Below are 121,896 nucleotides of genomic sequence, written 5' to 3' on the forward strand. Positions count from 1 at the left end.
GCATGCATTTTGTGGTTAAGCAGCATGGTTTAGCATGTGGTCTGAGCCAGGCCAGTGAAGGGGAAGAAAACCTGTCTGTGTGTGTGTGTGGCCTGACTAAAAGAGGCAAGACACCCACTAATGGCACTTTGCTCTGGCAAGCAAGAAGCCTAGTGCTTTCAGCAGGAGCCCTTCCTCTGGGAAGAGAGTCTCAGTTACTTCAGCAGCGGTGTTGCACCTTGCCCTGGGGAGTGGGGAGGGGGTAAGGCACACTGTCTTGTTTTCATTGGATTTTACTGTTTTAAAATTTAATATTGGTTTTAACATGTCAATGTTTTAATTTGTTTTAGGATTGTGTATTTATTCTATTTTATATGTATGGTTTTATCTGTATGCCTCCCTGAGATCCTTGTGATATAGGGTAGAATGTAAATAATTACAATACCTCTGGGAAGAAGGGGAGTCTGGACTCTCTCAAACATCACAAATTAAGTCACTACTCAGAAAGACTCGAGATGTGACTTCCACCCCCCAAAAGTCAATCTTCCTCCCTATATTTTACACATCTCAGAGTTACCAAAGACTCATTTTGCTGGTATAATCTTAACATTTACAACCAGATGAAGGTTTCAGTTTTAGAATAGCAACGTTTCAGATTAGTTTTAGTTCAATCAAAAATATATATGCTGATTTGGTTATACTATTAGAAACACATCATAGATAATTATGAAATTATTTTGAGGTGAAGTATCTCCAATTTAATAGGTTAATCATTCATATTTGGACAGTGGTGTACTTTATTGGAAGGAGAAAAATAATCTTACAGAAACCACTGGAAGAGCATGACATTGCGAATGGATTAATGGAATTCATTTACCAAATAAATTAAACAGCCTCAGGCTACATAGTTAAAAACGAATCCTTATTTCATAGAATCATAGAATAGCAGAGTTCTGTCTTCATCAACACAGTTAAAGCTGCAGAAGCCCTGCCCTCTTTTGTATCTGGCCACTCTACTATAGCTAGTGTAGCTTTAACTGTTGTGATGAAGAGGGAATTTCGCCCACTTCAATTGATACCTGTAGCAATTCCCTTTTCTACATTACCCTGTCCTCCTTTTCGTATGGTCACCCTAATTTATGATGTGCTAATTTTGCTCAGTCACAACTTATATGGGCTCTTCAGTCCTTAATCTCTCTCAGGGACCCCCCAACCCCCCCCCCAAAAAAACTTCCATGTCCCCTTTTTAGACAAATCACCCATTCAAAATCACACACTCCAGAGCAAAGGTGTTTTTTTTGTTTGTTTTTAAACTTTTGATGGTTTTAAATTTTGTATATCTGTTTTTAATGTTCATTGTGCTTAAGTTTTGTAAGCCACCCAGAGAGCTTTGGCTATGGGGTGGTATAGAAATGAAATGAAATAATAAAGTTAACAGAAAAGAACCAAAAGTCCTGGGTTCCCTCAGTCTAAAGCCTTCAGCTACAGAAAGGGCCCAATTCCCCTCCTTCCCAAACGCTGAGGTAAAGGGGTTTAAGGACCAGGGACATTGCTTCAGTAGTAAAAGCACCTAGTTTGTGTGAGAAAATTAGCTTTGGAAGAACCAGTTTCCCACAATAAATATATATATATGCCACTTTGTAGCATTACAGACCACGCAAGGGCTCAAGGCTGAAAATTTCTACTCAGGAACAAACGCCTGCTCATGAGGAGAAAGAACCAGTCCTTTTAAAGTTTTAAAGTTTCTTTTCCCCTTCTATTTTTAATAGCTGCTTTCAGTACTGCAAAGCATGGAACGGGCTCCTGTATCTTTAACTGTAATGTAGAAAAGGGAATTTCAGCAGGTGTCAATTGAAAAGGGTGAAATTCTGTCTTCATCAACACAGTTAAAGTTGCAGAAGCCCTGCCCTCTTTTGTATCTGGCCACTCTGCTATAGCTAGTGTAGCTTTAACTGTTGTGATGAAGAGGGAATTTCGCCCACTTCAATTGATACCTGTAGCAATTCCCTTTTCTACATTACCCTGTCCTCCTTTTCGTATGGTCACCCTAATTTATGATGTGCTAATTTTGCTCAGTCACAACTTATATGGGCGTCTAGGAGAGTCCTGCTAGATTGGGGCAAAAGCATTCTGCTTCCAGCCAGGGGTTTCTGTGATGCCCACAGGTAGAGCCTGACTGAGCATGGAGTGCTTGGTGTACACTTTTTCCCAGAAAGGGGGTCTTTGGTGGGGATCTTTTGGTCCACCCTAACAGCTCTAATAGGTAGCAGCTGAGTCTGGACTCTCCCAAACGCGAGGGTACTTATACAGTTCAGAGAAGTGCAGTGCCATGGGTCCTGAGCCCTGGAAAAGATGCTACTTGATGTGAGAGAAAGACTGGGCTGCCTTTCCATCCCATCTAACCAAAGGGAATAATTGTTGTAGTTGCCAGAAACCTGCTTTTAACAAAAGATGGCCTTGCATGCTAATGGCTGCCTTAAAATATAGGTGTGCAGACTGGCCAGGTGTTTCACTAACAATCACTCTGGCTATCCAGTGTTTCATATTCTGCTCAAATTTAAAATAAAGCAACACACTTTTGCCTTTGCGGAATACATTTTTAAGAGGTCTGTTAGGGACTAAATTGCTTGGTCCAGCCTTTGCTGATTCCTCTCAGCCCTGTTCCCTGTGCTTTTCTCCCAAGGGGGGACGGAGACGCCTTCCTTTTTGGGCTGCCTCAAAACAGAGCCGCTACTTCTCCCTCGCAAAAGAGCTGCTTTGGAACAAGAGAGCTCCTTTAGCCCTGAAATAAGAGTAGGGTGACCCTATGAAAAGGAGGACAGGGCTCCTGTAGCTTTAGCAGTTGTGTTGAAAAGGAAATTTTAGCACGTGTCATTTGTATATATGGAGAACCTGGTGAGATTCCCTCTTCATCACCATGGTGAAAGCTGCAAGAGCCCTGCCCTCTTTTAAATCTGGTCACTCTAGTATAGCTTTTGCAGCTTTAACTGTGGTGCTGAAGAGGGAATTTCACCAGGTTCCCCATATATACAAATGACACCTGCTGGAATTCCCTTTTCTATGCAACTGTTAAAGATGCAGGAGCCCTGCCCTCCTTTCCTATGATCACCCTAAATAAGAGGCATTTGCCACAAATAAGAAACCCCAGCGCTGAGGAGAGAAAAAATCCCCTCAGAAGGAACAACTCCCAGCAGGGCAGTTTGTAAATAGCTCAGAATGCAATTAATAAGAGCTGGCTGCAGTCTCACAAATGCTGGGAGCCAGAGGAAGACGAGGTGGACCTGAGGGAGGGTGAAGGTTGAGGGAATATGGCGTGAGGTAAAAAAAGAAAGAAAGAAGCATTTATTAAGAGGCTTGTAGGGTGGATTTGATTTAAATCATGATTTACATCACAATTTAAGTCACTACTCAGAAAGACTCGAGATGTGACTTCCACCCCCCAAAAGTCAATCTTCCTCCCTATATTTTACACATCTCAGAGTTACCAAAGACTCATTTTGCTGGTATAATCTTAATATTTACAACCAGATGAAGGTTTCAGTTTTAGAATAGCAACGTTTCAGATTAGTTTTAGTTCTATCAAAAATATATATGCTGATTTGGTTATACTATTACAAACACATTATAGATAATTATGAAATTATTGTGAGGTGAAGTATCTCCAGTTTAATAGGTTAATCATTCATATTTGGATTAATGGAATTCATTTACCAAATAAATTAAACAGCCTCAGGCTACATAGTTAAAAACGAATCCTTATTTCATAGAATCATAGAATAGCAGAGTTGGAAGGGGCCCATAAGGCCATCAAGTCCAACCCCCTGCTCAATGCAGGAATCCACCCTAAAGCATCCCTGACAGATGGTTGTCCAGCTGCCTCTTGAATGCCTCATAATGAATAACCTTTGGGCTATAATGTATCTTAAATAGAAAACTATCCTTGGAAAGATTTTTCCTCAAAAAGCATTTTATTAAAAAAAAAATCCAATTTAAAAAATCCAATTAAAAACCATTGATTTTTATCCACCCTGTTTGTAGCAGCAACAGTGTTTCTTGAGACCTTCAGAGTTGCCACAAAGCAATCTTGAAAACCCCAAAGTAAATGTTAGGGTCCCCTCAGGTCTGGAGTTCTTACTGTTTCCCTCCCACCCCACTCTTCAGTCCTTAATCTCTCTCAGGGACCCCCCAACCCCCCAAAAAACTTCCATGTCCCCTTTTAAGACAAATCACCCATTCAAAATCACACACTCCAGAGCAAAGGTGTTTTTTTTGTTTGTTTTTAAACTTTTGATGGTTTTAAATTTTGTATATCTGTTTTTAATGTTCATTGTGCTTAAGTTTTGTAAGCCACCCAGAGAGCTTTGGCTATGGGGTGGTATTGAAATGAAATGAAATAATAAAGTTAACAGAAAAGAACCAAAAGTCCTGGGTTCCCTCAGTCTAAAGCCTTCAGCTACAGAAGAGGCCCAATTCCCCTCCTTCCCAAACGCTGAGGTAAAGGGGTTTAAGGACCAGGGACATTGCTTCAGTAGTAAAAGCACCTAGTTTGTGTGAGAAAATTAGCTTTGGAAGAACCAGTTTCCCACAATATATATATATATATATATATATATATATATATATATATATGCCACTTTGTAGCATTACAGACCACACAAGGGCTCAAGGCTGAAAATTTCTACTCAGGAACAAACGCCTGCTCACGAGGAGAAAGAACCCAGTCCTTTTAAAGTTTTAAAATTTCTTTTCACCTTTTTTTAATAGCTGCTTTCAGTACTGCAAAGCATGGAACGGGCTCCTGTATCTTTAACTGTAATGTAGAAAAGGGAATTTCAGCAGGTGTCAATTGAAAAGGGTGAAATTCTGTCTTCATCAACACAGTTAAAGCTGCAGAAGCCCTGCCCTCTTTTGTATCTGGCCACTCTACTATAGCTAGTGTAGCTTTAACTGTTGTGATGAAGAGAGAATTTCGCCCACTTCAATTGCTACCTGTAGCAATTCCCTTTTCTACATTACCCTGTCCTCCTTTTCGTATGGTCACCCTAATTTATGATGTGCTAATTTTCCTCAGTCACAACTTATATGGGCGTCTAGGAGAGTCCTGCTAGATCGGGGCAAAAGCATTCTGCTTCCAGCCAGGGGTTTCTGTGATGCCCACAGGTAGAGCCTGGCTGAGCATGGAGTGCTTGGTGTACACTTTTTCAAAGAAAGGGGGTCTTTGGTGGGGATCTTTTTGTCCACCCTAACAGCTCTAATAGGTAGCAGCTGAGTCTGGACTCTCCCAAACGCGAGGGTACTTATACAGTTCAGAGAAGTGCAGTGCCATGGGTCCTGAGCCCTGGAAAAGATGCTACTTGATGTGAGAGAAAGACTGGGCTGCCTTTCCATCCCATCTAACCAAAGGGAATAATTGCTGTAGTTGCCAGAAACCTGCTTTTAACAAAAGATGGCCTTACATGCTAATGGCTGCCTTAAAATAAAGGTGTGCAGACTGGCCAGGTGTGTCACTAACAATCACTCTGGCTATCCAGTGTTTCATATTCTGCTCAAATTTAAAATAAAGCAACACACTTATGCCTTTGCGGAATACATTTTTAAGAGGTCTGTTAGGGACTAAATTGCTTGGTCCAGCCTTTGCTGATTCCTCTCAGCCCTGTTCCCTGTGCTTTTCTCCCAAGGGGGGACGGAGACGCCTTCCTTTTTGGGCTGCCTCAAAACAGAGCCGCTACTTCTCCCTCGCAAAAGAGCTGACAGATGGCTGTCCAGCTGCCTCTTGAATGCCTCATGACGAATAACCTTTGGGCTATAATGTATCTTAAATAGAAAACTATCTTTAGAAAGATTTTTCCTCAAAAAGCATTTTATTATAAAAAAAAATCCAATTTAAAAAATCCAATTAAAAACCATTGATTTTTATCCACCCTGTTTGTAGCAGCAACAGTGTTTCTTGAGACCTTCAGAGTTGCCACAAAGCAATCTTGAAAACCCCAAAGTAAATGTTAGGGTCCCCTCAGGTCTGGAGTTCTTATTGTCTCCCTCCCACCCCACTCTTCAGTCCTTAATCTCTCTCAGGGACCCCCCAACCCCCCCCCCAAAAAAAACTTCCATGTCCCCCTTTAAGACAAATCACCCATTCAAAATCACACACTCCAGAGTAAAGGTGTTTTTTTGTTTGTTTTTAAACTTTTGATGGTTTTAAATTTTGTATATCTGTTTTTAATGTTCATTGTGCTTAAGTTTTGTAAGCCACCCAGAGAGCTTTGGCTATGGGGTGGTATAGAAATGAAATGAAATAATAAAGTTAACAGAAAAGAACCAAAAGTCCTGGGTTCCCTCAGTCTAAAGCCTTCAGCTACAGAAGAGGCCCAATTCCCCTCCTTCCCAAACGCTGAGGTAAAGGGGTTTAAGGACCAGGGACATTGCTTCAGTAGTAAAAGCACCTAGTTTGTGTGAGAAAATCAGCTTTGGAAGAACCAGTTCCCCTTATATGCCACTTTGTAGCATTACAGACCACACAAAGGCTCAAGGCTGAAAATTTCTACTCAGGAACAAACGCCTGCTCATGAGGAGAAAGAACCAGTCCTTTTAAAGTTTATTTTCCCCTTCTTTTTTTAATAGCTGCTTTCAGTGCTGCAAAGCATTGAACGGGTGGAGACTGGAGTGGTCTACTCAAGCGAAGGAAGGACCAGCTGTGAATCCGAACGAGCCAGGCTCTGTTCAGCTGCAGCAACAGAGCCAGAGCGCGCATAATCTCTCCGTCTTCCCCAGGACCTCAGTTAGGTGGAGAGTTTGCGCAGGGGAGAGACTCAAACGAAGAACCAGCCCTGCCGTGGCCTGCCTTCCCAGGAGCAGCGCAAAGGCCCAGCTGGCCCTGTGGAGCTGACTGGGCCACAGGAAACACCCAGCCCTGGGACTCACCTGCATTTTACCTGCCTTCTCGCTCAGCCTGCCTGCTGACCTGGACTGTTTCAATCTGCAACTTTGCAAGTAAAGGTTTTCTGTTAGGGACTGTGTGGTGGTTGGATTGGGAAGTGGCACATTAAAAAAGTGGCACATTAAAAAAAAAAACTATCCCTGTGTTGTGAGCAGAGCTGCCTCATGGGGGCACAGCTGGGCATAGCCGCCTTGTGGGGGGCACAGCCGCCTTGTGGGGGGCACAGCCGGGCACAGCCGCCTTGTGGGGGGCACAGCCGCCTTGTGGGGGGCACAGCCACCCCGAGGGGGCACAGCCGGGCACAGCCGCCCGGAGGGGGCACAGCCGCCACATGGGGGCATAGCGCCTTCTCGCTTGCCTGCCTGCTTACCGGGACTGTTTCAACCTGCAGCTGGCCACTAAGGGTTTGCTGTTGGGGACTCCCTCTGCTTCAGCTGCGTTTTACCAGCTAGCGCCTTCTCGCTTGGCCTGCCTGCTGACCTGGACTGCGTCAATCTGCAGCTTTGCTGGTAAGGGTTTGCCTCTAGGGTCTGTGTGGTGGGGGGATTGGGCAGGAGCCTCACCTGGAGGAGGCTCATTCAAAAAACAACTAGCCTTGCCTTGGGGCAAGCTGCCACTTGGGGGCAAGCCTCAACACACAGGCGACATTTATGATCATCAGAGGAGGCCCCTGCTTGTCCTTCCAAGATGAACAAACTGTCGTCACAAAGATCCTCGACAGTGGGGCCTTCTCTGTAGCAGCACCCACCCTCTGGAAAACTCTCCTTTGTGATGTTTGGGAGGTGGAAAATGTAACATCCTTCAAATGCCTCCTGAAGACATACCTGTTTTAGACAAGCTTTCCCTGGACAATGACTTACTTTGGTTTTATATGACATTTTTAAATTGTTATTCTTGATTTTTGTGTATTATGATTTTAATTGTGAGCTGCCCAGAGAGCCTTGGCTGTTGGGTAGTATAAATATATAATAAATGAATAAAATAGGGTTCTGCTCTCTTGGCTGGTCTGCTGTAGTTATGGCCGGGGTGGTCAAAGAGTTACTTGGCCAGTGGCTTTGCTTCCCTTCTCCTCCTGGCTGTACTGAACAGCAAAGGAGCCAACAAGCCCTATTGAAATGCAGCTTCTGTTTGAGGGACATCTGAAAACTAAAGGTGTCTCTTTGGATATTGCAATTAGTAAGTTTAGTTTGTATTCGTCTTACGTGTTTTATTTGTTCTTGTGTGTAATTGTACGTTTTCACTTCTCTTCTCAGCTTGTCTGTCTGCTTGATCTACGTGCGTCAAAGAAAGCTAAGTGCCTGGGATTTCATTTTATAATGTTTCTTGTGCTTTGCATTGTTGTGGGTTGCATTTTATTTTTTCTGATGCATTTGGGGTTGGAATTGTTGTGGCTTGCATTTTATTTTCAGATGCATTTGGGGTTGGTTATTATTGTGAGAGTTGGGTTGTGTAACTTCTTTAGCGTTTATCACACAATCCTATGTGTGTTTAATCAGAAGTAAGCCCCAAGGACCCTGTTCAGGAGGCACCTTAAACTACGGTGGTTCAGGCTTTTTTGTTAACAAAAATGGCTGAACCATTGTGGTTTAAGGAGCCTTCTGAACAGGGCCAAGGTCTGTGAAATGGGAGGGCACCAGGTTGGGGAAGGGTGGTTTAGAGGAAGAATGATTGGTAGTAAAAGGGTTAAACTTAAACCCCTTACCAAGATTTCTTCCTGGCTTCCTAAACGTGCTTTCACATTTTATATTGTATTTTATTTGATGATGTGTTCTGTGGTTTGAATTGCTGTGTATTTCATTTTATTTAATGATGCATTTTGTGGTTTGAATTGTTGTGAATTGTCCACAGAGTTCAACTGTAAGAGTTGGTTAGTGCCATTTTTAGGATTTATCACACAATCCTACGTGTGTTTAATTGGAAGTAAATCCCAATGTGTTTAACTGCGAAATGGAAGGGCACCAGGGCAAGGGTGGTTTAGAGCAGTGATGGTGTGGTTGGCAGTGATAGGATTAAACACATTCCTTCCTAGCTTCCTCACTTGGAGACCAGGTCCGCTCCCATCACGTCTGACAAGGTAAGACATTGTGGATTCTCTTAATTCTTTACTAGCAATTGTTTCATGACCTAGTCATGTTTTATTGGGTTGTGTGGGGTGGCACAGTTTTGGAGATTGCTTCAGGCAGCTAAACACCTTGGGCCAGACCTGGACTTAGAACTGTGTTAGACACAGCCTGCATCCCCTTTATGGGATGTCTCAGGTTAGCCATGGTGCCCTTCCAAGCAGGGACGGCCCCTCCTTTATGGAGAACGTTATGGTCTAAGTGCTGTAACTTAGCAGACTTCTTTGACTCCTCTTCACGAGGACCGCTGACTGGGGACTGTGTTACACACAGGCAGCGTTCCCTTCATGGGAATGTCTCAGGTTAGTGAAGATGCCCTAGCAGGCATGGCCAGCTCCTACTTCATGCATTTTGTGGTTTTAATTGTTGTGAATTGCCCAAAGTGCTTCATTCTAAAGAGTTGGTTTGTGCCCTTTTTTAGGGTTTATCACACAATCCTATGTGTGTTTAATTAGAAGTAAATCCCAATGTGTTTAACACAGGAGGGCACCAGGTTGGGGAAGGGTGGTTTAGATTGGTTGGCAGTGATAGGGTTAAACACCCCTTACCAAGATTCCTTCCTAACGTCCTAATTACAATATAAAATGTAAAAGCACATTTGATTTCATAAAGCATTTTGTGGTTTGTATTGTTGCATTTTTTTGTTATGGCTTTTGTGGTTTTAACTGTGTATTGCATGTTATTTGATCATGCATTTTGGAGGTTCAATTGTTGTGTGGTTTTGATTGTTGTGAATTCCTCAAAGGGCTACCTTGGCAGTGACAGGGCTGGACACCGCTTCCCAAGATTGGTTCCTAATTGCAATATAAAATGTAAACTCAAGATTCCTTCCTTGCTTCCTAATTGCAATATAATATGTAAAAGCGCATTTTATTATATATTTTGCGGTTTTAATTGTTGTGTATTGCATTTTTTAATGCATTTTGGTGGTTAAATTGTTGTATACTGCGTTTGATTTTACTATGCAATTTGAGGGGTTGTTGTGTATTGTGTTTGATTTTACTATGCAATTTGGGGGTTTAATTGTTGTGTATTGTGTTTGATTTTACAATGCAAATTGGGGTGGGTGGGTTAATTTTTGTGTGTTGCATTTTATTGTATTTTATTTCATTTCTTAAATTTCTATACTGTCCCATAGCCGGGGCTCTCTGGGCGGTTCACAGGCTCTATTCAATAATAATAATAATTATAATAAATTTATTAACTGCCTCTCCCTCTGGATCGAGGCGGGAAACAACATACAACAATACAGATAGTGGTATAATTGTAAACAGTGAGGTCAAAATAAAATTAACTGCAAAAAGCTGCAACTGCATTTTTATCAGTGATCAGTAAACAAGGTAAATGATAACACCATGGCCCTGACACCAGGATACAATCAGCTGGTGTTAATTGGCTTAATTGCTAGAGGTGTCGATGTATTTGACATAATTATGCATGGGGTTAATTGTTGTGAATTGCCCAAAGAGCCTGGTTGTAAGAGTTTGTGCCCACAGGTTTTCTGCAAGGTAAGTGTGCATAGGAATGATGCATCTCATCAGGATCGTTAACATCAGTTGAAGACTTTGAGGACTTCTGACAAGGTGAGTGCAAGATTTGAGCAGAATTATAAAAACTGAGCTTAGCTTAGTCTTATGTACATCTTTTCTCAGAGACACTGTTAGTTCTGTTGCTTCTTTACTAGTAATTGCTTAAATATCTAGTCATGTTTTATTGGATTGTGTGGGGTGGCACAGTTTTTGGGATTGCTTCAGGCAGCAAAATATCTTGGGCCAGATCTGGACTCAGGACTGTGTTACACACAGGTAGCATTCCCTTTATGGGGATGTCCCAGGTTAGCAATGGTTGCTTGCAAGCATGGCTGTCCCTCCATGGAGAACGTTATGTGCTAAGTGCAGGGACTTAGCAGACTGGTTGCCTCCTCTTCATGGGTTGGCTGACTAAGTGCTGTGTTACACACAGGTAGTGTTCCCTTTATGGGGATGTCCCAGGTTAGCAATGGTCTTCATGGATTTTGGAGATTTTAATTGTTGTGTATTGCATTTACTGTACACATTTAACATTAGTCATTAGGCAGATTTTAAATATAATAAATTAGAGGATATTAAATCAAAAGAAATGTTTTCATTATGAATTTTAAAAAAATTCTCCTGAGAAATTAATGTAACCATAACTTAATAAAGGCATCTGAAACCTGAGTTGGTGTATTTATTTTGTCTGTGTGCATTCATTTTGCTTGTGTGTATGTAATAAAAGCATTCTGTTGCAAAAGTGTCATTTTTCTTTTGTTGTCTTAATACTCTAAAAAGTTTATTAAGTTTCTCTGAAAGTGTCATTTCTCATGCTATAATGTATCTTATGTTGAAATGTTTTGCATCCTTCCAAAATTTGTTTATGTGCATTCAGCTATCTGCATTTTATTTTACAAAGTATTTTCTGGTTTTAATTTTTGTGTACTGCCCAAAGAGATTAGTTGTAAGAGTTGGTTTGTGTCATTTTTTTAGGGTTTATCATGAAGTCCTATTTGTGTTTATTCAGAGGTAAATCCCCATGCATTTAACTGTGAAATGTGAGGACTCCAGATTGGTGAAGGTTGGTTTAGAGGTTGAATGGTTGTCAGTGATAGGGTTACACACCCCTTACCAGGACTTCTTCCTTGCTTCCTAACTGCGCTTTTACATTTTATATTGCAAAACATTTTGTGGGTTTAATTCTGATGTATTGCATTTTATTTTGCAATGTATTTTGAGGGTTTTAATTGTTGTGAATTGCCCAAAGAACATTGTTGTAAGAGTTTGTCATTTTTTTAGGATTTATTGCAAAGTCAACAGAAGTAAATCGCAATGTGTTTAACTGTGAAATTGGGGTGTGTGTGTGAACCAGCTTGGGGAAAGGTGGTTTAGAGAAGAACTGTTTGCAGTGGTGTGGGGTTAAATACACCTTACCAAGACTATTTCCTTATTTCCTAATTGCATGTTTTCATTTCGCAGTTTAATTGTTGTGTATTGAATTCTGTTATTTTATTATAAAACTTAAATATCACCATAATACAGAAACCTTAAAAGCAAGGAATAAGTAATAAATTGCTATATATATTTAAAAGAGCCCGGCACTATAAATACACACTAGGAATTTAACATTAGTTATTAGGCAGGTTTAAAATAAGATGAATTCACGGGAGGATAGGTATCAAATAGAAAGGAAAGACTGTTTTTTTATTATTATGTACTTTAATTTTTCTCTCCTGAAAAACTATTGAAACCATAACCTAATAAAGTCATCTGAAACCTGTGTTGGTACTTTTATTTTGTGTGTGTGTATGTAATAAAACACCGGCATTCTGTTGCAAAAGAGTCTCCTCCTTTTGCTTTCTTAATAGTCTAAAATGTTGAGTATGTTTCTCTGTAAGTGCTATTTCCCATACTGTATTGTACCGTCGTCTTAGGTTTAAACCCTTTTGCATCCTTCCAACTGTTGGCAAATACTATTTCCAATACTGTATTGTACCGTCGTCCTTAGTTTAAACCTTCTGCGCTCTTCCAACATTTGGCTATCTGCATTTTATTTCAAAATACATTTTGTGCTTTTAATTGTTGTCAGTAGACCAAAGAGCTTGATTGTAAAGAGTTTGTGCCCACTTTGTGATAAATTCTAACAGTGTTCAGTTCCCAATCAGGCTTTCTGCTAGTTAAGTATGCAATGTAATCACATATCCCATTACTTCTGTCAAGGTAAGTATATAATTTGTACATGTGTGAGAGCAGAATTATTAAAAAAAAAAACTCAGTCCTATGTATATCTTTTCTCAGAGACATTGTTAGTTCTCTTGCTGCTTTACTGGTAATTGTTTCATTACCTAGTCATGTTTTATTGGGTTGTGTGGGGTGGCACAGTTTTTGGGATTGCTTCAGGCAGCAAAATACCTTGGGCGAGACCTGGATTTAGAACTGGGTTACACACAGCCTGCTTCCCCTACATGGGATATCTCAGGTTAGCAATCCTGACTTGCAAGTATGGCTGACCCTCCTCCATGGAGGAAGTTGTGCTTGAAGTTCTGAGACATAGGGGAATTCCACATGTCGTACTGAGGGCGCTTCCATGCGCCCCCAGGCCGCCCCCAAAGCGATCGTGTAGCTTGCCTGCGAAGAGACGAGGAAGAAGCGTCCTTGCCGCCGCCGCCACCCACTTACCTCCTCGCCGGCCGGGTCAGAAAGCTCGGCGGAAGAAGGCGGGGTGGAGAGCTTCCGCTTCTTCCGCCGAGCTCTCTGACCCGGCCGACGAGGAGGTTGGTGGGTGGCAGCGGCGGCGGCAAGGACGCTTCTTCCTCGTCTCTTCGCAGGCAAGCTACACGATCGCTTTGGGGTCGCACTGGGGGCGCATAGAAGCGCCCTCAGTACGACGTGTGGAATCCCCCATAGAGGCCTCAGAACTTGGTTGTAAGAGTTTGTTTGTGCCAACTTTGTGATAAATTTTAACAGTGTTCAGTTCCCAATCAGGCTTTCTTCAAGGTAATTGTGCATAGGAATGACGCATCCCAACAGTATCATTAACATCAGTTGAAGACTTTGAGGACCGGGCCCGCTCCCATGTCTTCTGACAAGGTAAGTGTATAATGTGGACATGTGTGAGAGCAGAATCACAAAAGCTCAACTTTGTTTTGTTGCTTCTTTACTCATAATAGTTATATTGCCTAGTCATGCTTTATTGGGTTGCTTCAGGCAGCAAAATACCTTGGGCCAGACTGGACTTAGGACTGTGTTACACACAGCCTGCATCCCCTACACGGGGATATCCCAGGTCAGTGAAGGTGCCCTAGGAAGCAGAGCAAGCCCCTCCTTTGTGCGTTTTGAGGGTTTTAGTTGTGTATTGCGTTTTATTTCAGGGCTCACTGTGAGGAACACTAAGAGTGGTATTCTTGCGTGAAACTACATGTGAGCACAGTTGTGATCTTGATCACGCTTGATTCCTGTACTGAGGATGTGCTCAGGGATGCCCTATTCCTAAATTCTTAGTGTATGTACAGGATTCCTATTGGAAATTCCAGGAGCCCTTAAAGGACTGGATTTCCTGATAACGCACATCCCTAGCCAAGAAGTGTACCTCTAACGAGAGGATGTACAGCTGGGTCCAGGTGTTCAGAAATTCCTGTTTGAGAGAAGGGTGAGTCACTCTTGGGTCAACCTGTGCCAGGAGAAGGACGGAGGACCTGCAACCCTGTGGACTCCCTTGGACCTCTCATGCCATCCTTCTGGGAAGGCTGTCTTGAGTTGAGATGTGAAGTCATTATTGTGATGGTCCCGCTCCTGCCAAGAATTTTGAAGCTGGTGGTAGGGGATGGTGGATCTGTCCTACGGCAGTCTTACTACGGAGTGTCTCAGGGCTTTATTTGACCCCCAAGCTTTTCAACATCTACACAAAACCACCGGGAGACGTTTACCAGGGGTGCGGGCTGAGGCATCACGAATGGCACCTAGCTTCGCCTCTCCTTCTCAGCTAACAGAGGTGGGGCAGTTGGAGCCCTGAACCAATGCACGGGCAGGAGAATGGACTGGATGAGGGCCAATAAACTGAGATTCAATCCAACCAAGGCAGACATACTGTTTGCGGGTGGTTCATCATTCCGGCTTAGTGACATTGACCCTGTTCTGTTGGGGGGTTTCAGGCTTCCCAATCGGTGACGTCTGTAGTTTGGGGATGGTCATGGATCCGTCGTTGCCCGTAGAGGCACAGGCTCCCTCCTTGGCTCAGAGTAGCTTTCCATTAGCTTAGGCCAGGGAGGAGCAGCTCCAGTTGTTTTGGCCTACAACTCCCAAGATCCCCTGCCATTGGCTATGCTGGCTGGAGCTGATGGGGATTGTAGTCCAAAACAACTGAGGTCACCATTTTTTTTTATTTCCATTTGTATTTTAGTTCATTTTTTCTTTTTATTTACTGCACCCAATCCCAAAGTTCTTCAAGCATTTAAAACAATAAGAAATTAAAACAGAATAAAACTAGCCAAGGTCCAAACAATAGAAATAACTATACTAAACTAAAACCAGCAGGAGAGAAAATCATTAAAATCACTGAGTGTCTAATAATACTTAAAACAACTAAAAAGAAGTAAAAACATCCCTTTAACAGGTGGTGCTCTGACCCACCGAGGGAGCCTGCGCCTCTGCAGACGATGACAGATCCATCATCATCCCCAACCTGCAGACCTCACCCTTTAGGAAGTCTGAAACCCCCTTCCAGAACAGGGTGACTGTCACTTAACCGGATAGATGAACCACCCACAAACAGTATTTCTGTCTTGTCTCGATTGAATCTCAGTTTATTGGGCCCTCATCCAGCCCACTCCTCTGCCCATGCGCTGGTTCAGAGCTTCAACTGCCTCACCTCTGTTTAGCTGAGAAGGAGAGGTGGAGCTACATGTCATTGGTGATGCCTCAGCCCGCACCCCTGGTTAACGTCTCCCGGCGGTTTCATGTAGATGTTGGAAAGCATGGGGGTCAACTACAGCCCTGAGGCACCCTGTAGCAAGACCGCCATAGGACAGACCCATTATCCCCTTGCCACCATCTTCTCTAAGAGGCATTCTAGGCAGGAGCGGAACGGTTGCAATACGTGACTTCACATCCCAACCCAGGACAGCCTTCCCAGAAGGATAGCCTAAGAGGTCCAAGGGAGTCCACAGGGTTGCAGGTCCTTCTCCTGGCAAAGGACACAAGCAGGCTTGCACGGCCCTCACCTGGCTCAGGTCGACCTAATTGTTTCATGACCTAGTCATGTTTTATTGGGTTGTGTGGGGTAGCACAGTTTTGGGGATTGCTTCAGGCAGCAAAACACCTTGGGCCAGACCTGGACTTTGAACTGTGTTAGACACAGCCTGCATCCCCGTTATGGGATGCCTCAGGTTAGCCATGGTGCCCTTCCAAGCAGGGTTGGCCCCTCCTTTATGGAGAACGTTATGGTCTTAGTGCTGTAACTTAGCGGACTTCTTTGCCTCCTCTTCACGAGGACCGCTGACTTGGGACTGTGTTACACACAAGCAGCGTTCCCTTCATGGCAATGTCTCAGGTTAGTGAAGATGCCCTAGGAAGCATGGCAGCTCCTCCATGGAGAATGCTACGCTTGAAGTTTAGGGATTTAGCTGCCTGGCCTACCTCTTCATGAGGATGGCTGACTAAACTGACAGGCATGTTCACGAACATGTTATTTGGAATTAACAGGACACAGGCTTCTAATATGGAAGGCTGAGTTCAGAATGTATTTAAACAGTTCTCACAGAAAAGAGACATTTGCACTGAGATCGTTTACTTGGCGGTATAAAAAGGCTGCGGTAACTGTTCTCTGGGCATTCCCTCTCCTGTTGGGGTCCAGCCCACCGCTGTGCTAACTCTCTTTTGCTGTGGGAAATAATAGAATTCCTCAAAGGGCTTCATTGGCAGTGACAGGGCTGGACACCGCTTACCAAGATTGGTTCCTAATTGCAATATAATATGTAAAAGCGCATTTTATTACATATTTTGTGATTTTAATTGTTGTGTATTGCGGCTTTTTATGCATTTTGGTGGTTAAATTGTTGTGTACTGTCTTTGATTTTACTATGCAATTTGGGGGGTTAATTGTTGTGTATTGTGTTTGATTTTACTATGCAAATTGGAGTGGTTGGGTTAATTTTTGTGTGTTGCATTTTATTGCATTTTATTTCATTTCTTAAATTTCTATACTGTCCCATAGCCAGGGCTCTCTGGGCGGTTCACAGGCTCTATTCAATAACAACAACAACAACAATAATAATAATAATAATAATAATAATGCATTTATTAACCGCCTTTCCCTCTGGATCGAGGCGGGAAACAACATACAACAATACAGATAGTGGTATAATTGCAAACAATGAGGTCAAAATAAAATTAACTGCAAAAAGTTGCAAAAAGTTGCAACTGCATTTTTATCAGTGATCAGTAAACAAGGTAAATGATAACACCATGGCCCTGATACCAGGATACAATCAGACAGCTGGTGTTAATTGGCTTAATTGCCAGAGGTGTCCATGTATTTGACATAATTATGCATGGGGGTTAATTGTTGTGAATTGCCCAAAGAGCCTGGTTGTAAGAGTTTGTGCCCGCAGGTTTTCTGCAAGGTAAGTGTGCATAGGAATGATGCATCCCATCAGGATCATTAACATCAGTTGAAGACTTTGAGGACTTCTGACAAGGTGAGTGCAAGATTTGTACATGTGTGAGAGCAGAATTATAAAAACTCAGCTTAGCTTAGTCCTATGTACATCTTTTCTCAGAGACACTGTTAGTTCTGTTGCTTCTTTACTAGTAATTGCTTAAATATCTAGTCATGTTTTATTGGGTTGTGTGGGGTGGCACAGTTTTTGGGATTGCTTCAGGTAGCAAAATACCTTGGGCCAGACCTGGACTTAGGACTGTGTTACATACAGCCTGCATCCCCTACACGGGGATATCCCAGGTCAGTGAAGGTGCCCTAGGAAGCAGAGCAAGCCCCTCCTTTGTGCGTTTTGAGGGTTTTAGTAGTGTATTGTGTTTTATTTCAGGGCTCACTGTGAGGAATAGTAAGAGTGGTGGTATTGCATGAAACTACATGTGAGCACAGTTGTGATCTTGATCACGCTTGATTCCTGTACTGAGGATGTGCTCAGAGACGCCCTATTCCTAAGTTTATGTCCAGGATTCCTATTGGAAATTCCAGGAGCCCTTAAAGGACTGGATTTCCTGATAACGCACGTCCCTAGCCAAGAAGCGTACCTCTAACGAGAGGATGTACAGCTGGGTCCAGGTGTTCAGAAATTCCTGTTTGAGAGAAGGGTGGGTCACTCTTGGGTCAACCTGTGCCAGGGGAAGGACAGAGGACCTGCAACCCTGTGGGCCTCTCATGCCATCCTTCTGAGAAGGCTGTCTTGAGTTGGGATGCGAAGTCATTATTGTGATGGTCCCACTCCTGCCAAGAGTTTTGAAGGTGATGGTAGGGGATGGTGGATCTGTCCTACGGCAGTCTTACTACGGAGTGTCTCAGGACTTTATTTGACCCCCAAGCTTTTCAACATCTACACAAAACCAGCGGGAGACGTTTACCAGGGGTGTGGGCTGAGGCATCATGAATGGCACCTAGCTTCGCCTGTCCTTCTCAGCTAACAGAGGTGGGGCAGTTGGAGCCCTGAACCAACGCACGGGCAGGAGAATGGACTGGATGAGGGCCAATAAACTGAGATTCAATCCAGCCAAGACAGACATACTGTTTGCGGGTGGTTCATCATTCCGGCTTAGTGACATTGACCCCGTTCTGTTGGGCGGTTTCAGGCTTCCCAATCGGTGACGTCTGTAGTTTGGGGATGGTCATGGATCCGTCGTTGCCTGTAGAGGCACAGGCTCCCTCCTTGGCTCAGAGTAGCTTTCCATTAGCTTAGGCCAGGGAGGAGCAGCTCCAGTTGTTTTGGCCTACAACTCCCAAGATCCCCCACCATTGGCTATGCTGGCTGGAGCTGATGGGGATTGTAGTCCAAAACAACTGAGGTCACCATTTTTTTTTATTTCCATTTGTATTTTAGTTCATTTTTTCTTTTTATTTACTGCACCCAATCCCAAAGTTCTTCAAGCATTTAAAATAATAAGAAATTAAAACAGAATAAAACTAGCCAAGGTCCAAACAATAGAAATAACTATACTAAATTAAAACCAGCAGGAGAGAAAATCACTAAAATCACTGAGTGTCTAATAATACTTAAAACAACTAAAAAGAAGTAAAAACATCCCTTTAACAGGTGGTGCTCTGACCCACCGAGGGAGCCTGTGCCTCTGCAGACGATGGCAGATCCATCATCATCCCCAACCTGCAGACCTCACCCTTTAGGAAGTCTGAAACCCCCTTCCAGAACAGGGTGACTGTCTCTTAACCGGATAGATGAACCACCCACAAACAGTATTTCTGTCTTGTCTCGATTGAATCTCAGTTTATTGGGCCCTCATCCAGCCCACTCCTCTGCCCATGCACTGGTTCAGAGCTTCAACTGCCTCACCTCTGTTTAGCTGAGAAGGAGAGGTGGAGCTACATGTCATTGGTGATGCCTCAGCCCGCACCCCTGGTTAACGTCTCCCGGCGGTTTCATGTAGATGTTGGAAAGCATGGGGGTCAACTACAGCCCTGAGGCACCCTGTAGCAAGACCGCCATAGGACAGATCCATTATCCCCTTGCCACCATCTTCTCTAAGAGACATTCTAGCCAGGAGCGGAACGGTTGCAATACGTGACTTCACATCCCAACCCAGGACAGCCTTCCCAGAAGGATAGCCTAAGAGGTCCAAGGGAGTCCACAGGGTTGCAGGTCCTTCTCCTGGCAAAGGACACAAGCAGGCTTGCACGGCCCTCACCTGGCTCAGGTCGACCTAATTGTTTCATGACCTAGTCATGTTTTATTGGGTTGTGTGGGGTAGCACAGTTTTGGGGATTGCGTCAGGCAGCAAAACACCTTGGGCCAGACCTGGACTTTGAACTGTGTTAGACACAGCCTGCATCCCCGTTATGGGATGCCTCAAGTTAGCCATGGTGCCCTTCCAAGCAGGGGCGGCCCCTCCTTTATGGAGAACATTATGGTCTAAGTGCTGTAACTTAGCGGATTTCTTTGCCTCCTCTTCACGAGGACCGCTGACTTGGGACTGTGTTACACACAGGCAGCGTTCCCTTCATGGGAATGTCTCAGGTTAGTGAAGATGCCCTAGGAAGCATGGCAGCTCCTCTATGAAGAATGCTACGCTTGAAGTTCAGGGATTTAGCTGCCTGGCCTACCTCTTCATGAGGATGGCTGACTTAACTGACAGGCATGTTCACGAACATGTTATTTGGAATTAACAGGACACAGGCTTCTAATATGGAAGGCTGAGTTCAGAATGTATTTAAACAGTTCTCACAGAAAAGAGACATTTGCACTGAGATCGTTTACTTGGCGGTATAAAAAGGCTACGGTAACTGTTCTCTGGGCATTCCCTCTCCTGTTGGGGTCCAGCCCACTGCTGTGCTAACTCTCTTTTGCTGTGGGAAATAATAGAATTCCTCAAAGGGCTTCATTGGCAGTGACAGGGCTGGACACCGCTTACCAAGATTGGTTCCTAATTGCAATATAATATGTAAAAGCGCATTTTATTACATATTTTGTGGTTTTAATTGTTGTGTATTGTGGTTTTTTATGCATTTTGGTGGTTAAATTGTTGTGTACTGTGTTTGATTTTACAATGCAATTTGGGGGTTTAACTGTTGTGTACTGTGTTTGATTTTACTATGCAAATTGGGGTGGGTGGGTTAATTTTTGTGTGTTGCATTTTATTGTATTTTATATCATTGCTTAAATTTCTATACTGTCCCATAGCCAGGGCTCTCTGGGCGGTTCACAGGCTCTATTCAATAACAATAATGATAATAATAATAATGCATTTATTAACCGCCTTTCCCTCTGGATCGAGGCGGGAAACAACATACAACAATACAGATAGTGGTATAATTGTAAACAATGAGGTCAAAATAAAATTAACTGCAAAAAGTTGCAACTGCATTTTTATCAGTGATCAGTAAACAAGGTAAATGATAACACCATGGCCCTGATACCAGGATACAATCAGACAGCTGGTGTTAATTGGCTTAATTGCCAGAGGTGTCCATGTATTTGACATAATTATGCATGGGGGTTAATTGTTGTGAATTGCCCAAAGAGCCTGGTTGTAAGAGTTTGTGCCCGCAGGTTTTCTGCAAGGTAAGTGTGCATAGGAATGATGCATCCCATCAGGATCATTAACATCAGTTGAAGACTTTGAGGACTTCTGACAAGGTGAGTGCAAGATTTGTACATGTGTGAGAGCAGAATTATAAAAACTCAGCTTAGCTTAGTCCTATGTACATCTTTTCTCAGAGACACTGTTAGTTCTGTTGCTTCTTTACTAGTAATTGCTTAAATATCTAGTCATGTTTTATTGGGTTGTGTGGGGTGGCACAGTTTTTGGGATTGCTTCAGGCAGCAAAATACCTTGGGCCAGACTGGACTTAGGACTGTGTTACCACACAGCCTGCATCCCCTACACGGGGATATCCCAGGTCAGTGAAGGTGCCCTAGGAAGCAGAGCAAGCCCCTCCTTTGTGCGTTTTGAGGGTTTTAGTTGTGTATTGCGTTTTATTTCAGGGCTCACTGTGAGGAATACTAAGAGTGGTGGTATTGCATGAAACTACATGTGAGCACAGTTGTGATCTTGATCACGCTTGATTCCTGTACTGAGGATGTGCTCAGAGACGCCCTATTCCTAAGTTTATGTCCAGGATTCCTATTGGAAATTCCAGGAGCCCTTAAAGGACTGGATTTCCTGATAACGCACATCCCTAGCCAAGAAGCGTACCTCTAACGAGAGGATGTACAGCTGGGTCCAGGTGTTCAGAAATTCCTGTTTGAGAGAAGGGTGGGTCACTCTTGGGTCGACCTGTGCCAGGAGAAGGACAGAGGACCTGCAACCCTGTGGACCTCTCATGCCATCCTTCTGAGAAGGCTGTCTTGAGTTGGGATGCGAAGTCATTATTGTGATGGTCCCGCTCCTGCCAAGAATTTTGAAGCTGGTGGTAGGGGATGGTGGATCTGTCCTACGGCAGTCTTACTACGGAGTGTCTCAGGGCTTTATTTGACCCCCAAGCTTTTCAACATCTACACAAAACCACCGGGAGACGTTTACCAGGGGTGCGGGCTGAGGCATCACGAATGGCACCTAGCTTCGCCTCTACTTCTCAGCTAACAGAGGTGGGGCAGTTGGAGCCCTGAACCAGCGCACGGGCAGAAGAATGGACTGGATGAGGGCCAATAAACTGAGATTCAATCCAGCCAAGACAGACATACTGTTTGCGGGTGGTTCATCATTCCGGCTTAGTGACATTGACCCTGTTCTGTTGGGGGGTTTCAGGCTTCCCAATCGGTGACGTCTGTAGTTTGGGGATGGTCATGGATCCGTCGTTGCCCGTAGAGGCACAGGCTCCCTCCTTGGCTCAGAGTAGCTTTCCATTAGCTTAGGCCAGGGAGGAGCAGCTCCAGTTGTTTTGGCCTACAACTCCCAAGATCCCCTGCCATTGGCTATGCTGGCTGGAGCTGATGGGAATTGTAGTCCAAAACAACTGAGGTCACCATTTTTTTTTATTTTCATTTGTATTTTAGTTCATTTTTTCTTTTTATTTACTGCACCCAATCCCAAAGTTCTTCAAGCATTTAAAATAATAAGAAATTAAAACAGAATAAAACTAGCCAAGGTCCAAACAATAGAATTAACTATACTAAATTAAAACCAGCAGGAGAGAAAATCACTAAAATCACTGAGTATCTAATAATACTTAAAACAACTAAAAAGAAATAAAAACATCCCTTTAACAGGTGGTGCTCTGACCCACCGAGGGAGCCTGGGCCTCTGCAGACGATGACAGATCCATCATCATCCCCAACCTGCAGACCTCACCCTTTAGGAAGTCTGAAACCCCCTTCCAGAACAGGGTGACTGTCTCTTAACCGGATAGATGAACCACCCACAAACAGTATTTCTGTCTTGTCTCGATTGAATCTCAGTTTATTGGGCCCTCATCCAGCCCACTCCTCTGCCCATGCACTGGTTCAGAGCTTCAACTGCCTCACCTCTGTTTAGCTGAGAAGGAGAGGTGGAGCTACATGTCATTGGTGATGCCTCAGCCCGCACCCCTGGTTAACGTCTCCCGGCGGTTTCATGTAGATGTTGGAAAGCATGGGGGTCAACTACAGCCCTGAGGCACCCTGTAGCAAGACCGCCATAGGACAGACCCATTATCCCCTTGCCACCATCTTCTCTAAGAGGCATTCTAGGCAGGAGCGGAACGGTTGCAATACGTGACTTCACATCCCAACCCAGGACAGCCTTCCCAGAAGGATAGCCTAAGAGGTCCAAGGGAGTCCACAGGGTTGCAGGTCCTTCTCCTGGCAAAGGACACAAGCAGGCTTGCACGGCCCTCACCTGGCTCAGGTCGACCTAATTGTTTCATGACCTAGTCATGTTTTATTGGGTTGTGTGGAGTAGCACAGTTTTGGGGATTGCTTCAGGCAGCAAAACACCTTGGGCCAGACCTGGACTTTGAACTGTGTTAGACACAGCCTGCATCCCCGTTATGGGATGCCTCAGGTTAGCCATGGTGCCCTTCCAAGCAGGGGCGGCCCCTCCTTTATGGAGAACATTATGGTCTAAGTGCTGTAACTTAGCGGATTTCTTTGCCTCCTCTTCACGAGGACCGCTGACTTGGGACTGTGTTACACACAAGCAGCGTTCCCTTCATGGGAATGTCTCAGGTTAGTGAAGATGCCCTCGGAAGCATGGCAGCTCCTCCATGGAGAATGCTACGCTTGAAGTTCAGGGATTTAGCTGCCTGGCCTACCTCTTCATGAGGTTGGCTGACTAAACTGACAGGCATGTTCACGAACATGTTATTTGGAATTAACAGGACACAGGCTTCTAATATGGAAGGCTGAGTTCAGAATGTATTTAAACAGTTCTCACAGAAAAGAGACATTTGCACTGAGATCGTTTACTTGGCGGTATAAAAAGGCTGCGGTAACTGTTCTCTGGGCATTCCCTCTCCTGTTGGGGTCCAGACCACCGCTGTGCTAACTCTCTTTTGCTGTGGGAAATAATAGAATTCCTCAAAGGGCTTCATTGGCAGTGACAGGGCTGGACACCGCTTACCAAGATTGGTTCCTAATTGCAATATAATATGTAAACTCAAGATTCCTTCCTTGCTTCCTAATTGCAATATAATACGTAAAAGCGCATTTTATTACATATTTTGTGGTTTTAATTGTTGTGTATTGCGGTTTTTTATGCATTTTGGTGGTTTAATTGTTGTGTACTGTGTTTGATTTTACTATGCAAATTGGGGTGGGTGGGTTAATTTTTGTGTGTTGCATTTTATTGTATTTTATATCATTTCTTAAATTTCTATACTGTCCCATAGCCAGGGCTCTCTGGGCGGTTCACAGGCTCTATTCAATAACAATAATGATAATAATAATAATGCATTTATTAACCGCCTTTCCCTCTGGATCGAGGCGGGAAACAACATACAACAATACAGATAGTGGTATAATTGTAAACAGTGAGGTCAAAATAAAATTAACTGCAAAAAGTTGCAACTGCATTTTTATCAGTGATCAGTAAACAAGGTAAATGATAACACCATGGCCCTGATACCAGGATACAATCAGACAGCTGGTGTTAATTGGCTTAATTGCCAGAGGTGTCCATGTATTTGACATAATTATGCATGGGGGTTAATTGTTGTGAATTGCCCAAAGAGCCTGGTTGTAAGAGTTTGTGCCCACAGGTTTTCTGCAAGGTAAGTGTGCATAGGAATGATGCATCCCATCAGGATCATTAACATCAGTTGAAGACTTTGAGGACTTCTGACAAGGTGAGTGCAAGATTTGTACATGTGTGAGAGCAGAATTATAAAAACTCAGCTTAGCTTAGTCCTATGTACATCTTTTCTCAGAGACACTGTTAGTTCTGTTGCTTCTTTACTAGTAATTGCTTAAATATCTAGTCATGTTTTATTGGGTTGTGTGGGGTGGCACAGTTTTTGGGATTGCTTCAGGCAGCAAAATACCTTGGGCCAGACTGGACTTAGGACTGTGTTACCACACAGCCTGCATCCCCTACACGGGGATATCCCAGGTCAGTGAAGGTGCCCTAGGAAGCAGAGCAAGCCCCTCCTTTGTGCGTTTTGAGGGTTTTAGTTGTGTATTGCGTTTTATTTCAGGGCTCACTGTGAGGAATACTAAGAGTGGTGGTATTGCATGAAACTACATGTGAGCACAGTTGTGATCTTGATCACGCTTGATTCCTGTACTGAGGATGTGCTCAGAGACGCCCTATTCCTAAGTTTATGTCCAGGATTCCTATTGGAAATTCCAGGAGCCCTTAAAGGACTGGATTTCCTGATAACGCACATCCCTAGCCAAGAAGCGTACCTCTAACGAGAGGATGTACAGCTGGGTCCAGGTGTTCAGAAATTCCTGTTTGAGAGAAGGGTGGGTCACTCTTGGGTCGACCTGTGCCAGGAGAAGGACAGAGGACCTGCAACCCTGTGGACCTCTCATGCCATCCTTCTGAGAAGGCTGTCTTGAGTTGGGATGCGAAGTCATTATTGTGATGGTCCCGCTCCTGCCAAGAATTTTGAAGCTGGTGGTAGGGGATGGTGGATCTGTCCTACGGCAGTCTTACTACGGAGTGTCTCAGGGCTTTATTTGACCCCCAAGCTTTTCAACATCTACACAAAACCACCGGGAGATGTTTACCAGGGGTGCGGGCTGAGGCATCACGAATGGCACCTAGCTTCGCCTCTACTTCTCAGCTAACAGAGGTGGGGCAGTTGGAGCCCTGAACCAACGCACGGGCAGAAGAATGGACTGGATGAGGGCCAATAAACTGAGATTCAATCCAGCCAAGACAGACATACTGTTTGCGGGTGGTTCATCATTCCGGCTTAGTGACATTGACCCTGTTCTGTTGGGGGGTTTCAGGCTTCCCAATCGGTGACGTCTGTAGTTTGGGGATGGTCATGGATCCGTCGTTGCCCGTAGAGGCACAGGCTCCCTCCTTGGCTCAGAGTAGCTTTCCATTAGCTTAGGCCAGGGAGGAGCAGCTCCAGTTGTTTTGGCCTACAACTCCCAAGATCCCCTGCCATTGGCTATGCTGGCTGGAGCTGATGGGAATTGTAGTCCAAAACAACTGAGGTCACCATTTTTTTTTATTTTCATTTGTATTTTAGTTCATTTTTTCTTTTTATTTACTGCACCCAATCCCAAAGTTCTTCAAGCATTTAAAATAATAAGAAATTAAAACAGAATAAAACTAGCCAAGGTCCAAACAATAGAATTAACTATACTAAATTAAAACCAGCAGGAGAGAAAATCACTAAAATCACTGAGTATCTAATAATACTTAAAACAACTAAAAAGAAATAAAAACATCCCTTTAACAGGTGGTGCTCTGACCCACCGAGGGAGCCTGGGCCTCTGCAGACGATGACAGATCCATCATCATCCCCAACCTGCAGACCTCACCCTTTAGGAAGTCTGAAACCCCCTTCCAGAACAGGGTGACTGTCTCTTAACCGGATAGATGAACCACCCACAAACAGTATTTCTGTCTTGTCTCGATTGAATCTCAGTTTATTGGGCCCTCATCCAGCCCACTCCTCTGCCCATGCACTGGTTCAGAGCTTCAACTGCCTCACCTCTGTTTAGCTGAGAAGGAGAGGTGGAGCTACATGTCATTGGTGATGCCTCAGCCCGCACCCCTGGTTAACGTCTCCCGGCGGTTTCATGTAGATGTTGGAAAGCATGGGGGTCAACTACAGCCCTGAGGCACCCTGTAGCAAGACCGCCATAGGACAGACCCATTATCCCCTTGCCACCATCTTCTCTAAGAGGCATTCTAGGCAGGAGCGGAACGGTTGCAATACGTGACTTCACATCCCAACCCAGGACAGCCTTCCCAGAAGGATAGCCTAAGAGGTCCAAGGGAGTCCACAGGGTTGCAGGTCCTTCTCCTGGCAAAGGACACAAGCAGGCTTGCACGGCCCTCACCTGGCTCAGGTCGACCTAATTGTTTCATGACCTAGTCATGTTTTATTGGGTTGTGTGGAGTAGCACAGTTTTGGGGATTGCTTCAGGCAGCAAAACACCTTGGGCCAGACCTGGACTTTGAACTGTGTTAGACACAGCCTGCATCCCCGTTATGGGATGCCTCAAGTTAGCCATGGTGCCCTTCCAAGCAGGGGCGGCCCCTCCTTTATGGAGAACATTATGGTCTAAGTGCTGTAACTTAGTGGATTTCTTTGCCTCCTCTTCACGAGGACCGCTGACTTGGGACTGTGTTACACACAGGCAGCGTTCCCTTTATGGGAATGTCTCAGGTTAGTGAAGATGCCCTAGGAAGCATGGCAGCTCCTCTATGGAGAATGCTACGCTTGAAGTTCAGGGATTTAGCTGCCTGGCCTACCTCTTCATGAGGATGGCTGACTTAACTGACAGGCATGTTCACAAACATGTTATTTGGAATTAACAGGACACAGGCTTCTAATACGGAAGGCTGAGTTCAGAATGTATTTAAATAGTTCTCACAGAAAAGAGACATTTGCACTGAGATCGTTTACTTGGCGGTATAAAAAGGCTGCGGTAACTGTTCTCTGGGCATTCCCTCTCCTGTTGGGGTCCAGCCCACCGCTGTGCTAACTCTCTTTTGCTGTGGGAAATAATAGAATTCCTCAAAGGGCTTCATTGGCAGTGACAGGGCTGGACACCGCTTACCAAGATTGGTTCCTAATTGCAATATAATATGTAAAAGCGCATTTTATTACATATTTTGTGGTTTTAATTGTTGTGTATTGTGGTTTTTTATGCATTTTGGTGGTTAAATTGTTGTGTACTGTGTTTGATTTTACAATGCAATTTGGGGGTTTAATTGTTGTGTATTGTGTTTGATTTTACTATGCAAATTGGGGTGGGTGGGTTAATTTTTGTGTGTTGCATTTTATTGCATTTTATTTCATTTCTTAAATTTCTATACTGTCACATAGCCAGGGCTCTCTGGGCGGTTCACAGGCTCTATTCAATAATAATAATAATAATAAAATAATAATAATAATAATAATAATAATAATAATAATAAAAATTTATTAACTGCCTCTCCCTCTGGATCAAGGCGGGAAACAACATACAACAATACAGATAGTGATATAATTGTAAACAGTGAGATCAAAATAAAATTAACTGCAAAAAGTTGCAACTGCATTTTTATCAGTGATCAGTAAACAAGGTAAATGATAACACCATGGCCCTGATACCAGGATACAATCAGACAGCTGGTGTTAATTGGCTTAATTGCCAGAGGTGTCCATGTATTTGACATAATTATGCATGGGGGTTAATTGTTGTGAATTGCCCAAAGAGCCTGGTTGTAAGAGTTTGTGCCCACAGGTTTTCTGCAAGGTAAGTGTGCATAGGAATGATGCATCCCATCAGGATCATTAACATCAGTTGAAGACTTTGAGGACTTCTGACAAGGTGAGTGCAAGATTTGTACATGTGTGAGAGCAGAATTATAAAAACTCAGCTTAGCTTAGTCCTATGTACATCTTTTCTCAGAGACACTGTTAGTTCTGTTGCTTCTTTACTAGTAATTGCTTAAATATCTAGTCATGTTTTATTGGGTTGTGTGGGATGGCACAGTTTTTGGGATTGCTTCAGGCAGCAAAATACCTTGGGCCAGACTGGACTTAGGACTGTGTTACACACAGCCTGCATCCCCTACACGGGGATATCCCAGATCAGTGAAGGTGCCCTAGGAAGCAGAGCAAGCCCCTCCTTTGTGCGTTTTGAGGGTTTTAGTTGTGTATTGCGTTTTATTTCAGGGCTCACTGTGAGGAATACTAAGAGTGGTGGTATTGCATGAAACTACATGTGAGCACAGTTGTGATCTTGATCACGCTTGATTCCTGTACTGAGGATGTGCTCAGAGACGCCCTATTCCTAAGTTTATGTCCAGGATTCCTATTGGAAATTCCAGGAGCCCTTAAAGGACTGGATTTCCTGATAACGCACGTCCCTAGCCAAGAAGCGTACCTCTAACGAGAGGATGTACAGCTGGGTCCAGGTGTTCAGAAATTCCTGTTTGAGAGAAGGGTGGGTCACTCTTGGGTCGACCTGTGCCAGGAGAAGGACAGAGGACCTGCAACCCTGTGGGCCTCTCATGCCATCCTTCTGAGAAGGCTGTCTTGAGTTGGGATGCGAAGTCATTATTGTGATGGTCCCACTCCTGCCAAGAGTTTTGAAGGTGATGGTAGGGGATGGCGGATCTGTCCTACGGCAGTCTTACTACAGAGTGTCTCAGGGCTTTATTTGACCCCCAAGCTTTTCAACATCTACACAAAACCACCGGGAGACGTTTACCAGGGGTGCGGGCTGAGGCATCATGAATGGCACCTAGCTTCGCCTGTCCTTCTCAGCTAACAGAGGTGGGGCAGTTGGAGCCCTGAACCAACGCACGGGCAGGAGAATGGACTGGATGAGGGCCAATAAACTGAGATTCAATCCAACCAAGACAGACATACTGTTTGCGGGTGGTTCATCATTCCGGCTTAGTGACATTGACCCTGTTCTGTTGGGGGGTTTCAGGCTTCCCAATCGGTGACGTCTGTAGTTTGGGGATGGTCATGGATCCGTCGTTGCCCGTAGAGGCACAGGCTCCCTCCTTGGCTCAGAGTAGCTTTCCATTAGCTTAGGCCAGGGAGGAGCAGCTCCAGTTGTTTTGGCCTACAACTCCCAAGATCCCCCGCCATTGGCTATGCTGGCTGGAGCTGATGGGGATTGTAGTCCAAAACAACTGAGGTCACCATTTTTTTTTATTTCCATTTGTATTTTAGTTCATTTTTTCTTTTTATTTACTGCACCCAATCCCAAAGTTCTTCAAGCATTTAAAATAATAAGAAATTAAAACAGAATAAAACTAGCCAAGGTCCAAACAATAGAAATAACTATACTAAACTAAAACCAGCAGGAGAGAAAATCACTAAAATCACTGAGTGTCTAATAATACTTAAAACAACTAAAAAGAAATAAAAACATCCCTTTAACAGGTGGTGCTCTGACCCACCGAGGGAGCCTGGGCCTCTGCAGACGATGACAGATCCATCATCATCCCCAACCTGCAGACCTCACCCTTTAGGAAGTCTGAAACCCCCTTCCAGAACAGGGTGACTGTCTCTTAACCGGATAGATGAACCACCCACAAACAGTATTTCTGTCTTGTCTCGATTGAATCTCAGTTTATTGGGCCCTCATCCAGCCCACTCCTCTGCCCATGCACTGGTTCAGAGCTTCAACTGCCTCACCTCTGTTTAGCTGAGAAGGAGAGGTGGAGCTACATGTCATTGGTGATGCCTCAGCCCGCACCCCTGGTTAACGTCTCCCGGCGGTTTCATGTAGATGTTGGAAAGCATGGGGGTCAACTACAGCCCTGAGGCACCCTGTAGCAAGACCGCCATAGGACAGACCCATTATCCCCTTGCCACCATCTTCTCTAAGAGGCATTCTAGGCAGGAGCGGAACGGTTGCAATACGTGACTTCACATCCCAACCCAGGACACCCTTCCCAGAAGGATAGCCTAAGAGGTCCAAGGTAGTCCACAGGGTTGCAGGTCCTTCTCCTGGCAAAGGACACAAGCAGGCTTGCACGGCCCTCACCTGGCTCAGGTCGACCTAATTGTTTCATGACCTAGTCATGTTTTATTGGGTTGTGTGGGGTAGCACAGTTTTGAGGATTGCTTCAGGCAGCAAAACACCTTGGGCCAGACCTGGACTTTGAACTGTGTTAGACACAGCCTGCATCCCCGTTATGGGATGCCTCAAGTTAGCCATGGTGCCCTTCCAAGCAGGGGCGGCCCCTCCTTTATTTATTTATTTATTTATTTAATTACATTTATATACCGCCCCACAGCCGAAGCTCTCTGGGCGGTTTACAACATTATGGTCTAAGTGCTGTAACTTAGCGGATTTCTTTGCCTCCTCTTCACGAGGACCGCTGACTTGGGACTGTGTTACACACAGGCAGCGTTCCCTTCATGGGAATGTCTCAGGTTAGTGAAGATGTGCTAGGAAGCATGGCAGCTCCTCTATGGAGAATGCTACGCTTGAAGTTCAGGGATTTAGCTGCCTGGCCTACCTCTTCATGAGGTTGGCTGACTAAACTGACAGGCATGTTCACGAACATGTTATTTGGAATTAACAGGACACAGGCTTCTAATATGGAAGGCTGAGTTCAGAATGTATTTAAACAGTTCTCACAGAAAAGAGACATTTGCACTGAGATCGTTTACTTGGCGGTATAAAAAGGCTGCGGTAACTGTTCTCTGGGCATTCCCTCTCCTGTTGGGGTCCAGCCCACTGCTGTGCTAACTCTCTTTTGCTGTGGAAAAGAATTCTGTTGCTAGTGTCTCACTGGTCTCTTTGTCCATGTCTTGCAAATCCACAATACCTGGGGGAGCCTTGTCTGGGATTTGACAGCGCTCGTCAGAACCACACCGGCAGAAGCTCTCTGGGGACCACCATTCCAGCGTGCACCCAAGGTAAGAGCCTTTTTGAAATCCCTATTGGCTTAGCCTCCTGTTTCAGGTGACAGTGTGGGTCTGGATCACACTGGACTCCCAGCACAAGACTTCTGTGAGACCCAGCAAAACAGACTTAGAAAAGTGGGCCTGGTCCATTGGAGGGGCAGATAAGATTTGACATGGCTGGGCCCAGCGCAAAAGACAGATCAGTAAGACAGGTACCTGAGGAAGCAAGTGAGCAGAGCTGCTGCTGACACCCATAGTGTATATGTACAAAAGTTATGGGCCAGGACCTGCAAATTCCAGAACGTTTAAAATGTTCAGATTCTGTTTAAGATTGCTAAGAAGAAGTTGAATGACTTGTGGCTTAGTTTGCAAAGAGACAGGTAGAAGAAGAGTTTAAATCTGGCACATAGCAAAAGGTGTTGTGGAGCCTAGAGACAAGAACCAAGAAAGAAAGGGGAGGGAGTTTTCTCCTGCCAAAGAAAGAAAGAATTTTTAGGCTGTTGTATATTTAAGCTTCCAACATTATTATTTTTAATGCATCACTAGTATTGAATTGTAGAAGGAGTAGAAATGTCAGTCTCTGAAGAGTTAAACTGCATTTAGAGTTCAAGCAATTAAGAAAGTATCTCATTTTTAAAAAAGCCCACAAAGTAATAACAATGCAGAATCCATGATAGATTCAAGGGCAGAGGCAATGGATGAGAACATGGTGTGAGCAAAAAGCAAAATCACCCTAGAATATGCAACTATTGTGGTCAAATTGGTCACTAGAAAATGAGTGTCCTAATAAGCCTGGCCAGCTTATGCAGACACCTCATAAAGCTAGCTGATCTACACCAAAATTTCAAGATTTTCTTACAGCTACACTGTCTGCTAAAAAAATTACAACTGTTGTAGGCATGTTTCTTAACTAACTGCCTCACTATCCAGACCAACATGCTTTGGTTTAAGTCAGAAAGCAGAAAGCAGAAAGCAGAAAGCTATTTTGTAATAAAGATTTACTCACCACATGAAGCATTTCTTGATGCCCTAAATACGTTGTGACCTTGCTGCAAAGCATGGTGTGTGTGTTCTCCTGATTCCTCTTCATGAAATCCAAACTTTCAGCCTGATCACCTGGGGGTCTTGGAATTTGATGAAATCCCTTTTTTGCAATTAAGAAAAGGGAGTATCAAGGATATCAGGGCACACCATGTTTCCAGCGAAGGGCAAGTTCATACCTTGTGTATGGTCTGAGCTATATGCACTTGATAATGCATAATTACTCTACTTGGCAATCATTATGATGTGTGGCCGGCCTCTGGCACTTATGAACAAGAGTTTAGTCCTTATGGAACCCTCGTGGGTAAACCAGTGACTCTCCCCTTAATAAAATTCAGGCCACCAAACTCCAACTAACAGATGATCAAGTTTTAAGACTATGGCCGTGCACTAATGAGGTAGTTTAAGGTTCTCATTGACAGATTAAAGACACCCAGACGAGCCCTGCCACGACCACCGACCAAAGCCTGCATCTGCATCAAGGTTCTTCAGTGGACAAGAGGACCCTGGCGCCCAGGTGGAAAGGTCCCTACCAGATCTTCCCGGATCCACACATCACGCTGCAAGAGGGCCGTTGACCCAGACTTCGCCAGTCAAGTGCAGACAGCAACCGAGGCGGCGCTCTCAAGGACAACGCAGGCGATTTCTCCCCTAAGCGGCCAACAGCAGGAGTTGACTGCTTCTCCCAAGACCCAGCAGATCATGTCCCTCTACAAATATTTAAGGGACATAATAATGCCCAGCCACTCGCCAGAAACCAAAAAGGTGTCATCCTACTGGTAGAGTTGGCGAAAGTCCAGCAAGAGCCAAATGCCAGCTGCACGAAGACAGACTTAGCCAGGCAGCCAATGATGACTGAGATGGTCGCCCTGTTCCAGTACGGTGGTCTTGTTCTTTTTGAACTATGCTTTATGGGAAATAAAGGAGGGTATAGTACAACTCAGTTTAACTGTAGCAGAAATAGATAAACTTACCAAACTGTCAAATATGTGCTTTAATTGTTTTAAACGTTAGCTGTTTTTTGCTGCGCCCCCAGAACTCACCCGTTGCGCCCCCATTACACCTCTGCAACCATAACACGCCCCCATTCTAGCCCCGGAACCTGTTTTCAACCCCAGCAAACATGTGGTGTAGAAGTAATGATGAGAGTGCCTCTGAGCGTCTGCAGAGTCCTTACAACACCCTTGGGAATACACTTGGGAAGCAGCATTCTTTGGCGGACTTCACTTCTCAGTGCCTTTGCAGGGGACTGAGTGGCTCCCTTCCTCAACTATAGGCAGCCTTAGCTCAGCTGCAGAGCATAACCTTTGTCCGCACAAGGTACCAAGTTCGATTCCTGTCCGGTCCAATTCAAAGGGTCTAGTAGCAAGCCAGAGGAAAGATGAGAACTTGCCAGTCAGAACAGAACGCACTGTGCTAAAGGGGCCAGTGGATGGACTAAAAAGGCGGTTTCATATGCCTGCATGTTCATTTATTTAGGGTGACCATCTGAAAAGGAGGACAGGGCTCCTGTAGCTTTAACAGCTGTATTGAAAAGGAAATTTCAGCAGGTGTCATTTGTAGATATGAGGAACCTGGGGAAATTCCCTCTTCATCACAACAGTTAAAGCTGCAGGAGCCCTGCCCGCTTTTAAAACTAGTATAGCTCCTGAACCTTTAACTGTGGTGATGAAGAGGGAATCTCACCAGGTCCTCCTTTTCATATGGTCACCCTAAAATAGTACATAATGCTATGGGGTTTGGCAGTGCTAAACAATATTATCCCCAGTTAAACTGGGAAATGGGTGAGTTTAGGAATCCTAAACAAGGCATTATTAAAAGAAAACCTTTTACATTATTATGGCCAACAGAACAGTGGAAAAAATCGGGTTCACTTTGAATACAACAGCAATGGTTGAGTTAGTTGGTTGTAGGGTTATACTGCTGGTTGGTAACTTATATTTTTACATTATTGTAATTATTAGTTTACCTTTATTGTTACATTGTCAGTGTTTTTATTTATTGAGATATCAAGATGTATTCTATCCAAATAATGTGACCAGGCCCCAGTTAAAACTGTTCTAAGCTCACCACCAAGGCCATATTGTGGGTGCTCTCCAAATAGTGTATACATAAAAATCTGCAAACGGCTATGCCCGGAGTAACACCTTCAATAGAAATTGACTTGTGAAAATCTAGTTCATTTATTTATTTATTTATTGCATTTCTAAACTCCCCAATAGCCGAAGCTCTCTGGTCAGTTTACAAATTTAAGACAATTCAAAACAATACAATAGTATAAAACCATAATATAAAATACAATATAAAAGCACAACCAGATAAAAACAGCAGCAATGCAAAAATACAAATTTAAAACAGCAAAGTTAAAATTAATTTATAGACTGTTAAAATACCGGGAGAATAAAAAAGGTTTTCACCTGGCATCTAAAAGAATATAACGTAGGTGCCAAGCGAACCTCCTTAGGGAGCTCATTCCACAGCAGAGAAGGCCCTCCTCCTGGTAGCCACTTTATATTACATCCCAAGTGTTAAAATGTTTTAAAGAGAGCTGCATTTTCTTGCTTAATATTAACTCACACTGAATAGGCCTGAGAAAAGATTGCTTCAGTAACCCAATCATTCCTCTCTTCTTTCTCCACCCTTACCTGGGAGTAACTCCTATTATTAAAAAATGCCTTTTTTAATGGTCCTTCCTCCTCCCTCCCAATCCCCTTTCCTTTTGTGTTGTGTCTTTTAGATTGTAAGCCTGTGGGCAGGGACCGTCAAGAAATTCTGAAGGCCGCTGTGAGAGCCTTTTTTCGCTGAATGGCGGCATAAAAATGCTTAAATAAATAAATAATGGTGTGCTGCTTTTAATGATGTACTAGTTTTAAACATTTGAATTAGTTGTATGTATTTTATGGTGTTTTTATTTGTGTGGTGCCCCACCTCAATCCAGAAGGAGAGGCAGGTAAATAATAATAATAATAGTGAGGCTTGCTTCTGGTTAGGGTACGATCCTATGCTGGCAGTTGTAGGACTTTTTCTGGCTAGGGAATTGCACCTTTTGCCTCCCTGTCTAATCTTTCTTTACTGCGTATTTCCCATTTTCTGTTTAGTCTAGCACTAAAGATTTGGTTAGGAGCATTTCCCCTCCTATCCACAGTGTTCTTTGTTTTTAACTGTGTATATTAATTGTTTTATACTGTATGTTTTTATCTGTACGCCGCCCTGAGATCTTAGTGATATAGGGCGGGATATAAATATTTTAAATAAATAAATAAATAATAAAATATTTCTTTTTCTAATCCAGGACCTTTTGCTTTTAAAACAATGGAAAATAATAATTGTCTTTTCTACTGATCTTGTATGAGGACAGCAAAAAGAACTACCATAAAGACATTTGTACAGCAACTAAAAATACATGTTGATTTCAGATACATTGAATGTCTCACTTGTTCTTTATTTCAGCGATTTTAACATTAACGTATTTTGTAGAACAGGTTGGTGTTACTTGTGAGCTGTAGAACCAGACATGTGACCAAGGCCACGCCCCCTTGGGGGGGCAGATGGGGCCACCCTTTTGGGGGCCAGGCATGATGTTGGGGTGGGCATGTCTCCTTGAGAGCGGCCGTATTGTCCTCTTTTTTGGTTTCCAAAATATGGCCAGCCTACCCATGGGGATGGTTAGCAAATGACCCCTGTTCCCTGCCAATCAAAACACTGTTGAAGGCTTCCACCTGGTGTTTGAGTGTGTTAGTTCTGAGTCTTTCAGCAATCCTGCTTGAAGGAACTCCAGAACTGCTGACAAATCTGCCCCCTCCGGAATATTGCCTGAGTCTCGACACCAAAAAATGAAGGCCTTCCAAGTATTATTGTACACCCTATTAGTAGAATTGTGCCAAGAGTCCAAATGGGAGTTCAGGCCGTCATTTGATCATGGCTTTGAAGTGGTGAAGCACCAGATGGGGCTCCTGTAAAGACCACACACCTTAGGTGACCAGGTGAGCCCCCCCATCCCATCAAGTTGGCATCTGTTGTGATGACTACCCAAACTGAACTTACCAGGCTGACTCCTGTGGACAGCCTGTGGGGGATGGGGTCAACCACCAAGTCCAAGACCTTTGAAGAGTTTTCGGAAGGAATAGCTGTAGGTGGGACCTTTTGGCAATCTCCTCTTGGTATGGGAGCGACTGTACAGAGACCGTACAGTCAGAGACTGTAGTTCCGACTATAGATCCCTGAACTACATGAATGGACAGAAGGGTACTGTGCTGCCATTCCTCGGTGAGAAACATCTGGAAGCTTTTGGTGTCCAGAATCACTCTAGGGACTGAAACGGAATCAAGGAGCTTGGCTGTGGAGACATTCCAGTGTTGCCTGGACATCCTCCAACCCTTTCTCCCAGGAGGGAGACTTGATGAGGATGTCATCTAGGAAGGGAATCTACACGTAGTACTGAAGGCGCTTGCGTGCACCTCCAGTGCACCGTCAAAACGATGGTGTAGATGGCGAAAGAAGAGACGGAGGAAGAGACAGAGGAGGAGGAGGAGGCTGGAGAACCGGCCGTGTCCTTGCCGCCACCGCCTCCCCGCCGGGCCTCCTGCTGCCGGGGTAAGAGCCACCCAGGTCGGAGAGCTCAGCTTCCGCTTCCGCCGAGCTCTCCAACCTGGGTGGCTCTTAGCCCGGCAGCAGGAGGCCGGCGGGGAGGCTGCGGTGGCAAGGACACGGCTGGTTCTCCAGCCACCTCCTCCTCCGTCTCTTCTTTCGCCGTCTACATCATCGTTTTGATGGCGCACTGGAAGCGCATGCAAGCGCCTTCAGTACTATGTGTAGATTCCCTCCAGGTAAGAGTATAGGCAGTAAAATTTTTGCTGACTGAATGGCATTAACCGGTACTGGAAATGTCTACCTCCACATGCAAACCTCAGGAACCTACAGTAGCAGGATCACTCCCTAGTCCCTAGAATGATTCTGGACACCAAAAGCTTCCGGATATTTCTCACCGAGGAATGACAGAGTAGTACCCTTCTGTCCATTCATGGAGTTCAGGGATCTACAGTCAGAACTACAGTAGATATGCCTCTGAGAGTTGCAGAGAGACTAGGAAGTCTTGCTGCAAAATAGCTGTCAAAATGAATGTGAGGGTCTCCATTTTGAAATTCTTGTGTGAGAGGAATCTGTTGAGCCATTTTCGGTCCAGCATAGCTCTGACCATGGGGGAATCCGCACGTCGTACCGAGATCGCTTCTAAGCGACCCCAGTGCGGCGTGAAAGCGATCGTGTAACTTGCCTCAACACCACAATAAGAACTCAACACCACAATAAGAAATCACTTCTTTATTTTCTATATATAAACAATTTGGAGAGTACAAATTAAAGGAAGCTGGAACTTCAGGAGGGAAAGAGACTTCTGAGGATGGCTCAAAAACCCACGTAATGTGAATCACATGTTCAGATGCCTCTTTTACAATTAGGTCTGGCAGCCTAAAATGGACAGTGAGTTGGAGAACTGGAGGAAGTCATTGCACAGGTTCTCGAATTCTTCCATCTGGCATTCTTCATCATTCGGCCATCTCTCAATCCAAGTATCTTTGCTAATGATGTAGTTGGTGCTAAAAAGGAGAGAGGGGAAGCTTTGAATCTTTGCGTTATGGGCATATTGGTTAGCTTGGCTGCTGTGCAGAAACCTATAAGGGCTGGGCCATATTGACAAGGACCATCTCTCAACTATTGCACATACCATGTGATATACGTGGGGCTGCCTTGAAAATGGTCCGGAAGCTTCAGCTGGTACAAAACAGGGCAGCCTGCCTACTAACAGGGACTGGCCGGCAAGATCACATTACGCCAGTCCTTTTACAACTTCATTGGCTGCCAGTCCAGGTCCAGACCCAATTCAAAGTGCTGGTATTGACATTCAAAGCCCTAAACGGTTTGGGGCCAGGTTATCTGAAGGAACGCCTCCTCCCATATGTACCTGCCCAGACCTTAAGATCATCTACAGGGGCCCTTCTCCGTGAGCCCCTGCCAAAGGAAGTGAGGCAGGTGGCTACTAGGAGGAGGGCTTCCTCTGCTGTGGCATCCCGGCTGTGGAATGAGCTCGCCAGAGAGGTCCGTCTGGCGCCTACACTGTACTCCTTTTGTCGCCAGCTGAAGACCTTTCTATTCTCTCAGTATTTTAACACTTAATTTTAACTTACATTTAAATTTTACTGTTCTAACTCTGTATTTTAATCTTACATCAATTTTGCTGCGTGGTTTTATCCTGGTTGTGCTTTTTATACTGTATTTTGTATTTGTGCTTTTAACCTGTTGATTAGTTTTATTATGGTTTTAATTTTTGTGAACCGCCCAGAGAGCTTCGGCTATTGGGCGGTATAAAAATGTAATAAATAAATAAATAAATAAATGGAAGCAAAATGCTTTTGATGGAAAGAGGATTTGAACAACCACCATTTGGTTTTTCCTAGAAAGTCATGTTCTGGGGAGCTTTTTGAATTTTGGGGAATTCAAAATGGCTGCCACCATTAAAAAAAAAGGGAGCATTTCATGCAACCCTTTTTTAAAAACCCAAACATTTTTTATGTTTGGATCTCTATGTTTTAAAAATAAGAATTCCTTCTGAAACATCCAAAGGCACTATATTCAAAAGCAGATCTCCCAGGTTTAAAAAGAGTCACCTCATACCATCTTTTTTGGAGGGTGCGGGGAGAATCAGAGATTAACCGTACAATCCTATGTATGGTTAGTTAAGTGCTGTGCACAATTCAACAAAATTGGACTTATTCCCAAATAAAAGTGCTTAAACAATCAGCAAAAAGATGCAGATTAATAAAACTGGGGACAGGCACCTTCATGATATTATAAACATACAATGCGAAGGGAATAAAAGCCCCCTCTAACAGATCATATCAAGAATAGAGACTACTGAAGCCTTAAATAAGGTTGGGATGAAAATGAGAAAACCTTTCATTTTCCTTAGGAACTGTCTCCCAAAAAGATCCTGATGGGGAGAAATAAACTAGTGTTAAAATGGAGGTTAGAACAGGAGAGGGTAGAAAGTAGATTACAAGATGCTTTCATAGAATCATAGAATAGCAGAGTTGGAAGGGGCCTATCAGGCCATGGAGTCCAGGAATGCAGGAATCCACCCTAAAGCATCCCTGACAGATGGTTGTCCAGCTGCCTCTTGAATGCTTTGGATTTCAACTCCTAGTATTGCTGGCAATTGGTCATGCTGCCAGGGGCTTCTGGGAGTTAAAGTCCAAAACATCTAGAGATCAGTCTTCTGCCCACCCGTGCTTTATAGTACAAACTGCTTAGTGTTTAATGAGGCAATTTTGGAACTCTGCGGGTACATTGGTGTTACACCAGTGCTCTGTAGAGCAAGCACATTAAGTATTATGTAACATACTGTAAGGCTGAAGCACATGAGTGAAACCTTGACATATTCCTTGAGATGAAGGAAGGGCACAAACACAGGATAGTATCAGCCAAGTCACACTGGCTATGTATATAGGGGGCTCAGCATCATCGTTAAGGTTAATTTACAGCCGTATCTACATCTCAAGAAAATATCAGCTGTAACCACAAGAGATCCACTGAAGCAGCTGAGAAATCTATGGAAGAGTTTTTATGTTGCATGTTTTCTTGGCTGAATGCTCTTGTTTTTCAAACTTGCACTGGTTTTGATATATTGTTAGGCTTGTTCCATCTGTCTAAGAAATGAAATGAAATACGTACTCCGTTTTTGTGGGCCACATGTCAGCACTGGGGCCCCAGATCAGATAGTCCTTGTTCGGCTCCAGATTCAGCGCTTGCCTGCATTTCAACTGACTGATAAACTTGCGGGGCTTGGCTTGTGGATTTGAGTCGCTCCCTGGAGGAATCAGATAAAAAAAAAAATCATAAATGTTTGAATCAAGGCTGTGAGCTTTTACTGGACTTGGGGGATGCAATCAGTAGGAAGAAGACGGAAGGGTAGTCTTGTTTTGATGTCACTTTTATTTATTTATTTCATTTATATCCCACCCTTTTTCCTCCAAGGAACCCAAGGTGACGTACATAATCCTTTGCCCCTAGTGTCTTCAGGTGCATGCAGAGTAACTTAAGTAGAGTGGTTTAGCTACTCTGGATCCACACCCATCACATTTGTTTCAGACATACAGTCTTCCTTGTTCTACTAATTTCTAAGAGCAGCCAGCTGTGGTGCAAATTGCTGATTGGCTGGTCCATATGACATCACAAAACCAGTTCTCCGCTTTCCCATCTCATCTCCAGTCCAGCTTTTCAAGTTTTAGAGACTGAAAGTTGTACTTGCTCATGTCCCTCTACTGCCAATTCTCTCTCTTGTGTAGCCCCCTGCACTATCACCCCGCACTGTTCCAAATAGCTGCCGACCTCCTGGACCAGATTGGAGGGGGGGGGGCACAGGAGGGAGGAGATAATTGGCAAAAATGATTTGCTGGCGCAAAGAGCCTTCCATCAGTGAAGGGATGTCATTGAATGCACCCAGGAATGTGTGTGTGTTACAAGCAATAAATGCTTCACTGAATAAACTGAGGGCTTTCTCTGTGGTGGCCCCTCGACTGTGGAATGCCCTCCCCTTGAAGGCCTGATTGGTGCCAACATTGATTGCATTTCGACGCCAAGTAAAAACAAGGCTTTTTAACAAAGCCTTTGATGGTTAAACTCACTAGCACATTGTTTTAACTGCTTTTAAATTATATATTGTTTTAACTTGGATCATGGTTTAATTTGTTTTTAACTGTGCATATTTATTGTTTTATACTGTATGTTTTTATCTGTATGCCGCCCTGAGATCTTAGTGACATAGGGCGGGATATAAATATTTTAAATAAATAAAATAAAATAATTGGATAGTACTACTAGTAGTAGTAGTGGTAGTAATAACAATAATGATGATGGTAGTTATGATGAGGAGAGACATCTTGCATGAATCATGGGGGAGAACATTAGATTCAGCATTAGATTCGCAGGCAAATACGTGCGCCAAAGGAGCAGAGAAAATGATTGGGGGAAAACATCTCAGTTCCTGTTCCTATGTGCATCTCTGCACTGTCATTATAATCGGAAACATTCAAGACGGCCTCTTCTTTTAACAATGCTTTGGTTTATTAATGTGTAAGATTTCTCATATTTCCTTTCATAGCTCAGAAAGAGACCTATAATGGAGGTTTGGGTGATTGATTTAGTGATTGATTGACTTTTATTATGATACTGACCCCCCATGTGTTGCAGAGGATTCTGGAAAGTGATATATGATGTATATTCTGAGACAGCATCCCATGGCAGGGAGAGACTGGCCCAGTTTGCATAACAAAATGGGGGTTAATAAGCCCTGGTAGCTTGTTAACCACCCCCACGCATGCCTGTCTCATGCTAGCTGAATCCCCTAATTATTCTTGCCAGGCATGAGTTGCCATGACGTCCGAACCCAGCAAGGGTGGTTGGTTGGGGTAATTAACAAACCATGAAGCAACCCTGCAGCAAACTGTCTGTGCTGTATTTCAGGGAAGCTTCTGGGGAACCCCAGTATTTCCTAGAAAAAACCAATAACCTAGGTCATTCTTCCTCAACCTGGTGCTCTCCAAATGTTTTGGAACACAGCTCCCAGCATGACCATTGACCAAGTTGGCTGTTTGGGGTGTTGAAGTCCAAACTATCTGGAGACTGGAGAGCACCAGGGTAGGAACGGTTGATGTAGAGTCTAACATGAGCTTTCAAAGCAATAGTTATTTACAGCAAACGTTCCTGCTTTTGTATCCAAGGTATGATTTTCGTCAGGAGGGAAATTCTTACCTTCTTTAATAATTTCCGAAACTTCCATGATATAGTTGTCATCACCCTCTTCTTCTTCTATTCTAAGCAGCTTGGCTTTGTACACTTAAAAAAAAAAGACAGAGAAAAGAAATTAGCTAAGATAGCTCCATGAGAAAAGAAATTAGCTAAGATAGCTCCATGCTTACAATCAGCGAGACTTAATACTCAGTGCTGGTGAATTTTCAGGAGACCTTGGAAATCGCATTTCATTTTGGCACCACTAAACTCCAGAGCCTGCTCACTGATCCGGAATTAATTCCAGAACACATGAGTTGTTGTAGTGCTATTGAGGCCCAACATACGACAAGCTACAATGCCGCCGCTACAGAAAATGTCATCATGGATGAGTTTGTATAGCAGCAGTTCCCCATGTGGAGGGAGGCAACCGGCTGTCCCATGAGAAAGTGAGGCAACTGGCATTACCACCTCAAGTGGTGGCTGTTGGTTACTAGGTGTTCAGGGCCGGTGCTACCATAGAGGCCACTCAGGCGGCAGCCTAGAGCGCCAAGGTAAGGGGAGGCGCCGAACGCCGCACCCGGAAGCTGCTCTCCCACAGCGGCTCTGAGAGAGCGGCTTCCGGGCACGTCATTCCGAAGCTGCCCGCCCGCCCCAGTGTCCTGGCTTCGCTTCGGCTGGGCACCCACCCAGCCGAAGCGAAGCCCCCCACCACCACCCCTCCAGCGTCCTGGCTTCTCCCAGAGCGGCTTCCGGCCCGGCGCACTGTTCCAAAGCCACCTGCCCACTGGCACCCCCACCCCAGCGGCCTGGCTTCGCTTCGGCTGGGTGGGCGAGATGGCGCCCCGCACCCAGGTACAGTGGGGTGGGGATGGGTGGGTGAAAGCAGCTCACCTGCCTAGGGCGCAAAATAGTTTGGCAACGGCCCTGTAGGTGTTGATTATTATCATTCAGGCACAGCCCCTGCCTCACTTACAGAATTAAGCAACATAAACCATTACCATAATCCACCGTTGGCTTGCAGGCTAATTCAATTCGTATCTGTAGATCAACGGCTTCCTCTACCTTGTTGAGCAAGGAGCAACTTTCTTTGGGAGAAGAGCACAAAGAAAGAAAGAAAGAGCACATGAGGAAACGGAATATCTCCCTAGAAGCCCCACATTGTCTCAGGGAGCATTTCTAGTCAGATTTCTTGAACTGGTCATTGGGACTGCCAGGTTTTGAGTTTAAAAGTACCGCTAGGTGCAGGGGTGGAATCTGACAGCATCCAGTGGGTCAGCGTTGAAGCCTGAGCAGCCTGCAGAATTTACTGGCTTTTCAGCCCCCAGTATTGTATGCCGGGCAGTTTTATTGATCGTCGGACCACTCTTAATTTCCATGATCCTGGATGTCCCTTCCATAGCAGGCTGAGGGTGTTGATCTCTAGGCACCAGCACTCACTGACATTCTCGTCAAGACTTGTCATGATGGAGCCTGCCTCCATATTTCAAGATTTTCTCCCCATTTCCTGATTTTCAAATATTTCTGGATTCCAGCAGCAGTCTTAGCAATGACCCGACGTCGTGATGTTCTCTCCACATGAACGGGAGATTTTAAGAACTTTATGGAGACTTTAGTTTATCTAGTAGTGGACATTTTACAGGCAAAAATATTAGTACTTATCCATGGAGCAGAAATTAACGCGCTAAAAAGAAACGGGAAGCAGTGCTATCAATCAGTGATAGGAAAAATCCCCTTGGTGTGATTCGGGATTGCACGTGACGTACCCACTATTTCCCCCACAAATTGGAAGGCAGCTCATTTTTCCCCAGGCCAATTTCAAAATCCAGGCCCCATCATTCTCCCAAATATGTGATCAAGAGCTTCAAGCGGATCTAACTATCTACTTTCAATCCCCATAAAGACCTAACCCTCCCATCCTGTGTCCCTGTCCCATTGCCTCTTCACTTTCCTCCTATGTAGCAAGACGGGCAGTAGGGAGGTCTTGCTGAAGCCCATCTCCACTGCTGAAGCCCATCTCCACTGCTGAAGCCCATCTCCACTGCTGAAGGCCATCTCCACTGCTGAAGCCCATCTCCACTGCTGAAGCCCATCTCCACTGCTGAAGTCCATCTCCACTGCTGAAGTCCATCTCCACTGCTGAAGCCCATCTCCACTGCTGAAGCCCATCTCCACTGCTGAAGACTATCTCCATTCCTCCAGTCTTCCCTGCCTCCCCAGCTGGTGCCTTGAATGGAAAGGTGGTAAATATTGTTTGTGTGATATGCAGGTTCCCCACCCTTGCCTTAGGGAATGGCTCTTACCATATGGGCCTCACCATGTGTCAGCACAGAAGGCTTTGCTCAGTGAAGGCTACTCACTCAAGCTATATTTGTTTGGCGAGCACACAAAATTTGGCCTTCTCAGTGGTGGACTTCCCTCCCTCTAGAGATTTGGGAGGCTTCTTAAGATATTCCAGTTTGCCAGGCTTTCACCAGTGTACCTCTGAGAAACACGTTGTTCCTGGCCACTTAAGTAGAAAGCTGTGGCTGCTGTCAGGCATTGGGAGTGTAGGAGGGAGTGTTATAGTGAGGTTTTGTGGTTTGGTTTGGTTTTTATAAGAAAAACATTCATTTCAGGGGAGGGCTGGGAATACAAATGGGTAGATTTGTTTTGAATTTACATTTATTTTTAAGCCAACTCTAGGGGTGGCACCCTCACAAGGAAGTGTACGAGATAAAAGAAGCGATACAAAACAAAGTAATGCAGACCATCTAATAATTCATAGCATTTATATGGCATTTCAGGGGGCTCTTACTATATATATATATATATATATATATATATATATATATATATATCTATCTCCCAGATGGCAGATAGGGGACTGAGGGTTAGGCCCTCTTACTGAGTTTGTGGTAGAGGCAACATTCGATTTGGGGACATTCTGCCCCCTTAGAATCATAGAATAGCAGAGATGGAAGGGGCCTACAAGGCCATTGAGTCCAACCCCCTGCTCAAGGCAGGAATCCACCCTAAAGCATCCCTGACAGAGGGTTGCCCAGCTGCCTCTTGAAGGCCTCTAGTGTGGGAGAGCCCACAACCTCCCTAGGTAACGGGTTCCATTGTCGTACTGCTCTAACAGTCAGGAAGTTTTTCCTGATGTCCAGCTGGAATCTGGCTTCCTTTAACTTGAGCCCGTTATTCCGTGTCTTGCACTCTGGGAGGATTGTGAAGAGATCCTGGTATATTGCATCAGTTTACATATTAGTCTATGTGAGGAAGGAATTATAAACACTCTTATACATTACCTATTTGACTGCAAACTATAGCCTGAGAGAACTATGAGGCTAGTGGCCCTTTGAACGACCCTTCGCCACCTTACAGATAGTAGATCAGCCTTTCCCTACTTGGATCATTCCAGATGTTCTTGACTATGGCTCCCAACAGCCCCAGCCAGAATGGCCAAGTGTCAGGCATGATGGTAGTTGTTGTCAATCTGGAGGGATGCAGGTTGAAGAAGACTGATAAAGTTATAACCTGGATTAAGCCCTTTCAACCAGAGATCATAAATTCTGCAGTAGCGCAATTCCCTTGCAGTCCGTCACCCACCCACCTGCCCGCCCACCTACTTCTTGCCTTTGGGTGAGTAGAGGCAGTCCGTCACCCACCCACCTGCCCGCACACCTTACCTTCTGCACATCGGCAAACATCACCATGGCATATCTTACTGAGGAGATCACTTCCTTGGTCTGGATGGTAGAACTTCATGCACTGTTCATCTGGAAGAAGGAATGAAAAGACATGTCCCTACTTCGTACTGACAAGCCTGTGTAATTCAGTGATTTAAACCCTTAGGAGGAGGAAATCCCAGAAGTAAAAGCATTGGAAAGTGCAGAAAGTAGGGTTAGATGGCCCATTTCTCCCAAGTTTCTTTAAACAAGCTTCTTTAAACAATCACTTGGAAATGAAGGAATGGTACACACACATACCAGGAATGGTACACACATACACGCACACATGACCAGCTTCTGTTCGCTATGGTCCTAGAGGCTGTAAGTGTATTTTGCGACACAAACTGACCTATTCACAAACAGTCAGGCTCTACTATAAAGGCAGTACCATGTAGTATTAAGGCAATGGAGCTTCTGTGCTTAAGCATGGCCAGGCCATTACACATAACATTCAGAAGTAACATTAGAAATGTAGAATAACATTATTTCTTACAAGTGCCTTAAAAGTGAAACTGTGGGCAAATGTTTTCACTACACCTTGATTGAATTTCTTAGGGCCTACCAGGAGCCAGATAACATTGCTTTATTGGTCAGGAATCTCAGGACTGCACCCATCCAATCAATTATTATTATTATTATTATTATTATTATTATTATTATTTATTTATATAGCACCATCAATGTACATGGTGCTGTACAGAGTAAAACAGTAAATAGCAAGACCCTGCCGCATAGGCTTACAATCTAATAAAATCATAGTAAAACAATAAGGAGGGGAAGAGAATGCAAACAGGCACAGGGTAGGGTAAGCAGGCACAGGGTAGGGTAAAACTAACAGTATAAAGTCCGCACAACATCAAGTTTTAAAAGCTTTAGGAAAAAGAAAAGTTTTTAGTTGAGCTTTAAAAGCTGCGGTTGAACTTGTAGTTCTCAAATGTTCTGGAAGAGCATTCCAGGCGTAAGTGGCAGCGGAAGAAAATGGACGAAGCCGGGCAAGGGAAGTAGAGACCCTTGGGCAGGTGAGAAACATGGCATCAGAGGAGCAAAGAGCATGAGCAGGGCAATAGTGTGAGATGAGAGAGGAGAGATAGGAAGGAGCTAGACCGTGAAAAGCTTTGAAGGTTAACAGGAGAAGTTTATATTGGATTCTGAAGTGAATTGGAAGCCAATGAAGAGATTTCAGAAGCGGAGCACTGCAGTTGCTGGATTGGTAAAATACCTTGGGGTGGCAAAACAAACCACAGCAAAATCCACTCTTCTACGCTGCAACAAAGCCGAATTAGGGCAACTACCCATGTTTCAATAGGGTTCTATCACATGCACACACTGGTTTGCGAAGTGCTAATTGGGCTTTAGGCTGTTTGGCTGGCCTCCACTTTGCAAAGTCCACTGGAAAGAGCTTGCAGTTACCATTACCTAGATTGTAATAGTTGTAGACCTTCACTGATGCTGGTTGAATGAGACCAACTTGAAAAAATTGGTGAGCTTTAAATTGCAGACATTCATCATCCTTGTGGGAGAGCTGTGATGGAGAGAGAAAAGGAGAAATACATATCTGGGTGCCGGCCTTCCAATGGAGGTAGTCCTCTCTCACAGACTCCTGAGCCATATTGTGGAAATCACTTCAGTTCAGACTTGGGCGTTCAGGTTTGATAGGGCAATTTTTAAGGGTGTCCCAGGTTCATGGCTCAAGAGGAGGACAAGAATGATACAGGTATGATGGAATCCAGCAGATTAAAGTGGTATGCTAAAATAGTAGCCTGTCAGACTTATGTTGCTGCAAATGCCAGAAGACCTACAATTCCTGACAGCAATGCCTGACATTTTCACTCCAACATAAAATCAGGTGATGGTGCTGTTGCTATCAAGCGCCAGAAGACCTACAATTCCTGACAGCAATGCCTGACATTTTCACTCCAACATAAAATCAGGTGATGGTGCTGTTGCTATCAAGCGCCAGAAGACCTACAATTCCTGACAGCAGTGCCTGACATTTTCACTCCAACATAAAATCAGGTGATGGTGCTGTTGCTATCAAGCGCCAGAAGACCTACAATTCCTGACAGCAGTGCCTGACATTTTCACTCCAACATAAAATCAGGTGATGGTGCTGTTGCTATCAAGTGCCAGAAGACCTACAATTCCTGACAGCAATGCCTGACGTTTTCACTCCAACATAAAATCAGGTGATGGTGCTGTTGCTATCAAGCGCCAGAAGACCTACAATTCCTGACAGCAGTGCCTGACATTTTCACTCCAACATAAAATCAGGTGATGGTGCTGTTGCTATCAAGCGCCAGAAGACCTACAATTCCTGACAGCAGTGCCTGACATTTTCACTCCAACATAAAATCAGGTGATGGTGCTGTTGCTACGAAGTGCCAGAAGACCTACAATTCCTGACAGCAATGCCTGACGTTTTCACTCCAACATAAAATCAGGTGATGGTGCTGTTGCTATCAAGCGCCAGAAGACCTACAATTCCTGACAGCAATGCCTGACGTTTTCACTCCAACATAAAATCAGGTGATGGTGCTGTTGCTATCAAGCGCCAGAAGACCTACAATTCCTGACAGCAATGCCTGACGTTTTCACTCCAACATAAAATCAGGTGATGGTGCTGTTGCTACGAAGTGCCAGAAGACCTACAATTCCTGACAGCAATGCCTGACGTTTTCACTCCAACATAAAATCAGGTGATGGTGCTGTTGCTATCAAGCGCCAGAAGACCTACAATTCCTGACAGCAATGCCTGACGTTTTCACTCCAACATAAAATCAGGTGATGGTGCTGTTGCTATCAAGCGCCAGAAGACCTACAATTCCTGACAGCAATGCCTGACGTTTTCACTCCAACATAAAATCAGGTGATGGTGCTGTTGCTATCAAGGGCCATTAGACCTACAATTCCTGACAGCAATGCTTGACATTTTCACTCCAACATAAAATCAGGTGATGGTGCTGTTGCTATCAAGCGCCAGAAGACCTACAATTCCTGACAGCAGTGCCTGACGTTTTCACTCCAACATAAAATCAGGTGATGGTGCTGTTGCTATCAAGCGCCAGAAGACCTACAATTCCTGACAGCAATGCCTGACGTTTTCACTCCAACATAAAATCAGGTGATGGTGCTGTTGCTATCAAGCGCCAGAAGACCTACAATTCCTGACAGCAATGCCTGACGTTTTCACTCCAACATAAAATCAGGTGATGGTGCTGTTGCTATCAAGCGCCAGAAGACCTACAATTCCTGACAGCAATGCCTGACGTTTTCACTCCTGAACACAAAATTCATGACCTAAATCACAATGAAAAACACAGCAAAGCACCACGTTCTCAATTTTTAATAAGGGCCTTGATGCGGATTAGGGATGGTTCCGGAAGATCAGCTTACCACAAAATGCACACACCCATCCCATCTTCTGCAGCTCATGGAACGTTGCCTTACCACACACACAACAGTGCTGCCCTAGCTGTGTTTACTCCCAGCTAGGCAAGGGTATTCCACAGAGCTCCTCCACAAGTTTTTACCTTGTCCAAGTAAATGATGACGTTCCCTCTTTCAGACATGACATTGTCAACTTCAAACTTGGAGATGTATCTGTCAACTCCTTCAGAAAGCTAAACATCAAAAGAAAGTAAGAGACAACATTGGCACCGGGAGTTACAGGTGAATCACATAAGCCATCCCTCAGAACTAGAACTGCCTCTAGGTTTCATCTATAGCAAAATTCAAAGAAAAATTAGAGATTATGTAAAATTAGGGAAATCTGTCAGGGGAGTTCCACACATCCCAGTGTTTTAATCAAGTTCTACCTGAGATGAAATTCTGTATCTGTACTGCCTCCATCAGAGGTAAAGACTCTTTTAGTGACTTCCTAGATCTGTAGGTTCCTGATTCTAGTCCTGAGGGCTCCTGACAATGCAACATCTGGTAAATCAAGTTCTGTTTTATGCAGGTCATAATGGTCAAGGACCAGCCAAGACATTTTGGCAATTGGGGACTTTTGTGTAGCTCCTGTTTATTCCAAAGAGCCTCAGGTGCAGGGAAACCACCCAGTGGCTTGTGTATCACCAAAGGTCAAATCTGTCTCCTACAGCTCCCCCCCCCACCCATTCCCTCCAGCTGCCCTCAGTGTGGAACTGAACTCACTTGCTAAACATGTGGTGCAACTTCTCTCTATCTTTCCTGAAATCTCTCCTTCAGAACTATTCTTCCACATGGACTTTAGCATATCCTACAATCCTCGTTCCCAACAGTAACTGCATTTCAACTCTGTGTAACTGCATTTACCCCTATTCACCCATCCCTTATCCTTAACTTTCTTTCCCCTCTCCTTGGTGTTTTTCCTGTTGCCCATTTTTAAGTATAAGCTCCTTGGGGGCAGAGACCTGAACATTTTTTGCCAATAAAAGTAAGTTGCCAATAGCACTATCTATGTAAGAATATGGTACTGTGAGGCTTATTACTTGAGATCTACTAGACTAATTCTGCTCATTTTGGTTTTAAACTGAAGCTTGAGCAACATAGACATATAGAAAATTTTGAAAATTGAAAAAGTTCAGAAACTTGAGCTTTAATAGCAATTAATTTCCTCCACGCCAAACAGGCAGGGCAGCCCCTCGGCCAGTGGGATGACAGACAGCCCTGCTCACCCAATCATAGAATCATAGAATAGCAGAGTTGGAAGGGGCCTATAAGGCCATCGAGTCCAACCCCCTGCTCAATGCAGGAATCTACCCTAAAGCATCCCTGACAGGTGGTTGTTCAGCTGCCTCTTGAAGGCCTCTAGTGTGGGAGAGCCCACAACCTCCCTAGGGAACTGGTTCCATTGTCGTACTGCTCTAACAGTCAGGAAGTTTTTCCTGATGTCCAGCTGGAATCTGTCTTCCTTTAACCTGAACCCATTATTCCGTGTCCTGCACTCTGGGAGGATCCAGAAGAGATCCTGGCCCTCCTCTGTGTGACAACCTTTTAAGTATTTATTATTATTATTATTATTATTATTATTATTATTATTTATTTATTTATTTATTTATTTATATAGCACCATCAATGTACATGGCTCATTTGAAGAGTGCTCTCATGTCTCCCCTCAAACTTCTCTTCTCCAGGCTAAACATGCCCAGTTCTTTCAGTCTCTCTTCATAGGGCTTTGTTTCCAGACCCCTGGTCATCCTGGTTGCCCTCCTCTGAACATGCTTCTTGAATTGTGGAGCCCAGAACTGGACGCAATACTCTAAATGAGGCCTAACCAGGGCCGAATAGAGAGGAATCAGTACCTCACGTGATTTGGAAGCTATACTTCTATTAATGCAGCCCAAAATAGCATTGGCCTTTCTTGCAGCCCTATCGCACTGTTGGCTCATATTCAGCTTGTGAACTACAACAATTCCAAGATCCTTCTCGTTTGTAGTATTGCTGAGCCAAGTATCCCCCATCTTGTAACTGTGCCTTTGGTTTCTATTTCCTAGATGTAGAACTTGGCATTTATCCCTCTTAAATTTCATTCTGTTGTTTTCAGCCCAGCGCTCCAGCCTATCAAGATCACTTTTGAAGTTTGTTTCTGTCTTCCAGGGTATTAGCTATCCCACCCAATTTTGTGTCGGGATAGTGTGGTGCGAAGATGCAATTAGGCTGCCACCACCAGTGGAGAGAAGGAAAGGAACAGAGGGGGCAAATTGGGGGGGGCAGTGTCACATGTACATTTTGAAGGGGGGATTCACTGTGCACGAGCCATATTTGCATTATTCATGAGCTCCTCTGTTGTGAAGGGTCTGAGGGGCAAAAGACAAGAAAGAAGCAGGACTGCTAGTGCCCATGGCGATGGACTTTAAACTAGTAAAATAAAGAATAATAGATAATAAAAAGATGCCTGTTTTGGCAGAGGCCGCAGTCACACGGGCACTGGGGTGTAAACAGCTATTCTCTGTGGCATCCAGCACAGCAAACTGCTGCGTCACAGCAGGAGAATTGGTGGCATTCATGATTAATCCCAATCCCTTCTCTCTCCAGACCTAACCACACAGCCAAAGGCTGCTTGTTGGCTGTAGTGAATTTCTTAGTCCGATACCCTCAAAGGACAATTTAAGCAGTCATTTCTAGCATCAAGCAAGGCTCACCTACCCTCTTAAGGTCTTCAGTGTCAGGTGCAAAGCCAGTGAGCATGGAGACATCAATAATGGTCATTGTGGCATCAACTTGACCAAGATACCTGAAATCAGGGAGAGGGATTTCATAGCTTAGAAATGTACCTGGCTTAGGTTCTGTTGACTTAGTTCTGCATGTCTGCAAAGTGGTTCCATTTGAAATTGGGAAAGGCAATTGTAGTAGAGGTTGCTCACTGGCTAGTGCCTGTGGCATCACTAAGATAATGACTCCTAGTCATCACAAAGTACTTTTGTAAAAGTGTACAATGTTTGTGAATGGGTGTGCGTGTGTGTGTGTGTGAGCGAACGGGGATAGGTGAAGAAGGCTCTTTACAAAAAAGTAGTAAGCTTGCCAGATGCACAATGGTGGATGGGGGTGAGGGAAGCCTGGGCCAGATCGACACGTCGTTGCTAAGGCGCTTCCGTGCGCCTTTTTTAAAGACGTACCTAAAAGAAGCGCCTCTTTCTTTACTGTGTGTACTGTGAGCTAGGCAGCGCCGCCTGCGGAAGAATCTCTACCCCATTCAAAGACGCTGCTCGGGCCGCTTCCCCCTCGCGTGTTCTTCCATTCGAATAATCCCCCCTCCCACCCGGTGGCTCTTCTGGCGCGTCCCGGCAGTGGCGGCTCCTCCTGCAAAACACTTTTCTCCCTCGGTGTGTTTGTATTTGCGTTTGCGTGCGCGTGTGCGAGCACACACCGAAGAGAGTCCCGGGGAGATGACACCGCGGGGGAGAGCGAGAGGCAGGAGCTGAACCCGTCCGCCGCGCGCACGCAAACGCAAATACAAACACACCGAGGGAGAAAAGCGTTTTGCAGGAGGAGCCGCCGCCGCCGGGACCTGCCAGAAGAGCCCGTGGGTGGGAGGGGGGATTATTCGAATGGAAGAACGCGCGAGGGGGAAGCGGCCAGAGCCGAGCAGCGTCTTTGAATGGGGTAGAGATTCTTCTGCAGGCGGCGCTGCCTAGCTCACAGTACACACAGTAAAGAAAGAGGCGCTTCTTTTAGGTACGTCTTTAAAAAAGGCGCACGGAAGCGCCTTCGCAACGACGTGTAGATCTGGCCCAGGCTTACAAGACAAGTTTAAACAGTCAGCATTTAGTTTGCTCTCAAAGAGTTGTAATGCAAATTGTAAAAGTGGGATCAAACTGAGGATGAAAAACCTACTGTGACTTAAAATCCTAGGTATATCCCTCACTTTCACCCTCCACCCAGCACACTGTAGACTAGGACCCTCCAGGCAAAATAGATGTAAACTGTGCACAAAAACACAAGAGAGAATAAAGGTCATTGTTTAACAACAGTAGTAGAAACTTCTGGACTTCCAATGTTGCCCTTTGGGTTTTGATGCATTCCTTTCCCACCAATGCAGGCGGAGGGCAGGGTCTCAGAGCCAACATATATCAAACTCCTTAAAATAGAGAAACCTTTGGGAAATGTTGAGTAAGCTCTTTTCTTTAAAACAATGATTTCTGCTTCTCCCAATTATTACTGAGGATCTTTAAACTAAATCCTCACCTGGTGCAGATTTTAATAGTGACAGCTCCCTGGGATCCCTTTGCCTGCTTTGCAGCTAGAAATTGTAATACAATAGAAAAAATAATCAATGCCTTTGTACAAATTCCTTTCCCCCATTTCCCTTAAATTCCCTCCCCCCACCAGCCTAGTTTTTAAATTCGAAGTTTGCACCATTATGTTCAAATATCGGTTCACCTAGTTAACACCCTATGTTAAGTTCTTTTAGCAGAAGATAAACAAGACTATTTCATGATTTGGGGCTTGTATATACGGCTTGTTTACCCCACCCTAAATGCGCATATTCACATTTTAGGTTACATGACGCAGCCGTCCATTCGCTGCAGCGCCGGGTTTTTAACCCTATAATGTGCATCTTTGCATTTGCAATTTACCACGACTTTTAGATCACGTCCGAATTTGCACCACATTATGGCTATGTGTCTTTGGGGGAGTTAAATGTGATTTTGACATGTGGGCGGAGCTTTGAGGGTAGGACAATGTGATTGGCCGATTTCCTGATTTCGCACCAATTGGCTGCCTTGTTCGTTCGCGCCGTTTTTAGTTTGAAGTCTCTCTCGAAGCTCCGCAGAGAAAGCTTCTTAAAACAATTTTATTTATGTAATTATATATTTATTGCATTTCTGTACCGCCCAATATGTGAAGCTGTCTGTGCTGTTCACAAAAACAAAGAGGGGGAAACAGGCAGCCAGACGAAGAAGATGTGTTCTGCTGCCTCGGTCCTTTCCCTCTGCTGCCTTGTTCCTTCCCCCCCCACCCCCTGCTCCCAGTTTGTCTGCCCCCATCTATATATGAATCTGTGGAGCTCCACATATAAAATGTATAGATTTACTCCTCTCTCGTAGCTCCGTATATGCGATAATGCGCATGTGCGCATTCCTAACTTCACTATAAAAAAATCAGGAAATAAATCACTGTTGCTGCTGCACATCTCCTTCGAGTCAACATAAAATCGGGTTTATATTTAATGAGGAGCAATCCTGTTGTCGTATAGATGGGGGCTAGGTCTCAAGGGCCTAGGTCAAGGGGGCTAGGTCTCAAGGGCCCCTGCCTCTTCTATTAGTAAACCTTATTAAATGTAGTGGGATGCATGTTTAGGTGCAAACGTTCAAAGAGTCTTTTCAAAAAGAACCCTAGCCCATAATTCTATAAGGAGGAACATATATATGGGAAACACATGAAGATAGGTAGATGCATCTTGTCCTACACTAGCCTTCCCCAACTTGAACTACAACTCCCAGCATCCCTGACCATTGATAGCAGTTGAAACTCAAAGGTTCAGCAAGGCTGTCCTACATACATACTTATGCACGCACGTGCGCGCGCACACACCTACTTCATCCATTTCAAAGTTTTAAAAGGGCTGCTACAAAGGCTCTTCAGGATTTGTGCTGAGCAAATATAAACTGAGCAAAAATAGACTTACGCAGCTGGATGGGTTGAACAGTAACTTCAAGATGGAAATTCTTGCACAGAGACACATCGTTCCGTGGCTTTTCATTATATACTCTCACAATAGTCATAGTTGCTTTTCCTTGGCCTGAGGCTTCCACAATGAAATCTTCGTTGATCTTGGTCTGAAAAGCAACCAGAGTTAGTTTGTACTTGCATTGGTTTCTCTTGATTTGTTTCATTGTATTATTATTATTATTATTATTATTATTATTATTATTATTATTATTTATATAGCACCATCAATGTACATGGTGCTGTACAGAGTAAAACAGTAAATAGCGAGACCCTGCCGCATAGGCTTACATTCTAATAAAACCATTATAAAACAATAAGGAGGGGAAGAGAAAGCAAACAGGCACAAGGTAGGGTAAAACTAACAGTATAAAGTCAGAACAAAATCAAGTTTTAAAAGCTTTAGGAAAAAGAAAAGTTTTTAGCTGAGCTTTAAAAGCTGCGGTATTACTCTTTTATTACTTTTCTTGTAACCTGGCTTGAACTAGACCTGGGATACAAATCTATGAGATATATATATATATATATATATATATGTATGTATATATGCTGTACCCAGCATAACATACGCCGTTGTAGCATATCTTAAAGTTTATTAATTAAATATCATCACAGGGGTGGGGGCTGCTTGGAGGCCGCCGATACAGTGCCGTCTGGCAGACCTGGGGGGCAGCGACGTTGGGGGAGGGGGAGCAGGTGTCCCCATCTCCCCGGGGTTCCTGTCAGCCTTGGGCCGCCTGCCCAGCTCACATGAGATTAGGCCGGGGCCTGGGCTTGCAGCAGCCGAGCAGCCCCCCACCCAGCCACCAAGGGCCCCGGCTGTGCCTCGCTCATGCTCTAGACCATGGCACTACCCCCTTCATGGGGGTGGAGAAAGCGATGAGGCAGAAAGGGGGGTAGGATTACCTTGGAAAGCCTGGAGGAATCAGGCGAGGGGCTTAGCAACCTGTATCAGCTGATGTTATACGTTGTGACTGTTGCTTAGCAACCTGTATCAGCTGAAGCCTTTATGGAAACATACCTAAGCATTTTATAGAGAGAGAAGATATATATATGTGTGTGTGTGTGTGTGTGTGTGTTTAACAAGTGCATGGTGAAATGAGAGTAGGTCAGCATGGGATCAATAAGACAACTGCAAGCACAAAAGAAAATATTCCATTCCTCCGCTATCGGAAGTCACAATCTACCAAAGTCTTCCCCATGCAAACTTCATTAAAAATGAATGGGAACTATTTTGCACAGATCCCTTTGATTATTTTAGATTTGCTATATTCACTGTAATGAAGAATAGGTGGCTTTAGCTAGTTCCAATAGAAATAAAAAACCCTACTCTGTATAAGAATACAATAGTGTAATGCTTATTACTAGGGATTTATCAAACTGATTTTGCTCATTTTTTAAAACTGAAGCTTGAACAGTGTAAATATGAAAAAAAAAATGATGGAAGTTTGAAAAATTTCAAAGCTCTAGCTTTAATAGCCAAACAGTACATTTCCATGCTCTAGCCAGGAACCTGAGGTGTTTTTTGTACTCTTCATCTTTGTGCTCTTAAAAACAGACCAACATACACACACTACACAATGGTAGCAGATCCATGTTTAAACTCCCACATCTGACACCGTCACATCTAGTTTGGCCTTGAGCCTCAAGCAGTACATCAGAAATAGCAACATTGCAAGTTTCCTTCTCAGGTCTACTTTCCATATGCCAATCCCTAAGCACACAGAGAGCTGTTCCCCAGTGTGCCTGTGCAATAGCAATTCACCAAATTCACCTTGGAAGCACAGGAAGGCATTCTTTGGTGGTGTGTGTGTTTTTAATAGTGGAGCTAAGCCAATTACAAGTCTGGAGGTGGGGAGAGAAACTTCTTAATGCTTTTGTACGCCTACATTCTAGACAGTAGGTTAGGCTTTCCATGGTATTTTATATTGCTGGATTCATTGAGCTTTAAACAGCGCTACCTTTATGACAAGGTAGATCAGAAATCTAAACACAGAATAACAAGTAAACATTTTCAGAAGAGTAAAAAATAGCTAAAACTCGCTCAGAAAACGCTGTACCTCTGCTGTCCGAGCTATGAGGGCACTGCTATAGTCAATCCTGAAACGGACCGGATCGTGACGTCCTGGCAATTTAATAGAAACATCCAAGTTCAGGTCTTGATGCGTAGGGATGTCCATTTCATACTGGGCAAGAGCTTGGAACACCATTATGGTTGCCTGGAATGACGGGAGAAAGATGCATTAGTTCATTCTGAAGTAGATCCCTTAGCAATTATTGGGCATTAGAACTGGATATCCAGTGAAAGAGATTACCAGGAACTGGAGTGTATGCAGAGCAGATACATATTTCATGAAACTACACCAGTGTGGCACTGGTGTTACCTGCAGCAAACATGTAGACATGGACAGCATACATACATGTAGATGGTTCTTTAAACACGCACATCTTTATGTCTCGGGGACCAAACTTTGCATGACACAGGAGGTCTGTAAACTGGACCTCTCACTGTTTGTTTAAAAGAAGTTAATAGCAGTTTGAGGACCCCTGATTCGGGTTGAAATCTTGCCATTGAAGCTGGGTGTAACGCCTACATTATTCTCCTGATCAAATTTCCCCTTGAAACATGCTACTTGCCCTGCAGGTGAAAACATACAGACACCTCTGTGGTAACGGGGGAAGGAAGAACTCCCCGCCCCTGTCCCTTCTCAGCTGCGAAGGACTCCCTGCAAATATGCATCCTAAATAACTACATGTTGGTCTCTACCTCTCTCATAAGCTACAACCAGGACCGGTGCTACCATAGAGGCCACTCAGGCGTCCGCCTAGTGCGCCACGCTAAGAAGAGGGGCGCCGGGCACAGCGCAGCACTCACACGCATTGGCTGTGAGCCGGCCCGGCCTGAGGATTCAGCTGGGCCTGGGCGGGCGAGATGGCACCCTGCGCCTGCCCAGCCAAAGCGAAGCCAGGGACACTGGGGTGGGGTTGGGGCGGCTCCATGTTTGGACTTCCGGAACGCGCCCGGAAGAGAGAGAGAGAGGGAAAGAGAATGTCTGGGTGAATGGGGTGCATGGGGTCTTTGAGTGAATGCATGTGTTCATGCGTGTTATTATTATTATTATTATTATTATTATTATTATTATTTATATAGCACCATCAATGTACATGGTGCTGTACAGAGTAAAACAGTAAATAGCAAGACTCTGCCGCATAGGCTTACATTCTAATAAAATCATAATAAAACAATAAGGAGGGGAAGAGAATGCAAACAGGCACAGGGTAGGGTAAAACTAACAGTATAAAGTCTGCACAACATCAAGTTTTAAAAGCTTTAGGAAAAAGAAAAGTTTTTAGTTGAGCTTTAAAAGCTGCGATTGAACTTGTAGTTCTCAAATGTTCTGGAAGAGCGTTCCAGGCGTAAGGGGCAGCAGAAGAAAATGGACGGAGCCGAGCAAGGGAAGTGTGTTTGTTTGGAGTGAGTGATGCTGAGTGTGTGTGTGCGCGCGCATGTGAGTTGGGGGGGATGATTTGGAGGTGATATTCCTATTAAATAATGCATTTTAGACTCATAGACATCCCTTTCCAATTTGTTTGCTATAAAGTGCGTATTTCTTGCACTTTAAAATAAATTTAGCAGTTTCAAGTTCTGTGCTTCTTATTTTTTCCAGGAAACATCTGTTCTTAAAAATCAAAGTTGGCATTTGGGGGGGGGTGTGAAAGTAGCTCACCTTGCCTAGGGCACAAAATAGTCTGGCACCGGCCCTGGCTACAACTCTTATGAAAGGGCATATAAAATATTAAATACATTCTCATATAAAGGAAGAATCATTACTACTTAGGCACGGAAAGACTCATTCGCGGCCCCGCTCAGTGGTCGCTCCTGGAGTCATGGCTGCCACCCGCCCTGTGAGCTGCGCTGTGCAACGCCCCTCCGTGACAAGCTGCCATGTTTACACAAGATGGTGGCTCTGTAATTTTCGTATTTTTAAAGTTGTGCAGAATGGAGGCCATAGAGGGGCAACATTAGCAGCTTTTTTTTTTGTAAAAATCATTCTATATATTGTTTGTGGTGTGTGTTCTTATATCATATTTTAATCGTATAAAATTACTTAACCTTTTGGAGTGAAAGATAAAAAGGCTATATAAAAGAATTCCTGTGCATCTATACCAGGACAGAATCTGCATTTCCCTCGTTGAACTTTGTTCTTGGGAAATGAAATGGGATTTGTAATTTTGCAATTTGTAATTTGTAATTTTGCATTGCTGCTGTTTTTATCTGGTTTTATCTGGTTGAGCTTTTATATTGTATTTTATATTATGGTTTTATACTGTTGTTTTATACTTTGAATGGTTTTAATTTTTGTGAACCGCCCAGAGAGCTCCGGCTATTGGGCGGTATAGAAATGCAATAAATAAATAAATAAATAAATAATATTAGGAAAGTTGTCATAGAAACTCCTCAGCCTCTTATCCCAATAACGAGTAAATGGAAAAGACAGCTTGCAAACGAGTCTCTGGTAGTTCATTTGCTTGTTGTGCAGATAAATTTAAAAATACAAGATAAAATGTTCAAAGCTTGAAAGAAAGAACTAAAATCGGTCGAGTTAAAAAAAGAATGCTGTAATAATTGTTGTTAGTTCCAGGAGAGCTCGGAGCAAGGCATCCTTCCGCCTCAGACCGGAACCGGAACTCCGAAATGGGATATACTAACTTCTGATCCTTAGACTCTGCTATTCTATTATTCTATGATTTTTTTTAAAAAATATATGTATATCTCTATCTGTATTAACTGTAGATGTTTTAATTTGTAAAATCGCCTAGAGTCCCACTATCGGGGAAAAGGTGGGAGGAGAAGGAGGAGGAGGAGCTACAAAGCACCCACTAGAGGGCACCGTTCCATTCAAAGTTATGAAGCGGGGAAGTTTTCGGTTATAGACCACATGGTCGCCCCTCTCTGCCCGTGTGATGCAGCCTATTACAATTGTGCAAGAAAAGCAGGAAGCAAAGCCTCAGTAAGGTAACGTGATTTCCCCTTAATCTAAAGAAGCCCATGATCTCTTCTCGATCCTCCCAGAGTGCAGGACACGAAATAACGGGTTCAAGTTAAAGGAAGCCAGATTCCAGCTGGACATCAGGAAAAACTTCCTGGCTGTTAGAGCAGTATGACAATGGAATCAGTTACCTAGGGAGGTTGTGGGCTCTCCCACACTAAAGGCCTTCAAGAGGCAGCTGGACAACCATCTGTCAGGGATGCTTTAGGGTAGATTCCTGCATTGAGCAGGGGGTTGGACTCAATGGCCTTGTAGGCCCCTTACAACTCTGCTATTCTATTATTCTATGATTTTTTTTTTAAAAAAATGTATATCTCTATCTGTATTAACTGTAGATGTTTTAATTTGTAAAATCGCCTAGAGTCCCACTATCGGGGAAAAGGTGGGAGGAGAAGGAGGAGGAGGAGCTACAAAGCACCCACTAGAGGGCACTGTTCCATTCAAAGTTATGAAGCGGGGAAGTTTTCGGTTATAGACCACATTGTCGCCCCTCTCTGCCCGTGTGATGCAGCCTATTACAATTGCGCAAGAAAAGCAGGAAGCAAAGTCTCAGTAAGGTAACGTGATTTCCCCTTAAGCTAAAGAAGCCCATGATCAAGCTAAATATAAAAATTCCTAGCCATGGACACATCTGCCACACTGTGCCTAGGCTGTACCACTTGAGATTGCCCAAAGGAGCTCATGTGATTATAAGTGCACCTCCCTATGAAAAATCCCCTCTATATAGGATACTAGCATGCTAGGGAGAAGGCTGTGCTAGAAACCTTCTCGTTGACAGACTAGTTTTCTATGTTCAGGGAGGAACATTCCGTCATGTGAGTCCTATGCGCAGACTGAAGTAGCTCAGCTACAGATTTACCAGCTTAATCAGAACTAGGCAACAATGCAGGCTACTGTTCAGTTTTAAGCAGACCAATTTGGAGGACAGCTCTTCAGAAGCCGATGCCTGAAATCTGCAGTCAAAAGTCCAATAAAGCAAACTCTTACCTGGGTTTGTCCATACGTCCCCCCGTAATACCTCTGCTCTGTCAGCCATTTGACAATGGCGCCAGTATTGTCAAATTTCTTCATTTTCAGCAAGGCCAGCAGAGCGTAGGAGGAGCCTTCGATGTTGTAGGTGCGAGCATTGTATTCTTCCCAACGATTTCCACCTAAATGCCAAATAGATCTTGACTACATTTCTTGAGAGCACAATGGGTCATTATTCTAAGGAGCTACTTAACAGGAAGTAGAGAGTCCAGTGTAGTTCCCTCACTCTTTGCTGCTGCCAGGACACACCGCCATTTTGGTTTTTTATTACTTTTCCTCTCAACAACTGGGGCGGGGCAGGGTGGGACAGGCAACTAGAAAGGAGAAGGGTGCATAAAGCTGGCATGTACTCCAGAGCTTCCAAATTCATATAGGGCATCTAGAAGGGTTTCAAGCTCTCTTGCATGCTGCTTTCAGCTTAGGTGGTACTGATGTTCTGTGCAAGGCTGTCCCACGTTACTGTGGTTCAGCCCAGCACCCCATTACTGTGGAGCGCTGGACTGAACACAACAGAATGAAATTTAATAGGGATAAATGCCAACTTCTACATTTAGGAAATAGAAACCAAATGCACAGTTACAAGATGGGGGATACTTGACTCAGCAATACTGCAAACGAGAAGGGTCTTGGAATTGTTGTAGAGCGCAAGCTGAATATGAGCCAACAGTGCGATATGGCTGCAAGAAAGGCAAATGCTATTTTGGGCTGCATTAATAGAAGTATAGCTTCCAAATCACGGGAGGTACTGGTTCCTCTCTATTCAGCCCTGGTTAGGCCTCCTCTAGAGTATTGCGTCCAGTTCTGGGCTCCACAGTTCAAGAAGGACTCAGACAAGCTGGAGCGTGTTCAGAGGAGGGCAACCAGGGTGATCAGGGGTCTGGAAACAAAGCCCTATGAAGAGAGACTGAAAGAACTGGGCATGTTTAGCCTGGAGAAGAGAAGATTGAGGGGAGATATGATAGCACTCTTCAAATACTTAAAAGGTTGTCACACAGAGGAGGGCCAGGATCTCTTCTCGATCCTCCCAGAGTGCAGGACACGGAATAACGGGCTCAAGTTAAAGGAAGCCAGATTCCAGCTGGACATCAGGAAAATCTTTCTGACTGTTAGAGCAGTATGACAATGGAATTAATTCCCTAGGGAGGTTGTGGGCTCTCCCACACTAGAGGCCTTCAAGAGGCACCTGGACAACCGTCAGGGATGCTTTAGGGTGGATTCCTGCACTGAGCAGGGGGTTGGAGTCGATGGCCTTGTAGGCCCCTTCCAACTCTGATATTCTATGATTCTATGATCACCTTTATTATGGTCAGAGGATCAGAGCAGCCAAAAACAGAGAGACATTCTTCAAGAAGAAACTTCAGGGCTGTGGAATGGCGCATCCATGTCTTTGACAGTACCAGGAACAGAGAGAGGGAAAAGGCAGCAAGGAAAGAAGAGAAGGGTAAGACTTTCTCCCACCCCCACCCCAAAAGAGTTTTGAGAAGGTAAGTAGAAAAATAAGGAGAGATATAAAGAAACTACGTTCCAGATGAGGAGATTATGAGGAGACAGCGATGTAGAATGGAATGAAGAGCCTGGATGATGGACAGAGAATGAATTGGAGGCGAAGAGGCCATTCTGAGGGACTAAGTTAAAAACCTAGTCACATTTTTCCTGCCTGTCCTGGGTATTGGTGGGACATGATCCTTATTGAAGGTCTCTTTGCTCAAACAGGGAACATAAGTAATTACACAGAATAATAAATATTAATGTAAATGCATAAAATGAAATGAAAATTAAAAATGATGCAGTAATTTGTAGATAGACCAATTATCTATTTATCTATACGTACATACATACATGCATACATACAGTCAGGGCAAATCCCTGGTTGCTGTAGCATGGCAATTGAGGGGAAATCCCTTCAACCCCCAATTATTTTCTATCTAGTTCTCTCTCTCTCTCTCTCTCTCTCTCTCTCTCTCTCTCTCTCTCAAAACTTAACCTACAAGTTAGGGAGTTCAACAGGGGGCTACTTAATTGATCATGGGTACAGAATAAGGATCTTCTGTGCTATTTTATTTATTTATTATTATTTATTTAGAATATTTATATACTGCTCCCCATTGAAAAATTTCGGAGCGGTGTACAAAATAAAATGAAAAATAAAAACAGAATAAGGGCGGATCCGCACGTTGGCCCCAGAGCGCATTTATGCGACTCTAGGGCACCCCAGTGTGTACTTGCCTGTAAAAAGAAACTAGGAAGAGACGGAGATGCCGCCGACGCCACCCAGCTCTCCCCGGCCGGCTCGGAGAGCTCTTTTTGAAGAAGGCGGGAGTAGAGAGCTTCTTCTGCTGTCCACCCAACCTTCTTCCGCCAAGCTCTCCGTCCCGGTCGAGAAGCCGGCCGGGGAGAGCTGGGCGTTGGCGTTGGCGTCACTTCTCCGTCTCTTCCTAGTTTCTTTTTACAGGCAAGTACAGACTATCGTTTCTGGGGTGCCCTAGAGTCGCATAAATGTGCTCTGGGGCCGACGTGCGGATCCGCCCTAAAACAGTTAAAACAAAATTTAAAAGAAGCAAAACCAGAGATTCAAGGCTGCATATTAAAGAAAGGCTTCTTGGAATAAAGATATTTTCAAGAGGCACCGAAAGGAGTACAAGGTTGGTGCCTGCCTGACCTCCAGAGGCAGGGAATTCCACAGGAGGGGGGCCACCACGCTGAAGGCTCTTCCCCTGGTGGATTCCAATCGGAGGATGGATCTAGGTGGAACCACCAGGAGCAGGCCCTCGGATGACCTCAGTGACCGGACAGGTTGGTAAGGGAGAAGGCGCGGGCCCCAAACCAACTTCGTATGGGCCACCAACGTCAACGCAGCCAAGTCAAAAGCAGCATGAAACAAACAAGAACAAACCATGATCCACTTCTACCTTGGCTGGCTGCCCCGGGTGAATAGGGAATGTACCCCATACATGATCACTGAGGAATTCTGGAGTGCAGCTTTCTCACGTCATACAGAGCAGCCAGAAGAAAAGGAAAGCGCTCGTGTGCATCTTTTGGCTTCTTTGGTGCCATTGCAGTATCTAAAACAGGGGTGGGCAACCTGTGGCCCTCGGCCTAACTTCATGCAGCCATTAGCCTAATTTCAAAATCAGACCATTGGCAAAAATAATCTCTTCCTTCCCTGGCAGCCTCCTGGGTGGGAAGGAAGGAGAGGGAAGGGGTGGCAGAAAGAGGAAAGGAGTGAGTCACTCACTTCTGGCTCCCCCCCCCCCCCACGATGGCCCTGGCTCTCCCCTGAGAGATTGTGCAGCCCTCAGCACCTCTTCACCGTGCCTGGGTCCAGCTCCAGCTGAGAGCCCCCTCCCTCCTGCTACCAACTGTCTCTGCAGAGGCCACCAGTGAGGGAGGAAGCAGCAGCCAGGCACCTCTCCATCATGCCTGGGTCCAGCTCCAGCTGAGAGCCCCCTCCCTCCTGCTGTCAACTGTCTCTGCAGAGGCCACCAGTGAGGGAGGAAGCAGCAGCCAGGCACCTCTCCACCGTGCCTGGCTCCAGCTCCAGCTGAGAGCCCCCTCCCTCCTGCTACCAACTGTCTCTGCAGAGGCCACCAGTGAGGGAGGAAGCAGCAGCCAGGCACCTCTCCACCATGCCTGAGTCCAGCTCCAGCTGAGAGCCCCCTCCCTCCTGCTGTCACCTGTAACTGCTGAACTTTGCAACTAAGATAGTAGTACCTGAATTTGCTTTCCTTTCCCCCCTCCTCCTCCTCCCTCCCAATCCCCTTTCCTTTTGTGTCATGTCTTTTAGATTGTAAGCCTGTGGGCAGGGACTGTCAAGAAATACTTTTGTAAGCCGCCGTGAGAGCCTTTTTTGGCTGAACGGCGGCATACAAATCCTTAAATAAATAAATAAAAAATAAATATAGGACGCCCACTGCTGATTTAATAATGGGTGTGCCCATTATTATTCTTTCCCCAAGCTAGTCTCAATAGTATTTCATTCTGCTCCTTGTAAGAACTGCCAGTCTTCAAATCCTACTACTTTTTTCTTCGATTCAACACACTGCCACAAATGTACCTGTTGCTGCTTGCATGAGTACCCTGTCATCATTCAGCTGCCCAGCTAGTGCCAAAGCGTAGGCTGTGAGGGCTGTGGTGTAAGGTCTTTCCAATGTCTCATACTTTCTGGATAAATAGGCAGCAGCTTTGGTGATGCTGCTATCTAGAATCTAGATTAAAAGGGGGGAACCAAAATATCCGTTAGAAGCATCTGGAGAGCAATTTTCATTCGATGTAACAGGGTTTGGCAACGTGTCAGTAGGGGCTCTCTATGACCCCGTATGCATCGAACCTGACTTCTTAATTCCAAGCTTGCCATGTTAAGTGGCATAGACAGAGCAGTGCATTCGACTTGTGTTTCCTGGAACATATGTAGAACACTCCACCTAATCCAGGACCCTGTTTCTTTCTTTCTTTATTATGTATTTATGTATTTATTACATTTTTATACTGCCCAAAAGCCGAAGCTCTCTGGGCAGTTCTCAAAAATTAAAACCATAATAAACCAACTAACAGTTTAAAAACACAAATACAAAATACAGTATAAAAAGCACAACTGGGATAAAACCACACAGCAAAAATTGATATAAGATTTAAATACAGAGTTAGAACAGTAATATTTAAATTTAAGTTAAAATTAAGTGTTAAAATACTGAGAGAATAAAAAGGTCTTCAACTGGTGACGAAAGGAGTACAGTGTAGGCGCCAGGCGGACCTCTCTGGGGAGCTCATTCCTCAGGTAAAAGCAGCCCACTAACACTGCTGTTGGCAGCCACACTTCAGAGGAATGTGAAAAAGATGAGCAACATAGATGTGCAGATTCATATAGGAGGAAATGGTCCTTTAGGAATTATGATTCTAAGCTTGTTTAGAGGTTTGAAGTAAGGCTAGGCCAAAATACCTGAGCCGGATCTACACTACTGCTTTAAAGCGCTTTATAACAGTTTTATAGCGCTTTAAGGCAGTTAAAGCGCTTTATAACTGTTATAAAGCGCTTTAAAGCAGTAGCGTAGATCCTGCCCTGTTCCTGTTTTGCAACCCCATTTGTTGAAAGTGAAATGGGGGCGAGGCATTTTGGGCATTTTTAGGGATGGTTGGAGGTGAACTTACTCCTGGACACCTCTCTATGGCTGCCAGGTTGTGGCTACCAATTCCACGCCCCCCCCCCCCCCGAATGCCCGAAACATAGTAATTCCCAGACATTGTGGGGGTGGATAATAGCAGCCAGGGGCTACTAGAATGACACTACATCCGGGACATTCTGGTAGAAAATGATGCGCTTCATCACCAAAACAAAACAGAGAACCGTGCCCAGCTTCTCTCACTTCGCCACTTAGCAGTAAGCCTTCTCTCAAATATTTTGGCCAAATTTGCTTCCACCCACCAAAATCACTCAACAGTTTCACCTTTGTTTAAATCAAAGTCGTTGTTTCTGAATTGGCATCTTTACCTATTAATCAACATGTGCACTTTTTATGGAAACCTGTGTCTTCTTTTGTACTCTTTTCAGGTGATGCATTTGCTCCATTTGGGGATGGGGGGAATATGCAAGTGATCACCCCAGTGCTGAGGTTGGGCTTATGACTAGGCCAACAAGGACCAATACTGAACAATGTGAAAAAAAGGTAGGAACGTGATCGTGGTATAAGAGGTGACTATCCCTTAGACCTGTGGTTCCCAATTGGGGGTCCACGGACCCCAGGGGGTCCGCGTAACCCACCCAGGGGTCCATGGCACCATTCACATATTAGCTCTGCAAGGTCCACACTAGCAACTAGCTTCAGAGATTACTTCCCTGCACCTAATCCTGAAAACTCATGGAGAAGGAACCCTTTTGAATGTGGTGATGTACAACTAACAACTCTCTCTGCAGAAGAGCAAGATGCACTTGTTGACGTGACTTGTGATGGTTCATTGAAATCATTTTTTCAAATAATATAGACTGGACCAATTCTGGTTGAAGGTTTTTCCTGATTATAAGAAGTTAGGTGAAAAAGCTTTGAAACATCTAGTTCCCTTTTGTTCCACATATCTTTGTGAACAAACATTTTCGACATTTTGTTATATGAACAACAAGCCTAGAAATTGGCTCGATGTTGATCCAGATTTGAGATTAAAAGTAGGAAATATTGAACCGGATGTGGAAGGGATTGTTCGGGACAAAAAGAGGCACGATTTCTCCCATCACATTTAGGTTTAGTAGCTGCTAGACATGTCATAATTTGTTCAATTGTAAACTAGACATTAGTAAAATTAAATTCGTCTTTATATTCCTAACTAAATCATTGTCATTTTTGCGTGGTAATATCACAAATATCACAGATTTTATGGTCTGCATTTTAGTATACCTAAAATCCTTTGCTTATTAGGGGCTACCCCTTATTTTCTCCAAAAAATTGCTTCACACAGGTAACTACCATAGAGATAACAAAATTTTCCAAAGTAGGGGGGCATTTGAAAAACAAGGGGTCTGCAGTACTTAGCTAATTGGAAACCACTGCCTTAGACTATCATCAGGGAGATACTTACATTGACGTGATCCTTGCAGATATCTCTGGACTCCAGCAAAGCAATCAGGGTGAAAGCTGTTAACGACACCTCTGGTTCAGCACCTTTATAGCCTCCCTAGAAGGAGGCAGAGGAGAAAAATAAACAAGAACTGAATGCATACAATGCCAAAATCCCCAAAACAGTTACAGCCTAGTTGCTGCAAGAAGGACAGCAATTGTTTTTAAAAAAGAAAAAGCCTGAGCATAGCAGATTTTTTTAAAAAAATGTCAGAAAACTAAAAAGACAACAATACAGTGTGTTAAAGAACAAGACAGTGTTTTAAAAATAAGGGATTTCAGAACAGAGCAACACCTCCTGTGGTCCTGCAGTTATGTTTCCAACAAACAAAAACCTTGCTGGAGCTTCTTTCTAGGAGGTAGCTCCTAGGACTGCCAGTCAAAAGACCCTGTGCAATTACTCCATCTTCCTTAACGGATTTTCTGTGGTCAGAAAGAAGTTGCAAGCAGCAGTAGGAAAACACAGGAGAGCTACAAGTGGAAAATAGGGTTATCCCAACCCTATTTGTGAATGAGGCAGAGTGAATGAGGCAGAGTGAATGAGGCAGAGTGATAGCATGATGGAAGGCTCACCTGGAAGCACCCTAAGGGGTCATCTACACCAAGCAGGATATTCAACTATGAAAGCGGTATAAAAAAGGCAGGAGCCACACTACTGCTTTATAGCGGTACTGAAGTGCACTGCAGGATCTACACTACTGCTTTATAGTGATACTGAAGTACACTCTTGGGGCCCATGACACATCTACACCAAGCAGGATATAACACTATGAAAGTGGTATGGAAGCAGTATATGGTCTGTGTCAATGGGCCCCAACAGTTGTCAGTGCACTTCAATACTGGTATAAAGCGGTAGTGTGGCTCCTGCCTTTTATATACCGCTTTCATAGTGGAATATCCCACTTGGTGTAGATGAGACCTAGGTCTCTGTGGCGCAAGAACACCACCCCTGGTCTCCAATGAATGAAATTGGCTGGAGTCTGTCTACTTCTACACCGTTTGCCATCTGCTCCAGGAAGTGCAGGGACCCCTCACTCAAAGGGAAGCTCCTTTGGAAGATTTGGGAAGAGGCATGGACAAGCCACACTGGACAAGCCATAGAGCTTCTCTAAATAAGCAATTCATTGCTCACTCATGGATGTTTGTGGGTCCATTATACAATGTCATCAATGTCCAGGACATTGCCCACGCTATCCTCTGGGAATCTCGCTTTTTTTAAAAAATGGAGATAATGTGGTATTATCCGAGTTCTCGCAGAATCTCCCAGTATGTAAAGTAATGTAATTCTGCCGCTAGATGGTACAGTCTCATTAAAAACAATTGAGCCTTTCTGAGAAAGAAACTTTCAATTCAAAATCATGTCGTCACGTGTAAAGGTGGGAAGACTGCGGAGAACAAAAAAACCCGGTAAAACTGCAGAATTTTCCCTGTGTGTAGAGAAGCTGATCTCTTCATTTAAAAACAAGAAGAAACAAGTCTTGTAAAACCTGAGATATGAGGCAAAATGTGCAGCCACTATTCTGCCTGTTTGTTTTGTGAGAACCTAGCCTGCTGCTGCCTCTGTTGATTCTTGTGGCTCTCTCAAAAGCTTTCACTACCAGGGTATCCTTTTGGATAGGCTGCCTCTGTTGGGTGGCTGATTCCAGAATGCGATGATGGGGGACTACTGCTCTGTGCTTTGGCAGCTAAGTTATGGGGTTTCAGAGGGTTCTATTCTATCCGGAGGAGAGGGCTGAGGTGTCATCAGTATGCTGTTGACAAACAGCTCTATTTGTCCTTTTTAACAAATCCAGGTGATGCAGTGGCTGTTCTGAATCAGTGCCTGGGCACAGTAATGGACTGGATGAGGGCCAATAACCTGAGACTGAATCGAGACAAGAGAGATACTGTTAGTGGGTAGTTCATCTGCCTGGCTAAGTGATGTTCAACCTGTTCTGGAGGAGGCTGCAGTCCCGCTAAAAGAACCAGGGGGGATTCCACATGTCGTACTAAGGGCGCTTCCATGCGCCCCCAGTGCGCACCCAAAGCGATCGTGTAGCTTGCCTGGAGAAGAGATGAGGAAGAGGCGTCCTTGCCGCTGCTGCCACCGCTGCCCCCCGCCTACTTCCTCGCCGGCCGGGTCGGAGAGCTCGGCCGCCCCGCCTTCTTCGGCCGAGCTCTCCGACCCGGCCGGCAAGGAGGTAGGTGGGTGGCGGCGGCAAGGACGCCTCCTCCTTGTCTCTTCGAACAGGCAAGTTACACGATCGCTTTGGGGGCGCATGGAAGCGCCCTCAGTACGACGTGTGGAATCCCCCCAAGTTTGTAGTTTGGGGGATCCAGAACTGTCACTTAAGGCACAGGTGACTCAGGGCATAGATCCCCTTTGATCAGCTTAGGTTGCTATACCAGTTATGTCCTTGCCTGGACAGAGATAGCATAGCTACAGTTATCCATGCTCTAATAACCTCTTGTCTGGATTTCTGCAATGTGTTATATGCGGTGCAGTCTTTGAAAACAGTCTGGGTAACTTCCACTGTTTGAAAATAGGGTAGTGAGACTGATAACAGGGACTGGTCAATGTGATCATATTATGGCAATTCTCTTCCATCTACAGTGTTGCCAGACCAAGTCCGAGCCTGATTCAAAGTGCTGGCATTAACATTCAAAGCCCTAAATGGCTTGGGGCCCAGGTTACCTTATGAATCGTCTCCTCCCATATGTACCTGCCCCAGCCCTAAGATCAGTTTCAGTAGACCTTCTGTAGGAGCCCTTGCTAAAGGAAGTGAGGTGGGTGGCCACCAAGAAGAGGGCCTTTTCTTGCTGTGGCACCTTAGTTATGGAATGAACTTCTCAGAGAGGTTCGCCTGGCACCTAAATTCTTGTGAATGACCCAGAGAGCTTTGACTACTGGGTGGTATAGAAATGTAATAGATAACTAAATAAAGCTCTCCACATCTTTGCAACTGGCTGTAACTCCTCCATCATCACCCCTTACATTCTTTGAGCGTGCCTCCCTCTCTTCTGCAGAACCTCATCTACTACATTTGTGTGTTTTTTTCATTCTCAGCTCCATGTCATAGAATCATAGAATAGTAGAGTTGGAGGGGGCTTATAAGGCCATTGAGTCTAACCCTCTGCTCAAGGCAGGAATCCACCCTAAAGCATCCCTGACAGAGGGTTGTCCAGCTGCCTCTTGAATGCCTCTAGTGTGGGAGAGCCCACCACCTCCCTAGGTAATTGGTTCCATTGTCATACTGCTCTAACAGTCAAGACGTTTTTCCTGATGTCCAGATGGAATCTGGCTTCCCGTAACTTGAGCCCATTATTTCATCTCCTGCACTCTGGGAGGATCGAGAAGAGATCCTGGCCCTCCTCTGTGTGACAACCTTTTAAGTATTTGAAGAGAGCTATCATGTCTCCCCTCAGCCTTCTCTTCTCCAGGCTAAACATGCCCAGTTCTTTCAGCCTCTCTTCATGGGGCTTTGTTTCCAGACCCCTGATCATCCTGGTTGCCCTCCTCTGAACCTCCTCCAGCTTGTCTGCATCCTTCTTGAAGTGTGGTGCACAGAACTGGATGCAATACTCTAGATGAGGCCTAACCAGGGCCGAATAGAGAGGAACCAGTACCTCACGCAATTTGGAAGCTATACTTCTATTAATGCAGCCCAAAATAGCATTTGCTTTTTTTGCAGCCACATCACACTGTTGGCTCCTATTCAGCTTGTGTTCTACAACAATTCTAAGATCCTTCTCACTTGTAGTATTGCTGAGCCAAGTATACCCCTTCTTGTAACTGTGCATTTGGTTTCTTTTTCCTCGGTGTAGAACTTGGCATTTATCCCTATTAAATTTCATCCTGTTGTTTTCAGCCCAGCGCTCCAGCCTATCAAGACCACTTTGAAGTTTGCTTCTGTCTTCCAGGGTATTAGCTATCCCACCCAATTTTGTGTCATCTGCAAATTTGATAAGCATTCCCTGCACCTCCTTGTCTAAATCGTTAATAAAAACATTGAAGATCACTGGGCCCAGACTGAGCTCTGTGGTACCCCACTCATTACCTCCCCCCAGTTTGAGAAGGTTCCGTTGATAAGAAATCTTTGAGTCTGATTCTGTAGCCAACTGTGAATCCACCTAATAGTTGTTCCATCTAGACAACTTTTAACTAGTTTGCTAATCAGAATGTCATAGGGTACTTTGTCAAAAGCTTTGCTGAAGTCAAGTTATATTATTTCCACCTCATTCCCACAGTCCACAAAGTACCTGATCAAACAACGAGATCAAATTAGTCTGGCAGGATTTGTTCCTGACAAATCCATGCTGGCTTCTAGGAATCACTGCATCATTTTCAAAATTCTGCTCCAGAATTTTCCCAGGGATGGATGTCAGACTAACTGGCCTGTAGTTCCCAGGTTCCCATGTTTTCTACTATTATCTTCTTTTATGCTCTTTCCCAGGCTTGAAGCATCTTTCCCTTTTCTGTTCATCAGATCTCCACCTAAAAATCCCTCCTTGATATCTATTCTCTCTTCTTTTTTTTACCATAACCTTATTTGAACAACCTTCACTTTACTGTCTCTCTGCTATCAAACTCTCTCCTTTTGCACATTTACCAATCCCTCACATTATGTCTTTCCCTTGGACCCATCTGTTGCAGATTCTTGCATGTCCTCTTGAAAGCTACTCACCTTTGTGATCTTCTCCACACTACTAGCACTACAGAAATATTATGTCACTTAACAGGAGTAGCAGCATATCACCATCATGTCCTGTTAATGAGCCCCTTCAAAGCATCCGGCTGGCAACAGTCATCACAGAGAAGCCTAAGGCCGATGGACCACCTGGCTACAATACAATACAGTCTGAACATGAATTCCTGTGTAGTTTTCTTCTGAATTAGGAACCAGAAAATCCCTGGATTTATTCAAGTCAAGCACCATTAATAGCAGAAAGAAAGCATACCACCATCTCTCCATGGATTACAGGGGCCTCTTCATGGAAAATCCCATCTGGTTTTAGCCTCTCCAGAATCAACCACTTCACACCTCCACACAGGACTTCTTGGGTAACAGTATTCACGAGTTTGAAAGCCATGGCAAAGACCTTTACGACATATGCCGTTAGCCTGCAAAGATTTTGGCACATCAGCCCAAGCATCTCAATAAACATCATCATCGTATAATCAGCTGTCCATCTGACCTCGCGAGCCAGATATGGCAGGGCGTTCGTTAGCAAGGAGGGATGAGTGTTTGTCTAAACACTGGTAGACTGTGCCATAGCAAGGAGCAGAATCCATGCATGCCTAGGCTAGTGTTTTCAACAGGATGGGGACAATCAAGTTGAAAGCGGGGCAACCTCATCATCCATGTAGGAAGGAGAGAAGGCTCAGCCAGCCCAGGAGCCAAGCAGGAGATGGCATCTGGGCAGGATCTACACTATTCATTACACCGTTGTTTAAGTGCATTGTTGCGTCCTCCCTTGCTACGTTACAAAATGCAACTTGAGCCCAGTCAATCGAAATACCTTTTCTTCTATCATTTTACCCCGGCACACTCTTCTTTAGAACGTTCTTCATTAGCTCTGAAGTAAACCTCCTTCTTCCGGTGACTCTGAGCTAGACCTGCCTGGATAAGCCGGCAGGGAGGCGGGGCGACGCGTAGGGACGAGGGAAGCCCTGCAGCGTCTTAAAGGGGCCACGTGCACCCCGAAAGATAAGCGGTTTTTTAAAAAAAATTAAGCCTCTGTCCCCTCTTTCCCGGCGGCGGCGGCTCCTCCTGCAAAACACTTTTCTCCCTCGGTGTGTTTGTATTTGCGTTTGCGTGCGTGTGTGCGAGCACACACCGAAGAGAGTCCTGGGGAGATGACACCACGGGGGAGGGAGAAAGGCAGGAGCTGAACTCGTCCACCGCGCGCACGCAAATACAAACACACCGAGGGAGAAAAGTGTTTTGCAGGAGGAGCCGCTGCCGCCGGGATGCGCCAGAAGAGCCGCCGGGTGGGAGGGGGGATTATTCGAATGGAAGAACGCGCGAGGGGGAAGCGGCCAGAGCAGAGCAGCGTCTTTGAATGGGGTAGAGATTCTTCCGCAGGCGGCACTGCCTAGCTCACAGTACACACAGTAAAGAAAGAGGCGCTTCTTTTAGGTACGTCTTTAAAAAAGGCGCACGGAAGCGCCTTCGCAACCACATGTAGATCTGGCCCTGATCAAAATATTGCCAGGAGCTCCGGGTATCTCTTTGGAACACCGAGAACCTCAAAAATTAAATGCTATGGAAGGTGTTTGTGACCAACGTATTTGACTGCCCATGGTAATACTGCGTGAGCTTCAGAAGTGGAATGCATTGCACAGAAAGACTAAGCCCATTTTAACCATCATCCTCAATCTCCAAAGTCACAAAGCACTGTGCATAAAACAAACCAAAACAGAGGTGGCGCGTGCGCTCCTGCTTAAAACTGAAAGCACTGCATGGAAGACGAACGTGAAACGTTTTTGGCAAGCATTGAACCATAGTCATGGGAGGAACCAAATGGATACCAGAAGGCAAAGAGTTCCAATAAGAGGCATCACCAAGGCAGAAGTGGCACAATTGGGGAAAAGCAGATGGCATCTTGCACGAGCATAAATAAGGAGTGAAGAGATAAGAAGGAGAATGGAAAGAGAGAAGAGTTAGCTAGAAAAGTGGGAGCAAGAGAATGAAATATGTGAAATATGCCAATAAATAGGATTTTGGAGGAAAGCTGCCGGGAAGCTCATCAATGATTTAGGGGGATTCCACACGTCGTACTGAGGGCGCTTCCATGCGCCCCCAGTGCGCCCCCAAAGCGATCGTGTAGCTTGCCTGGGAAGAGACGAGGAAGAGGCGTCCTTGCCGCCACCCGCCACCCACCTCCCTCCTCACCAGCCGGGTCGGAGAGCTCGGCGGAAGAAGGCGGGGTGGAGAGCGGCCCCACCTTCTTCCGCCGAGCTCTCCGACCCTGCCGGCGAGGAGGGAGGTGGGTGGGGGTGAAGGCGGCAAGGACGCCTCTTCCTCGTCTCTTTGAACAGGCAAGCTACACGATCACTTTGGGGGCGCACTGGGGGCGCATGGAAGCGCCCTCAGTACGACGTGCGGAATCCCCCTTAAAGATAGTGCCACAGCATACTGCCCTTACCAGGTGCTAGCCTTGCGGTCTTTAAATGCAGCATAGGAGTTGTCTGCTTTCTTGTACACCATCTGCTGGGTGTAGCCTGAAAAGAGAGGAGGAGAAAGAGACCTGTGGAATGCTAGTCCAGCTGTTTAAGAGCATGCATACATCCAGTTAGGTAGATTCTACAGCACTCGCACACAAAGAAGACTTGCTCCTCCTTTTACCACAGTGTCTCAATGCTTTCATGCAGTTGCTTAGCTCTATGTTCTTTTCAGAGCCTCGTGTGGCGCAGAGCGGTAAAGCAGCAGTTTCTGCAGCCAAAACTCTCCCCACAGCCTGAGTTCGATCCCAGCGGAAGCTGGTTTCAGGCAGCCGGCTCGGGTCGACTCAGCCTTCCATCCTCCCGAGGTTGGTAAAATGAGTACCCAGTTAGCTGGGGGAAAGGTAATCACGGCCAGGGAAGGCAACGGCAAACCACCCTGCTATAAGGCCTGCCAAGAAAACGTCAGCGAAAGCTGGCGTCCCTCCAAGAGTCAGTAATGACTCAGTGCTTGCACGAGAGAGGATGTTCTTTTCACCTGTCTCTCAGCGTGGCAGTTCCATTGCACCTGACAGCTGAGGCTACACCAGTTGAGGGACTGAAGGGAATAGAAGGCAGTTCTGCCGAATAAAGACCTTAATAAAAAAGGGGACTGAAATTGAATGTAGCGAGTTTGTTAATCAGCAGAAATAGAGACTTCACAGAGTTCCAAAATGCTGCTAAGAGTCCTGTGTAGCCTAACACAGTGAGTAGATTTTAGCAGGCTTTAGCTGACAAGATCAGGCCTCAATCCCTGGATAACTCTCATAGTTAACATAGTTAATTGATAACTCTCAATCCCATAACTCTCATAGTTATGTCACCCTTTTCTCATAGAGTCTTATCTTGGGATGAGCTGGGAGGTTTTCACTCCTAATGAAGCACTAGAAAAGGCAATTATTTTTCCAAGCTGAGATACTTTGGGAAACGGCAAGAGAGAGCCCCACACTGCTTCTTCCGAGAGGTGGGAGGGATGTAGCCCGTCAGCTCCTGAGATAGAGGCCGGCACCTAGCAGGACAGCTTCGCTTCATGCTTGCTACCAGCTTGGAGAACCTGCTGTGGCTCAGTGGAACAGTGTTGGTCTATCATGCCCATCCCAACAGACATCCAGTTATGAAATCTTGATTAGTTGGAAGAAGGTGCTAACTGGCACACATTTTCTATCAATAAACTGTCATTTTTTTAATTCTTACTTTGTACAAGTGGCTTGTTTCATCTTGATAGCCAAAAGAACCTTATTGATGACTTGGACCTGGCAAAACCAGAACCCAAACTCAACACATGGAGAGGATGTCAGAGAGGGTCATGCACCACCATCGTGAGGCTTGATTCCTACACTTTGAGGTTTCTATATTGGTATCTCAAAATTCTTGAGACCATCAAAACAGAGATGAAAGCTCTCTTCCTTGTAAAGAGTATTGTGACAACTCAATTAGCCAGGGTTTAAGATTTCTCAGGTCATCACCACTGGGCAGGTGCCCTTCCTGAAAGAAAATGAGCTCCTGCAACCAGTCGGGAGCGTATCAGCATCCTTGACTTGGGAGGGTCAGAGACTTAATCTAAGACAGACTATGGATGGGTGAATCTGGAATCCAGTGACAGACTTTTTCATCAGCAGAAGGTAGAACTAGTCCAGGGATGCTGTCTTGCTTTACCTTGTTCGATCTGCTTGATTGCAAGAGGCCTGCGATCCACCCCAATCTTCTCCCACTGCCCTGTGTTGTCAAGGTAGAGGGTGGCGATAACCGATGGCGTCATGGTGATCATGTTCTGCTCCCCACAGCCGGAAGGGGTTACGATGAGATGATTCAATTTGCTCCCATCGATTGAGTCCTCAACAATCTGAGCCACAGGGTCCCCTGAGCACAAAAGGGATGAGAATTCAAGCATGCACAAAGGCAGTGGGAGCAGTGAGGGCTGTGACCTTGTTCTCACAGATTGCTGAACATCTACAGCTCTTTGCAGGATTGCTTCACCCTCCCAATTAGTTTTGTTTCCCCCTTCACCATTTCCTTTGCAGCACCAAGAGATGGAATAACTAGATTTCAGGCCTAATTCAAAGATTATTCCCACGTAAAGTGGGGATAGGGCCTCTGTACCTGTGGGAATGTTTTTGCCCAGCTGTACACTCAGTGAGATCAGCAGAGACGGGCATGCAATGTCATGACCTCCAGCCACTGAACCTTCCAGCGTGCAGCAGAGGATTCTACTGTGGACAAGGCACAGGCTACTTCCTCAGGGGTAAGCTACTCAGTGCCTTATTCAGAGCCCTCCCAGCCAGAGGAGACAGCCCTGTTATTATCCTCTAGCTTGGAGGATGAGTCCCTGGCAGAACCCCCATCTCCCCAGCTTCGCAGAACTCTCAGGCTAAAAAAAAATCAGGCAAATTCCCTTCAACAGTCTAGTCAGCTCCTCCAGGAGGGCAGGCTGACCACACTGCAGGTCTTGTCAACCTGTGTAAGGCTTTAATTAGTGTTAACTCCCTGCTGAGAAAAAAAAAATCCAAGAGTTCTGGACAGCACGAGCCACTTGGAGCTCTCTGAGCATCTATCTTCTTCCTGCCTTGTTCAGACAGCCACCAGATACTACAAGCTTCCCCTGGGAGCTGCAAGGAACAACAGAATGGGGCATGCTGTATGTTTCATCCATTTAGGATAAGAAACCCCTGCGAGCCCCTGCCGAAGGAAGTGAGGCAGGTGGCTACCAGGAGCAGGGCCTTCTCTGCTGTGGCACCCTGGCTGTGGAATGAGCTCCCTAAGGAGGTTCGCTTGGCACCTATGTTATATGCTTTTAGACGCCAGGCGAAGACCTTTTTATTCTCCCAGCATTTTAACTGTCTATAAATAAATTTTAACTTGGTGTTTTAAATTTGTAATTTTGCATTGCTGCTGTTTTTATCTGGTTGAGCTTTTATATTGTACTTTATATTATGGTTTTATACTGTTGTTTTATACTTTGAATGGTTTTAATTTTTGTGAACCACCCAGAGAGCTCCGGCTATTGGGCGGCATAGAAATGAAATAAATAAATAAATAAATAAGCAAGCCATTGAGTGTATTGCTGGTGGTGGTCATTTGCAGCAGGCCCTGGGTTGAATGGCATTTTGATCCTATTCACTGCTATAGTCTGAGAGTTCTGTACTTTAAGGTAACTGGCTCTTACCTTGGACGCTGACTTTGGTGTCAACGTCTGTGTCAGGAACCAGACTTTGTAGCATATCAGCTATGACCTGCTCTTCCTGAACTCCATCTAATAAAGAAGGAAAAATGCAAAGAAACATAAACACCAATGTTCATCACACATTACATTCAGTGTGCATAGAAACTGTGTACATGTGCACACAGCTTGTCGATCTGTAAACATTTATAGTTATTCACACTTAATGGAGTGTACATGTGTTCTTACGAGGGGTTCTGGATGATATCCCAGTATCCCTTTACCTATCGAAGGGCATTCCTCAACCTAGAAGAACATATGACAGAGTACTGCAACCCTTACATTGCTGCAACACTATTTCTAGACCTGGCGCAAATATACTTTATAAAAGTACCTAAGAATTTTAAGATGTTGTGATTGTTATTTTAATATTGTATTGGTTTTATACGCTCTTTTAACTAATTTTATGTATTATATTTTAATTAGTGTTGTTCCCCGCCTCGTTCCAGAGGGAGAGGTGGGTAATAAATAAATTATTATTATTATTACTCTTACTTTACCTAACACAGAAATATATCTTAGGGGCCTGTTCAGACAACACACTAAGCCACTAACCCTGGTTAGGCCACTAATCCTTTTGCAGCAAATGGTTAATGATTGTGTTTAAACCGTGGTTATGTAGCCACCATGTTTAGGAATGGTTCACATGACCCACTAAGTCACAGTTCACACGACATGCTAAGCCATAATGTTACGCACAAAATGCTTTACCCACTGTGGTTTAGCGCGTCATCTGAACAGGGTCACTGTGTATAGGTCAAAGTTACTAGTTTTGTCCAAACCATTATGAATGTAAATTGTCCAGCTGTGTAAAAAAGTCCAGTTTTTTTAAAAAAAAAACTGGATCACAAAAATGTAACTATGAAACTTTAAGCACTGAATAGAATCTTAAGGAAAATAAAAATGTGAAATCTTAAGGAGAGTGAAAATGTTCCCTGAGAAGGATTTAATTGGGTGATATACAGTTAAGTAAAGAATTTAAGGTAAACTAGGGTGACCATATTTTGGAAACCAAAAAGGAGGACAACATGGTCGCCCCCAATGGGGCGTGTCCAGTACCAAGGGGGCGTGCCCACCCGAACATAGCCTTGGTCACATGTCTGATTTTACAGCACACATTTAAGACAAATCTGTTCTACATAACATCTTAATGTTAAAATTACTGAAATAAAGAACAAATGAGAGATTCAATGTATCTGAAATTAACTTCACTCACTCCTACTTTTGCAGATTTTGCTGTACTTTGAAGCTTTTGCTATACTCTGTGTGTTACATTCTCCCCTTCCCTCAAATATCTTTTCTGACTGTATCTCCACTCATTGCAAGCTGCTGTTGTTGTTAACATGGTTTGCTACTGGCCCCAGATCTGTTTCAAATTTGGTATGGCTAAAGCTCTACCTAAAAGCTATCATGGAACCAACTTTCAGCTCTTTATCTTTAAAAATGACAGTTTAAAAATAATAATTTTAAAACCTCATTTTTAAAAAAATTCCTAAAAAATCAATGGATGAACGGATCTGTTTAAAATTTGGTGTGGCTAAAGCTCTACCTAAATCCTATCATGGTACAAAGTTTCATCTCTTTAACTTTAAAAATGACGATTTTAAAAATAATAATTTTAAAACCTCAATTTTTAAAAAATTCCTAAAAAATCAATGGATGAACGTATCTGTTTCAAATTTGGTGTGGCTAAAGCTCTGACTAAATCCTTTCATGGTGCAAAGTTTCATCTCTTTATCTTTAAAAATGACAATTTAAAAAATAATAATTTTAAAACCTCAATTTTTAAAAAATTCCTAAAAAATCAATGGATGAATGGATCTGTTTCAAATTTGGCATGACTAAAGCTCTTCCTAAGAGCTACCATTGTGCCACGTTTCATGTCTTTATCTTTAAAAATGACGGAATTATAAGCATTTTTGTTAATTCCCATTAGAGCTGCTCTTTGAAAAAAAAACTGGATTTCCCCTCCCCCTCCCGGATTTGCCATCAAAAACCCGGGCAAATCCGGTCATATGGTCACCCTGGGTAAATCTTTAAACAAAATAGAAGAGGATGAAGTCTAATAAATCAGCTATCCATTCCTGAGTGGTTTGGTCTTTCTCAGGCCTGACTGCTGCTGGACAGTTTCGAGGCTGGAACACACCTGTAGGCCTCAACCTGTCTGTGGCACTCCCTAAATGCATATCTGCTGCTGAATGAAGGCTAGATGAATCCATAATAGGGCCAAGCCACTGCTTCTGATCTTGATGAATGCATGGGCGTACCAATCATATGCAAGCCCCTATGCATGAACAGTTGCTCATGTATTCAGGCTTCCCTTCAGGCTTCCGCCGAGCTCTCCGTCCCGGCCGCCGAGGAGGTAGGTGGGTGGCGGTGGCAGCAGCAGCGGTGGCAAGGACGGCTCTTCCTCGTCTCTTCTCCAGGCAAGTTACACCATCGCTTTGGGGCCACATGGAAGCGCCCTCAGTACGACGTGTAGAATCCCCCCAGGTGAAGGGCTTGCACAAAAGAAAGCGCCCATCACAGGGCTCAAGAAAGAATAAAAAGGGAAGAACCGAAGAAGGACTAACTGTTACTCACTGACTCCTTTTGTAACCGGATCCAGTTCAATAACTTTCACAAGCTTTCTCTGTATTCCTTCAGGCTGGTAAGGAAGTAAGAACAGGAATGGTCCTTTACAAGTCTCATCACAAATAAAATTACTTAACATGACAGCAAAGAGCAACTGAAAATGGCTGCATAGAAACAAAGGCATCTGGTCTCTCTCTCTCTCTCTCTCTCTCTCTCTCTCTCTCTCTCTCTCTCTCTCTCTATATATATATATATACACAGTGTGTGTGTGTGTGTGTGTATGCATGTGATTCAGTAATGTTTTCATAGAATCATAGAATCATAGAATAGCAGAGTTGGAAGGGGCCTACAAGGCCATCCCCCTGCTCAATGCAGGAATCCACCCTAACGCATCTCTGACAGATGGTTGTCCAGCCACCTCCTGAATGCCTCTAGTGTGGGAGAGCCCACAACCTCCCTAGGTCACTGGTTCCATTGTCGTACTGCTCTAACAGTCAGGAAGTTTTTCCTGATGTCCAGCCGGAATCTGGCTTCCTTTAACTTGAGCCTGTTATTCTGTGTCCTGCACTCTAGGAGGATCGAGAAGAGATCCTGGCCCTCCTCTGTGTGTCAACCTTTTGAGTATTTGAAGAGTGCTATCATGTCTCCCCTCAATCTTCTCTTCTCCAGGCTAAACATGCCCAGTTCTTTCAGTCCTGAAAGAACTGGGGTTGACCTGAATCTCCCTAAGTTTCAATTCACACAACAGTTAAGTCGGCTGGCTGTGATGTTATTCCATCAATGTCCAAGGAAACAGACAGAGTCTAGCACCTTTCCTATGGTGCTTATGAAAAGGTTCTTCTTTGGGAGGAGATTCAGGTCAGCCCCATTGCTTCCTAGTGGCTAAGTCATCATAGCCATCTTCACTAAGAAGCAATAATCGCTTATCCATAAACTGAATAAGCAAAGCTGTTACCTTAAGCTCCCTTTTATTTACTCAGCTGTCTCCAACCTGCTGCGCTCATGATGTGTCATTCTATCACCCCCAGCCAGCAGGACAACCCCAGAAGCCATTGGGGAAGGTGGATTCTGTTCGCTGGGAGGAATCCAACCTAGTGTGAACAGACTTCCACTCACACAACTGGATTTCCCCCTCTCCCCTGCAGCCCCTACCCCAAAATCGGCTGTGAAAAGTCCCCCAACCCTCTGCAGCAGATTTTTAGGGTGTGTGATGGTGCAAGGGGACAGCAGATCACTGACAGAAGCTCGTTCATATCACTGACTGAGATTTCCTTACTAATTATAGTTAAGGGATGCTACAAAAACTTCCCACATTTCTTTGGATAAAAAATACAAGTGTGCACTCATCTGGTTAAATGACAGATTGCAGGCACTAGAAAACCTGATGTGCTGTCTAGATAAAACAGTTCATAAGTTCAACTGTAGTTTCCAACTAGCATTGAACCAAATTTTCACGTTAGAAATCCTTCAGCAATTTACTGCTCCCTCAGAACCATTTTTCCCTCCTGCAAAGGACATTGCCCACTCTTTTTTATAGTCTCATTCTTACGAACTTATACAGTTAGTAAGGCACATTAAAAGGAAATGACAATCTTTACTGGGTCCTGACGTGACTAAACAGCTGACTTTTACAATCATTGTGAGACTCAAGACTTAAAACCTTGACCGTTGTGTGTATTGATGGTTTGTATTGCTATTTTAAAAGGTTGGGTTTGCATTTCTCCTTTTAGGTGTTTGAAATAATTTTATATGGGTGCGGTACTGGCTTTTGAAATGCTCCAATTGCTGTTCTAATGATAGTATATAATTGGAATTACATCTTTATTATTTTTATGTAAGCCACCTTGAGAGGGCTGGCCTCCAAAAGGCAACCCATGAAAAACAGAAACAAATAAATTCAGAAATAGAACCCTCACTCCATTTGGGAGCTTGGCAGGGCAGGCGACTGGCTGATTGCACTTTTGGGCTACAGGCGTAAAGCAAAGAGCTGCTACTGTATCTGTGGTGAAATAGCACTAAGTGCGTTATAGGTTACACGCTTTGGGGTGCTCTTCAAGGAAGCACAAAGAGCTTGAGGCGATATAATCAAGAGTGTTTCACTTGTTTGCTGACAGACGCATCAGCAGTTGTGCTTGCTGTTGTCTATGCCCTTATCTGGACGGAGATAGCCTAGCTACAGTTATCCATGCTCTGATAACCTCTCGTTTGGATTACTGCAATGCGTTATACGTGGGGCTGCCTTTGAAAACGGTCCGGAAGCTTCAGCTGGTACAAAACAGGGCAGCCCATTTACTAACAGGGACTGGCTGGCGAGATCACATTACGCCAGTCCTTTTACAACTTCATTGGCTGCCAGTCCAGGTCCGGGCCCGATTCAAAGTGCTGGTATTGACATTTAAAGCCCTAAACGGTTTGGGGCCAGGTTATTTGAAGGAACACCTCCTCCCATATGTACCTGCCCGGACCTTAAGATCATCCACAGGGGCCCTTCTCCGTGAGCCCCTGCCAAAGGAAGTGAGGCAGGTGGCTACTAGGAGGAGGGCCTTCTCTGCTGTGGCACCCCGGCTGTGGAATGAGCTCCCCAGAGAGGTCCGCCTGGCGCCTACACTGTACTCCTTTCGTCGCCAGCTGAAGACCTTTTTATTCTCTCAGTATTTTAACACTTAATTTTAACTTAAATTTAAATTTTACTGTTCTAACTCTGTATTTTAATCTTATATCAATTTTGCTGCGTGGTTTTATCCCGGTTGTGCTTTTTATACTGTATTTTGTATTTGTGTTTTTAAACTGTTGGTTGTTTTATTATGGTTTTAATTTTTGTGAACCACCCAGAGAACTTCGGCTATTGGGCAGTATAAAAATGTAATAAATAAATAAATAAATAAATATGTTGACCTGAAAGTTTAATAATCCTTTTCTTAGTGATCAGTTGAGATTAGCTGAAACTATTAGCCATCTATCGGTTTCTGGGGTGAATCTTCTGCTTGCCTGTGCATTTAATTATCTTTTCGTTAGCGAGTCTGCTAAATTCTCTGCTAAACTGCTAGTTCTTTATGTGTCGCTGAGACATATTCTTGGTTTGCTTCTAGATTTAACCACTCCCTCTTTGGTAAGTTTAAGCAATTCTTTGCTGAAGTGACTAAAAATCATTTATTAAAACTCTCTGCTTGGTTGTAAGGTTGAGATCTGAAGTTGAGACTAATTGCTTGCTTAAGAATTTTACTACATCTGTGTTGAAAAAATTAATTACCTTGCTAATGAGAATAATCATTTGTTTCTTTTTTTTAAGGAAACGGTTGGTCAGTTTTCTGAAGTTTAACTGTTTATTTGCTTCAGAAATAAACGATATTTTTGTCAGTGAGACAAACCATGTGTTTAATTGGAGCCTAATTATCTACTCCTTTATTAATTTTAAAACTATTTCTGTATTTCTGTATTTATTGCATTTTTATACCGCCCAATAGCCAATGCTCCCTCGGCGGTTCACAAAAATAAAAACCGTTCAAAGGATAAAACAAACAGTATAAAAACATGATATAAAATACAATATATCTTCTGTGAGTTTAATTAACTGTTTGGGTGTTTAATGAACTATATGTGAAAATAATTTAGCGATATTTAAGAGCAAATGAATGTAGTCATTAAAAAGACTATGGCACATACGGTATGTATTATATGTGATGTCTGTGTTGGTGATGTTTTAATAATAATAATAATAATAATAATAATAATAATAATAATAATAACAACAACAACAACAACAATGATGATGATGACGACTATGGTGAAAGACCAGCTGCAGCCTCTCTTTCTCTAAGCATCATTGGAAGATCTGACTTGTTACGTACCACAACCCTCAGCTGCTTCTTCACGCCATCAGACACATACTGTCCCCAGACAGCTGCTTTGACCTCAATGTCATGCAATCCCAGCTCCAGTGGAACAATCACAAATGGCACAGCAAAGGAGGACTGGGCTTTAATAATTAACACCTGTTGGTATCGTTGCTTGGCAGTGGAAGCACTGCAGAAGGCTGGGTTGTGTATGAATTCCACCCGCACCTTAGGAGAAAAAGACAAGAAGATGATCCATATACGCTATCCACGAACCCAAACTCTCTCAGTGGTGGGACACACAGTAGCACTTCTGATGAAGTTCACAAGTTACAGGCAAGCTAATAGGGGGCTTCATCATAGCTGAGCTGAGATTTGAACTTTTCAGGTCCAGTAAAGTTACACCAGTTCTCATGAGTGTGAGGTCAGGAAGCTTCATTCTTACGTTCAAAGGAAGAAGAAAGACACACAGTGCACTCCTGAATTCCTTGCAATAGCCCAAATGATGCTGTGTAGCAGAACTTGTGAAATACATAGCTATGTACTATCTGTGATGGAACCGCTCGGCTTGACTCAGCAATTCCGGGCCGGAGAAGGGGGGTCTAATTTGGCCAGCCCAGACGCACGCCCCTTCGCTACCGCTTTTAACCCTTTGGGAGTCTAGGTTCTCATGGAACAACACCACACAGGCGATAGGGACCAAACACTTTTATTCTTTACACAAACACACTTCCATAAGGGTCCACACATTAAGGTAAACACGTAAGAGGTTTTGGAGAAAAACACAGACAAAGGAATGACACACTCTGGACAGCAGGGACTAGTACCCTCACCTTTTGCACACTCAAACCAATTGGATTCACACTCACTCCCCACTAACCACCCACCAGCCGTAACTTCGGCAAGGTCCCTTGCCCACTTGTACCCAAACATAATCTAAAACATAACAAACACTTAACACTGCGACTCAACCTCTGTTGCTCACTTTGACTTGGCTTCACGCCACTCGAACTGACTCTTTCCCTCAGCAGCCACGTGGGGCTTCCACCATCCAGCCGGCCCAGCCTGGATGCTCTTGCTCACCATGCACTCACCGGACTCCTAACACCCATAGGAAAGAGGCCGGACCCTTGGGTGCCCAAGCTTTTTATCTCTTTCTGGGACTCCCTTGTCATCAGACCCACCCTGACCAATTGAAACCCCTTAGCAACCCACACCTCACCCGAAGGGAGTGGGGAATGCTCCCAGACATTGCACAGCTGCAACTTGTTACTCTCCCCCCCCCGGTACCAGCCCGGGGAGGCGTTATCAGATGCCAGGCACTTCTCACATAGCGTGGCCTTGGCATTTTACTTGCTACTCCCTTTTCGGACACAAAGAAACCCCTCTACCTCTCCCCGGGACAAAGCAAAGATGTTCTCTTAAAGGGACCATGGGCCCAGCCCATGACACTATCAAGCTGCACCTCAGGATTCAATAGAAGCCCTAGCATCACAAGTGGTATAAACTTCCTAATTCCTAAAAACACAGCCCTGCCAAACTCCCAAAGCTTACCCTGATATCCCGCTCTACATAGTTGTAGAGAACAGCCCGAATCTCCACCTGTTCATTCCTCACCACCGAGTAGGGCAGCCGTAAATCAATGAAAAAGTCCTTCATTACTGTTATCTCATAAGGATCAGCCACGCAGATCCCTGCAAGGAAGGTTAATGGGGAAGGAAGCAGTCTGAAAATCAAAAACACTTATCCTTTTGAACAAATCTCTTACGTGCTTATCAAGGCAGAGTATAGCTGGAATCATGAGCTCAGTCCACTCTCCTGACTGTCCATGTTTCATTACCTTTTGTGTCTGAAATGCTCACAGCTAACACCTCCCAGGTTGTGATCGAATCCTTCAGGTAAAAGGACACTATCTTGGATGAGACCCTAGATACAAAGGGAACAGTGTCACTCCTGGGTGCAGCTGCTACAGTGTGCAATTTAAGAGGGGAACTATATGTGACAATATACATGTGGCGGCGGCTGGATATATAATTCCCGTCTACCTCTTCAAAACATCTAGGACAACTTACCCGTGTCCTGATGTGCACTGCCTCTCATCCCTGCCAATTGCAGCCAATGATGTGGATTGGGGGTGGGAAACACATAACACATTGGGAAATGGCTACACTGTCCTGAGCTTTATTAATTTATTTATTACATTTCTATACTGCCTGATAGCCGGAGCTCTCTGGGCGGTTCACAAAAATTAAAACCATTCAAAGTATAAAACAACAATATAAAACCATAATATAAAATACAATATAAAAGCTCAACCAGATAAGAACAGCAGCAGTGCAAAATTACAACTTTAAAACACTGAGTTAAAATTTATTTATAGACTGTTAAAATGCTGGGAGAATAAAAAGGTCTTCACCTGGCGTCTAAAAGCATATAATGTAGGTGCCAAGCGAACCTCCTTAGGGAGCTCATTCCACAGCCGGGGTGCCACAGCAGAGAAGGTCCTCATCCTGGTAGCCACCTGCCTGACTTCCTTTGGCAGGGGCTCGCGGAGAAGGACCCCTGAGGATGACCTTAGGGTCCGGGCAGGTATATATCGGAGGAGGCGTTCCTTCAGATAACCTGGCCCCAAGCCATTTAGGGCTTTAAATGTTAATACCAGCACTTTGAATCGGGCCGGGACCTGGACTGGCAGCCAATGAAGCTGGAAAAGGACTGGTGTGATGTGGTCTCGTCGGCCAGTCCCTGTTAGTAACCGTGCTGCCTTGTTTTGTACCAGTTGAAGTTTCCGGACCGTTTTCAAAGGCAGCCCCACGTATAACGCATTGCAGCAATCCAAGCAAGAGGTTATCAGAGCATGGATAACTGTAGCTAGGCTATCTCCGTCCAGATAAGGGCGCAGTTGGTATATCAGCCCAAGGTATATTACTGAGAAGTAAGGGGGATCTATAGGTGCAGTTGCTGTTACATCCAGTTACATACCATAACATCCAGTTCTAGTATTAAAAAGTCCTGTGGAAAAGGCAGACAGCTGTTCCATTGTCTGCCTCTAGAGTCCTGCCACTTTGAAGAAGGAACCATGTTCATTCCCCAATAGCAGGCCAGTGAAGCAGACGTATTGGCTTAAAAAAATACCTGTATACAGAAGCCTTCCCTTTCCCAAAGTCTCATGGCCAACCCAGTCCATCAGGCAAGAGCTAAATGGCAGCATCCCCCACCCTCACCCCATATACCATTTAGTGCCCCTTCTGCCATTTTCCACCCCCTTTGTACTGTTAAAGAAGGGTCTATGCTTCCTGCCTCAGAACTGAGCAAAAGCCTTTACCCTCCCAACCTAGAAGACCTGCTTTAGTCTAGAGACAAGCCTCATTTCTCATCTGTACATAGGACAACTAAGTTTGCCTTCAGACTCCAAAGTGGGCTAATGCAGAGAGGAGAACATAGACACAGAAAGTATTTTACCCTTGCTCATTTGGAGCTGCAGTCAGCTGTTCCGTTTGCCACAACCAGCTGTGTGGAAATTCAGTCCTGGATATGATCTGTTCATCCGATAAGAACTCATCATCAAAATCGCCTGAGAGAACAGGATACACAGACTTAGCTTTGACTGACTTATTATTGAGGTTTCTCAAGAGGTGCAAAAGATTGATCCAAAGCTTGACTTCTTGGACCCTACTCATTAAAAGGAAATAAAAACGACCTCACCATGCTTGGGTAGCTAATGCTTATGGCCTGGACAGTATCCGTATTGTTCGATGCCACAAGTCTGATATGGTAGGACTCTGACAGAAAGGCCAAGGTTCATACTGCATTTTCTTAATGGTGCAGAATGACCACTGACCAGGCACTGCTCTGTGATCTCACCAATCTGCAGTTCCTAAACCAAGACTATATCCAGTTCTAACCTCTCTGCCCCCTCGGCCTGGTACTCCCTCCCAGAACACCCACACAGTGCCACTTTTCTCTCCCTCCCTTCAAACTCCTCCTCAAAACCCACTTTCTCTATGAAGGCTTTAGGTCCTCACTTGCCACCTGAAACAAAGTCTATGCAAGTGCATTTGTGCATATCGGTTTATTCTTTTCCGGCGTCCTCCTCTCTTCCTTCCTTCTCGCCCATCGAAGCACAAGGGCCAGCCTTTTTTGCTCATGTAAAGTGGTCCCAAATCGATATAATAATAACACATTCCAAGGGGTTTTGCAGTGCCCCCTGTGTCCTTCCTAGCCATGTCTTCCATCTCCCCAATCCTGTGCTTTTGACTGATATTTTCTTTAAAAAACAGAAATAAAACTCTACTTGCTTCTTGCCAGTTGCAGCACTTCGTCTCGTTGTAGGTTATCCCGGATGCCTTTGATGTAGAGGCAACATTCAAGGAAGGCACTTTGGCACTCGGGCTGATCCACAATGTATTGTGCACGTTTTTCACAGGTGTACCCCATGGGGTTCTCATGCATGCCATCTTCGCAGCATTTTTTTAACTCCCGATCCTCATACAGAGCAACTGAAACATGAAATTTCAGAGAATGTCTGGTCCCCAAACTAGTGTAGCCATACTACTCATAACAGGAGAAGATTGTTGCAGGAGAAGCATGTTGCTATGCAGATAAACTCTATGAGTGAACTACTTGCTCACGATGCCCTAGCCAGCTTCCAGGAACATATTTTGACCTTCTTCAAGTTTTTATGCATTGCATTATGAGAGCCAGTGTGGTGTAGTGGCTAAAGTGTTGGACTGGGAGTCGGGAGATCCGGGTTCTAGTCCCCACTTGGCCATGGAAACCCCCTGGGTGACTTTGGGCCAGTCACAGACCCTCAGCCCAACCTACCTCACAGGGTTGTTGTTGTGAGGATAAAATGAAGAGGAGGATGAGGATTATGTACGCCGCCTTGGGTTCCTTAAAGGAAAAAAGGCGGGATAGAAATGCAATAATAAATAAATTATTAACTACTACATCAGGAGTCTTGTCTATCACTTTGGTTAGATGCTGCAGTATATCCAGAGCCCTTAACAAAAGTGCTCCTGTTCCCCCTTCCAGAATAGCATAAGCTTTTAGGGGCTTAATCAAGTTAATACCTTCCACTGCATCACTGCCTTTTTATTCAACCAACACCATCAATATTCTGTGGCTCAACTGACCTCAGTATTCCATAAGTCCTGGGAGGTTCTGCGTAGAAAGCCCCTATCCCTCCCACACGTGACACTGCTTTATACTGCAACACAGGCAGAGCACTGGTCTACCTGGGCCAGTATTTGACCAGCACTGCCATATTACATTTCTATACTGTTCAATAGCTGAAGCTCTCTGGGCAGCTCACAACAATTAAAACCATAGACAGCAACATAAGATAGCCAGGACTGAACCTTTTGCAAACAAAGTGTGTGCTCTTTCGGTGGCCCCTCGTGAAACTTCTGTGATACTGAGTCAGACAGCTAGTCCATCCATCCCAGTATTACCTACTAAGATGGCCAGTTGCTCTCCAGAGAAAGGGCTTTCAACAGCCCTGCTACCTGAGACCCCTTTAAATTGGAGAAGCTGGCGACTGGACCTGGGTCTTCTGCAAGCAGTGCAGCATATGCTTTACCACTAAACAATGGGTCCTCCCCACAAACACCCACAGGAGACACTTGGCCTTTCCTCCTGTTGATGATAATGAGATATAATGAGATACTCTCCATGATGAAGATTCTTCTTTGTCAGACATGGGTCTGTTCCTTGAGAGAACAAAAATTGGCTACTATTTATACTCAATAGCAAAGCAAAACAGGCATTGTGTTTTTTTTAGCATTCTTCCACTCGACTTTCAGAGCCCAGGAGCAAGAGCCCTCAAAGACTGGGGTCTCCAGTAACAGCAACTCCCAGGAGGCATCAAAAGGCATCAGTCTTTTTGAGCTGGAGCCTTCCATCTCAGATCCCACATCTTGTTCACTTGACCCTGGGGAGTTCCCATTTCCCTCTGATCTGAGGAATGGACTTCAAGCTCCTCCACAGTGAGAAGGGAAACCCTGAGCAGCGTTCCCTAACTGGCTCCTCGCTTCTGCAACCCTCGCCCCCGCCCCCAGATGATGTCAGTGACTACACAAAAGGGCACGGGCCATTTAACAGGCATCTACAGCACTTGAAGAAGTGCAGCTTCCAGAAAGCCTCTCCTGGCCTGATTATAAAAGCCGGTCAGTTACTCGAGGTCAGCATGTACTGGTTCCTCTCTATTCGGCCCTGGTTAGGCCTCATCTAGAGTCTTGCGTCCAGTTCTGGGCTCCACAATTCAAGAAGGACGCAGACAAGCTGGAGCGTGTTCAGAGGAGGGCAACCAGGGTGATCAGGGGTCTGGAAACAAAGCCCTATGAAGAGAGACTGAAAGAACTGGACATGTTTAGCCTGGAGAAGAGAAGATGGAGGGGAGACATGAGAGCACTCTTCAAATACTTAAAAGGTTGTCACACAGAGGAGGGCCAGGATCTCTTCTCGATCCTCCCAGAGTGCAGGACACGGAATAACGGGCTCAAGTTAAAGGAAGCCAGATTCTGGCTGGACATCAAGAAAAACTTCCTGACTGTTAGAGTAGTACGACAATGGAACCAGTTCCCTAGGGAGGTTGTGGGCTCTCCCACACTAGAGGCCTTCAAGAGGCAGCTGGACAACCATCTGTCAGGGATACTTTAGGGTGGATTCCTGCATTGAGCAGGGGGTTGGACTCGATGGCCTTGTAGGCCCCTTCCAACTCTGCTGTTCTATGATTCTATGATTCTATGTTTCTGTTCTCTGGCTGCAGGATTGCTCTCCATGGTCCTGAAACCAAACCCCACATCCAATGCCTAATGCTGCAATACTGCCTGCCCCGCAGAATCTGCTCCTCTTGGCCTGCCCCATCAGCTGCCTCCTGCTGTACCTCTGAGCTGTTATCTAGAGCAGAGGTCTCTAACACAGTGCTCGCAGATGCCACCCCACCCAAAAGGCTAGGCTGAGACACCTGCCAAGCTATTTTCTCTGCTGAAAAATGACTGAAGGTGTGTGGGGGAGGAGGATGAGAGAGAGAGGGAGGGAGGGGAGCCATAGAAAGAGGTGGGGGAAGCTAGAGAGATGGCAGTAAGGAAGAAAGGAAAGAGAAGCCAGAAACAGAGGGTGGGGGAAATAGAAAAGAGAGCCAAGGAGCCACAGAGAGAAAGAAGCCAGAGTGAGTAGCACACACAGGATGCATCATCCTGCTCAAACATAGATGAAGTTGAGACGCTCCCATCATTTCTGCGATTGGCCACCCATCCTCTGCAGTATCCAATTTGTGATAGTGCCCAGGGCCATGAGCTAGAGCACATGCCTCAGACCTAGGCAGGAACAAAACTAGAAACAGGTTGTTCCTCCACTGTCAAGCCTACTTTACATATTCCGGCCTATTAGAGAGATTGGGAGCAGCAACCCATCCAAGGACATCTTGCACTACTGCAGAGAAATATCCTGAACTCTTGGAGTTAGATGGGTCCTTTGTCACTCGTAACGTACCTTTGTTTGCCTTAGTCTCAATGAGTTGTATGGAGCTACGTCTCCGTCTTGCAGGCTGGGGGCACTTTGGATCTGTGGGGTGGAAGGCAAGAACAGGAAATTGTCATGATTGGAAATAAGAAGATAGTGCTGGATTCTAACTCTTGTGGAGACTGACCCTAGGCATGCTTACTCAGAAGTGAATGGGGCTTACTCCGATGTAAGAGAGATCAGAGTTGCATCCTTAAAAATTAACTACATTTAAGAGTTGCATCCTTAGAACTTAACCACCATTTCTAAACCAACAGAGCTTACAGAGGATGCAGACAGGTGATGGTGGCTGGGGATGCATGTTTAACCCAATGCTTCCCATTTCTTAGAAACAGCTGCCTTCTGGCATTTCTGCCATGCATTTGCATATATGGCTCGGGTCCAGGTTATTTGAAAGACCATATTCTCCCTTATGAGCCTGCCTGTGCTTTGAGATCTTCTGGAGAAGCCCTTCTTTCAGTCCCACCATCTTCACAGGCGCACTTGGTGGGAACACGGGAGAGGGCCTTCTCGGTGGCTGCTCCGGTGCTCTGGAACTCTCTTCCCGGGGAAGCTAGGCTGGCTCCCTCCTTGACGGGCTTTCGGAAGCAGGCTAAAACTTGTTTGTTCCAGCAGGCCTTTGGAGAATAATCTGTCCCTCCATCTATGTTAATTGACTTATAATTTTGTTGTGTATTTTAAATATGTTTTTTCTTTTCTTTTTTCAATGTATATTTTAAACTTTGTAAGGCCGCCTTGAGGCCCAGTATTGGGCAAAAGGCGGGATAATAATAATAATAATAATAATAATAATAATAATAATAATAATAATAATAATAATATCATGTAGTGCAGCCTTCCTCAACCTGGGGCACTCCAGATGTGTTGGACTGCATCTCCCAGAATGCCCCAGCCAGCTGGGATGCTGGGATGGTTGATGATGCTGGGATGGTTGCCTGTAGTCCAAGAACCTGCACCCAGCGTCCTCCACCTGGGGTCCTGGGCAAAAACTATCAATCATACGATGCTTAGTCCTTGACACAGCAGACTGTCTAGAACAGGCCTCTAGGTGAAAAGTGCTTCTCACACTGGAAGTCCTTTGTCCTCTTAGTGGCACAAACCCCCACCCCAGTAATACCTGATCGTTGTTTCGTGGAGATCTTATTGCTGGCCTCCAGGGCCAGTCCAGCATCTTCAAACACACCCATATTGTTCGCGCCACTGCCAGCCGTACAGCCGATGTCACTCTTTTCCACTGTGTCCCATACCTGGCATGCAGTAAACACAACTGATAAGAAAAAGCAGTGTATAGACTCAGCAAGGACCACACTGGAAAAACCTCAAAGCTTAAGGATCCCCATTCCAAGGAATTCACCACCTTACCTTAGCTTGGGTAAGCTTGTGCTTCTTGTTAAGGACGTAGACTCCTTTGTCCACAGCCACAAGACCGACTCGAGCATTCGGATCCCCTTCCAATTTAATTTTCATTTGCGTGCCTGGCTCATGAATTCGATTGTCTCGTTCAGTTGCGCCTTTCACAACCAGCTGTTCAGAGAAGGACGGCAAAGAGGTTTAGTTCTGTGATGGGGACGTGCCTAACTGACACGGAGAAACTGCTCTGACAACCTTTTAAAAAGGTTATAAAGATGGTTTGTTTATTTATTTATTTCATTTCATTTCATTTCATTTCTATACTGCCCAATAGCCAGGGCTCTCTGGGCAGTTCACAAAAATTAACAAAACTCCTGTATGTTTTCTTCTGCCAAAGTTTTTTAAAAGAGTGTAAAAGGAAAGGAAAGGAAAGGAACCTCTCGTGCAAGCACTGAGTCATTACTGACTCTTGGAGGGATGCCAGCTTTCACTGACGTTTTCTTGGCAGGCCTTATAGCGGGGTGGTTTGCCGTTGCCTTCCCCGGCCGTTATTACCTTTCCCCCAGCTAGCTGGGTCCTCATTTTACCGACCTCGGGAGGATGGAAGGCTGAGTCGACCCGAGCCGGCTGCCTGAAACCAGCTTCCGCTGGGATCGAACTCAGGCCGTGGGGAGAGTTTCAGCTGCAGAAACTGCTGCTTTACAGCTCTGCGCCACATGAGAGAATATGGTTCAATTTACAATGTGCAGCTGGGGACAGAAGGTGCCCGTTCCCTGGGACACAACAAAATTCAGAACAGGGAGCCAGTGGTGCAACCCCACGTAGCCCCCACACCCCTGGCTGATCCCCTGCGTGACCTTAGAGGTCAGCTGTGACAGTGTATCAGGCGCCCACCCTCCCACCCAAGTTAGAGGCCATCTGGATATTCTTCAGCTTCAGGTTTTCTGCTCAGCCTTGCACATCCCACCCATCCAAAACCTGAAAGAGGTGGGTTTTTTCCATTCAAAGGCACCGTTTTTCAAGAGTCATTTGTCTTCCACTTAGATAATCTCTAGAGACCTGAATGTCAGGCCTCAAACCTGGAAATTATGGAGCAGATGTGTGCACACAATAATACAATTTAATAAATGTGACAGAGAGAGACATTGACCCTGTTCAGATGACATGCTAAGCCACAGTGGCTAAACATTATGGCTTAATCTGTCATGTGAACCATGACTCAGTGTGTCATGGGAACCACTCCTAACCATGGTGGCTACATAAACACATTCACTAATCATTTGCTGCAAAAGAGTTAGTGGCCTAACCATAGTTTAGTGTGTTGTTTCAACAGGCTCAATATGGAACAGTATTTTACCAGGGACAAAAACCACTCCCTCCTAAAATAAGGACTGTCTGTGGTTCATTGAAACTTGGAGCACACTTCATATTCCTAAGAAGTATACTTGTGCAACGTTTTGGGTATTAGTGTGTCTGATGAGGAATAGTCTTAGGGTAATACATTTACATGTGAGTTATGTTTTATGCATTTTCTAACCAGAAGTGAAACAAATGTGTGTGGGGAAGTCTCATATCAATATGTTTGGGGGGAGGGGGGAGGGGCGGGGAGAAGCCATATATTGAGTTAATGAATTTTTGCTACAACTGTACCTTGCTCTGATATTGCTACAGAAATTAGCAGGAAGAGTGACCTACCTTTCCCATACAGGTATCCTTCACGTCCACCCAGACGGAGTCAGCCACGATCTCACTGTTCCCCAGTTGGTAATAAGCCACAATACGGAAGGAAGGGATGAGAGCCGGAGTGACGGGCAGAGACATGGTCAACAGATTCTGTCCAGCTGCCCTGATCTGCCTCCCAACCTTGAAAATCTTCCCTTTAGTCAAAATCTGATGGTGAACAAAACATACTGATTAATGAAGGTGGTTAAGAAGCAGGGATTGGTTTGAAAAACTCTGTGCACTAGGCTAACATGTTAAATAAGGGCATTACAAATATGTTTCACCTCACAATGGAGCACTGTGCCATGAAAGAGATTATTTACTGTGGTGGACTCTTTGTTAGTGCCATATTGTAAAACCGTCCTCAACCCAGAGTTTTCAAGAAGAAAGTGGCTGCAGAGAAGATGACCGAATCCTGCTTTCTCATGAGGACTAGATACATGGCTAGAGGCTTCCCTTCCCTCCTTCACCAACAACTTCATTGTTAACAGGGTCCTTGGATTTCAAGGCAGTCCAGGTCTATAACACTTACTATGTAGGTGAAATATTGTATCTGATTCAGCACTTGTGGGTTGTTGCCTCTCACGTTGAAATTGACAGGTAAGTTGTCTCCAGCCTTGAGTTCAGAAGCTGTGACTGCTAAGTGGAGAAAGTTTCCTGAGTTTCCCTGAGTTTGGTAGGCAGTAGCCACCATGCTCTTGGTTGCCTGGCGGTCATTTGGGAGTCTCCCATGGTTGGTTTTTACCTAGAAAGGGTGAGAAGGGTTAACTGAATCTCAAAGCAACAATGAAGCTTTTAACTCCAACACTCAGCGATAAGCAGAAGGTCCACAATGAACCCCAATGAAAAAAAAGTTGTATGGAATTGGCTGGAATCTTCGTCGAAGGTGAGCAGAATGCAGCAATGTCAGGGACTGACGGAGCGTGGCCAGTGCTGTTCCCCCTCCCCTGAATACTTTGAACCCTCAACCCTTCCCTGTTCACATCTTCCCAAGAAAGAATATTATAGACTGATTTTCAGCACAAGCCAACTGAACCAGCATGTGAAAACACTCCGAAGTAATGCATGAACTGCGGTCTACAGCATACTGATGGCTGAGAAGTATAACCAGGATGTAGGTCAGGTTGTGACTCATGAACTGCCTAGAAACTAGAAAATTGCAAAGTGAATTTAGGGTTCATAAACTGTTAGTGACGACTCTGTCTGAAGTCTCAGTCATCCATATCAGCATATCAAGTTGCCTTATCCCAAGTCACAATACTATTAACTGTAACTGAAAATGTCTTCCCAAAGTTTCTGGGATTGAGAGGAGTATTTTTCCCCCTAACCCTGCTACTCTTTTAATATGGAAATGCTGGGGACTGAAACTGAGATCTTGTTCATCAGTAGTGGGGAACCTTTTTAATGTCAGGGGGTTCATGCCCTTGGGGTAATTTGTTGAGGGTCACATGCTAGTGGTGGCTGTCCAGTAGTGAACAGGTCCAGCGTGGGATCACCTCTTTTCTCTTTCTTCCATCCACTTCCCGCTCTCTTTTTCCCTCTTCCCAGCCCAAGGGGCTGCCAAAGAAAGGATTGTCTCGCTTGAACTGATAGTTTTGAAATCTGGAGTGTCATCATACAAGGGGAAATCGTGTTCCTTACCATCGCTTCCCCGACCCCACATTTGTCCCTCATTACTTCCTCTTTCTTCCTGGAGGGGAAAGAGGAAGTAAACAAAGACCACATGGCCCATTCAGGGGCTGTTTTTATTGCACCGCTTTTCCTGCACACAGCAGGAGATCGTGGCACATTCCGTTTGGAAAAAAAAGTCAGATTAAAAGGGGTCTATTTTGCAACAGGAAAACAAGCAGAAGGAGCGGGACGTGCGCAGGAGGCAGACAACGTTGTCTAAAGGACACACACACATCCGTAAGTGTACAGTAGCGAGCGAGCATTAAAAACTAGTCTGATGAACCTCCTGGTTTAGGGCTGCATGAAACAGACCAACACCTAGGTGCCCACCTATATATGCAAAGGATGTCCTCTACCGCTGAGCTATGGGTCCTCATACACTAAACTTTTGAATGTTTACCACTGAAAGGTAGTTTGGTTCTGTTTAGAAGGTAAAGTACCATATTTCTTCGATTCTAAGACGCACTTTTTCCCCTAAATAAACAGCTCTAAAAATGGAGTGCATCTTAGAATCGATGGCGTCTTAGAATCGAAGCAATACGGTAAGAGGAAAAGAGGAAGCTCCTGCAGCAGCCTCGAGCCATGCGAGCGAGGAGGAGCTGGTTGGGCAAGCGCCTGGTTTTTCGTTAGTCAAATTTATTCGTAAGTCCCATCGATTTCCATGGGACTTACTCGCGTGTCGTCGTCCCCTGGTGCACAGACAAGTAAAGAGCGGGACTGGAGAGTTAAGCGTTTTAGCTCCTTAATCGCGTCTTCTCCTCTCTCTCCCCGCCCGAAAATATTGTTTACTCTTTGTTTCAACGCCCCCCCCTTCTTCCCACACAAACGGCGGTTTCTTCTCTCACAGAGGGAAAAAAGAAAAGGTCACAACCATTAGAAGAAAGCGCGGGGGGGGGGGAAAGGAGGTTGGCTGGGCAATGAGGGAAGTATTTCTTCGATTCTAAGATGCCCTTTTCCCCCAAATAAACATCTCTAAAAATGGGGCGCGTCTTAGAATCGATGGCGTCTTAGAATCGAAGAAATACGGTAACCGATAATCACAGTGCATTAGCATAATCTGATAGTGACTTACAGTGATTCTTAGCTCTTGGCTATTTGCTGGTGTGTTCAGGATCAGCTTGGCAGTCCCGTCATTCTGGGTAGTCGATTCAGCCTGAATGGGCTCTGATATCACAGGGATACGGTCAGCTGGACTGCCATCAGGGTTAGTGACATACACCTGAAGCAAGTCAGAAAAGATAATTGAACATGGAACATAGAGGTTTCTGCTGAGTCTATACCACTATTGCCAGAACATTTACAACTTCAGAGGATTCAAGGGATTTCCACTGCTATTTATTTTAAGTATGTCAGCCTGAATTTATGATAGCACGAGTGATTCTGGAGTGGGTCAGAAAGGGCGGGGGGGAAATGGTTTGGGAGACTGATTTGAAGATACAAATAGGACAACAGAGGTGGGATGGACTATGGAGGCAGAGAGTGTTGAGAAATATGTCAGTAAGAATAAAGGAGAATTACTATAAACTTGTATGGAGGTGGTACTTAACTCCGGTTAGATTAAATAAGATTAATAAACAGCTTTCAGCAGATTGTTGGAGGGGTTGTGGAGAAAAGGGAACGTATTTACATATGTGGTGGGATTGTATATATGTGCAAAAGTTATGGAAGATGGTGTTTTATGAGATTGAACAGATTGTGGGATTTAAAGTAGAAGTTACACCAAGGATTGCATTACTCTCACTGCATGATGATCCTAAATGTAATAAAGAAATGAAAGAATTGATAACGAACCTACTGACAGCTGCGAGGTTGATAGTAACTAGGAATTGGAAAATTACAGGAGATTATTGTATTGAAGAATGGTATAAAGAAGTGTGGGACATTGCTATAAACGATAAATTGACATGTAATATAAAAATGCAAAGAGGCATAGTAAAAACGAATGATTTTGAGAGTATATGGAAAAAGTTCCTGGAGTTTGTATTTTCTAAAGGAAGGGGGGTTCCACCAACAGATGAAACTATGAGTTTTTGGAAACAAGAATGAGATCCCGAGGTGGGGGGAGCACTGTTATGTTTATTATATTATGTTTAATAGGTTAATATTGAATATATGATAGTAAGGTATGATAATATCTTGTATTAAGTGATTTTGATTTGTGTTTGTTGTTTCAATAATAAAAATATTCAAAAAAAAAAAAAAGAAAAAAAGAAAGGGCGGGGGGAAATCTCCAATTAATATTACCATCAGTTCGTAAGGCATCCCTGGCTTGAAGTGCTTGGGGGTTTTTGTGAAGTGGATCTGATAGGGAGATTTCACAATGTTAATGCCGGTTCGCTCAGTCACCACCATATCACTCCCTGCAGAAAGAAAGAAAGAAAGAAAGAAATTCAGATAAAAATATCAAAAGAAGTTGTATGAGGGGGGGGGGAGAAAAAGCCTACCATAACAAGGGTGCCACAGCAGAAAAGGCCCTCTTCTTGGTAGCCACCTGCCTCCTTTCCTGTGGCAGGGGCTCCTGGAGAACAATTGCTGGAGCTGATCTTAAGGACGAGGACAAGTATATATGGGACTATGGGTGGAGATGTTCCTTCAGGTCACCTGGTCTCAAGCCACTTAGGGCTCTGAATGTTAATAGCAGCCCTTTGGGTGTGTGTGTGAGAATGAATGGGTGTGAAGGTGCTTGTGCTGTATTTAGGACAGCTTGAGTTTCTCTGTTCCAGAGGAGGCCTTTTCCAGCTTGCCTTCAGCCAAAAGATAGCCAGGAGGGACGTGCCCTTTCTTGGCTCAAGACGTGAGCCCCTGGCGAGGAGAGGGCCTCTTTCTGCTGCCTGAGTGTGGGCTGTTCGAAGTGCCTGTGTTTTTCCTTTCCTTTTCTTTCACGTTTCATGAAGAATTGTGAGGTTTGTTTTGATCAAAATGACACGTGTCTTTGTAAGGGAAGCTCTGTGGGAAAGTTCAAGCTTTTGAATATATACCAGAAACTCCACTCTATTCAATCAACCTTATTGTCAGGAGAGTGCATAACCCTGTGCCCACTTTTCTGGGAGTAAGACCTTTAACATCTATGGGATTTACTCCTGAGTACACATGCATAGGACTGTGCTCTAAAACTGCTGGGTGTAGAGCCTTGGTGGCAATTTCTTCTCTTGCAGGGTGATGGTGGGCCGGTACATCAAGCCCCAGCTCCTAAAGTTATTTATTATTATTATTATTATTTATTTATATAGCACCATCAATGTACATGGTGCTGTACAGAGTAAAACAGTAAATAGCAAGATCCTGCCGCATAGGCTTACATTCTAATAAAATCATAATAAAACAATAAGGAGGGGAAGAGAATGCACCAAACAGGCACAGGGTAGGGTAAAACTAGCAGTATGAAGTCAGAGCAAAATCAAGTTTTAAAAGCTTTAGGAAAAAGAAAGGTTTTTAGCTGAGCTTTAAAAGCTGCAATTGAACTTGTAGTTCTCAAATGTTCTGGAAGAGCGTTCCAGGCATAAGGGGCAGCGGAAGAAAATGGATGAAGCCAAGCAAGGGAAGTAGAGGCCCTTGGGCAGGTGAGAAACATGGCATCAGAGGAGCGAAGAGCACAAGCGGGGCAATAGTGTGAGATGAGAAAGGAGAGATAGGAAGGAGTACATCTTATTCATAGATAGGATACAGTACATCTTATTCATAGATGTACTGTATTATTCCTGTTGATGCCCATTATGTAAATGTCATTTGGTCTGGAGAGCTACTTAATAACTTTTACTGTAGCCATCCTAAGAAAATCATTCACAGCACAATGCTGTAGTTACTATTACTGTGTTCTATAATTGGGTGGCCACCTCTGAGAAAGCCCTCTGCCTCACTGACACCTTCCAAGCCTGCCTAAGAAGAGGCGCTTGGAGGAGGCCTCAGATGATTAGCATAGAATATGGGTTGGGACCACAATACCTGACGGAACGCCTCTCCTGACATGAACCTACCCGTACGCTACGCTCAACATCTAAGGTCCTCCTCATGCCGGGAGAGGCGCTCATGAGGTATTGCAGTCCTGAGCCATGTAAGGCCGCTTTCTCTCCACACCTTTCCACGTTGGCAACTGAAGCCCCAGTAATACCCTCAGAAAATGGATTTGACTAGGGGACTCCAGCTGTTGAGACCTAATCGAGAGGGAATCTGCACGTCGTTGTGAGGGCGCTTACATGCGGAGGCGGAGGAGGAGGCGGCTGGGGAACCGGCCGCGTCCTTGCTGCCGCCGCCGCTGCCACTGCCTCCTCCCCGCCGGCCTCCTGCTGCCGGGGTAAGAGCCACCCGGGTCGGAGAGCTCGGCTTCCGCCGAGCTCTCCGACCTGGGTGGCTCTTACCCCGGCAGCAGGAGGCCAGCGGGGAGGTGGCGGCAGCAGCAAGGACGCGGCCGGTTCCCCAGCCGCTGCCTCCTCCGCCTCTTCCTCCGTCTCTTCTTTCTCAGTGTACACAGCCGTTGTGGGGGCGCACTGGGGGCGCATGTAAGCGCCCTCACAACGACGTGTAGATTCCCTCCTAGAGGAGAGCATGGAAGCAACGTGGCATGCACAATTAAGCAGCTCAAGCATAAATCTGGAATGATTGCAGATATTCATGGATAGTTGTACACTAAAAAAACAATTCCTTCCAGAGCTTTATCACACCAGGGTTATACTGTGCAACCACTACAAATGGCGTGCAAAGGACTCCGAAGTTTCCCAGCTTATAATCTCCTTTGGCTGTGAAGTACTCCCATGCATCCTGCTTTAATTGTGCTATAAAGGGAAAAGCCTCGCTGTATTTAGCCACTAGTTTTCGAGCGTATCTTCCGAGCGGCCACTTTAAAGATAGAAACATCAAAATCTACATAGTAATAGATATTTAGGAGAGCTTTAAGCATACCAAATTTGAATCGGATTATGTCATCCGCTGATTTTTTATGATTTTTTTACATTTCCCCCCTTAAACCCTCTTCTTGGAATGCAAAGCGCTGCTGCCTGGGGTACAACAACAACAATGAAAGCTAAACGCTGTAGGGGATAATTCGAAGGAAACAGGTATGTGGGATGAAGCTACCAGTGCAGACAAATTCAAAAGTACAAATAAGAAAGGGTATGTACTACACCAAATAAGTAAGATTCCAATTTTCCACGTATGTAACACTTGCTATTTGGCTGGCTTTAAAACCATCGCTCACCTGAATCGGTCATCGCTGTTACAGAGACATAGAGCGCATGCCCCACGAGCTCATTGAGGTTCCGGAATTTGGACCGCAGCATGGCTTTTGTTAGCACTGCTTCACCATCGCCTTCATTTATCTGAAAAGAAAAAAGGAGGAAATCAAAGCGGTACACACGAAGAAACAGAGAAAGAGAGAGAGAGAGAGAGAGAGAGAGAGAGAGAGAGAGATTCGTCCTTACCGGAATTCTCCTGAGTGATTCTGGAATACTCTTTTTCTCATCATCTATTTTCACTCCAAACAGGACAAAGGCCACACCATCTACTTTCTTTCCATAGAGGAAGCTGAAAGACCCAAACAAAATTAAGGGTCAAGCTAGACATATCTAGCATCCTGATTTATTATTTATTTATTATTGCATTTCTATCCCACCTTTTTTCCTCCAAAGAACCCAGGGTAGCATGCGTACATTTATTTATTTATTTATTTATTTATTTATTACATTTTTATACCGCCCAAATAGCCAAAGCTCTCTGGGCGGTTCACAAAATTTAACACCATGAAGAGCATAAAAACAACCAACAAATTTAAAACACAAATACAAAATACAATATAAAAAGCACAACCAGAATGAAACCACACAGCAAAAATTAATATAGGTTAAAATATGAGATTAAAACAGCAAAGTTTAAATTTAAGTTAAATTAGTTGTTAAAATGCTGAGAAAATAATCCTTCTCCTCTCCATGTTATCCTCACAACAACAACCCTGTGAGGTAGGTTGGGCAGAGAATCTGTGGCCTTAGCAAACCTAAGGATTATCCCAGGCAAATGGAGGGGGTGTTCCCGCCTGCTTCCGGGATCCCGTGTGTCATTTGGATGCACAGGGATGATCCCGGGACAATCCCAGGATATAGGCCTGGTCTAGCCATGGCCTGTGACTGGCCCAAAGTCACCCAGTGGGTTTCCATGGCCGAGTGTGGACTAGAACCCGGATCTCTTGACTCCAAGTCCAACACTTTAGCTGCTACACCACACTGATTAGGAGGTGAGAGGTTTAATTTCAACATCAAAAGAGAGGCAGATGGGTGAACTCACCTCCCTCTGCTCCATTGGGTCAAGGACATTTCTCCCAACCCAGCTCAGTTCCGGTATTGGAGTTGGGCTGGGGAAAGGAGGTGTCTGGATGATGCACTGCAGGGAGACCGTGTGGGAGACGAGGGAAGGTTCAGCTCCCTTGTCCACCTGCCCCTTTTGATGTTGAAATTAGACCCCACCCCACCCCTCACTTTATGTGTGAGTAAAGTAGGTATGTGAACAAATGTTGCTGTCCCGCCACATCGATTACGGCCACAGCTAGACCTAAGGTTTATCCTGGGATCATCCAGGGTTCGCCCCTGCCTGAGCACTGGATCCCCTGTGTGTCACCTAGATGAACAGGTTTGACCCCCTGGATGATCCAGGGATAAACCTTAGGTCTAGCTATGGCCTAAGTCTCTAAGGGCCAAACTATATGTGATGCTAAATGTGTCACTTGTAGTTGCATGAAGCTTTTAAAAGTTGCAAATGGCAGCCACTGGGGCGCCGAATCAGGATAGGACACATCGTGTGTGTGTGTGTGTGTGTGTGTGTGTGTATGTATTAACCCTTTACTTTCCGTCTGTGGTCCAGACAAAAACCACCCAGCTAGATGCTGTTAGTTCTGGAAGGGAAAGCTTCCATTGGGATAAAACCTACTAGAGGGTGAGTGACTTTTGTCTTGACCACAGAATGGGATGAAAAAGATCTGCATGCCACGATCCCAATCATGATTGGACTCGCCAGTGTGGCCACTATTTACAATTTACAAAATTATTCTGCTCAATCATTGGCTCTGCAGCAATGTTTTTAGTTATACATTTTATGTTGTTTTTATATTGTATACTATATGCATTTTAGTGTGCACTGCTTACAGGTTTTATTATATTATTTTAACAAGATCCACAGTAACACAGCTACAAGTTATGTGTTAATATCAGGTGTAGTCTGATATGAAGAAAAGTTGCAGGAAAGTCTTGTTAGCAGAGAGCCAGTTAGCAGAATGTTATTTTCTGGTGAACATTCATCTCTGTATTCCTGATAAGCTGGAATTCACCCATGTAGTGAATGCAATTGAATAACATTGCCCAAGCAGAAGAGGGTGGAGTGGGGGGCAAAAATGGGGTACAGGCTTTTTGACAAGGATTACTCATGAATCAGTCCTTCCAATGAAGAAAGAGAAAACAACATTAGACTCATCAGTCCTCTGCAAAAGCAGGATTCATACAGTGCTGTTTTCTCAATCTGGCAGCATCATGGATTGATAGGATGCAGAACTGTTCTAGGCTAAGGCTTAAATGGATGTTTATGGTTCATGCTTCTGAATGATGTTCACTAATCCTATTATTCAAGGTCAAATCTTAAGGTGTTTGTGTTATCAAGTCTGCAAATGTTACAAAATCCGTTCATACACATCCACCATCACATACAGGTCTTTTAAATTAAATAGTTATTTCCAAAGATCGCCATTCAGATTACAATGCTGTCTTACTCACACACACACACACACTTGTGAATGACCTTGCAGTACAGAAAACAGCTCTTCTCTTAGGGCTCACCTACACCAAGCAGGATATCCCACTATGAAAGTGGTATGAAAGTGGCATATAAAAGGCAGGAGCCACGCGACTGCTTTATAGCAGTATTGAATTGCACTTCAGGATCTACTCTGCTTCTTTATAGTGGTACTGAACTGCACCGACAACTGTTGGGGCCCATGACACATCTACACCAAGCAGGATATAACACTCTGAAAGTGGTATGAAAGCAGTATATGGTATGTGTCAATGGGCACCAACAGTGGTCAGTGCACTTCAGTACCACTATAAAGCAGTCGCGTGGCTCCTGCCTTTTATATACCACTTTCATACTACTTTCATAGTGGAATATTCTGCTTGGTGTAGATGAGCTCAAAGTCTCCATTGTGAAGATGCTGATGACATTATGATTTTTAGATATTGCTGCTATCTTAAACCTGTGTAAACCCCAATGAGTAGAAATCTATAGAACTGCATTATAGAAAACTAACATTTAACTGAGATTTCAGCTGGTTTTGAGCATGTTGATTATTTTGAACTGAATAATCAAGGGTTCTCAGGCAGAACCTTAATGGAATCTTAGCATGTCTCAGGCTGCCATCATAAAGAATGAAAGCATCTACATAAGAGAGACTGGATAACACATCTTTCTCAAATGCAGTTTTGAAATAAACTTTTGAATGTAGTTCATCTAGTATGCTATGCTGATACATGGACTTCATTTTATTGGTTGTTTCTTTTCTTTTTTTTACAGAATTGCAACCCTAATCCTACTTACTAGGAAGTAATTCCCATTGAAATCACTAAAATCAAGTTTCAAATAAATATAGTCTTGCAATATTAGACTGTCTGAAGCAGAGAACAGAGGGAAAGTGAGTGGATGCATAAATATGAAGCCTTTAACTCATAGCTTTATCAAAGGTTGTGCTTCTGGATTCTTTGTAGGATTAAGATCAGCTCCTGTCTGTGCCTTTCTACATCTTCCATTATTAATGGAAAACTGAACTTCCTGTGATAAATACTTATTATGTGATGGCTAAAGACCAAACACATCAATTTTAGTTTTATGTTACATTAAAAACTTTGTCAATGAAATAGATTTGGATACATCGTTTTACTGTGCCCAACATGGGGAAAAAATGTATAGCTCACACAATTTCTAAATAGTATCATAAAATCTGGACTATTTCTCTTGTGTCCACATTAACTTATTACAAAACTATTTGGTACATTTTTTGGCCAAAACAATTTACTAAAAGATGGATATTGTTTATTACCTATTGGAATAATACATTTCAACACAGGAGAAAACCTTTATATTTTATTTACTATGACATAGAATCATAGAATAGCAGAGTTGGAAGGGGCCTACAAGGCCATCGAGTCCAACCCCCTGCTCAATGCAGGAATCCACCCTAAAGCATCCCTGACAGGTGGTTGTCCAGCTGCCTCTTGAAGGCCTCTAGTGTGGGAGAGCCCACAACCTCCCTAGGTAACTGGTTCCATTGTCATACTGCTCTAACAGTCAGGAAGTTTTTCCTGATGTCCAGCTGGAATCTGGCTTCCTTTAACTTGAGCCTGTTATTCCGTGTCCTGCACTCTGGGAGGATCGAGAAGAGATCCTGGCCCTCCTCTGTGTGACAACCTTTTAAGTATCTGAAGAGTGCTCTCGTGTCTCCCCTCAATCTTCTCTTCTCCAGGCTAAACATGCCCAGTTCTTTCAGTCTCTCTTCATAGGGCTTTGTTTCCAAACCCCTGGAAAACATTTTCTATTTTATACCTTTTCTTTATCTCTGTCTTTTTTTACTTGTCCATCTTTTGGCCTTTTAGAAATCAAATACTTCAAAATCATCATTTAAAGAATCAAGTAAAAATGTTTAAATCAGGAGCAAGCTGCAAATCATTTATTTCTGCCTTTTAGGAGACAATTTATCTTATGAAGATGATAATAAGTGTCAAATTAACTCTCCTTCACCTTTACACAATTGCACATACACCCACCTTGCAGTGATAGACACTTTGAAATCCTTCTCATCATCAATGTATAAAAATGCTTCTAATGGGTTCACTATGACTTCAAAGCTTGGCAGCACTGGAGAAAAAACAGGGGAAGAGGGAGAAAGTAAATATTCATGGAAGGATGACAGGGGGAAAGAGTTGCAAACTTCTAGGACCAGCAATGTTAGCACTTTCCAATGCAAAGGTGGTTCTTCCCTGAGAAAAACTCAGGGGATTATATATAGGATGAAGCCAGGGATCAGGCAGGGAAGAGGCCATTTCTTCCTACCATATTCTTTGACATCAAATTGTGTGCTGAACATCTCCTGTGGAGAGTCTTCATACTTGGCCACAGCCTTCCAAGTCCCCAAACTAGAGAAGAAAAATGAAGAAGAATTATTCTTCACTACTTCATCAACTCATAACAATAAATATGCAATAAGCACGGGCCCAAGACCTCTTTCTGGCATGCGTGGGGTTACTGAAGACATGGATAATTGGGATCATCCATGGAAAATAGACACAAGCTTGGAACTTTTCTTTTTCCTAAAGCTTTTAAAACTTGATGTTGTTTGGACTTTACACTGTTAGTTTTACCCTACCCTGTGCCTGTTTACCCTACCCAGTGCCTGTTTACATTCTCTTCCCCTCCTTATTGCTTTACTATGATTTTATTAGAATGTAAGCCTATGCGGCAGGGTCTTGCGATTTACTGTTTTACTCTGTACAGCACCATGTACATTGATGGTGCTATATTAATAATAATAATAATAATAATTATAATAATAATAATAACAGAATGTCTGACGCCCAAATCTTAGGATCTAAATATGTGGATCCTCCCTACCCCATGGGTTCAAATCTGCCTCCCTATCCCATGGGTTCAAATGCTCACCCATGGAATCCATGTGCGGTGTTGGAGGAATCAACGGCCCAGTTTGCATGATCACCATGGCTTGTTTAAACCGTGGCGCATGCTGGACACGATTTGCATAATCACCCGCTCAGGCACAGCTTGTTGTGTCGGCTGAACCTGGAAGGCATGGATTGTTGGAGAGGGAAGCAACTCTCAAATAACTAATGGGCTGTTGTTGGGTTATTTGAGGATTCATTTCCCCTGCAACAAGCCATGCTGCCTGGATTCGCACAACATGACAAGCAGTGTGTTGGGTAGATTGATAACCGGAACCAGAAGGTTCAAACATATAACACCGATTCTGGCCTGCTTGTATTGGTTGTCTATATGTTTCCAAGCCCAATTCAAGGTGCTGGTTTTAACCTATAAAGCCCTACATGGCTTGGGACCGCAATACCTGATGGAACGCCTCTCCCAACATGAACCTGCCTGTACACTACGCTCAACATCTAAGGTCCTCCTCTGGGTGCCTACCCCTAGGGAAGCTCGGAGGATGGCAACAAGGATGAGGGCCTTTTCAGTAGTGGCCCCCCAATTATGGAATGATCTCCCCGACAAGGCTCACCTGGCGCCGACATTGTTATCTTTTCGACCCCAGGTCAAGACTTTTCTCTTCTCCCAGGCTGTTAACAACATATGCTGAGTTTTTAACTGACTCCAGAATAGTTATTTTAAATGGATATTGTTGTTTTTATGCTTTTGATGGTTTTAAATTTTTGTATATATTTTTTTAATGTACACTGTTTTTATCTTTTATAAGCCACCCAGAGAGCTTCGGCTATGGGGAGGTATATAAATGTAATAAATAAATATAGATGATTAGGCAAATGGTGCCCAGCAAACAAGCCACCATGTTTTAGTCATGGTGATTGTGTAAACTGGTCCATTGAGTATCCATCGTTCACCTACACTACACCACAGGGTTGTTATGGGGATAAAATGAAATAATCACATGTATGCTGCCCCATGCTACTTAGAAGAAACAAGACGATAGAAAGGTGATAGAATAAGAAAAGTAATTATTAATATTGAAGTTCATGAAAGCTTGGGAGATTCCAACTTGAATAAGAAAGCAAAAAGCAGGAAAGGCGCCATACATTTTAATAAGCTTTCTTGACTAATTGCTGTTTCAGCTATATTTCGGTAACAACTTTGCTGTATAGCAATATTCATACCTGACAATCTGAGGTAAGTTATAAGGCCGGATGTTTGTTGAAGTAGGCTTGATGGGATTCTGGTTGACAACAATGCCCTCTGGTGTCTGGAAGGGGTGAAGATATTTATGCAGGATGAAAAACGCTTGCATATATTATTTATATTCCGTATGATAAAAGTTCAGCTGGAGCAAAAGAGTTAGCCTGTGTCCATATGAGCTGTGTGCCATCAGAAAGTGGAGATCCAAAAGTATAATATACTATGGACCAGAAAGACCTGGATTCAAATCACTGCTCAGCCATAAAACTTACTGGATAATAATAATAATAATAATAATAATAATAATAATAATAATAATAATAATAATAATAATTTTATTTATTTCTTACCCGCCTCTCCCTTTGGATTGAGGCGGGGAACAACATTAGAACAGGAATCAATACATCTTAAAAATTCTTGATTTAACATTGATCTGGATAGGCCTGCCGGAAAAGGCTAGTCTTTAAAACGGCCTTAAAATCACACAGAGAGTTAATTTTACAAATCTCCTCCGGCAGGCCATTCCACAATCTGGGGGCAACAGAAGAAAAGGTCCTCTGGGCTAAACACTCAGCCTAAATCGTTTGAGGCAAAAAAAGGCCATATGTCACTCTAAGTTCCATAAAGGAAGGGCATGATGCAAATGTAAGGGGGAAATTGCTTTGTTGTTAGAGACAAAAAAATGAACAACCGACCACCTCATCTCATAAATTTCTTTTCCCAGGGAGATGGTTTTAATTCTGTGGTGCTGGTGGGATTGGCCTCATCTTTATGAAACTTTGGCACAAGGTTTGAAGTTGATATATGAAAACATTTGCATGCAAGGTATTTCTTTTGAAAAAGCTATCCAGCGTGGCCTGTGCATTTCCTCTGCCATCACCACAGATGCACATGAAACTTTAACGAAACGCCAATGCCACAGCCACTATCCACACAGGTACATATGTATCTCACCTGAAACTCAACAATCACTGTTTTATCCAAAAGCTCTAGGCTGTGACCCACAGAAAAGACACGATAGCGCACTGCAGACAAAACAAGAAGATATCATTTATTTGTGAAAAAGTTAAGGGGACAGCAGGTGCTGGCATCTTAGAAGGGTGATGTAAATTCCTAACCTGTGAAAAGTGGTCTGCTATTCTCTGTGGCCGCCCCGACTCAAAAGGCAAGCTCAAAGTTTAGTCTGTATCTGCTGGCATCCACTTGAATTTACTTGTTTCCAAACGCTTCTTCCTAATCTGTTGCCTACATTCTATCTGAGCTTCTATTATTATGCATTTAAATCATCTCCAGGCATGCTGGAGAGATTTTGACCCTCTTGACTCTCCATTTAATTTCCTTTTAATGAATCCAATAATATTTGGCAAGTCCTCTGTTGAAATTAAATGTGACTATTTGGACATTCTTGGCATCCTACCTAGCAACTTAAATTTGACTTTCAGGGCTTCATGTCAGTGTTTGCCCATGTCAGTGGTGCCCACGTACACCATTACTGCTGAATCTCCCCTACGTTGGCCCTGTTCAGACAATACGCTACGTCATTTTTGGGCCACTAACCCTTTTGCAGCAAATGGTGAGTGAGCATGTTAAAACCATGGTGATGTAGCCACCATGGTTAGGAATGGTTCACACGACACGCTAAGCCATAATGTTTAGCTCAAAATGCTTAACCACTGTGGCTTAGCATTTCATCTGAACAGGGTCATTATCTACAAAGCTGTCTGCACTGCAGTTGAGTTCTACAATCTCTGCAGCACAAAGGCAAGTAATTATGTGATCAACACATACTTTACAATTTCAATTTTCTTTGTATTCTTGCTAATCAAATCTCCTGCTTCCAAGACCTCCCCAACCAATTTACTGTTTTACTCTGTACAGCACCATGTACATTGATGGTGCTATATAAATAAATAATAATAATAAATAATAACCCTACCCTACCTACAAAGGAATATTTTCTGTACGAGGGAATATTTTACCTCACACAAAAAAATGATTTCTTCTCCATTTCTCTTCCTTCCTCAAATGATTTCTTCCTGCTTAAGACCCTAATTCTAACCATCAATTTAGAGTGGGAAAGGACCCTGCACTTCTCACCAAAACGTCTATATGAGAACAGAATGATAATCGCATTGGGGTATAATCTGGACTTTCATGAAATTGGCTTTGGTCCATCAGCAAACACACGAAGCAAGAAAAGAGTAAACAGTACCTAAAAAAACACTTTTCAAAGGTCGGACTGCCATTGAAATCACCTTACTTTGGGGTAGAGTGGGCGGAGTCATCAGCCCCATTGATGCTGCTCAGTCAGTGAGAGAGCCTTGTTCTCATCCCTCCCCGGGAAGTTTAATGAAAGAGGTGAGTAATGTGGCATAGTTTCCCCTTCGCATTACCGACTGTGAACCAAGGGGGGATCTACACTATTGCTTTTAAAGCACTTTAAAAGCACTTTGAAAAAGTTTTGAAACCTGTATATGCAGTGTGTCCTGGCCCCCAACAGTTGTCAAAACTGTTATAAAGCGCTTTAAAGCGCTTTAAAGCAGTAGTGTAGATCACCCCCAATATTGAAGGCCAGGGGCAGACGGGCGGGCAGACAGGAGGCACCAAGGTTCTGCACGGAAGGAAAAGGCTGGGATCGCTTCCCTCTGCAAGCACAGTGGAGTCAGCAGTGGGGGCTACTATTACTGCTGCTGCCTCCATTTCCCCTGCTGGAACTAAGCCTCCTTCTCCTCCTCCTCCTCCTCCTCCTCCTCCTCCTCACTACAGACACTCAGGAAAATCATGCACCCAGGGCACTATTCTGAAGAGGAGTCAAGAATGAATCAGTGGCTGTGAATCGAAAAAGCAAACAGCTGCGTTCCTCTGAAAGAGAGACCCCAAAGAATTCCATGATTGGAGAGGCTTGTTCCCAGCCCTATCCATGCTCCCTAGCCAGGGCCGGTGCCAGACTATTTTGTGCCCTAGGCAAAGTGAGCTACTTTCAACCCCCCCCCCCAAAAAAAAATGCCAATTTTGATTTTTAAGAACAGATGTTTCCTGGAAAAAATAAGCACAAAACTTGAAACTGCTAAATTTATTTTAAAGTGCAAGAAATACGTCATGCCAATTATAGCAAACAAATTGGAAAGGAATGTCTATGGGTCTAAAATGCATTATTTAATAGGAATATCACCTCCAAATCATCCCCCCCAACTCACACGTGCACACACACACTCCGCATCACTCACTCCGAACAAACACACGCATGAACACATGCATTCACTCAAAGACCCCTCTGCACCCCATTCACCCATACATTCTCTCTCTCTCTCTCTCTCTCTTCCGGCCGCGTTCCGGAAATCCGAACATGGAGCCGCCCCATCCCCACCCCAGCGTCCCTGGCTTCGCTTCGGCTGGGTGGGCGCAGGGTGCCATCTCGCCCGCCCAGGCCCAGCTGAATCCTCGGGCCGGGCCAGCTCACAGCCAACAATGCATGAGTCCTGCGCTGTGCCCGGGGCCCCTCTTAGCTTGGCACTCTAGGCGGCCACCTGAGTGGCCTCTATGGTAGCACCAGCCCTGGCCCTAGCTGTACTGGCTGCCTTCTGTGTATTCCTCAGTTGGAGGTGTTTCACAATTATAGGTATCTCACAACTACAAAATACCACAGCTGACCACCTTCTCTCCTTCCGCTCTGTGTATTCTTTATTCTGCACTACTTATAACCCGGCTACTCTACTATTGTGAATGAAACAGCTACTGCTATTATGAATGGGAAAAGCAGTCTACTTATTCTGAAAGCAACCCTACTGCAAAGCTTGTTGCCCTGCCCATCTTCCCCTACACCTCTCAACCAACTAATGGGAAAGGCAGTGAGAGTAGCCAATCTGCCATTCCCATTCATAAAAACAGGCTAGCTATTTCTCTCTTTTGAAAGCAGTAAGTACGCAATTTCAAAGGGGGAGTAAAATAGCTATCACACATTTATGAATGGGAATGGTAGGCTAGTTATTCTCACTGCATTTCCCATTCATAAATGCATGACAGCGATTTTACTCCCCTTCGAGATTGCGCACTTCCTTACTGCTATAGAAAGAGAGTGTACCTGTCCTGCTTTTATGAATGGAAAAGGTAGGCTAGTTACTCTCGTTGGTGATTGCAGTGCCTATTGGGGAAAAGAGTGAATGCAGGGAGGGCAGCCCCACGCCTTGACCACATCACTACCAGGTCACAGCCAAGTCATAGATGCACGCCCAGGATTTAATGCAGAAGGGCGTAGCATGCTGCAGGGGAACTGTTTGGGAGCTATTTTAGGTTTTAAAAAAAAGACAGAGTAAAAGGACTTTTAGAAAATGTGGCTTTTCAAGAAGTTTGGCTGCAGATTGGGAATGATGTCATAGGCCTCAAAAGACCTCAAACTTCTTTTCCTTCACACCAAATGGCTCATGTAGATGCCCCTGGAAATCAGACTAGATTCAGTAACCAAAAAGGCTGCTCAGCAGAGCAACTAGCAGTGTGTATTTTAAAACATATCATGGCTTCTCCCAAAGAACTCTCTTTAAGTATCATTTTTTAGTGTTCTGATGATTAGATCCTAGCACAAGAAATCAACAGTAGGTAAAGTTTCTTGATTGGGAGCACTGAACGTTAAAAAGGTTGAAACTGTCTAAATGCCTATAGAGAATACCCTTAGTCAAGAAGTATCCCTTTTTCAAACCACCTGTCTGAAAAGACAAAACAATCTGTCTCCAGCTACAGGTGAGGCATCTCATAACAGTAAAGATCAGGCAAAGAAACTAAGGTCAGATTGAAAAGAGCTATCTACTCCACACCCCCACTAGAGTCTTAGATAAACCTTGCGGTGGAGCTAGCAAAAGACTTTACCTGGAGATCCAGGTGTGTAGATGGTTTTATCTGTTTGGATGAAAATATATCCACTCTGGAAGGAGACCAGAACCACCTTCTCCAGGGTGAATTGAGGACAGGTGGCCTGGATAATCACGTACTGGCGTTGCTTGGAATCCTTCTTTAAATCTTTTACAGGAACCTGTATGGGGACATCAGGAACTAAAGAATGAATTTCTCCTAACCTTTACTAGCAGGACAAATAGTACCACAGAAATTGTATATAGAGTCCTGCAGGGGGTAACAGCTGGAGTCTGCAGCTTTCAGAATACTCCCCATCACCCCAGTCAATAGACCAATGAAGGATCTAAATGCCTTTGTATTTGGTTCCTTGGACATGCACTTATTACTCAGTTCTTTTTACCCAGACTTCCCCAACCAGTGTCCAAGTCAGCAAGGACATGAACTGAGAATCAACCATACCAGCCTCTATATCAAGTCACTCTAGCTTCTGAGTATGGAGAAAGGAGCCTTACTGTTGAAGTGTGTCCAAGGGTTACTCCCACTGTCATTCATATGACATTACAAGGGATCAAGAAGCATTTCTCCAGGAACATGCACTGCAGACACCACAGTGTTCAAAGTGCTACAACTGAGAATTGTGGTTGTTGGCTTCTGCCATCCTCTTCCAGTAAAAGTAGCAGGCTTGCTTACAAAGATCAAAGTATATTTGCTAACCACTAAAACTATTCTGCTCTGGAACCTCTAGCAATCTGGTGCTTACAATGCATTCAATTCTGGTCTGATGATTATACACTACAATTCTGCTATGCTTCCTTTACATTTCCTGTAACTTGGCTTGACTACACAGGCAATTTGCTCTTTCCTTCTCCACTCAGGGTTTTATGCTACACCCCCCCAAACATCTTCAAAACAATGCAGTCCTATGCAGGTCCTAGGGCCCTTCCACATGCCGTAGTGAAGGCGCATGCATGACGCACCCTCAAGTACGACCCCAAAACGATAGTGTGGACTACAGCCAGAAGAGTCAGAGGAGGAGGCTGGGGAATCCGTCGCGTCCTTGCCACCGCCGCCTCCCCGCCGGCCTCTTGCTGCCTGGGCAAGAGCGACCCGGGTCGGAGAGCTCGGCTCTCTTCTGGCTGTAGTACACACTATCGTTTTAGGGTCGTACTTGGGGCGCATGCATGCGCCTTCAGTACGGCGTGTGGAAGGGCCCTGTTCAGTGGGAATTACTCCCAGGATAGCATTGTGCTTGATTTATGTGCGTACAGGACAACACCATCTATAACTATCACCACACACTCACCCTTATGGCAGGGGAGGCCAGCATGCCATTTTCTGGGTTCAAGGGAGCTTTGACCATGTACAAGATGTTCTTCTTCTGTGGGAAGTCATGGACAGAGACGGTGACCTCTGTTGCAGTGTTGAGCCCATGAGCCTCCACTACAACTTGCTCTTCAGTCTCTACCCGCAGGACGTTAGGTGTGATGAGGGTGTAGCTATGAAGGAAAAAGAGTTCGTGCACTGAATTGATTTGTTGTATTTTAAATGTCAGACCGCATCTTCCTGCTGAAACTCCTGCCTCTCTTGCTTTGGAAAAGTAACAAAAACCCAATCACCCTTTAGTAGGGATAGGCAGATCTGTCTAGTCTGGTTCCACAGATTTCCTCTTTTCCCCAACTTCAAGGCCGATCTTTCTTTCATTGTTTGTTTGCATAGGACAGGGGTGCAAACCTCTGAGTTGTTGCTATGTGATTTCGATGTCTGCCTTCTATGTATGCTCTATTGTGTTCCAAATCTGCTGTGCCAGGCTCGGGTGGCAGGAAGAGAGCTGGGGGGATTCCACATGTCGTACTGAGGCCGCTTCCATGCGGCCCCAGTGAGACCCCAAAGCGATCGTGTAACTTGCCTGGAGAAGCGACGAGGAAGAGGCGTCCTTGCCGCCGCCGCCACCCACCTACCTCCAACCCGGCCGGGATGGAGAGCTCGGCGGAGGAAGGCGGGGGTGGCGAGTGTAAGTAAAAAAAAACCAAACCGCTCACCCCACCCTGTAACCCCACCCCACCCCACCCTCGGGTCCTGGCTCCTTGCGGTTATTCACAAGGAGCCAGAACAAACTGCAACACCCAGCCACATGTTCTGCGGTCTCGGGATCATCCCGAGACCATGGAAAAACCACGAAAACAGGGTAAGGTGATATCCCGGGGAAAGGGAGGGATCATCCCTCCCTACTCCCGGGATCCCCTGTGCGTCATGTGAATGCACAGGGATGATCCCGGGGTGATCCCCAGATTATCGCCCCACTTAGCTATGCCCTTAGCCACTGTGGTTAAAGTCGTGGTTTAAGGTGTCTTCTGAACACAGCCCAGCTTTCTGGCTTAACCACCATGGTTAAACACATAGTTTAAGGTGTCTTCTGAATGGGGGCAATAAAAGAAACAGTAATATTTGTTTTGGCCCTTACACAGAAAGCTGCATCACACCTGGGCAAAACCATTGGCTACCGTGGCTTCTCCGCTCCTGGTTTGTTGCTCAGTTACTTCCTGTTTGAAAACACTGCGCTCAACATCTAAGATGCTCCTCCGAGGGAAGCTCGGAGGATGGCAGCAAAGGAGAGGGCCTTTTCAGTGGTGGCCCCCCAATTATGGAATGATCTCCCCGATGAGGCTCACCTGTTATCTTTTCAGCGCCAGGTTAAGACTTTTCTCTTCTCCCAGGCATTTCATAGAATCATAGAATCATAGAATAGCAGAGTTGGAAGGGGCCTACAAGGCCATCGAGTCCAACCCCCTGCTCAAGGCAGGAATCCACCCTAAAGCATCCCTGACAGGTGGCTGTCTAGCTGCCTCTTGAAGGCCTCCAGTGTGGGAGAGCCCACAACCTCACCAGGCAACTGATTCCATTGTCGTACTGCTCTAACATTCAGGATGTTTTTCCTGATGTCCAGCTGGAATCTGGCTTCCTTTAACTTGAGCCCGTTATTCCGTGTCCTGCACTCTGGGAGGATCGAGAAGAGATCCTGGCCCTCCTCTGTGTGACAACTTTTTAAGTATTTGAAGAGTGCTCTCATGTCTCCCCTCAATCTTCTCCAGGCTAAACACACCCAGTTCTTTCAGTCTCTCTTCATAGGGCTTTGTTTCCAGACCCCTGATCATCCTGGTTACCCTCCTCTGAACACGCTCCAGCTTGTCTGCGTGCTTCTTGAATTGTGGAGCCCAGACCTGGACACAATACTCTAGATGAGGCCTAACCAGGGCTGAATAGAGAGAAACCAGTACCTCACGTGATTTGGAAGCTATACTTCTGTTAATGCAGCCCAAAATAGCATTGGCCTTTCTTGCAGCCATATCACACTGTTGGCTCATATTCAGCTTGCAATTTGACAGCATTTAACAACATATGCTAAGTTTGTTTTTTAATGGACCCTAGAACTGTTGTTGTTTAAATGGATACTGTTGTTTTATACTGTTGTTTTTATATTTTTGATGGTTTTAAATTTCGTATACTTTTCAATATTCACTGTTTTTAACTTCTGTAAACTGCCCAGAGAGCTTCGGCTATGGGGCGGTATATAAATTTAATAATAATAAAAAAGGAAATAAACAATGAGATTTCTCAGAGAAATCTGTGAGTGCCCGGTAACGAGTGTGCAATAAAACGCTTGTCAGATGGAGCTCAGAAATCTTAAGAGATTGCAAAAGCTGTATCCCAAGGTTGAAAGCAAAAGCTATATCCTAAAGCTAGGTGACCATATTTGGGAAACCAAAAAAGAGGACACCTAGTGTTGGGGGGGGGAAAGTACGTTATTCCCGATTGGAGTGGAGGAGGGGAAAGGATTTCATTCTGCACCACCACCATCCACTCCAATTGGGGCCTTTTCTATAATGTCCACGAATGACCCACTTCCCCCTTTAAGACCTCAATTGGTGGGGGAATGATGTGCCTCAAGAAAGCATGTCATTCCCTCTTGCCATGCTAATGGCAGCCTTAAAGGGGAAGGTGTGTCATTCTAGGACATTATTGAAAATTATAGAAAATCCCCCCTGACACCATGGAAAGAACAAAAACCAGGACAAATCCGGGGAAATCCTGACAGTTGGTCACCCTACTGAAAGCAACAAGAAGAACAAAAGCCCATGCTTTCCTTTCATTTACTACCATAAATCACATTCATAGTCTTCGCATTATTTCTGCCCTATTTCTCCTTGGAATTTGCATAGCTACGTCCTCCGCCCACATATTTTATCCCCTTCAGCATTTAGAGCCTGTATCTCAATCTCAAAAGCATCCTTTCTTTCTGCCCAAATGGTCCAGAGCAACAGCGAACCGCACCGAGCCTTCCTTAGTTTCAACGAAATCAGCAGAATTCTACACTACAGACATTTCCCATTGGTTTAACACTCATTCCCTTTCCCAGGGAGTCCTGGGAACTGTAGTCCTGTGAGATGAGAGAAGGTGGGCTAAGGATCATTGACAGAGAATTTCAGCACCCATACCAAACAGCAATTGCTAAGATTCCTCGGGGAAAGCCATGGCAGTTATATGGGTAGAAGCTAATGTAAGCTTATAATATAGATATAACCTTAGTGCCTGTAATCCAAGGGTGAACTGAAAAAAGCAGGAATAGAGAACCCTGGGACAACTCTAAATTGTCCTGCCTGGCACCGACATTGTCATCTTTTCAGTGCCAGGTCAAGATTTTTCTCTTCCCCCAGGCATTTAGCAATGTATAATGAGCCCGGGTCTGTTTTTTGGCTCATCATTTTTAAAATTGTTAAAGCGGTTTTCAATGTATGTGTATATTGCATGTTTTTGTGGTTTTAAATTTTTATATGTATATTTTTTAGCATTTTTATCTTATGTGGACCGCCCAGGGAGCTTCGGCTATGGGGCGGTATACAAATGCAATAAATTATTATTATTATTATTATTATTAATAATAATAATAGTAGTAGTAGAGCAATAGAAACGATGAAAGGGTTGGAGAACTTTTGTATAAGGAAAATATACTGCATGTGATGTTTTCTTTCATTTTAATTTTAATTTAGATGAAAAAACCTATTTCGGATGAGGTTAGTTTATATAGAGAACAAATAAGGAAGCGTTGCTATAGATGGCTGTTAATCCACCGTACCTGCTTTCAGTTTTATCACTGAATTGAGAACCAATCACTACACAAGGAGAATTTCCTTTCCGGCTTTTCTTCTATATAACCTGTTTTGTTCTGTTTTCTCCCCTTGCCCTTCCTCCCCCTGCAGTCCTCCTGCGTGACTAGGCAGGTATCTCAGTTTTCTTTGTGGATTTTTAAGCCTTCCTTGGTCCTCCTTCTCCACCTGTCTACAACAATGGGGTGTGTGTTTCTAACTCCTTGAAAAAGTTGCAGAAATGGAACGAAATTTAAAGCTCCGTCACACTGGGGGTTAACACGCTCCCTACCGTCATTTCTCCACCGTGTTTTCGTTCCTCAGTTACTTCCTCTTTCAAAAGAGGAAGTACAGAACGAGCATGAGGCCCATTGAGTCCGCTGTTCTAATGGCGCTGCTTCTCCTGCACACAGCAGGAGAGAGCAGCAATTCCGTGTTTAAAAATACATCAGACTTAACTTGGGGGGGGATCTACACTACTGCTTTAAAGTGCTTTATAACAGTTTTGACAACTGTTGGGGCCCAGGACACACTGCATATACAGGTTTCAAAACTCTGTGAGAGCCCAGTAACAAGCGTGCAATAAAACACTCCTCGGATGGAGCTTTTAATATGCTGGTTCTCCTTATGGAGAGCCAAAACATGCACTACTGGATAAATACATGACTTTGTATTTATCCAGATGTGAATCCAACCATAGAGTGGAGGGTTGCTTTTACACTGCACCAAAAAGGGAGGGGCTCCAACCACAGACACTGCTGGATGAATGCGTAACTTTGTATTTTCATAGAAAATAGAGGATTTGTCCACAAATGAAATAATTCGGAGCACACAGGAGGGGAAAACTTGCTTGGACACAGTTGAGTATAGCAGGAAAACAAGCTTGCTTAGCGATCGCCCCAGAAGAGTAAAATGGTGGCAGCATTTTTGACCATTCTGAAACACATGTAGGCAATCGCCACAACTTGACACAACAACCTTTATTTTAGACTGTGGGTTCCCAGGGCGGCTTATTTGAGGGAAATCACCATGGGTGGGGAAAAAGCTCACAGAAGACATGCAAAGCCATCGTGGGTTAAATAAACCCTCTTGGTGTATTTAAATCATCGTGGGTTAACGGGTAGTCCAAATCCAGTCAGTATGTTCACTGATATATCACTTACCCCATAGTCTCACTTCATCCCTCCATAGCTGACTCTCAGTGGATTGCAGTTCACATAACCACTGAGATCATTACAGGTATTCCCCGTAGTAACCTATGGCTGCGAGAGCTGGACCATAAGGAAAGCTGAGCGAAGGAAGATAGATGCTTTTGAACTGGGGTGTTGGAGGGAAATTCTGAGAGTGCCGTGGACTGCAAGAAGATCAAACCAGTCCATACTCCAGGAAATCAAGCCAGACTGCTCGCTTGAGGGAATGGTATTAAAGGCAAAACTGAAGTACTTTGGCCACATAATGAGAAGACCCTGGAGAAGAGGCTGATGCTAGGGAAAGAGGAAGGCAAAAGGAAGAGGGGCCGACCAAGGGCAAGAGGGATGGATGATATTCTGGAGGTGACAGACTTGACCTTGGGGGAGCTGGGGGTGGCGATGGCCGACAGAAAGCTCTGGCGTGGGCTGGTCCATGAAGTCACGAAGAGTCGGAAACGACTGAACGAATAAACAACAACATACACATTTGGTTTTTCTGCTGCATGCACCAAAATGATTTAAGCCATCTCGAGAGATCTGCTATATTTGTGAAAAGCCACAGACTACCCCTAGAAAGAGCAGGGATCTCCTCAGCATATAACTTTAGAAAAGAGAAAGCAGTCAATGCTCTCCTGAAGAGAGGACTTCCCTTACTTAAGAAATGGAAGTGCTGGGGTGAGTTGCTGAAATTTGTACTTACAGCTGGCTGTGGGAAGAAGTCGGGAAACAAACCAGAAGGGCAGCCACAAGGTAGAGAGCAGTCCCCTCCATGGTGATCCGGAGGGCCAGGAGAGACAAGTACAATCACAGTTTTTATCCTGTGAACCTGCTTCTAAGACAACCCCTTTTGCATTAGCTGAGTCTTTAATCAATAAGTGGGGAGGAGTTTGAGCAAACTGGGAATTTCAAAATAAACAAGCAAGGCTGTCAGGAATCACAATGATATATTTGTCCTTTCTTAAGCAGCAGGTAAACAGTATTTTTGTGCAATCTGTTCTTGAAAATTGTGCTAGGAGGTGGTGCAATCTTCAAACATCCCATGATGTGGACCTATCTTGGCTTGACAACTTAGGAAAACACAGCATGAAAACATCTACACACACTCCACTGGAAGGTTTGCTTAGCTAGTCCAATTCTGTGGTAGAGCTTCTGTCTCCTAAAAGAGAATCATCGAATCATAGAATAGCAGAGTTGGAAGGGGCCTACAAGGCCATCGAGTCCAACCCCCTGCTCAATGCAGGAATCTACCCTAAAGCATCCCTGACAGATGGTTGTCCAGCTGCTTCTTGAAGGCCTCTAGTGTGGGAGAGCCCACAACCTCCCTAGGGAACTGGTTCCATTGTCGTACTGCTCTAACAGTCAGGAAGTTTTTCCTGATGTCCAGTCATTTGTATATATGGGGAACCTGGGGAAATTCCCTCTTCATCACAACAGTTAAAGCTGCAGGTGCCCTGCCCTCTTTTAAATCTGGTCACTCTAGTATAGCTCCTGCAGCTTTAACTGTTGTGATGACAGGGAATTTCACCAGGTTCTCCATATATACAAATGACACCTGCTGAAATTCCCTTTTCTATGCAACTGTTAAAGATACAGGAGCCCTGTCCTCCTTTCCATAGGGCCACCCTAAATAAGGTCCCCATGCAGATTTTTTTTATTATTATTATTACATTTATATACCGCCCCATAGCCGAAGCTCTCTGGGCGGTTTACGGAAGATGTACTTTTCTACTTTCTACTTTCTCCTTACAACTGAGATTGGGATTGGGTCTTGTGTTCACCCACTCATGCCTCACCCAACGGAGACTTTTTTAAAGCTCCATTTGCAGAGTGGGAGGGAGGAGGAGAAATCCTGTATCACTGATCTCTGATTGGAGACAATGGCAGGGGCCGGGTTGGGACCTGCCATAGGCCATATCTGGCATATGGGCCAGAAGTTTCCCATCCCTGATTTATTGTTTGTCATCATGAAAACTTTTTGGGATTGACAGTATGAGATCTGAATGTATTAAATAAACGAACAAACAAATCAATAGCTCTAAAGTGAGAATACTGGGGAAATGGAAGAGAATGCACAAACCACAACTCTTGTCCCAAAGTACGATCTCATATAGAAAATTATGGCTGAAAAGGGCCAGGACTCTTGACTGTAGAGGAATGACTTGTAAATAGTCACAATTTGTAAATAGTC

At 44.5% G+C, this 121,896-nt stretch overlaps 1 protein-coding gene and 1 long non-coding RNA gene across 2 annotated transcripts; both read right to left on the reverse strand.

The window, feature by feature from the left end:
• Positions 1-37,542: 37,542 nt before the first annotated feature.
• On the reverse strand, positions 37,543-120,517 carry C3 (complement C3). Its single transcript, XM_063119083.1, has 40 exons — positions 120,409-120,517; positions 114,681-114,873; positions 113,393-113,555; positions 109,487-109,557; positions 108,514-108,599; positions 106,712-106,794; positions 106,426-106,516; positions 102,052-102,154; positions 101,829-101,949; positions 98,882-98,997; positions 97,710-97,856; positions 95,499-95,711; positions 94,940-95,134; positions 93,257-93,418; positions 93,012-93,141; positions 91,865-91,936; positions 88,669-88,869; positions 87,833-87,944; positions 86,211-86,296; positions 85,925-86,064; positions 84,386-84,598; positions 80,547-80,610; positions 77,910-77,996; positions 76,403-76,606; positions 74,692-74,767; positions 72,502-72,664; positions 67,526-67,621; positions 65,016-65,166; positions 60,920-61,083; positions 56,942-57,100; positions 54,841-54,991; positions 53,397-53,451; positions 51,858-51,945; positions 49,262-49,351; positions 47,148-47,253; positions 45,690-45,779; positions 43,020-43,106; positions 42,043-42,126; positions 39,964-40,099; positions 37,543-37,832 (listed from the first exon to the last, which is right to left on the reverse strand). Exons 1-40 carry the CDS (start codon positions 120,477-120,479, stop codon positions 37,691-37,693), a joined length of 4,962 nt encoding a protein of 1,653 aa, XP_062975153.1. The 5' UTR covers positions 120,480-120,517; the 3' UTR covers positions 37,543-37,690.
• LOC134394014 (uncharacterized) lies at positions 47,260-49,255 on the reverse strand. The gene is made up of 3 exons (XR_010025151.1): positions 48,122-49,255; positions 47,867-48,036; positions 47,260-47,781 (listed from the first exon to the last, which is right to left on the reverse strand). It is a non-coding gene; the product is annotated as an uncharacterized LOC134394014 (long non-coding RNA).
• Positions 120,518-121,896: the final 1,379 nt, after the last annotated feature.

Source organism: Elgaria multicarinata, chromosome 3 (genome assembly GCF_023053635.1).
Source record: "Elgaria multicarinata webbii isolate HBS135686 ecotype San Diego chromosome 3, rElgMul1.1.pri, whole genome shotgun sequence".
NCBI lineage: Eukaryota > Metazoa > Chordata > Lepidosauria > Squamata > Anguidae > Elgaria > Elgaria multicarinata.

Coding starts and splice junctions, on each gene's coding strand:
- C3 (XM_063119083.1), bottom strand. CDS start 120,479: ATGGAGGGGACTGCTCTCTACCTTGTGGCTGCCCTTCTGGTTTGTTTC. Junction 108,600..109,486: donor CAGTGATTGTTGAGTTTCAG/GTGAGATACATA, acceptor CACCCCTTCCAG/ACACCAGAGGGCATTGTTGT. Junction 102,155..106,425: donor AAAGTGTCTATCACTGCAAG/GTGGGTGTATGT, acceptor TGGGTCTTTCAG/CTTCCTCTATGGAAAGAAAG.